At 44.8% G+C, this 144,179-nt stretch overlaps 1 protein-coding gene and 2 long non-coding RNA genes across 3 annotated transcripts; all 3 read left to right on the forward strand.

Moving 5' to 3' along the window:
* Positions 1 to 38,970: 38,970 nt before the first annotated feature.
* LOC103280853 (uncharacterized) lies at positions 38,971 to 48,221 on the forward strand. The gene is made up of 4 exons (XR_010005824.1): positions 38,971 to 39,001; positions 41,775 to 41,850; positions 44,286 to 44,365; positions 47,708 to 48,221. It is a non-coding gene; the product is annotated as an uncharacterized LOC103280853 (long non-coding RNA).
* A 16,132-nt stretch (positions 48,222 to 64,353) lies between these two features.
* Positions 64,354 to 68,696, forward strand: LOC134298566 (uncharacterized). Its single transcript, XR_010005675.1, has 2 exons — positions 64,354 to 64,755; positions 66,046 to 68,696. It is a non-coding gene; the product is annotated as an uncharacterized LOC134298566 (long non-coding RNA).
* A 1,057-nt stretch (positions 68,697 to 69,753) lies between these two features.
* LOC134298717 (uncharacterized) lies at positions 69,754 to 99,530 on the forward strand. Its single transcript, XM_062979790.1, has 26 exons — positions 69,754 to 69,768; positions 72,590 to 74,090; positions 74,253 to 74,420; positions 74,913 to 75,080; positions 75,243 to 75,410; positions 75,573 to 75,740; positions 76,893 to 77,390; positions 77,551 to 77,718; positions 77,881 to 78,048; positions 78,873 to 79,040; positions 79,203 to 79,700; positions 80,193 to 80,360; positions 80,523 to 80,690; positions 81,513 to 81,680; positions 81,843 to 82,010; positions 83,493 to 83,660; positions 83,823 to 83,990; positions 84,813 to 85,889; positions 86,220 to 86,960; positions 87,123 to 87,290; positions 87,453 to 87,620; positions 87,783 to 87,950; positions 88,113 to 88,280; positions 88,443 to 93,239; positions 94,576 to 94,670; positions 99,199 to 99,530. Exons 1-25 carry the CDS (start codon positions 69,754 to 69,756, stop codon positions 94,659 to 94,661), a joined length of 12,069 nt encoding a protein of 4,022 aa, XP_062835860.1. The 3' UTR covers positions 94,662 to 94,670; positions 99,199 to 99,530.
* The last annotated feature ends 44,649 nt before the right edge of the window (positions 99,531 to 144,179 follow it).

The raw sequence follows: 144,179 nt of genomic DNA on the forward strand, positions 1-144,179 counted from the left end.
ATGGATTATATGGCAGTGAGGAAGGGGCCTTTGTGGCTCTTTCTTTCTTCCCTGCCTCCCTTCCCCTCGTACATAACTCACCTTTCTTTCTCTGTGAAATCACATGGCCACTTCACCTAGCAATAGCCACCACAGTGTCATCATGCAGAGCCACTTCACCTAGCAACAGCCTTTGTGGCACAGACAGACATACTTTGACTCCTTTAAAGGTATACTTACAATGTGGAGTGAATGCAATTTGACATCACTTTGACTGCCATGGATCAATGCTATGAAAACCTGGGAATTGTAGTTTGGTGAGGCTCCAGCCCTCTTTGGCAGAGTAGACTAAAGGCCATGTAAAACTACAACTCCCATGATTTTGTATCATTGAACCATGGCAATTACAGCGGTGTCGAACTGCATACATTCTTCAGTGTAGATGCCCCTGAAATCTTACTAAGCCACTGGTTTGAAAAATGTATTGGCCGGTGTTTTGAATAAAACAAATGAATACCCTGATTTATAACCTCCCGTATCTCCTCTAAGGGATTTAGGGCAGCTTCCAAACAAGAAAGGCAAATATTCAATGCCATAAAATAATACAAACATACCAAATTAAACAATACATAAAACAACCTCTATCAAACTCATAAAACAACTAAGCAATGACAAAGTTATTACATAAACATATTAAAGAAATATTGAAACCATAATAAAATTTAAACAGCTGAAGTGCAATTAAGTTATAAAAGCCTGTAGAGCCAGCGTGGATTAGTAGCTTCCGGGTGAGGTTGTATCTCAAGGTGATCTAGTCCTCCTCCTCTTCTCCATAAGCTAAAGTGTAGAGGTGCATTTTAAAAAGTTTTTTTAAAGAAGTGGAGGGAAGGGGCTGATTTGTTTCTTTAGGAAGGGAGTTCCAGAGGCAAGGGCTGATCACAAAGAAGGTCCCCTCTCTCGTTCCCACCAACCACACTTGAGATGAGGGGTGGGACTGAGAGCAGGCCTCCTCCGCTAATTGCAGTGCCTGAGGTGGTTTATAAAGGGAGATGTGGTTTCTCAAATATTTATTTCTTTACAGTATTTATATCCCCCCCTTTTCCCCCCTAAGGGGACTCAGGGAGGATTACCATGCACATATACATGGCAAGCATTTGATGCCATTATCAGACATACCAATATAGACACACTGACAATAGAGGCTATTTAACATTTCCCAGCTTCTAGCTTCATGAGAGTATGCTCGATTCAAGCCACAGGGGGAGCTGAGGTTTCACCATCCACTGTGACACCGAGTCCTTTTTGATGGCAGTACTTCCTCATTTTCTTCGCACACCGCTGCCAGTGTTTATGGAGTCATAAATTAAATTAGCCTCCCCGCATTAAGCAATACCTAGAATTATCTACTTACAGACACAGCTGCTTTTGAGCTGCTTAGGTGGGCAGCAAGGTAGACTATTAATGGTCAGGAGCTTAATCCTGACCCAGGCTTCAAACCAATGACCTCTCAGTCAGTGGTGATTTATTGCTGTTAGCTACTAACCAGCTGCGCCACAGCCCGGACCAATTTCCTGGACCCAAACCATTTAGGGCTTTATAGGTAATAACCAGGGCCCCTGGTGGCACAGTGTGTTAAAGCACTGAGCTGCTGTACTTGCGGACTGAAAGGTGCCAGGTTCAAATCCCGGGAGCGGAATGAGCACCTGCTATTAGCTCCAGCTTCTGCCAACCTAGCAGTTCGAAAACATGCAAATGTGAGTAGATTAATAGGTACCGCTCCGGCGGGAAGGTAACTGTGCTCCATGCAGTCATGCCGGCCACATGACCTGGAGATGTCTATGGACAACGCCGGCTCTTTGGCTTAGAAATGGAGATGAGCATCAACCCCCGAGTAGATCACGATTGGACTTAACGTCAGGGGAAACCTTTACCGTTTTAGGTAATAACCAGCAAATTGTATTTAGACCAGAAGCAGACTGGTAGCCAGTGGAGCTCCTTGTAGAGCTGGCTGCTGATCTCTGAACCAATTGAAACTTTTGAACTATCTTCAAAGGCAGCCTCACATAAAGGGTGCTACAGTAATCCACATGAGATGTGACTAAGGCATGGTCTACCGTGGCCAGATCTGGCATCTCAAGGTATAGGTGTAGCTGGCGCACAAATTTTAACTGTGCAATGATGATCCTGGCCACCACCAACACCTGGGGTTCCAGGGTCAGTGAAGAGTCCAAGATCAACCCCAGACTGCAAACCAGTGTTTTCAGCGGGAATGTAACCCTATATAGCAAAGGCTGTATCCCTATACCCTGTTCTGCCTTACTGGCCAGGAGTACCTCTGTCTTGTCTGGATTTAGTTTCAATTTGTTAGCCCTAATGCAGTCCATTAATTATGACAGGCACTGGTTTAGCACCAGGACAGCATCCTTGGCTTTGGGTGGAAAAGAATAATAGAGTTGGGTGTTGTCCGCAGAAATTTGACACCAAATCCAAAACTGTAGATGACCTCTCCCAGTGGTTTCATGTAAATGTTAAACAGCATGGGGGACAGAACTGAACATTGGGGGATCCCAAAGGCCACTGGCCAGGGAATCGAACAGGAGTCCCCCAGCACCACCTTCTGGGAGTGGCCATCCAGGAAGGGCTGGAGACATTGTAAAAGTGCCCCCAAGCCCCATCCTGGAGAGTTGGCTCAGAAGGATACCATGATCGATGGTATTGAAAGCCACAACAAGGATACCCCCCTCCCCCCCCCAATCTTCATAGATCATCTACCAAGGCATCCAATGATGTCTCAATTCTGTGGCAGGGCCTGAAACCAGATTTAAATGGATCCAGCTGTTGGGAATGGAAGAGCCATTAAGCTCTAATCACCCTCTTTTATGAGGTAAATTCCCATTAAAATAGCAGAGTAAAGAATTGCAGCAGCGTGAGACTTACGCGGATGTGAGTTTGGAAGGCCTCTGTATCTTCAGGAAGGCAAAGGGATGCAAAGTTAGCTTTAAAGTTTAAAAGCATTTATTGAGGTAAAAAGAAATCCATTGATGGATAGAAAAGGTTAGGACCTATCTAGCTAGTCTATCCTGTTCTAATACACATAGAGGGATTGAAATAACAAAGCTCTAGATAAGCTACATCTTGACTAATAGAGGACAGAGGTGCGTCCTCTCTGGAACAAAGCAGGAAGCTGGAATGGCGGCCAGCCTTGTGGGTCGGTTCTTCTCTAGGGTCATAAACATTCCAAAGGACCAAATTGGGGAAGTTACGTCAAAGCCCTAGGAGAGATCACATTTCTAAAAACTGGAAGCAGGAAACAATGGTGAATCCTATCTAGGCATGCTTTGGAAACGGGAAAAGGATTCCCTCAATCTAACTCTATCATCTATCCGACTACATTTAGACTTGAGTAGTCCAGGATTAATCCCAACACCTGCTTCCTTCAAAAAACTTTGAAGTTGTGAGGCCACCACTTTCTCTAGCACCTTGACCAGGAAGGGGAGATTTAATACTGGACGATAGTTGTTTAATTGAGTGGAATCCTGTGTCGGTTTCTTTAATAGAGGTCTTACTACTGCCTCCTTGAAACTAATGGTCATTATGCCTTGTCAAGGAAGTGTTTTGTCTTCCAGCTCTCAAATGTGACATAAGATTTGCAATGAGCAATGAAGTTTTTTTGGTTTTTTCGTGTCAGGAGCAACCAGAGTTGCTTCTGGAGTGAGAGAATTGGCTGCCTGCAAGGACGTTGCCCAGGAGACGCCCAGATGTTTTGATGTTTTACCATCCTTGTGGGAGGCTTCTCTCATGTCCCCGCATGGAGCTGGAGCTGATAGAGGGAACTCATCCGCACTCTCCCCGGGTGGGATTCGAACTTGGCAGCTTTCAGGTCAGCAACCCAACTTTCAAGTCACTTAGTCCACTAAGTGGGGGGCTCCAGCAATGAAGTGAACCTGGCTCATCCCCCTCCACTGCTTCTCTTTCGATGGCCACAAGATTCCAAGTCTTGGCTGATACTTACGCTCAGCTCAAAGGTCAGCACATAGTCTTTCAGGTGTGTGGTCTTGATAGAGTACTGTCAGGAGGCAACAGGTCAACTGCATGGAACCAATCATAGTAGAATCAATACATGTGTTTCTCATTGTAATTCACATTCATGACCTATTGGGTCTGTTTATCCTGCAGAAGAGAAGGTTGAGCAGACATGAGAGCCATGTATAACTATATGAAAGGGTGTCATAAGGAAGAGGGAGCAGGCAGGCTTTCTGCTGTCCTGGAAACTAGACTTCAATGGAGCCATGGGTTCAAATGACAGGAAAGGAGCTTCTAGGCTGTGAGACTGTAAGAAGAGTTTTTCAGGAATGGAAATCCTTACCTTAGCGTGTGTTGAAGGTTCCATCTTTGGAGGCTTTTCAACAGTGGATGGAAAAACTCAGGAAAAACTGCGCTTTTCCTGACTGGCAGAAGAGGGTTAGACTGGATGGCACTTGAGGTCTCTTCCAACTTATTCTATGATTCCTCAAGCCTGTGGAATGACTGCCTGTAATGATGCTCCCCTTGAACACAAGTCTGCTCTTGAGAATCTTGCTCTGAGATTCCCTCAGGACTGATTTGCTTGTAGTATAAGAACTTGGAAGGGCACTTTATAAGATCCTGAATACTAAAATTAGGATGGTCCATACCATTGCATTGCCCATTTCTTTGTATGATTATGAACGCTGGACAGTGAAGAAAGGGAATGGGAAGATAATCAACCAATCTGAACTGTGGTGATGGAGGAAAGTTCTGCAGATACCATGAATGACTAAAAAGACAAGCAATGGATCCTGGAGCAAATCAACCCTGAAATGGCGATACTGAAGTTACTTTGGCCCCATCATGAGAAGAAATAACTCATTAGGAAAGACAAGACTCTTTAGCTAGTTAGAAGGTGATTGGAAAAGAGCAATAACCCATTCTAGATGGAGAAACTCAGTTAAGGAAGCCAAAGTTGCTCTCAGTCTGCCAAATTGGAACAGTGTTGTTGAAGACAGGTATTCATTAGGTTGTAGTAAGCCAAGGTTGATGTCTTTTGATAATAGAAATATGATTTAATATGAATTAATATGAAATATGAATTAATTGTATTATATATGTCATTTAGAACCTTGAAAAATGTACTTAGAAAGGAATGCCATGGTCAGTAAAAGTCAGCATGGATTACTCCAAAACAAGTCATGCCAGATTAACTGTATTTCTTTTCTTTTTATGATAGAATCACAAAATTGGTAGATTAAGGGGAAGTTTTGGATGTAGTATATCTTGATTTCCGTAATGCCTTTGACAAGGTCCCCAATGATCTTCTCAGAAATAATGGGGGGGGGGGGGAGTGACCTGGACAATGCTAATGTGAGGTGGATTGGGAATTGGTTGACTGGCCGAAGACAATGGGGATGGAACATCTGCATGATTGTGTAAGTGTGAATGTAAGTGTGAATGGTAATGCATCGTCCCCGTCAGGGCTATCCCCCACGCATTGATCAAGAGTTGCCCACTGAGTGGTATCTAAGTAACTGTGGTCCTCCACAAGATGTGTTTCCTGATCAGATGTTAGTGGTGTAAGAATTTGGAATCTGTTGTGTAAGTGAAACTGAGCAGAAGAATTCTACGGAGGCTGACCGGTCCTTTGTTTCTTTCTACGAGTGACCTCCTTACAAGCCTGAGGGTTGTCTACATTTGAGTTGACCTCCCCATAAAGTTTCTGATCATGGTAGTGTTGGTGTGATGCGGGTGGCGTAACTAGAACAGTGTGTTGTACCGTGTCCAAGAAGAGCTCGAGTTCCTGAATGACCTTAAGGATCTTAATACGGTCTTCGAGTTGTTGGATCCTCTACTCCATCAGAATCATGTTTACACTTGGTGCAGATGTAGTTGAATAGTTGTTGTGCAAAGAAGCTAAACATGCCACAACTTGTGCATGCGATGGGACGTTTTTGCTTTTGTTCCATCTCTTGGTGAGTGAAGTTACCAAGCAGGATCCTTATAGTGTGTGTTATGAGCAGACCGCTATCCACCTCCCTTGTATGTGTTTTTAATGTGTTTTTTTAAAAAATGATTGTACTGTAACTATGTGTTAGTGTAGGGGTGGTTTCGCGCATGCCTTTCAAAACAATAGCAGAGCAGCAAAGAGTCAAGCACACGGCTTCCTAATGGAGTCTCAGAAAAGAGCCAAGCACACAGCTTCCCAGTGCAATCTAAGAAAAGAGCCAAGCACACAGCTTCCCAATGCAATCCAAGGAAAGAGTCAACACAAACTAAGCTTTTAAATGCAATCTCAGACAGGGCCTACCTAAAGCAAGGAGCAAACTTAGTATCTTAATCAAACTTAGACTATCTTAATGCATTGATCTTCTGCTGTATAAAAATGATTGCACATTCCATTATGCTTATGCATGTACATTGTGGCATCTGTTGCTGTATATCGCCTCCAATCTTCAGCTTGAATAAATCCCATATAATTTGCCTTCAACTGATGAATCCTAACTTTTTCTGGGAACTTTGGAGGTTAGTGGGCCTCATCAGGCATGGGCCCCCGTTATCCGTGGTCTTTAGAAATCTAAATTTTGACTTCACCAGGAACTTCCCAAGGATCTCTTTGAGAGCTGTGAAAATATGTATGGAAGTGTATCCACTCCAGGAAAAGGAAAATAGCTGGATGAGTCTCTGCTGTTCTCCCTGCTATCCAGTGATACTAAAATGGCCATTTTGGGAGGTGGGCTTCCATGCTGAAACGGTGAGTTTGAGGATTGCACATGGAGATTATCATGGCTACATGCTGGAGATACATAGCTTGATGCAGGATCTCAATATGTGGCATTTTCTGTCTGGCATTTTACAATTAGTGAATTGAACTATTTTCAGAAATGATTAAGATGTTCTCCCTAAAAATGGCTTGGTTCTGCAGCTCTACTTTATGATCAACTTTTGGAAGACTTTGACCATAAGATCTCACTGGAGACCAAAGAGATTCTTGGAGAGGATTTTTTTTATGAAACTCTAGGTCCTCCAGTGCAATTTGGGGGGAAGTTGACCATGGAATCATGCTGGAAGACCCAGAGATTCCTAATGAAGCATTCTAACAGGGGGAAAAACCATTCTAACCCTTCACCCAAGTGAATGTGGAGGGCTGACAGCATATGGGGCAACACATGCTACAATTGGGCTTGTTCAAAATGCACAGAAGTAGATGAAAAATATATACGGGCACAATAAATGCTGGAAAATGATATATTTTATTGACTGGAGAAGAACCGGTTGACATGCCTCCCTGACAAGATGGAATAAAGATAAGCACTGTTTCTTCCCTGGATGAGAGCAGGTCTATAGCTCAAGGAGAAACTGAAATGAGGATACAGCTGATGTTTCTTCCACGGTTCAGACCTGGAGCCAAAATGGCAGATGAAGCAGCCAGAAAGGAGATCTAGTCCTCCTTGAAGTTTCTTCAGCAGCAACATGGATCCATCTATGTGTCAGGACCCAGGCTGCAGAGCACCAATAACCATGCACAGAGACCAGAATATATCTTTATTATAGGAATATATAAAGTCAATAAAAACAAGTGAAGAATATAGTTCAGAAGCAGACCTTTCAGATGAGGCCAAATATAGTCCAGAAATGTATTGTCCAATATAAGATATTAGAGTTCAAAGTTATAATCCACTTGACCGAAACACACACTTTGCCAAGCAAAGTGTGGGGAAATGACAGGGTCCTTAAAATCCAAAGTAGCTTGACAACAAGGCTGGAAAATAAACTTGGTTCTTGGCTAGATTCAAGACTTGAAACGAGGCAACATGAAACATGAACAGAGTCCAAAGAAGTCCGTGAAACAAGGCAAGGCTGGAAACTTGATCCGGGAAACAAGGAACTGGGGTTACGAAGTCCACACACGATCTCTCTCCTCAAGCTGAACAATTGACTCCGCAAAGTTCCCCTTGCGAGCAGCACCTATATCGGGTCTCGTTTTCCCACCGACAGAACACTTTCCCTAGAGAACGAGAAGCGAAACCCAACTCTGTCCAGATGCATGACTCCTTAGAATTTCCCAAGGGAAGCAGACCTAATCAGCTAATTGTTTGGCAGCGATTCTCAGGCTCCAGCGATTTGCCTCCCTGGCTCCCCTATCTCTATTATAATTGTCCCTCCGGGAAAACGGGGGGGGGGGGAATTCTGCCCAAGGCCTGTTTGGCTACATTCTTGAGGACAAACATCCTCCAGGTGGAGAGGCTCTGATTCTGACTGAAACGGCGGAAATCCCATGTTTTCCTCTTCGTCTGCCACAATAGTACTAGGAACAGGACTATAAGGCCCATGAGTCATCACACTATGGAAGCTTTGGAGTCAGTGGTACCACGATGGTGTTCTGGCTAGGGCAAGGAAAAAAATTAGATTTAACAAACTAGAATCCATCAGGTTTCTATTATTACGAGGGTTATCCAGAAAGTACATGACATGACCAAAGTATAGGATAAACCACTTACGATATGCAGTAGAAAGCCACACTGAAATAGTACATTTCAACATAGTTCTCATTCAGATTTAGGCACTTATCACAGTGAGGAATGACTTTGGAAGTTTCATAGCCTCAACACTTTCCCGCCGCTGTGACCAGCGTTATTGCAACGCTGAAACTCAGGCTGAACAATGAATGCAAAGGGAAGCAAGCAAGCTCCGGAAAGCGACCTGGAGGAGAGCACTTCCCCAGGAGAAGCAGGCAGGATTGGCCAGGTTTTGCAAGCAACTAGGATCAGCTGGCAGGAAGGGAAGCAAAAGGAAAATGCTTCAGATCCCTTTGCTAAAGAAGCAAGAGCTGAGTTTTTCCTTGCTTCCCTTTGCATTCATTGTTCAGCCTGAGTTTCAGCGTTGCAATAACGCTGGTCGCAGCGGCGGGAAAGTGTTGAGGCTATGAAACTTCCAAAGTCATTCCTCACTGTGATAAGAGCCTAAATCTGAATAAGAACTATGTTGAAATGTACTATTTCAGTGTGGCTTTCAACTGCATATCGTAAGTGGTTTATCCTATACTTTGTTCTTTTTTAATTCCAAAACGTCATGTACTTTCTGGATAGCCCTCGTATTATTATTATTATTACTATTGAGAACATTTAGCCCATGAGCACTCAGTTCTGACCAGAGCCTGGAAATGAGGGTTAACCAACCTCAGGACTGACCAGTTTTTGTGAGTCATCTCCAGACGGAAACAGAGAGATAAATTCTCCCTTTTGGGTGAGCTTAGCCTTGGGAAGCAAACCTTCAGCTCAGCAAGTAGAACACCTGCTTGCTACTACTGTATTTACTTGAATCTAAGGCATGCCTTTCATGGTTAAATTACATCCTCTGGGCAGTCTAAGAAGCATTGTCCTGACCAGCATGAAGTGGCTGTGGGCAAGAGATTCCGGCTGGGGACAGAGGAGGGAGAGGCGACATTGAAAAGGAAATCCATTTCTCTCTGAAGGTAAAGAGAGGCAGCAATGGCTGGTGGGAAGCTCGGCTCCTCCATCAGGCCGAGGCTGATGAATTCACCAGACTTTTCATGCTCACCACTACCTTTCATTATATTTCACAGCAGACCCTTTTTTGTAATGCATACCTTTATTAATTGCACTTGATGGTGCATTCTACTTGAGTAAATACAGTATTCACAAATGTTAAGTTTTTGTTGCTACAACTTACAAAGACCATGGATCGATTTAGTTTGCTTCCTCTTTCCATCCCAGTCATTGCTGTTTGATGGTTTGCCTTTCACTATGCTTTGCGTCCCCCTTCCGGCCAATCCCATTCTGCAAGAGATTCCGGCTGGGGACAGAGGGAGAGGCGACATTGAAAGGGAACCCATTTCCCTCTGGAGGTAATGAGAGCCAGCAAAAATGCTGGTGGGAAGCTCAGCCCCTCCATCAGCCTCTGCCTGATGGATTTACCAGATTTTTCATAGCCACCACTGCAACCACCGCTTCAAGAGGAATTTAGTCTAATCTAGCAAAGACAAAATAACTTTGCACAGTTGCAAAAGGAAAAGAAAATAAACTTTACTCTTTACAGCAGAGTCCAAACATAAACTTGCAGTCAGGGCCGGTTGAATGTAGAGGCCGCTGAAGCGGCCGCTTCGGGCGCACGCCCGATAGGAGAGCTGTCGAGGCGTCGTCAGCGCCCCCGTAGCGCCGTTGATGCGGCCGCGCCGCCGCCTTTGCCGCAGGGCTTCGATCACTCATGCCCGCGCAAGCATCGAAGCTCCGCACCAAACTGCACAGCGCAGATTGCCCATGTCACCAGAGGCTGCTCAACGCAGGCGCAGATTGGCCAGCGATCTGCGCCCGCGTTGAGCAGCCTACGGCGAAATGGGCGATCGGCGCTGTGCGCATGAGCAGAAGGGTCCCATCACCCAAAACGGCCAATGGGACCCTTCCACACATGCGCAGGGGGTTGCTCGCTTACGCGATGACGTAAAGCACACAGCGTGCCTTACATCACCGCGCGAGGGAGCAAGTGACCCCCTGCACTGAGCCCAACCTCCGGCCCGCGCTGGGCCCAGCCTCTCGGCTCGCTCTGGGCCCGGCCTCCCAGCTCATACTGGGCCCGCCTTCCTGATGTTTCGCCCACATCTGTTGGAAAACTAGGCAAGTGCGGTTTGTATATCCGTGGAATAAGGTCCAGGGTGGGAGAAAGTACTCTTGTCTGCTTGAGGCAAGTGTGGATGTTGCAATTGGCCACCTTGATTAGCTTTGAATGGCCTTGCATCTTCAAAGCCTGGCTGCTTCCTGCCTGGGGGGATCCTTTGTTGGGAGGTGTTAGCTGGCCCTGATTGTTTCATGTCTGGAATCCTTCTGTTTTTGTCAGGACCCAGGCTGCAGAGCACCAATAACCATGCGCAGAGGCCAGAATCTATCTAATATCTTTATTAAAGGAATATATAAAGTCAGTAAAAACAAGTGAAGAATATAGTTCAGAAGTAGACCTTTCAGGAAAGGTCAAATATAGTCCAGGAAAACAATGTCCAATATGAGATATTAAAGTCCAAAGTTATAATCCAACAACCGAAACACACACCTTGCCAAGCAAAGCGTGGGGAAATGACAGGGTCCTTTTAGTCCAATGGAGCTTGACAACAAAGGCTGGAAGCAAACTAGATGCTTGGCAAACAAGGCTTGATACGTGGCAACAAGAGGCAAGAAGCAAGAACGAGGTCTGTGGCAAGATCCGAGGACAAGGCAGGCTTGAAACTGAAACAAGGTCCGAGGGAACTGGAGTAGCGTAGTCCACACACAATCTACTCCCGAAGCTGACGAATTGACTCCGCAAGGATTTCTTTGTGGCAAACACCTATATAGGATCTTGTTTTCCCGCCAAGGAACACTTTCCCTGGGGAACAAGAAACGAAACCCATACTGTGTCCAGATGCATGACTCCTTAAAGTTTCCCAAGGGAAGCAGACTTAATCAGCTAATTGTCTGGCAGCTATCCTGGCGCTCCGGCGAGTCGCCTCCCGAGCGCCTCTATCTTGATTATAATAATCCTGGCGAGAAAATGGGGGAGATTTCTGCTCAAGGCTTGTTTGGCTGACTTCTTGTGGGCAAACATCTTGCAGGTGCAAGGGCTCCAATTCTGGCTGAAACGGTGGGAAACCCAAGTTTTCCTCTTCATCTGCCTCAATAGTACCAGGAACGGGACTACATGGCCCATGAGTCATCACAGTTTTTGAGTGTTTTTTTTTACTGTCCTGATTTTATTTATTTATTTCCCATACTTGTGTCCCGCCCTTCTCACCCAAAAGTTTGTGGGGGGGGGGGGGTCGCCAAAGTTCTGTTCACCTACACTTGAAAATTACATTGGGCCGGCTCTGCTTGCAGTGTTGCATCAAAACATAAATCTTATAGTAAAACAAACTGACATAGTCCTTGTAAGCATTTCAAGATGCAAAGCATTGCAATACAAAGAGCATGGCGTCTTGCATCCTCTTTTTCCAAGAGAGAGATCCAAAAAGCAAAAGCGAAACCAAAAGCAGGAGCAGAAGTTAATACACAGCCACTGGGTGTAGTCCAAACTTAATTGCTTAACTGCTGACCTAGATTAGCTCCTGCAGTGTAGTTTTTTCTTTAATACATACAGACCTTCATTATACCCTAACAACCACTACCGTGCATTATATTTGACAGAAAATCCTTTTTTTTGGGGGGGGGGGTATTGCACACCTTCATTACATTTGATGACACATTATACTTGGGTAAGTACTTGCTTTTAGATGCTGCCTAAACATTTAATAATGTGAAGACAGGTAAATGTGCATCCAGAGGGAGAGGATTCTCAAACCAGGCCTTTCTGCTCACCTGGCCTTCCCGGGTGCCGCGCCTGGATGATTGACCAGGAGTTCCAGTTTGACAGGGATTACCAGTAGGAGCCCAAGATCTGAACACTAAATAAAGATATGTACATACAGCTGCTCTGAGTCCCCTTCGGGGTGAGAAGGGTGGGATATAAATGTAGTAAATAAATGCAGTAAATAAATAATTAATTTTAGACTTAGGCTCGGCCAAAGTCTGACATGACTTGAAGGCAGACAACAGCAACAATTCTAATTAACTTCACTATTTCATTGGCTTGAAGCAGGCTCACACTTTCCATTGAAATCCTGATAGGTTTATGTTGGTTAAAATTGTTTTCATTTTAATATATTGTACTAGCTGTGCCCGGCCACGCGTTGCTGTGGCGAAGTATGGTGGTATGGGAAATAAAGAATTGAGGAATTGGTGGTAGTTAAGGTAAAGGGTAAAGCTTTTCCCCTGACATTAAGTCCATTATAAATGGGTTATATAGATGTGTGGAAGGGCCTTGAGTCTATACTGCCATATAATCCAGTTCAAATCAGATAATCTGTATTTTATAGGCAGTGTGGAAGAGGCCTAAGTGAGGCCTAACTCTGCCTGTCCCCTGGGCTGAGTGGGTTGCTAGGAGACCAAGTGGGCGGAGCTTAGCCTTCTAACTGGCAGCAATGGGATAAAAACAATTATTCCTCTCCCTCTAATTAGGACTTTATTTTTCTTTTCTTTTTGTTGTATGAACGTAGAGGCATGGATGACGAGTTGTGCTGCCAAGTTTAGTGTTTCTGGGATGTGTAGTTTTGTTTTTTTGTCCTAGGCTGAAATTTCATTACCCTTTTATATATATAGATTGTTCTTTCATTGTTGTTGTTGCTGTTTTGCACTACAAAAAATAAGACATGTTCAGTGTGCATAGGAATTTGTTCGTATTTTTTTTCCAAATGATAATTCGGCCCCTCAACAGTCTGAAGGATTGTGGACCGGCCCTCTGCTTTAAAAGTTTGAGGAGCCCTGCACTAGCAAACCAATCCTCCCATCAGGCTGTCCATTTGCTTCTGCACCTTCTTCAAAGGGCACCTGCAACATATGGTCCCTGCAGATTGAATCTATGCAACGATAGAGAAAAAGCCTCTCACAGGCTGCTGGGTTTGGGACTCAGGTGTGCCTACCTGGCCAAGGCAAGTACACAACTGCATCTCTAGAGAGCAGTCTTAGCCTAGCGCTCGTCGAGGTTGAAATGCAAGCAGGATTTGTCCTCTCTCACACAACCGATTCACCTGCTAGCAAAAGAGTGTTACACCTGGCAAAACTACAGCAGGAAGAACACTAAATAAATTTCATTGTCGCTTTTCGGTGATCCCTTTGGAAGCTCAGGGGTGAGTCAGACGCAGGGGAACTTGGAGGAGGGACTCACTAGTTTGGGGATGTATGTGCATCTATACTATAGAACAGGGGTCCTCAAACTTTTTAATCCGAGGGCCGGTCCACAATCCTTCAGACTGTCGAGGGGCCGGATTATCATTTGAGAAAAATACAAACAAATTCTGATGCACACTGCATATGTCTTATTTGTAGTGCAGCAACAACAACAACAAGAACAATAGAAGAACAATACAATATTTAAAAATAAAAACAATTTTAACCAACATACATTGATCAGGATTTCAATGGGAACTGTGGTCCTGCTTCTGGCTAATGAGATAGTCAAGTTAATTAGGGTTGTTGTTGTTGTTGTTGTTGTGTGCCTTCAAGTCATTTCAGACTTTGGGTGAGCCCAAGTCTAAAATGTATTTATTTATTTATTATTTACTGCATTAATTTACTACATTTGTATCACACCCTTCTCACCCCAAAGGGGACTCAGAGTGGCTTACAATTGATATGTACATACAATATATTATATTATTAGCATAGCACAATATTAGCATTATATATTACTATATTGAACTATACCACTATACTGTAATATTATTAGTAATATTATATGTAACTAGCTTTGCCCGGCCACGCGTTGCTGTGGCTTATGCTTTCAGAGTCTTGCTCTTTATTTACTGTCCTGATTTTAGAGATTATATTGTTCTGTATTATTATTAATTGCTTTGAATGCGATTTCCTGCTTCTTGGCAGAATGGGGTTGGACTGGATGGCCCATGAGATCTCTTCCAACTCTACTATTCTATGATTTTACCGTGTTTCCCCGAAAATAAGACAGTGTCTTATATTATTTTTTACTCCCAAAGATGTGCTAGGTCTTATTTTCAGGGGATGTCTTATTTTTCCATGAAGAAGAATTCACATTTATTGTTGAACAAAACAATGAACATTTATTCTATACTGTACAGTAGTTGTCATCACAAACTAACATAATCAAACCAGACAAACTGTGACTTCTGTCAATAATTTCTTGTTACTACCATTTTTTCCATATACAACTGGTATGTACATTTACCAATCCTGCATGCTATGGTGGGCGCTGGGCATGCTTCCAAACAAAAACTTTGCTAGGTCTTATTTTCGGGGGAGGCCTTATATTTAGCAATTCAGCAAAACCTCTACTAGGTCTTATTTTTTGGGGATGTCTTATTTTAAGGAAAACAGGGTATATCACAGTAATTATTACATATTATATTGATAATCTTATATTATCTGCTTAGAACTGGATTATATGAGGCCCCTTCTTCACAGCTGTATAAAATGCACACTGAAGTGGATTATATGGCAGTGTGGAGTCAGTGTGGCAGTGCCAAGCAGATAATATAAGATTATAAATGGGTTATATAGCTGTGTGGAAGGGCCTTGAGTCTACATTGCCATATAATCCAGTGCAAATTAGATAATCTGTGGAAGAGGCCTAAGTCTGCCTGTCCCCTGGGTTGAGTTGGTTGCTAGGAGTGGGCAGAGATTAGTCCTCTAACTGGCAGCAATTGGATAAAAACAATTATTCCTTTCCCTCTAATTAGGACTTTATTTTTCTTTTCTTTTTGTTGTATCAACCTAGAGGCATGGATGATGGGGTGTGTTGTCAAATTTCGAGGTTGGGGGGGGGGCTGTAGTTTTGTTGTTTTGTTGGTCGCCATGATGCCATCACTCTTTTATATATATAGATATAGAATATATAATTAATATTATTATATGGTATTATTATTAGTGTTATATTGTATTACATTATAATATTATTATCAATATTATATGTATATACAATATATTATATTATAAAACTGAGGGCAGATGCCAGGTAAATGACCTCGGAGAGCCGCATCCGGCCCCCGGGCCTTAGTTTGGGGACCCCTGCTATAGAATAAATGCCGTTTGATGCCACTTGGACTGTGATGGCTTGATGCTATGGATGCTAGTGTTACAAAAGTGCTGGTGCCTGAAACTACAAATCCCATTGAGTCCTGGCAATTAAAATGGAGTCAGACTGCATTCATTCTACTGTGTAGATGCACCCTTTAAGAGAGCCTTATAGAGTGTTGCTCCTTCACTTTTAAAGATAGGTTTACCTGGTGGCATTTGCAAATGATAACATTTTAAGCCAAACTGTTAAAATACAGGAGAAAGCATGAATTTCTGTAGATATCCTATTTCAGGGAAAAGGTGTGATACATGTAAAATGTGTTGTCGAAGGCTTTCATGGCCGGGATCACAGGGTTGTTGTATGTTTTCCAGGCTGTGTGGTCATGTTCCAGAAGTATTCTCTCCTAACGTTTCACCCACATCTATGGCAGGCATCCTCAGAGGTTGTGAGGTTGCCCGGAAAACATACAACAATAAGTAAAATTATTGGTTAATTAATTGCCTTGTTGATTCAATGAAGATTACAAAACATTGTGTTGTCAAAGGTTTCCATGGCCGGAATCACCGGGTTGCTGTGAGGTTTCCAGGCTGTATGGGCATGTTCCAGAAGCATTTTTTTCCTGATGTTTCACCCACAGAAAAATCACAGCAACACACTTACAAAATATTTTCTGATCACCAGTTGGCAATCAAAGGGTACATCTACACTGTTTGGCACCACTTTCACTACCACGGCTCAATGCTATGGAATCCTGTGAGTTGTAGTTTGACAAGGTCTTTATGCCAAAGAGTGTTGGCACCTCATTAAACTACAAATTTATTTATTTATTTATTTACAGTATTTATATTCCGCCCTTCTCAACCCGAAGGGGACTCAGGGCGGATCACATTACACATATAGGCAAACATTCAATGCCTTTTAACATAGAACAAAGACAAGACAAACATAGGCTCCAAGCGGGCCTCGAACTCATGACCTCCTGGTCAGAGTGATTCATTGCAGTGATTCATTGCAGCTGCTCTCCAGCCTGCGCCACAGCCCGAGCCCACAAATCCCCGTGGTCAGTGTAGATTGGGCCTGGGATGAAGAGCATCTTGTGTGAAAGCAGGACATATGAACAGGATCTCAACAGACCACAAGCTGACCATGACCCAACAGTGTGATGCAGCAGCTAAAAAAGCCACTGCAATTCTAGGCTATATCAATAGGGATAGAATCCTAGAGTTGGAAGAGACCTCATGGGCCATCCAGTCCAACCCCAGTCTGCCAAGAAGCAGGAAAATCACATTCAAAGCACCCCTGACAGATGGCCATCCAGCGTCGGCTTAAAAGCCTCCAAAGAAGTGCCTTGATCTATTCTGCTTTGGTCACACCTCACTTGGAAGTACAGTAGAGTCTCGCTTATCCAACGTAAACAGGCTGGCAGAACGTTGGATAAGCGAATATGTTGGATAATAAGGAGAGATTAAGGAAAAGCCTATTAAACATCAAATTAGGTTATGATTTTACAAATTAAGCACCAAAACATCATGTTAAACAACAAATTTGACAGAAAAAAGTAGTTCAATACGCAGTAATGCTATGTAGTAATTACTGTATTTACGTATTTAGCACCAAAATATCACGATGTATTGAAAACATTGACTACAAAAATGTGTTGGATAATCCAGAATGTTGGATAAGCGAGTGTTGGATAAGTGAGACTCTACTGTATATAGTGTCCAGTTCTGGGCACTATAATGCAAGATGCTTCAATGCATTCAGATGAAGAACCTTGACACAGATGACGAGAAACTTCAAGAATATTTTTCCATCTAGTCTTGAGCATTTGTATAGAATCGCTATCCATTTCAGTTTGCTTCATTTGTAAGGCCCCGTTTTCATTTTTGAGCACTGTTTCGTGCCACCCAAATGGATGGAACAGTATGAAAATACGAAATAAACAGATGAGGCGGTAACTATGACTATTTCCATCCTCCTTCCTCCTCCTCTTTCTCTTCTTCTTCTTCTTCTTCTCCTCCTCCTCCTCCTCCTTCTTCTTCCTCATGCCAGAAATTTTACTCACAGCTTCCAGATTGAACATGAAGATGTTCCAGCGATGGGGGTTTCTCTTCTTTTCTAGTTTACTGAGTCTGTCCTTCGAGCAGGAAAGTCGGGGAGTTTTCCTCAGAGTCAGGAAGAAATATTTTGAAGAAGGTAATAATCCGAAAAGCAAAATGTTGTCTTCTGTGGAAAGCACTGTATATTTTGAGTTCCCTTCGGGGGAGATAAAGTGGGGTATAAATAAATATGATGATGATGATGATGATGATGTTTTGCATGAGACGGAACTGCCTTTATAGCTCCCATAAATATCACTTTAAGGCTAGATCTACACTGGCATATAATCCTAAAATGCAGATTAACTACTGTATATACTCGAGTATAAGCCTAGTTTTTCAGCCTTTTTTTTAAGACTGAAAAAGCCCCCCTCGGCTTAGGCCCGGGCTGTGGCGCAGGCGGGAGAGCAAGCCAGCTGCAATTAACTGCAATGAATCACTCTGACCAGGAGGTCATGAGTTCGAGGCCCGCTCAGGGCCTATGTTTGTTTGTCTTTTTTCTGTGTTAAAAGGCATTGAATGTTTGCCTATATGTGTAATGTGATCCACCCTGAGTCCCCTTCGGGGTGAGAAAGAAGGGCGGAATATAAATGCTGTAAATAAATAAAATAGATAAATAAATACTCGGGCGAGGTTCCTGGTTGGCTTATATTTGGGTCAGCTTATACTCGATAATATATGGTACATTTATTATTTTTCTCTATTATTGTTGCTACTATTACATTTATTTTACTCTATTTTTTATTATTATTAATGCATTTATTATCATTACATTTATTATTTTACTCTATTAATTATTACATGTATTATTTTCCTGTATTTTTTATTATTATTATTATTATTATTATTATTATTATTATTACATGTATTATTTTACTCTATTATTATTAAAAGGATACATAAGCACATTTACATTGAAGAAGATGAGAATAATGATTTGATCAGAGTTGGACAGTCTTATCTTAAACTTGAGCTTTATAGAAATATTCAAAAAACATTTAACCTACTGATGCCTCAATTAATGTAATTTTATTGGTATCTATTTTTATTTCTGAAATTTACCACTCTCTGCTTATACTTGAGTCAATATTTTCCCAGGTTTTTCTGTGGTAAAATTAGGTGCCTCGGCTTATATTCGGGTCGGCTTATACTCGAGTATATACGGTACTTTAAACTGGATTATATTAGTGTACAATGCCATATAATTTAGACCCCTTCTACACTGTCGAAGCAGACAATCCACATTATCTGTTTGAACTGGATTATATGAGTCTGCACTGTCATATGATCCAGTTCAAAGCAGATAATACAGATTTTATATGGCAGTGTAAAAGGAACCTCAATGAAGTTAATCTACATTCAGAAACTGGATTATACGGCAGTGTAGATGGGGCCTATGAGTCTGTATACTGGGGTGCCTTCGACACTGCCATATAATGCACTTAAATGCAGTTCAGCTGCATTCTGAAACTGAAATATATAGTAGTGCAGATGGAGCCTGAGACTGAGGCTGCAACTACATTATCTGAGAAATATGCACCACAATAAAGGTTCAATATAACACCTTTATCGTGGTGCATATTTCTCAGATATTGTTTAGAATAGACAGCTGTGTTTAATTATTATTATATACTAGCTGTGCCCAGCCACGCGTTGCTGTGGCGTTGGTGAGAAATTGTTGAGGTAGTGGTGGTATTGAATGTCTGTTGTATGGTTGTCTTTATGTTTAGTATGCACACTGAAGTGGATTATATGGCAGTGTGGAGTCAAGATAATCCAGTTCAAAGCAGATAATATAAGATTCTAAATGGGTTACATAACTGTGTGGAAGGGCCTTGAGTCTACACTGCCATATAATCCAGTTAAAATCTGATAATCTGTGGAAGAGGCCTAAGTGAGGCCTAACTGTGCCTGTCCCCTGGGCTGAGTAGGTTGCTAGGAGACCAAGTGGGCGGAGCTTAGCCTTCAAACTGGCAGCAATTGGATAAAAACTATTATTCCTCTCCCTGTAATTAGGACTTTATTTTTCTTTTCTTTTTGTTGTATGAACCTAGAGCCGTGAATGATGGGTTGTGTTGTCAAATTTAGAGGTTGGGGGGCCTGTAGTTTTGTTGTTTTGTCCGCTGCCCTGATGCCATCACTCTTTTATATATATAGATTGCTGCATCTACGTTGTCAAATGAGTGCTGTTAGACCCCACTTTAACCTCCATGGCTCAATGCTATGGGATACTAGGAGTTGTAGTTTTAGCCTTCTCTGCCAAAGAGTGCCAAACTACAACTCCTAGTATCTCACAGCACTGAGCTATGGCGATTCAAGTGGAGTCAAACAGCCTTTACAATGTAGATGCATGTTAAAGCAAGGTATAAACAGGGGTCTCCAAAATGAGGAGCTTTTGTCCTATCTGTCAGAAATGTAGCAGCTTTGTTTAGAGAAAGGAGCAAGCAGGAAACCTTCAGGCTGCATTCCCATGGGATCTAAAACACAAATATTATCAGCAGAACACCTGTGACTCCTCCACTGAAAACAAAGTGATGCTTATCCTTCCTTCCTTCCTTTTGCAAGGGATAACCAGTCTTTATGGGGTGCTTTCCAGATGGTTCTCGTTGAAGCCTATATAAAAAAAATAAAAATGCTTAAACAGAACAAAAAGACGTATTCAACACAACTACAAGTTACAGCAGCTTCAAATGCTACAACATTTTTAAAGCATACAATGGGCTTGCTTTGTTTGCAGAAGTTCTGATCCCATACAAATATAGAAAAACCATGGATGACCATGTTATTAAATAATGGAAATATAATTGCAGCCATTTCAACAAGTCTGCATTCCTATTGACATCATTTAATATCGCATTTCTTTGATTCCAAGATGCCATTGATTGTAAAACACACCTCGTTTTTAGAGATATTTATATAGCGGGGAAAGTGCATCTTGGAATCAAAGAAATAGGGAAATATTGAGTATGATAATCTAGCGTCGATTGCCATTCTTGATCCAGAGCCAACAGATCAGGAGGGCCCAACGTACATATATATTTCAAGGAAATACAGAGCCAATTACTTTAATGAAAGCCTTCCACTTGACACTAGAAATAAACCAATATTGTGTGGCTTACAATTAAGGTGCCACACCTGAGAAGGCCCTGATTTTGTATTGTCTCTCCTGGTGTCCCAGGATTAATGGGGTGCAGCTACACTGTAGATTTAATACAAGTTAGCAACACTATCATTTCCATGGCACAATGTTATGGGATCCTGGGAGCTATAGTTTAGTGAGGTCCCAGCACTCTTTGGTAGAGAAGTGCTTGCAAAACCACAATTCCCAGAATTCCATAGCATTAAACCATGACATTCAAAGTGGGGTCCAACTGCTTTAATTCTACAATGTAGAAACACCCACCATCTAGCACTGTTACTTTCTTTCAACATGAGTACAAATCCCAGTGGATCATTCTGACCTACAGCATTTGAAAATTCAAAAGTACAAGATTTATTATTTTTTTCTGTCTGCCACATGGACATTCTTTCAACCAATGGGATTCCCATTCTTTCAGAAATCGGAAAGCGCCTGGTCAATTCCAGCCTGGGAGAACAGGTAACCCACCTGATGAATGCACGCATCAAGAGGCCACACAATGACGCTGGGAGATCTTTCTTTGGATACTATCTCTTAATGCCACCCAGGTGGGATTTGGACAGATTTGGCAATATCTTTGCAGATGATGATGATAATAATAATAATAATAATAATAATAATAATAATAATAATAATAGTAAAGGTTAAGGATTCCCCTGACGTTAAATCTAGTCATGTCTGACTCTGAGGTTGATGCTGATCACCATTTCTAAGCCAAAGAGCTGGCATTGTCCATAGACACCTCAAAGGTCATGTGGCCAGCATGACTTCATAGAATGCTGTTACCTTCCCACCTGAACAGTACCTATTGACCTACTCATGCTTACGTGTTTTCAAACTGCTAGGTTGGCAGAGGCTGGGACTAACAGCGGGAGCTCTCCCCGATCCCCGGATTCGAACCGTGAACCTTTCAGTCAGCAAGTTCAGCAGCTCAACAGTTTAATCCACTGCACCAGCTGGGGGACCCTAATAATAATAATGACAACACTTTATTTACGAGGGCTATCCAGAAATTAGGTTACATTTTGGAATTAAAAATGAACAAAGTATAGGAGAAAGCATTTACCATATGCAGTTGAAAGCCACACCCAAATACCACATCTCACGTAGTCGCCATTCAAATCTAGGCACTTACCATAACGATGAATGAGCTTTGCAACTCCTTCCTCACTAAATTCTGCCACTTGTGTCTTCAACCAGCCAGTCACCCCTTCTCGCAGCTACGCAGCGTTGCCAAAATGCTGCGTTGCCAGTCACTTTTCCATTGTTGGAAACAAGTGGTTGAGGAAGCAAGTGGCAGAATTTAGTGGGGAAGGAGTTGCAAAGCTCATTCATCGCTATGGTAAGTGCCTAGATTTGAATGGCGACTACGTGAGATGTGGTATTTGGGTGTGGCTTTCAACTGCATATGGTAAATGTTTTCTCCCATACTTTGTTCATTTTTAATTCCAAAACGTAACCTACTTTCTGGATAGCCCTCGTATATTCCACCTTTCTCCCCAAGGGGACTTAGAGCAGATTACAATACACTTAAAAAAACACATAGACGCAAACACATAGAGGCAAACATTCAATGCCTCACCACAAAAGCAGACAAAGATACAATTATCCCACCCAATCCAAACAACAATTGACATCAAACTATTCATTTATTTATTATCCATTTTTGGGAAAGGGGAAATGGCATTGTGAAGAAACAGAGCAGGACTTCCTGGCGTACTGGAAGAGTGCCAGGTGATGAATGCCTTCTTTGTGTCCATCTGGCTGCACAAAGGACAAGCGGCCCAGCTTACGGATCCTGATATCCCAGGAGAAAGCCAGGTGGATGATTCAGAAGCTGAGATTGAACAGAAAGGAAGATGGAAGATTCTTGGCTGACCTTCCTCCGACCTCAGATGGAAATGGGAGTGAGGGCAATGGCTCGTTAGACAGAACTGCCCATTTGGAGTTGAGATCAAGGTTGCCTCGTAGTGTGAGAACTGCGAACAGGAGGGGAACAGGAGGGGAGCTACGAGAGTGTATAGGAATGTGTTTATGTTTTGTCAAGAAGGTTAAAGGGAATGTAACTGGGGAAAGCCTTCATTCAGGGCAATTCTCCCTTATGGAAAGGAAGCTGCAATCAGGAAACAGTGTTTGGAGATTTTTGGAAGCTCATGTATTCAAGCTGTGTTTGGGTTCCTTTTGATGTTTTTATATTCAAACTCTTATGGACTCACTGTACTACCTTTGGATTTTACTTATTATAGATGACTAAAAAGGTAAAGGTAAAGGTTTCCCTTGACGTTTAGTCCAGTCGTAACCAACTCTGGGGGTTGGTGCTCATCTCCATTTCTAAGCCAAAGAGCTGGCGTTGTCCGTAGACACCTCCAAGGTCATGTGGCCATAGGCATGACTGCATGGAGCGCCGTTACCTTACCACTGGAGTGGTACCTATTGATCTACTCACATTGGCATGTTTTCGAACTGCTAGGTTGGCAGGAGCTGGGGCTAACAGCGGGCGCTCATTCTGCTCCTGGGATTTGAACCTGGGACCTTTTGGTCTGTAAGTTCAGCAGCTCAGCACTTTAGCGCACTGTGCCACCAGGGGCCCCAATGCAATTATAGATGACTACTTGAACTGTATTTTACGATCACACTTGCCAGTGGTCTTTGCTTAGTGTTCCTGCTTTTTACTACATTTTGCTACCTTTCTTCAATAAATAGAAAATATTTACATCTGCTGTGGTGGAGTTTGTGTGCTAGAGCAAGGTGAATCAGCACTGAGGTGCGACATTACCAGGGTCAAGAGCTGCAAGTGAAAGGTTGCCAGGGTCTTGCTTGGTGGCTTCATGTCTCCTAAAGTTTATAAGACATGAACTATTATACATGATACACATAAAGGGGTCCGTGGGTTCCCAAAACATGGGAACTGAGATACCCACAAGGGTGAGAGTTGACTCGGGGTTAGTTGGGGTGGGGAGGTTATATTCTGGGGGAGATAAGGAAAGGAGCCCCACTCTTAGGTTGTGGGAGCTATGGGAGCCAAGTGGTAACCAGGGCAGGCCAAAAAGAGAAAGACACAGAAGGCAAAGAAAACACAAAGAATCAAATAAGGATAACACACCGAAGTGTATGTTTATTAAAGGAGTTACTTTGTAATAGAGAGGGAAGATAAAATGTATTCAGGGTGCTGGTAGCTGCTACATGGTTTCTCAACTCCTTCGAACCTCCAATCGACCGATCAGCTGGACTCCACGGGTCTCTTTTGCCACAGTTCCAATTATGTATTTTTATTAATTTGACCCCGGGGGGGGGGGGGGGTCGGTGCTTGACAACAGACCTACAGTATCATATAAAATCCAGATTATCTACTTTGATTCAGATCAAGCCTGAGTTGCTTTTGGTTCTCTTTGCAGGACGCAAGTGAAGACTCCATACCCTCCGACTGTTGAAATAAGAAACCTAGCCAATGATTCATTGGAGATCCATTTAATGGTGGTGTTTGGCATCCATTTCAAATTGTGAGTCCTTTTAAAGCCCCTTCCATTGTAGAATCCATGACACTCCCTCCTCTTGGATTCATCCACACTGTAGAATGAATGTGGTTTGACACCACTTGAATTGCCATGGCTCAATGCCATGGAATCCTGGGATTAATGATGCACCAGCATTCTTTGACAGACAAGGCTGAAGGTCTTGGAAAACTACAGATCCCAGGATTCCATATCCATGAGCCATGACAGATCACATGGTGTCATATTGCATTTATTCTAGTGTAGATGAGTTCATTGTAGATTTATTATGTATTTTTCTTCAAAACATCTATAATAATCTGTAGTTTTTTCATAATATAAAACAACATTTAAGGACAAAAATATAAACAACGACAAAATATAAAGAAATTACACAGCTACATTTAACAAAATAATTAGCACGTTACAAAAATACAAACAAAAAGAAAACCTGTAACTTAAAAGCCAAGGGTTATCCTTGTTCACTTAGAGTACATCTGCACTATAGATTAAATGCAGTTTGACCCCAGTTTAACTACCATGGCTTTTTTTGTGTGTGTCAGGAACAATTTGAGAAACTGCAAGCTGCTTCTGGTGTGAGATAATTAGCCATCTACAAGGACGTTGCCCAAAGGACGGCCGAATGTTTTACCATCCTGTGGGAGGTTTCTCTTATGTTCCCACATGGGAAGCTGGAGCTGACAGACAGAAGCTCACCCCACTCCCTGGATTCAAATCACCAACCTTTCAGTCAGCAGTCCTGCTGGCACAAGGGTTTAACCCATTGCACCACCAGGGGCTCCTACCATGACTCAATATTATGGAATCCTAGGATTTGTAGTTTTGCAATGTCTTGAGACTTCCTTGCCAAACAATGCTGGAGCCTCCCATGATTCCATAGTCCTCAGCCACAGCTGTTAAAGCGGTATCATACTACATTATTTCTATAGTATAGATGCACCCAGATTCTTCTGAATTTGAGTTCTAATCTTTTCCTTTCTTGTTTTCTTTCTTTCTAGTTCCTCTGAAATGTTGAGCAACTCAGTTGAGATTCAAGTAGCAAAGAACTTCTCAGTTTCCCTCTTCAAGACCAGTCAAGGCTTCAAGTTTAAGAGCTGCAGTTCTTGCAAAGGATTCCTGATTGTTCAAACCCTGGACAAGTAAATATGGTTGTTGTTGTTGTTGTTGAATCATCAACATTCATGACCCAAGAACTCTGACAAATCTGGTTTAAAAATGCAATTTGTGGTCAGGAAGGAAATACAGATTGTATATCCCTTAAATGAAATGGTTGGACTCAGAAGTGTTTTGGGTTTTGAATTTTCCAGATTTTGGAATACAGGTTGAGCATTCCTTATCCAGAATTCCAAAATCCTAAATATTCTAAATCCAAAATTGTGCACATCGTTGACTAAGATTGTTGCCAAAATCAGATATCTGCCACAAGGAGGCAGTGTAAGTCCATTGTTTAGCATGACGTGCTACCCTGTTTCCCTGAAAATAAGACACCCCCAGAAAATAAGACCTAGTAGAGGTTTTGCTGAATTGCTAAATATAAGGCCTCCCCTGAAAGTAAGACCTAGTAAAGTTTTTGTTTGGAAGCATGCAGGATCAGTAAATGTACATGCCATAGATTGTTGTACATGGAAATAAAGGTAGTAACAAGAAATAATAATAATAATAATAATAATAATAATAATAATAATAATAATAATAATAACTTTATTCTTGTATCCCACCTCCATCGCCCAGAAGGGACTCAGGGCAGCTTACACAGGGACAAGCCCAACAACAACATAAATTTACATACAAACAGAAATTTAAAACAGTAATTTAAAAACAGTATAGCAATCAAATATAATATAGAAATTCTTGAAAGGATTCCCAATTTGGTTATGCTGTTTTGTGATGATAACTACTGTACAGTAGATAATAAATTTTCATTTTTAAAAATTCAAACATTAATGTGAATTTGTCTTTGTGGAAAAATAAGACATCCCCTGAAAATAAGACCTAGTGCATCTTTGGGAGCATAAATTAATATAAGACACTGTCTTATTTTCGGAGAAACAGGGTACCTTGAAAGCCAAGAAAAATGTGACCGAGTTTGAAGGCAGTAACAGGGATTTTATTCATCTGGCCAGATAGATGTCACCAAAAAGAACTGAGATAATACACAGTACACTACAAAGTATTTTATCCCATTTGGCAGAAGACCCACTCCCTCCCCTGACTAACTCAGGATTGGCTAAGCGAGGATCAGAGCTATCCTTGTCTGGCGACACCCTGTGATGTCAGAGGTTGGCAGAGTCTCCCTTGTGATACGAAAAATGGAAAGCTGCTATTCGTCCATTTGAAGCTGGAGCCATTTTGAAGATCCTCCCAGGAGAAAAACGGCAAGACTTGGGAAATGGTCTGAAAAAGTCAACTATGGGATTATAGGGTTTACAATAGGTGCCAGTCCCAGAGACAATGACAAAGCTTTTGCAAATATATACAACTTATTAGGACACATATAACACAATACAGATTTCATTATTGCACATTTATCTGATATTTCTGAAGCACCTGGATGGCTTTCTCAGAGTGTGATCTTAATTACATCTCTAAAGAGGCCTTGCTTCCCTCAGGGGATTCTCTCTCAGCTGGATATCAGACTGGCTTCCTGGATGTTAACACTCCTCCCCATTTTACAAATACATATTTTCATATATTATATCAAGTTTTTTGGGTGCTTGGGAATATGACTATGTTCAACCTCAGTTTTTCTGTATACATATGGCAGTCTTTTTTCTCCACCCTTGTTAATAAAGCATAAGCCTGAATCTAGACACAGGAGAAGTTTTTAAATGTATTGTCAAGGCAAACCTCTATAAGGGGCGTGGGGCTATTGTCTTATTTTGATGGGCATTGCCTTTGGCCTGAGAGGAGTTTCCTGCCAAACCTATTTTAGGCTTGGTAACTAATTAGATTAATCCTCCCAGGAATGTTTGGGGCTGGGCTGGGGCTTGAAATCCAGCTAAAATATATAAAACATGTTATAAATGTATAGTTATTATTATTAGAGGAGGGAGTCGATTTTTCGATTACAAGATAAATACACCTTTGCTTTCAACATTCACAAACTTTGTTTTGTGCACAAAATCATTAAAATATTGGGTATAAAATTACCTTCAGTCTCTGTGTATAAGATATACATGTGTTACACCCCAAGGCAGTGAAAGCACCGAAAACCAACAAAGAGACCAATAACAATATAATATCTTTATTAAAGCAAATAAAGTTCCAAAAGGAAATAAGCAGCGAAGTTGAATGAGCAATTGACCTTCCAGAAAAGATCAAAATTAGTCCAATAAGTGAAAGTCTTATGTCCAGTATTAGAATCCAAAGTCCCAAAACCGAAACACACTCAAACTCAGCCCAAGTATTGAGTGGGGAAAAGGATCAAAGAGGCAATAAGACTTCTCTGGAGTAAATGTCCAAAAGCAGGATTTCAAAGCAAGGCAGGAACTAGAAGAACAGGAGCTGAAACGCAGTCCAAACATGGGCAAGGAGGTAGACCAGCACCCGGTCTACTCAAGAGTAGTGTACCTTCAGGCTGCTTGAATTCCAGGAGCTAGAGATGATGCTGCTTTCCAGTCAGAAGTAAAGTTGACACCGCAAAGGAAAGTTCTCAGCGCAGTACTTTTATTGAACTTCATAAGCTCCCCCAAAGCAGGTGCCTGACTCCCTAAAACTTCCCAATAGAACTGAGCTTGTCACAGTCACCGCGCCAGGTGTCTAACTCCCAAATTCTTCCCAAGAGAACAGGGTTTAGCCATAGTCACCACGCTCCGTTAATCTGGCGCTTCTCCGCAAATTTTGTCTTTGCGATCTTTCTGTTTGTACAAATGCCCTACCATCAAACATTAAACCTTCTGGAGAATCTGGGAGAGCCGGCACAGTTTCAAGGGCATCCTTAATTGGCTCTGGCTCGGAGATGTCAACATGAGGCACCTGGAGAGGAGTTGGATCTTGCTGACATGGGAAAAAACCCAAGTCTTCTTCGTCCTGAACAGTAATGGCCACAGGGTCAGGGGCCAAAGGTGCCCTAGGCATCACAACATGAAACATACATACATTTTTGTATGTTTCATATGCAACCTATCTCATTATGCTCATAAATGAAAATAGGGTCAGACCACACCTGGAATACTGTGTCCAGTTCTGGGCACCGCAATTGAAGGGAGATGTTGACAAGCTGGAATGTGTCCAGAGCAGGGCGGCTCAAAGGATCAAGGGTCTGGAGAACAAGCCCTATGAAGAGAGGCTTAAAGAGCTAGGCATGTTTAGCCTGCAGAAGAGAAGGCTGAGAGAAGACATGATAGCCATGTACAATACATGAAGGTAAGTCATAGGGAGGAGGGAGCAAGCTTGTTTTCTGCTGCCCTGGAGACTAGGATGAGGAACAATGGCTTCAAACTACAGGAAAGGAGATTCCACCTGAACATGTGACAGCTGTTCAGTAGTGGAACTCTCTCCCCCGTTCTGTGGTGGAGGCTCCTTTTTTGGAGGCTTTTAAGCAGAGGATGGATGGCCATCTGTTGGGAGTGCTTTGAATGCGATTTCCTGCTTCTTGGCAGGGGGTTGGACTGGATGGCCCATGAGGTCTCTTCCAACTCTATTATTCTATGATTCTAGGGGTATTCCAAAATCTGGGGGGGGGGGGGGGGAGCCAAAATATTTGCTCAACCTGTAATGCAAAAAACAAAACAAAACAAATATTCCTGGTACCCGTAGGCTAGAATCAAATCTGAGTAACCTGAAATTTCTTTGTCTTTTTGTATAGTTATAATCAATTCATGTGAAATATTAACAATTCAGTATTTTATAGTTTCATTTATTTTTTTATTTACTGTTAGAAATGTGGATGACGGATATGAGGCGGATATATTGAGACACTTACAGCTATGTCTGAATACTCCCCTCCGTTTGGCAACTCAGCATCTGCCTAGTACCACCAACAAATAAACCTGCATAGCTGTCAACCAATCCCGGCAGTGATTAATCTTTATTTACACGGCTATTTACATAGACAGCAGCTGGAACTGCTCTCAGACATTTTTCTCTGACAGTAGATTAATGGCAACTAAAATAACTCTTATCAGTAAAGAAATAACTCCTCCCAAATTCCATCCTCAGTGACATGTTTCCTTCTACTTAGGCAAAAGCGGAAGTTTCATTCCTTTTCTCCCTATGCAGTAAATCTAACTTTATGCAATTAACCATTCCTCTGCTAGAATGCTTACCGAAGCGCACACATATTCATTTTCACAATAAGTGAATATTGCACACACTAAAATAACTATTACTCTGACATTTACTTCCTTTATTTTTATCCCTCCTTTCATCCAATATCGAGACTCATATCAAATAAGGAAAAGTCAAAACTAAGAATGTGGAGGGTCAACTGTATTGAGTTCGGACAACATATTTATGCTGCAAGCCCATACAAACTTTTCTAATCCTTTACCCTATTCCTCATTTCTTCCTTACTCCTCAGAGGGGCCAATGTTTCCAAGGAGGGGGCCACACCAATGGTACGAACAACCCTGAAGAACAACCTGGCTCCGGTGCTGGATGAACACGTAGGTCTTCCCTTGAAGTTTTCTTTGGTGGCATTGTCCTTGACATCCATTTTCTCAACCAATTCTAAACAATTGCAAACATTCAAAATATGAAAATGAAATGTGTTTATGATTACAAATGGTGCCTTCATGGAGAAGTTCACCAACTGGTCAAACAAAGATCCACCGACTCACACACCTTTCACAAAGATCTCATGAACTTCCTGAGACACCAAAGCAAATATTTGCACAACTTTGCACCACCCTCGGTGACATTCCTTTACAGTCATTATTTGCTGAATTGACGTCAACTCCCCTTTTTTAGCTTTTGTTTTGTAACCTTGTAGGCATGTGACCTTCTATCTTCTGCACTTTTTGGACCATCTGGAAACCTTCTGAACCAGACTTTGAGTAAGTTGCTTTTGGATCATGATCCTGTCTTTTGGGGCATTAACTCTCCCTCCTAATTTGGAGTCATTTGCAAACTTGATCTACATGCCTTCTATTCCATCACCCAAGTAACTGATAAAAATTTTGAATAACCCAGGACAGAAACCTCTTTATGGCTCCTCGCTGGTCCCTTCTCTCCAGGAAGAAGAAAGAGGAGCCATTGGGAAGCACTCTTTGTCTTCGGCCAGGCAACCAATTCCCAATCCACCTCACATTAGCATTGTCCAGCCCACACTGATCTTTATTATTTCTGAGAAGATCTTTGGGGGCCTTACTGAAATCAAGATATGCTACATCCACAACTTTCCCTTCATCTACCAAGCTTGTGATTCTATCAAAAAAGAAGAAAAAAATACAGTTAATCTGGCATAACTTCTGCTGATGTTTAGTGACCATGGCTTTCCTTTCTAAGTACTTTTTCCAAGGTATATAATGACATATATAATCAAATTAATTCAGTTACTAACAAGGGGATATTTCTGTAATTAAAAGCCACCAATTTCGTCTTCCCATAACCTCATGAATAAGAGACTTCAAAGTCAACCTGTTCTCAATGGCCCTATCTGGACTTGCAGACTCAGGGCAACTTTGGCTTCCTTAATTGAGTTTCTCCATCTAGAATGGAGTATTCCTCTTTTCCAATTGCCTTTTACTAACTAAATATTCTTGTCTTTCCTAGTGAGTCATGTCTTCTCATTATAGGGCCAACGTATGGCAACTTTAGTTTAGCCATCTTGGCCTCTAAGTAGAATTTAGGGTTGATTTGCTCCTGGATTCATTAGTTGTTTTTGTAGCCATCATGGTATTTGTAGAACTCTCCTCCTGCATCGCTGCTCAGATTGGTTAATTTTCTTCCTTCCTATTCTCTTTCTTCACTGTCCAGTGTTCAGAACCCTACATAGAAAAGAGCAATGCAATAGTATAGACCAGTGGTTCTCAACCTGGGATCCCCAGATGTTTTTGGCCTACAACTCCCAGAAATCCCAACCAGTTTACCAGCTGTTAGGATTTCTGGGAGTTGAAGGCCAAAAACACATTGAAAACAATTGGTATAGACCATTCTAATTTTAGTATTCAGGATCTTATTTAGTTCTTTCTTGGATACCCTGCCAAGTTCTTGTCATTTTCTGATAGTACAAGCAAATCAGTCCTGAGGGAATCTCAGAGAAAGATGCTCAAGAGCAGACTTGTGTTCAAGGGGAGCATCATTGCAGGTAGTCATTCCATGGGTTTGAGGAATCATAGAATCATAGAGTTGGAAGAGACCACATGGGCCATCTAGTCCAACCCATATATTGATTCTACTATGTTTGGTTCCATGCAGTTGACCTGTCACCTCCTGGGATCCAGTACTCTGTCAAGAGCACACGCCTGGAAGACGATGCGCTGATCTTTGAGCTGAGTGTAAGTACTGGCCAAAAATCACAGTCATAGTTAGAAGAAACTCCATGGACCATCTAGTCCAACCCCTTTCTATGCAGGAAAAGCACAATCAAATCACCCCCTGACAGATTACCATCCAGCCTCTGTTTAAAAGCCTCCAAGGAAGGAGCTTCCACACAATTTGTATCTTCTGACCACTGAAAGAGAAGCAGTGGAAGGGACTGAGCCAGATTCATTTCATTACTCACTGTTCACAAGAGAGCAGCTTAGCCTATTCGGGTTAAAGACCAGACTTGTTTTCTTAAGACGACGTTGATGATATTCAGTTGGTATTAATACATTATTATTAATAGACTTGATGGGAACATGTTTATCTCATGAGCCACTCACCGACAGAATAGACCACCTTATCGCCATGCCATTAATACCCAATAAAATAGGCTGGTGGAGAGTTATGATCTTGGAAATCAGAAGGCAGAGCATATCTTCTGTCACATTTGAGAACTAGGGGACAGAACATCAGCCAGTATATTTTTCAAGCCAGTTCTGACTTGTGATGACCCTAACACTGGCTTGGTAAAATTTCAGGTGTCTCTACACTGTAGAATGAATTCAATTCGACGCTACTTTAATTGCCATGGTTCAAAGCTACAGAATTGTGAGAGTTGTAATTTTACATGGCCTTTAGTCTACTCTGCCAAAGAGGGCTGGTGCCACACCAAACTACAATTCTCAGTTTTTCATAGCATTGATGTCAAACTGCATTAAATCCATGGTGTAGGTAATGGTATACCCTTAGAGGAGTCAGCAGAGCCGGTCCAACAATGAAGCGAATTAAGCGGGCGCTTTGGGCGCCAAACATATGGGGGCGCAGTCGAGACTGCTTTTTCTGTCGATTTGTTGTAAGGCATGATGTTTTGGTGCTTAATTTGTAAAATCTTAATGTAATTTGATATTTAATAGGCTTTTCCTTAATCCCTCCTTATTATCCAACATTTTCGCTTATCCAACGCTTTTATTTTTCAGTGATTTTTTTGGGGGGGGGCACCAAAATTCTGTTTGCCTACACTTGAAAAATACCTAGGGCCGGCTCTGGGAGTCAGAGTATGCCTAACTGTGCCACAAAGGCTGTTGCCAGGTGAAGTGGCCCTCAGTGATGACACTGAGATGGCTGTTGCTAATTGGAGAATTGGCTGTTACTAGGAGAGGTGGCCCTCCATGATGACACTGGGGTGGCTGTTGCTAGGTGAAGGATTGGCTCTTGCTAGGTGAAGTGGCCCTCTGATGTCACAGGGAAAGAAAAGTGACATATGTCTGAAAGGAAGGGAGGAAGGAACAAAGAAAAAGCATGGAGAGATGTGTTTTAACTCTCTTGTAACCCAACCTGAGCCGCAAGGAGAAGCAGGTAAGAAATAAAATTATTATTATTATTATTATTATTATTATTATTATTATTATTATTATTATTAAATGGAGGAGGGAGAGAGGGAGGGCAGGAAGAAAGGAAGAGAGAGAAAAAAGCAGTGGTCTCAACACCCAGGAAACACCGGCAATATATGCTACTTCACGGAGCAACAGCCTTTGTGGTACAGACAGACATTGACATCATAGATAGATAGACAGATAGACAGACAGACAGACAGACAGATAGATAGATAGAGTGACAACACTTTCTGATGCGCGTTGGATGGCCAGTCCCATCCATGTCAATGAGCAGTACAGTGAATCTGCAGTACGTTTTCCCGATTTTAAAGGAGCCATGCCTCCTACATGACTCTATTCACTGAACAGGCCAACCCCTTTGGATAGCTCCTTTCAAACTATTATGAAAACCCAGAATGGATCTACCGTATTCAGAATATTGGAGCTTCTGGACCCTTTGGTTCATACCATTGCCCTCCGACTGGAATTCGCAGAATCCCGCAAGCAGAACTTCATTCAAGTTTTCATCCCATTGACAGGTCTTGGCAGAAGGAGGGACAGGAGAGAAAGGAGAAGAAGAAACAGATGTGGACTTCTTGAATTCCCTTCCTGCCATGCATGGCAAAGCGGTTGCAGACATTGCCCTGATGGCAAAGCAAATGAATGGGAACTTTGCCCGGCTCTTGCCTCCAATGAAGGACCTGGTTTTAGATAAAGACCACGAAATGGTGAGTATTTCCTTTTGTTGCTGATGATTTCTCTTGCTGGTTTCATTTGCAAGAATTTAAATGAGAATGTTGGAAAACTGAGACCAATAGCACAGTATCCCTAACATTATGTAACATGATTTTTGTTCCATGGTTATAAATGTCATTTCCTAATTAGTTCTATCATAAAAACATGGAGGTTTATTAAACTGCAAAAACTTTCCTTTTGAGGAAGGGTCACCCTGCAGCACATTTTGCTATAGTTTTTCAATGAATATCTCTTCATCGAGTCTCAACCAATTCAACATAGTTTGTAGCAGCCACTAAAATGAAGTTTCTGGAGTACAACTACTTTCAAAGTGAGTACCACACAATTAAAAAGGAAATAACACTTTCAGACCAGGAACATTTTTTTTCAAATTTTGTTACATAAAGGTAAAGGTAAAGGTTTTCCCCTGACATAAAGTCTAGTCGTGTCTGATTCTGGGATTGGTGCTCATCTCAATGTCTAAGCTGAAGAGCCAGTGTTGTCCATAGACACCTCCTATGTCATGTGGCTGTCATGACTGCATGGGGCACTGTTACCTTCCCGCCAGAGTGGTACCTATTTATCTACTCACGTTTGCTTGTTTTCGAACTGCTAGGTTGTCAGAAGCTGGGGCTAACGATGGAAGCTCCCCCCGCTCTGTGGATTCGAACCGCTGATCTTTAAGTCGGCAAGTTCTGTGCCACCACGGCCCTTATTTTTGTTACATAGTGTAATCAAATCAGCAAAAAATAAACCCCGCAAATGTGAAGAGCCAAATGGACTTACTCTGTTCTCAGGCATTTATTCTTGAATTTGAATGGACTCTCTGCAGGGGATGGAAGACTACTTTGTGAACATCTCGTCTCGTGAGCCACCAGGATTCTTCATGAAATACAGACATGTTTATGTGGGTTATCCCATAACGATGGAGATGTTTAACAGTCAGGAACCGGGCAGTCCTGTTTGGACGCGGATTGATGTAAGTATGACTAGTGCAATTCCCAGGAATGAAGGAAGCTCAGGAAGAGAGCACTGTATTTAAATTCCCCCAAAACTGGAGAAAATAAGCCTTTGCACAAAAAAGTTTCCAATACGCTCACAATATAAGCTCTACCCCTGGTTAAAATCATCAGCCAGATGAATGCATGTACCGGCAGTACATCCACTGTAACACACAACAGACCTTTTGAATTATAAAATAATAATATTAATATATAATTAAATATCAACAAATAATATTATTGCCATTAATGCTTAAAATAAATGACAATATAAATGATAATCAAATATTTATATATGTGCAGGTGATGTTCTGGAATAAATAAATAAATATATAAATAAATTAATAATAATAAATATCTGGGCATATTACAGCTGGACAACATCAAGCATGAACATGTGAAGACTGTGGTCAGTAAAGAATACACACAAAGTGTTATGGTTGAGCCTTCTGGCTCCGGTACTGGGAGACGGGGTCGTAAGACTCCTCGAGAGTCAGACTCTTTTGAGGAGCGTGAAAGGAAACGGCTCCGGGACTTATTTGCAGAACCAACAGATGAAGACTCATTTGAGGGTTTTACCGAGGGAATGGAGGAAGAGATGGTTAGTTCAGAGGAGGATGACATGGAGTGGACTCGTGGGAGGGAGGATTTGGGTGTCACCGGCAATGATAGCATGGGAGGCGATTGGCGGGTTGCAGGATCAGACCCATGGACGGGCTGGAGGGATGGAGCGGGATCCACAGCTGGGGATGCTGTGGGGCGTAGTCAAAGGTGTTTTAGCTCTGATGAGGATGATGATGATGAGGCACCTGGAATTAGGATAGCAGCTGACAGCGATGAGGAGTTATGAACTGGGATAAAATGGGGTTTAGGATCAATGGCTAATTGCGTTGGGCAAGGTAATCTGGACGAACGCTTGGGCTCTTGTTGGGGAACTTCCTGAAGACGGGTGTGATTCGTTGCTGGATACGTAAGTTACCAAGGACACTGGGCATAGACGGCGGGAGGAACTGTGTGGGGTTTTTCTGTGCAACTTGTGTTTAATCTTGATAGCTTGGACCTCCGTCGTCTTTTTGACGGACATTAATTACCTACTCTGGATTGACGCTGGACTGACTGACTGACTACGACCTCGGACTATCCCTTCTGTGGCTTTCGGTGGAACTTGTGGAACTTTAGACGTCTGCACTTGGCTTTCGACCTTGGACCGGATTGGGACCCTGCTGACCGCCGTTACCCTGATTGATGTGCCTGGACCCGGATTTCGCTCGTTGCACGGAGGAGTAAACAGCCTGAGTTACTCATCTGTAGCTTTTGAGTAGCAGAGAGGAATCTGCTGCCAGTTTTTTGTGTTCATTTTGACCTTTGTTTACCAACTTTTGTTTGTTTAAATTGCCAGGCTGAAGTAAGCTCTTTTGATTTAATCCGGATTAAACTCCCGTTTAATCCGGTTTATCCTTTCGAACCGTTTTAGTTCAAACGGAGCTGTTTCTGTTACTTTTCACACTGAAGTCAAGTGTTTGTCTAGTCCTTTGTTTCCTACGGGCATTTTTTAGTTCGGTAACTTCAATAAACTGCGTTGTACTCTATTTGGTGGCGTTCTGTCTTTGACAGAAAGGGTCAGAAAAATTCTCAAAAGCAAGCTCAATGGAGGCAACACCATCAAGGCCATAAACACCTGGGCCATACCTGTCATAAGATATACTGCTGGCATTATAAACTGGACACAGGCAGAACGGGACAATTTGGACAGAAAAACAAGAAAACTCATGACCATTCATCATTCACTGCACCCTCGCAGTGATGTTGACCGGCTATATCTGCCTAGAAGATCAGGGGGCAGAGGACTCTTACAAGTAAAACAAGCAGTCAAAGAAGAAGAACATGCCCTGGCAGAATATGTAAAGCAAAGTGAAGAACCTGCTTTGATTGAAGTCAGAAATCAGAAACTCCTCAAAGCACAGCAGACAAAAAACCAGTACAAGAAAGCCACACTACAAACTAGATCTGACAGCTGGCACAACAAAACATTGCATGGAAAGTTCCTTGACAAAATTGAAGGAAAAGATGACAAGGAGAAGACCTGGCTCTGGCTCACAAATGGGACCCTGAAGAAGGAGACAGAAGACCTGATCCTTGCAGCCCAGGAGCAAGCCATCAGAACAAAGGCAATTCAGGCCAAGATCGAAAAATTCGCTGATGACCCAAAACGCAGACTGTGCAAGGAAACCGACGAAACCATGGATCATCTCCTCAGCTGCTGTAAGAAAATTGCACAGACAGACTACAAACAGAGGCACAACTATGTGGCCCAAATGATTCATTGGAACTTATGCCTCAAGTACCACCTCCCAGCAGCAAAGAACTGGTGGGATCACAAACCTACAAAAATATAGGGAAAGGAACCCTCAAAGGCCATCTAGACTGTCTCATAGGACCATAGGTAAGGAAAGTGACCTCCAAAAGTCATCTAGATGGTCTCATACGGCCGTAGCTAAGCAAAGAGACCTCCAAAGACCAGGTAGACTTAGGTCAACCCTAAGTGTAAAGTTTAGGACAGGGGCCAGGTCAATGACCTTGGAGGGCCACATCTGGCCCCCGGGCCTTAGTTTGGGGACCCCTGATTTAGGGCTTTATAGGCAATGACCAGCACTTTGTATTTAGCCCGGAAGCAGACCGGCAGCCAGTGGAGCTGCCACAACATGGGAGTAGTCCTCTCAAGGTGCAGCGTTCTAGTTCGTAATTTGGCTACCGATCTCTGAACTACCGTGTTTCCCCGAAAATAAGACAGTGTCTTATATTAATTTTTGACCCCAAAGATGTGCTAGGTCTTACTTTCAGGGGATGTCTTATTTTTCCATGAAGAAGAATTCACATTTATTGTTGAACAAAAAAATGAACCTGTATTATATACTGTACAGTAGTTGTCATCACAAACCAGCATAACCAGACAAACTGTGAATCCTATCACGAATGTCTTGTTCCTACCGATATTTCCATGCACAACACTCTGTGGTACGTACATTTACCGATCCTGCATGCTCTGGAGTTCTGTTCGTTGGGCATGCTTCCAAACAAAAACTTTGCTAGGTCTTACTTTCGGGGGAGGCCTTATATTTAGCAATTCAGCAAAACCTCTACTAGGTCTTATTTTCTGGGGATGTCTTATTTTAGGGGAAACAGGGTAGTTGCAGCATGTGAACTATGTTCAAAGGCAGCCCAACATAGAGAGCATGACAGTAGTCCAAGCGGGATGTGACTAAAGTGTGGACAACCATGGTCAGATCTGGCATCCCAAGGTATAGACGCAGCTTTAATTGAATAGAATTTTTGGAAGCACAGCAGCCAGATTCCCATTGCAAAACAGTGCAGGGAAGCGGTGTGGTGGATCGGGCCAATCATTGCCTTCTAACCAATGGGCCCTTCGTTTCTCTTCCCAACAGGTCTACTCTCTTCTCACGAATCACTCTGTTCTTGACAACAAGCTCAAAATCTCAGTGAATCCAAACAGGTAATCCCTGAAATGGCCCAGATGTTGTGAAACCTGGCGTGGAAGAGTTCCCTTTTTAAGACTTCCAACTGACCTTTGATCTGGTTAGGATTTGGAAAGTTCAGTTTGGGAATAGGGGCATTAAACTATGAAATGAGAACAGGTGTGTTAAAGCCTGTAATAAAAAGAGGTACATTAGACCCTATGTTAAGAACAGGTGTGTTACATCCTATGATGAGAACAGGTTCATTAAACCCTGTGATGAAAACAAGTGCATTAGGATCTATAGCAAGAGCAGGTGAGTTACATCCAATAATGAAAACAGGTGTATTAAACCCTACGATAAGAACATATAATATTCATTTTAATTGCATTTTGTTATATATTGCTGTTTTAATCATGTTGTACTTCACCTTAAGCTGCAAGGAGAGGAGGGTAAAAAATTATCCTTCTTAATATTATTATTATTATTATTATTATTATTATTATTATTATTATTATTATTGTTATTCTCTAATGAGCCCTTTCATTATTTTCAGTGGGTTTCTGAGCATGCACCAAGCTGAGGTAAGTTCCTCCATTTCTTTGAACTCATATATTGTGAGTTTGATGGACGTTGTTTTTCGTGCCTTTCTCAGATCTGTATAATCCTTTCCCATAAATATCAGTGATTCAATGTGAGGAACTGTTTGAGAAAGAATAAATAGATTCCTAGAGTTGGAAGAGGCCTCCAGGACCCATCCAATCCAACCCCCTTCTGCCATTGAAAGAGGCACTATCAAAGCCCTCCCGGCAGATGGCCAACCTCTAGAAAATTAGATTCCACTGGACTCCTAGGGAGCAGCATATTCCAATGCCAAAAAGCTATAACTACCACAAAGTTCTTAGAATCATAGAATAGTAGAGTTGGAAGAGACCTCATGGGCCATCCAGTCCAACCCCCTGCCAAGAAGCAGGAAATCGCATTCAAAGCACCCCCGACAGATGGCCATCCAGCCTCTGTTTAAAAGCCTCCAAGGAAGGAGCCTCCACCACGGCCCCGGGGAGAGAGTTCCACTGGTGAACAGCCCTTCTCACAGTGAGGAAGTTCTTCCTGATGTTCAGGTGGAATCTCCTTTCCTGTAGTTTGAAGCCATTGTTCCCTTGTGTCCTAGTCTGCAGGGCAGCAGAAAACAAGCTCCCTCCCTCCTCCCTATGACTTCCCTTCACGTATTTGTACATGGCTATCATGTCTCCTCTCAGCCTTCTCTTCTGCAGGCTAAACATGCCCAGCTCTTTAAGCCGCTCCTCATAGGGCTTGTTCTCCAGACCCTTAATCATTTCAGTCGCCCTCCTCTGGACACTTTCCAGCTTGTCAACATCTCCCTTCAACTGTGGTGCCCAGAATTGGACCCAGTGTGATTCCAGGTGTGGTCTGACCAAGGCAGAATAGAATAAGGGGGAGCATGACTTCCCTGGATCTAGACACTATTCCCCTATTGATGCAGGCCAGAATCCCGTTGGCTTTCTTAGCAGCCGCATCACATTGCTGGCTCATGTTTAACTTGTTGTCCACGAGGACTCCAAGATCTTTTTCACATGTACTGCTGTCTAGCCAGGTGTCCCCCATTCTGTATCTTTGATTTCCATTTTTTCTGCCGAAGTGAAGTATCTTGCATTTGTCCCTGTTGAACTTCATTTTGTTAGTTTCGGCCCATCTCTCTAGTCTGTCAAGATCGTTTTGAATTCTGCTCCTAACGTTTAGGTGGGATCTCTTTTCCTGCCATTGGAATCCGTTGCTTCATTGTGTCCTAGTCTCTAGAGCAGCAGAAAACAATCTTCCAATATTTAAATATGACTATCATTTTCCTTTTCAGCTTTCTCCAAGCTAAACATACCTAGCTCCCTAAGCTGTTCCTCATAGGGATTTATAGTTTCCAGACCTTTGATTATTCCCAGTTATTCCAGGCGATGTCTGACCAAAGCAGAATAAACTGAGACTAGGACTTCCCTCGATCTGGACACTGTCATCCTGTTGATGTAGCCTCAATTCATATTGGCTTTTTCAGCTGCTGCATCACACTGTTGACTTGTGATATTTCAGTCCTACCTGACAGGTAAATAAATATATATTATATTAAATCAGATATTTGGAGAAGGAAAGAGGTCCACCTCAACAACGAGGGTTGTCAGCACTGACTGGCAGCTATCACTGCTCAGGGATTCTTTCCTTGCAGGAGAGATTCCTTTTTCCAAATGGCAAGGAATAATAATTCCACTTAAACATTGGGAAGAACTTCTTTGATACCCTGTTTCCCCTAAAATAAGACATCCCCAGAAAATAAGACCTAGTAGAAGTTTTACTGAATTGCTAAATATAAGGCCTCCCCTGAAAGTAAGACCTAGCAAAGTTTTTGTTTGGAAGCATGTCCACCAAACAGAACACTAGAGCATGCAGGATTGGTAAACATACTTACCATAGATTGTTGTACATGGAAATAATGGTAGTAACAAGAAATTATTGATAGGATTCACAGTTTGTCTGGTTATGCTGGTTTGTGATGACAACTACTGTACAGTATGTAATAAATGTTCATTTTTTTGTTCAACAATAAATGTGAATTCTTCTTCATGGAAAAATAAAACATCCCCTGAAAATAAGACCTAGCGCATCTTTTGGAGCAAAAATTAATATAAGACACTGTCTTATTTTCGGGGAAACACAGTAGTAGTTGCTGCTCAATAGCGGAATCTGCTGTTGCTTTGGAGTCGAAGTGGAGTCTCCTTCTGTGTAGGTTTTGAAGCAGAGGCTGGATGGGCATCTGTCAGGAGGGCTTTGATTGAGTCTTCCTTTCTGTCAGAAGGGGGAAAGACTAGATAGCCTTTGGAGTCTCTTCCAACAGTAGATGCTATGACTCTATGAGGGGTTCGATGGCCACTGGACCTTGAAACAGACCTTCTGCATTGGAACATATCTTGCATTGAGTTGAGCACTCAGATGCCCATCTAGACCAGTATTTCAGAAATTAATCTGTCCTGCCTTAGCCATGTGAAGATGCCTCATCTCTACTCTTGGGATCTCTTATCCATCCAAAAATACATCGTCTTTAAATGGATAGCCGTCTATTGGGAGGGCTTGGATTGTGTTTTCTTGCCTTGCAAAATTGGGTTGGACTGAATAACCTTTGGGTGCCCTGTCCAACCCTAGGATTCCAGGTCAAATCCCACTTACCTTCCAAAAGCATTGGTACTGGCATCATGGTATGAAGTTTCCATGCCTTAAGCTCTGCCTCCAATATCCATTGAGCCATCAGAGATTGATTGTTGTTTTGACTCCCTCTTTTGATGCCACCTTTTCTAGACAGACGAGCAGCTCGACTTAGTCAATAATATGCTGGATAAAGTGCTGAATCTAGAGAATCCTCTGACACAACTGGGTAAGAATTATTATTATTCGGGTTATTATTCTTCGTTTACAGTAGACTCTCAGCTCACCGGCACCCATGGGTATTGCAAGGTGCCGGATAAATGCAGTATAAGGTTGCTCGAGAGTCACTATTAAAAACAGGCCTAATACTATACCACACATACCATAAACTTTGTACTGAAACACAATAATTAAAAGCAAGCACTAGACTCCCATTGATGCAGCCTAGAATCACATTGGCATTTTTAGCTGCTGCATCACATTGTTGGTTCATGTTCAGCTTGTTAATGTGGGATTTGTGTATTGGTAGTGTTTAAATGAAGTTTGTGTCTTGCCTGTATTGCATACTGATTGCATCATCCAGAGTGTAACATAGTCTGGAAAGAGTTAATTACTGAGAAGCTGTGATGTCCTTGATGTGTGGCTGGAACTGGGGAGTGTCCAGACACAAGTGTGTGTGCATTGCTGATTGCATCAGTTCTGCTCTGTTCTGTTCTGAGTTTAGTCGAGTGCTGTCCGCTGAGAGTAAAGTCCTGTGTCCATTGTCTTCAAGTCTGTTTATCTTGATTATTACTGCTGACAGTAAAACTTGTATATAGTTTTACCATTGTCTCTGATGTCTCTTCATTCTGATTCCATCCAACTACTGCTGCGCTGAAAATTACTCTGACACAGCTTGTGGTTTATTAAGACTTAGATCATACGAATATTATTCCAAGCAAAGTATTTGGAATTTCTCCATCTGAAATCTCTTTGGTGCCTTAATATGAAATATACTTCCCTGGGAATTTGTTTTGGATGCAACCAAATCCTCTCTCGCCCCCTTGTGGCAGAACAGAAGCATTGCTTTTAGGAAGATGCAGAAACAACTAGATGCCAATTATGTTTGCTTTCTAATAGTTCAGTGTTCACAAACATGGTTTCATGCACAGAATTATTAGAAATATTGCACATAATTGCTATGTTTGTAAGATGAATATGGAAATTCATGGTATTTGGAAACAATAGACATTGATAAAATTATGATCCATCAACTGCAAAAGGCCACCTTACTGGGATCTGCGCACATCATCCGAAAATACATCACACAATCCTTGACTTGTGATTTTGTGATACGTAATCCAGTATATGTATCTCTCGTTTGCTGTGTCATGTTATGTCTTTGTGTCAATAATAATATAAAATAATATTCTGGTCCTGAGCGTTTTGGAGAAGTGATGCTCAATGTATACTGTGATACTGGAAAATTGGGACAGAAATAATAATAATAATAATAATAATAATAATAATAATAATAATAATAATGATGATGATGATGATGATGATGATGATGATGATGTATTATTATTGCAAAAGGCCACCCTACTCAGATTTGCATGCATTACATAGTCCTAGACACTTGGGAAGTGTCTGACGTGTGATCCAATACAAAAGCCAACATAGTGATCTTGTTTGCTGTGTACTCATCTTGTTGTGTATCAAATAATAAAATCTCAGTTAACCGGGATTACTTCCGGTCCCAAGCATTATGGAGGAGGGATGCTCAACATATACAGCCATACTGTAAAATTGGGATGATGATGATAATGGTGATGATGATAATGTAAAATCTGAATTAACTGGAGCTTAAGCAACTTGTAAAAAGAAAAGCTCAACTTGCATCCTGAATTCCCAAAGCTGTATTTATAATTCAGTAAAGCTGTGTTACATAAAGTTCAGCTTTATTTGCTTGCAATGACTATATTGTAATATGAATATTAAATCAATACAGAGTTTATGGTATAGGATAGTGTGGGGTATAGTAAATCTCAAGCAATGAGAAACTGCATTGATCTGGTATCAATCAATCCCCATGGGTGCCATTGATTAACTGAGAATCTACAGTAATAACAATACAAATAATAATAATAATAATAATAATAATAATAATAATAATAATAATAAAAATAAAAATATGATACTATGTAACTCTATAATTTGTGTTCCTGGGTTATGAATGTCTTTTCCTAATTGATTCTATCATAAAAACATGGGGAAAGTGTATTAAACTGCAAAAACTTGGTCTTTGCAGGAGGGACATCCTTGCCATAGCACTTTTTGAGATCGTTTTTCAATGACTATTCATAGGGTCTCAAGCAATTCAACACTGGAGTAGAACAACTACTTTCAAAAATAAGTACTGCACAATTAAACAGGAAATAACACTTGCAAAGCAGGGACAGATTTTTTTTTCAAAGTTCGTTACGTACCGTAATTCATTAGAGGGAGAATCCCACCCATCCAACTCTTAACTACCTCATATATGGTGAAAAGGTCTTTCAGGGCTTTGGGATACTGTTCAAAAGGTTTGGGATTTGGGGTCCCTGTCTGTGGCTCATGGGACATACATTCCCCACTTTGCATTTACTCAAATGCATGAATGAGCCCTATGTTCTTTCTTCCCAGAGAGTCCGGAAGAGGCATTCCCTTTGCCACTGGCAGCCAGCATTGAAGCCACGATGGACATGAGGATTGAGATTGGTCAGGTGAGACCTTGGCTGCCCCGGGGTTTGGGGTTCAGACTTGGATGTCTCCATCATTTGATCCCTGAGGCTGGTTTGTTTGGGGACGGAGGCATCATAGTTCAGAAGGAAAAGAAACACTGTGTGCAGTGCACTAGTGCTTTGCAAAGTAGCACAGAGAAGTAATTATCAGCATTGGAAACCAAGTTTAGAAAATCTCCTACACAGCTACAACCTCTCCGAGTTGAATTCTGCCTTAGACATGGATAATAAGAGGCAATTGCGAGACTGGCTATTTTGGACTGATTCAAGAAGGGCTCTGGAGTCAACCAGAAAGACAAAATTCTCCCCTTGCTGAAATCCGAACATTTTAGAGCCAGATATCTGACTAAGCTTAAGCCATCCTCCTTAAGAATTGCCTTCACTGAACTGCGATTTCAAGTAATGCCCACCACAGTCATAGAATCATAGAATCATAGAATAGTAGAGTTGGAAGAGACCTCATGGGCCATCCAGTCCAACCCCATTCTGCCAAGAAGCAGGAAATCGCATTCAAAGCACCCCCGACAGATGGCCATCCAGCCTCTGCTTAAAAGCCTCCAAGGAAGGAGCCTCCACCACAGCCCGGGGGAGAGAGTTCCACTGGTGAACAGCCCTTCTCACAGTCAGGAAGTTCTTCCTGATGTTCAGGTGGAATCTCCTTTCCTGTAGTTTGAAGCCATTGTTCCGTGTCCTAGTCTGCAGGGCAGCAGAAAACAAGCTTGCTCCCTCTTCCCTATGACTTCCCTTCACGTATTTGTACATGGCTCTCATGTCTCCTCTTAGCCTTCTCTTCTGCAGGCTAAACATGCCCAGCTCTTTAAGCCGCTCCTCATAGGGCTTGTTCTCCAGACCCTTGATCATTTTAGTCTCCCTCCTCTGGACGCTTTCCAGCTTGTCAACATCTCCCTTCAACTGCGGTGTCCAAAATTGGACACAGTATTCCAGGTGTGGTCTGACCAAGTGTTAGATGTGTTGGGAATCTATTGAGCGGTTAGACTCAAACTAACCCTCTCTTGAGGTGATTCCACCAAAATATAGCAGAGTGCTAGAAGCACACTTCATAACCAGCAGAAACCTATGTGTGGTGAGCTAGGATAAGCTTCTGTTGCTCAGGGTGGCACAGGATGGCGGAGCCAAAATATAAGTTCAAAAGTATTTATTGATGTAAAAGAAATACATTCTGGATAGGAAAGTTCTTGGAGCTAACTATCCTTCTAAATCTCCTATTCTAAGGAAGGCAAAAGCTAAAGATATCAGAAAAAAATATGCATGCAGCTACATCTTGCCTGGAGAATGACAAGATGTGTCCTCACAGGAGGAGACAAAAGGCAGAAGAGAAGGAAAACGTGGAGGCCGAACATGTGGTCAAAGCCTCGGCCCAAACAAGATGGCTATAGAGAGGAAGTTATCTCATACCTCAAAGAGCTCACAACAAATGGGGAAGGAGATAATAGAAAACAGGAAGAGAGGAGTAGAGACATAGGAATAGAGAAAGGAAACCCTCATTCTAATCCTGTTTTCTTAGTCTAGTTACTCATTGGGGACTGGCGACATGCAGAGTCCAGGATGACACCCAACAAAATGGGTGTTACTATCATGTGCCACTGAAAAACAGGCTTTGCACCTGTAGCCAATGCCAGGCAGAAGGCATTGTGCACTACCTGCTATAGTGACCTGAGAGAAGGATATTTGAAACCCCTGCTGATAAAAGACAACACCAACTCTCTTGTACAAATGGTTCAGTTTTTGCTAAGCAACTCAAATGATTATGTAACCTATAAAGTGGCTCTCTTTGCTTTGTCTGTAAAAAAAGATCAGAAAGAGAGAGCTAGATAAAATTATCATCAACTGCTATGGAGACTCAAAGGGATAATTTGACCCTCCCCCAGTAACTATCAATAATTCACATTATTTTTTGCTCATTGTGTGATCATGAAGCTCATCTTTGTTTGTTATCTTTTTCTTCCTGTTTGCTTTGAGGGTACTATTCTATGCACGCTGCACCGGCACCTTTTTGGCATGGCCTTGGGCTAGGACAATCAACTGTTTGATAGTTGCTCAGAGAAGTTTGCCATCTCTCAATGCATTTACATGGAAGAATGAATGCAGTTTGGCACCACTTTAACTGCAATGGCTCAATGCTATGTAACACTGGGATTTGCAGTTTTGCAAGGTCTTTCACTTTCTCTGCTAAAGAGTTCTGGTGCCTCACCAAACTGGCAAGAATAGTTCAGATAGGATTTGCATTTGCTTTCCTCTGACAGTCCTTGACTTGCAGGCTTCCATCTACCCATCACTCAAGCCCTAAAACTGGGTTGTTTTTTTTTAGGACAAAGGAGTTACAGTCCATTACTGTTTGTGGTGCATTGCAAAGTAGCCATTTGTGTGATGCATCCGTCAAAAAGTGCGGGTGACTCATAGAATCATAGAATCATAGAATAGTAGAGTTGGAAGAGACCACATGGGCCATCTAGTCCAACCCCCTGCTAAGAAGCAGGAAATCGCATTCAAAGCACCCCCGACAGATGGCCATCCAGCCTCTGCTTAAAAGCCTCCAAAGAAGGAGCCTCCACCACAGTCTGGGGGAGAGAGTTCCACTGTCGAACAGCCCTCACAGTGAGGAAGTTCTTCCTGATGTTCAGGTGGAATCTCCTTTCCTGTAGTTTGAAGCCATTGTTCCCTTGCGTCCTAGTCTGCAGGGCAGCAGAAAACAAGCTTGCTCCCTCTTCCCTATGACTTCCCTTCACATATTTGTACATGGCTATCATGTCTCCTCTCAGCCTTCTCTTCTGCAGGCTAAACATGCCCAGCTCTTTAAGCCGCTCCTCATAGGGCTTGTTCTCCAGACCCTTAATCATTTTAGTCGCCCTCCTCTGGATGCTTTCCAGCTTGTCAACATCTCCCTTCAACTGTGGTGCCCAAAATTGGACACAGTATTCCAGGTGTGGTCTGACCAAGGCATTAAACTACATCTCCCAAGACCCCATAACATTGAGCCACAACAGTTAAAGTCATGTCAAATTGCATTCAGATGCACTTTAGATGGATCAACAATGGACAGATGCAGGAAGCCGCCTCTGATGTTTCAGTATGTAAATCCTCCCAATGGCATGTAATATAATTGTTAGATTTGTAGTTTTACACAGTATGTCATTTTCTTCTCCAAAGAGTGCTGCGGCCTCACCAAACTGGCAAGGTTTGCTCAGGCCGGGTTTGATTTTGTCTTCCTCCGAGGCTGAGACATTGTGACTTTGCATGTCAGAAAGACCCACTGCTGGAGCTGCGGAGGCATAATGTTTACCTTTCCCCCCCTCTTACTGATAGGATGACCTGTTGATCTCTGTCATTCCAAACTGAGAGTTGACTGCGTGGCAAATGGAGCGGCCATCCAGCACCTTACCATCTGTCTGGATTGAGTTTCTTCTGCTGCATCAGAGCTTTCATAGAAGAAGAAGAAGACGGTGGACTGGACTGTTTGGAATTTGCCACCACCTTGAACCTTGGAGCAGTGAGGCTTTCTCTGGCAAAACTGGTCCAAACTGGAGCATCCCTTATCTGGGATTCCCAAACTCTCCAAAATAGTCCCCATCAGCGGCATCATTGCTTTCTGATGCTTCTGTGGGCACAACTTTTGTTTCAAGCTGTTAGGTATGAAACAGTCCTGATATATGTATAAGAAGTAGGGTTGTGTTTTCCGTTTGGGGTTCCAAAAGATCTGTCTTCTATCGGACCATTATGGGGAGGGGCTTCCCACCCAGGCTCCCCTTTCCAGCACTCGCTTTAAGGAGACTTCTTACCTTCTACTCTAGATGAGGCGCTCGGCTGCAGGCACTGGCAGACGCACTCGCTTTCCAGGCCTGCCTGAATGCAATGCCACACACACACTCCTCTTGGAAAGCATGTGGCATGGCGTGGCGTACAGGCCCAGTGCCTGCAGCCAAGCCCCTCTTACTCTAGAGTAGGTTGTGCTCAGCTGCAGGTGTGTGTACTTTCTAGGCCTGCACACCACGCTTCACACACTCTCTTTCCAAGGATGTGCTCGGGTGCAGGCACTGGGCCCGCACACCACACCACAAATGCACTCTCCTTGGAAAGAGAATGAGTGTGTGGCATGCAGCCTGGAGAGCACGTGCATGCACCTGCCAGCTGAGAGTAAGAGGCGCTTGGCTGCAGGTACTGACAGGCCTGTGAGCTTTCTGGGCTTGCACACCATACATGCACTCTCTTTCCCACTTGACTACAAACGAAAGCAGGCTGGAAGCCGGAATTAGCTTCAGTTTGCTTTCGAGCTGATTCTCATGCAGGGAGAGGGCTTCCCATTTCATGCTCTGAAAGAAACAAAAAATAATGGTAGAAAAAGCAAAAACAAATTCCACACACAACTCTAATAAGAAGCCTTTGAAACATATATGTTTAGACTTAAGAGCCATCTCCAAGATATCTCATTATGTACAGGCAGTCCCTAAGTTGCAAACAACTTTAAACTGCATTATAAGGCAGTGTATAATCCAGTTCAAAGCAGACAATATGGATTATCTGCTTTGATAATCTGGATTATATGGCAGTCAGTGTAGTAGTTTGTGCAAAGCAATCAAGCAATGGTGCCACTGTGTTGTTGAAAGCTTTCATGGCCGGAATCACTGGGTTGCTGTGAGTCTTCCAGACTGTCTGGCCATGTTCCAGAAGCATTCTCTCCTAAAGTTTCTCCCTCATCCACGGCAGGCATCTTCAGAGATTGTGAGGTCTGTTGGAAATAGTCAAGTGGGGTTTATATATCTGTGGAATAATGTCCAGGGTGGGAGAAAGAACAAAGGATTCCCCCAGGCAGGAAGCAGCCAGACTTTGAAGCTGAAAAGCCATTCAGTGATAATCAAGGTGGCCATTGCAACATACACACTTGCCTCCAACAGACAGGAGTTCTTTCTCCCACCCTGGGCCTTCCACAGACCTCACAACTTCTGAGGATGCCTGCCGTAGATGAGAGAGAAATGTCAGGAGAGAATGATGGATCTGGACCAAGATGGCACATATACCTGTTATGCCCAGATTTGAATACTGGAGGGGTTTGGGGGGAATTGACCTTGATTTTTGGGAGTTGCAGTTCACGTACAACCAAAGAAACTGTGACCCCACCAACGATGGACCTGGATCAAACTTGGCACACAAAACCTTAATTTCAGGAACTTGTAGTTCACCTACATCCAGAGAAACTGTGCCCCCCCCCCCCACCAACAATGGACCTAACCCAAACTTGGAACACAGAACTCCATGACCAACTGAACCTCCAAGGTCATTTACCTGGCCCCATCTTAACATTTAGACTTAGGGTTGACCTAAGTCTGAAACAACTTGAAGGCACACAATAACAATCCTAATTTTGGACTATTTCATCATAGTCCGCCCCGCCCCCCCCCCCCCAGCAGTCTGAGGGACCATGAACTGGCCCTCCACTTAAAAAGTTTGAGGACCCCTACTCTAGATATTTGCCCACGGAAGAGTCTGGAGAATTGGAGAAGACCTTGATATAAATCTTGAGCAGCTGTTTACAGCTAAAAAGCCCAACGGCTAAATCCCAACCAGCCATTAGCTCAAAGTCAGTTCCGTTGAGGTAAATGGGATCCAGTCCCAGGTAAATACGCTCAAGAGCCACAGATCTGGGCCTTTCGGCACATCTTGGTCAGTCCATTAGTTGCCGGAGCAGAGTCACTCCCCATAGAGTTGACTTTGGGATTACTCAGTGAGCCGAAAATGGATTGCTATAGCTTTCCTCTGTGCTGGATGGGCCAAATGGTCTTCTGGGAGTTTGGGGCTCATTTTCCCATCAAAAAGGTGGATGTTGTTATGAAACAATGTCCTCAATTTCCCATTCTGAATTAGGTGGTGCTTACCCAAGGCTTTCTTGGATGGTGGATGAACGTGGCAGGCATATGAATTTAGTCTGCTATACCTTTATGGAACCCAATTATTCATTAACCGAATATAGAGACATGTATACAGATGACCCAACTCTTTACTAGAGTTGGAACAATTGCTGAAGGAAATCAAGAAAGAAAGTGCAAAGGCAGGTTCACAGTCCAACATCTAAGAAAATAGAAATGCTGATCACAAACGGTTTGTCCTTAATTTGTCCTTAAGTTAGGGTTGTCCTTAAGTTGAATTTCTATATCAGTCAGAACAGGGACATTTTTTAAATATAACTCAAGCCAAAAATATATGTCTTTTTGTTTTGGATTGTATAGAGAAGGGTGGACATCCCTGTGATATTTCTTTGCCACTGTTCAGAAGAGTTCACCTCACTTTCTGTCCCTGCAATAATTGAATTTTGAAAAACATGGCTTGAAACAAGGATCGGGGATACCCCTTTTCCCCCATGGTAATAACTCTGAAAGTAGATTTCCCTTCTGAGGGATAGATCTCCTCTCACTTCCTGTTGTCCCTGTTTGTAACTGTGAGTAATTTGTAAGTCAGATGTTTGTAACTCGGGGACTGCCTGTAGTTCAATCACATTTTCCATTCTTTGTCTGAGTCATTAATTAGAATGGAGATTGCAGTCAAGGCATCAGAAGACGCCTAGAGGTGCATCTACACTGTAGAATGAATTCAGCTTGATTGCAATAGCTCAATGCAATGGAATCATGAGAATTGTAGTTTTGCAAGCTCTTGAGCATTCTCTGCTAGAATGGTGGTGCCTCCCCAAACTACAACTCTCAGGATTCCATAGCACTAAGCCATGGCAGTTAAAGTAGAGTCAAAACGCATTTGTTCTACAGTGTAGATGTACCCTTGGATTTGGAAGAGCAACTGTGAAGGAAGGAGACAAGATCCTCAAGTGAAAAGATATAGCACTGGGTAATAAATCTAGGGAGGTCCATATCATTGTGTTTCCCATTTTATGTGTGATTGTGAAAATTGGAGAGAAGAGGGTGGATTGGAAGAAGGCACACAACAACAACAACAACCAACCTTGGTTTTTAGGCCTGTTTCTGTGGTTATCTGGGGCTCTGATTCAGAAAATTGCATTGGATAGACGTATAGCTCTAGTTTCTTTGACAGGATTATCATGATTTTCTATGGGTGAGTAGATGGCCATTGTTAGATAGCCTATGTTCTGTATCTCAAAAACTAGAGCTGATGGAGGAAGACTGGTGCCATTTTTGGACTCAGCAGATCAAATATACACAGAAACCGGGCTAACATGGGAGGCACCAAAATGTGTGTTGGCCAGTGAAATCAACTCATTTGAGATGTGGCACTAGAGAATATAGAGAAATAAGTAGGTCTGAGAGCAAACAAGCCTGAACTCTCCCTAGAAACCAGAATGACTCAACTGAGGTAGTCGTTCTTTGGCCAGATCATGAGAAGACAGGATGCACTTGAAAAGACAATAATGCTTGGGAAGGTCGAAGGCAATAGGAAGGCCCCATTCCAGGCGGATGGACTCAACCAAAGAAACCACAGATGTCCTGAATTTGCAAGACTGAGCAAGACTGTGGATGACCAGGGGACACTAACTTGTTGTGAATTTCAGCAGAGACCACGGATAGCGGGTCTGTTGCCTGGTAAGCGTCCACTGAACCAGCCAGGATACAAAGCACTCTGGGTTTGAAGGCAAACAACACAGGTTTATTACAATTGAGCCAAAAGGGATGCAAGTACTAAGCCTGATCTCCAAAATGTACATGCACACCTAAACAGAGAAATAATGACATTTTATACATTTTGATGGGTATTCAGACTTCCCACACCTCCTGATTGGCTGAGAAACAGACCAGCTAGGATCCATGCAGGGATTGGCTGAGAGTTGCCTCCGTGTCACAGGTGAGAGGGGGATTCTGTTGAAGTGGGAATGATTGTATATAGAGTTGTTTAAATGTAATTGTTGCAATATTGGCTGGGGATTGCATCATGCACTGTCTGCTGTCCACTATGCAAGTGTGTAAAGAGTTAACTGAGTATTGCATCATACAGCAGAGGTGTTTATATAGCCTTCTGCTTCCTGTATTCTGGTTATCTGCTCTCAGAACTCTGTCTGCATGTATATTGTCTTGTGAGAGTTTTCCGTTCACCAGTAAACCTTTTTATAGATAGTTGAAGTCTCCAGCCTCGTTACTGGTACCAGTGCTTCTACGTGAGTCTTCTGCTGCGTGTGTGCTTATCCAAAACCGCGCTCTGACAGATTCCTCATAGTGGGAAGAAGTAAAGCTGGTTATTGGAGGGATTAAAAATCCAGTCTATTGCCAGTATGCCCCCATGAGGGGCACTAAACTCAGGAAGATGATGACATGGGTATGGAGATGGTCTCTTGGTTGACTTAATGTCAACTTCCAAAGAAGACAGAAATGCAGGACACAGAAGACAAAAGGTTGATTTATTCATCTTTGTCTAGCCTTGTTTTCTATGGGAATCAGAAGACTCTGGACACATCTTGTCAAATAAATAGTATAAAACACAACTCTGCTGATAAAGGGATGATCTGTCTTTCACTGACACACAAAGGGATTTCATTTCTAGGCTTGGGAGATTGCTGGAGGGATATTTCCTAATGGTTCAACCATCTCCATTCCCAGGAGCTTATGTTAATGGGGGGGGGGGGGGCTGGGGGGACAGTCACAAATACATTTGGTTTGACTTTATACAATGTTAACACAACATGCACACAAATATAATTTAGTACATTTATTAAAGGGTTTCATTTGATAAAGCATGGGATACAGCTGCTGCTGGGTCCTTCCAAGACTTTTACCAGCTTCACTGTAATGAAACTCTGGTGAAGCAGAAAATGTTTGAAAGAAAAAGAAAAATCATATAAATTCAAGGGTTTGGATTAATTTGGGAGGGGAGTACGGTGGCTCAATAACACTCATTCATGAGGTCTGTGGAAGTCAAAGTCGACAGCAGTTAACAACAAAGGTAGAAGGAAGCAGGAACATGGGTGGAATCAATCAAGGAACTGACTGCCTTGAGTCTGCAAAACCTGTGCAGGACTGTGGATGATAGGACAACTTGGAGGTTACTCACTCATGGGGTCACTACAAATTGAAGTCAACTTGACAACAATTAACAACAAATTCTATTCGCGTCTCTTTCCTTGCTTTGGCTTACTAACTGAAGAGAAATGGCAAACAAACAGGTTCTACCATTCATACCATGCCAGGTTCTACCATTCATAAGCAAAGTTCATGCCTTGTCATATATGTTTGTGTCCCCCAAGAGCTCCATTGTGTAGAAAAAAAGATTGGATTATATGACCTTCTTTTCTCAAGAGCACTGTGCCTCCCCAAACTACAACTCCCAGGATCCCATGGAGCCAGGATAGTTAAAGTGGTATCAAAAGGGCATTAACTCAACAGTGTAGATACTCCTGGTAGAACTTTATGTTGTGTTGCCCCAAGATTGGGTGCAACACAAATTTACCTAATACCAATACTAACCCTTGATTTGTGCTGTGGAAAAGTGGCATCCCATTGTGTTGAGTTCCCCTACTTTTTCTCCAGCAATAGATACAGGGCTACCCCAGCTGGTGCAGGCAGTGATTTTCTTACCTGATAACAATTGCTGCTGCTGCTCAGTCGCATAGTCGTTTCCGACTCTTCGTGAGCTCATGGACCAGTCCACACCAGAACTCCCTGTCGGCCGTTGCCACCCCCAGTTCCTTCAAAGTCAGGCCAGTCATTTCAAGGATCCCATCCATCCATCTTGCCCTTGGTCGGCCTCTCTTCCTTTTTCCTTCCATTTTCCCCAGGACCATTCTCTTCTCCAAGCTTTCCTGTCTCCTCATGATGTGGCCAAAATACTTCAACTTTGCCTCTACTATCCTTCCCTCCAGTGAGCAGCCATTGGGCATTATTTCCTGGAGAATGGACTGGTTGGATCTTCTTGCAGTCCAAGGCATTCTCAGGATTTTTCTCCAGCACCAGAGTTCAAACGCGTCTCCCTTCCTTCGCTCAGCCTTCCTTATGGTCCAGCTCTCGCATCCATAGGTCACTATGGGGAATACCATTGCTTTCACTATGCGGACCTTCGTTGCCAGTGTGATGTCTCTGCTCTTCACTATTTTGTCAAGGTTGGCCATTGTTCTCCTCCCAAGAAGGAAATGTCTTCTGGTTTCCTGCCTGTAGGAATCTTCACACCTAGAAATATAAAGTCTGTCACTGCCTACACGTTTTCTCCTTCTATTTGCCAGTTATCAACAGGTGTGGTTGCCATGATCTTGGTTTTCTTGATGTTTAACTGCAACCCAGCTTTTGCACTTTCTTCTTTCACTTTGGTGATAAGGCTCCTCAGCTCTTCCTCACTTTCAGCCATCAGAGTGGTATCATCTGCATACCTAAGGTTGTTAATGTTTCTTCCAGCCATTTTAACTCCGGCCTTGGATTCCTCAAGCGCCGCACGTCGCATGATGTGTTCTGCGTACAAGTTGAATAGGGAGAGGATGCAGCCCTGCCGTACTCCTTTCCCAATCTTGAACCCGTCTCCTGTTCCGTGGTCTGTTCTGACTGTGGCTACTTGGTCTTTATACAGATTTCTCAGGAGACAGACAAGGTGACTTGGTCTCCCCAGACCACCAAGAACATGCCATAGTTTATTATGATCCACACAGTCGAAGGCTTTAGAATAGTCAATAAAGCAGAAGTAGATGTTTTTCTGGAACTCCCTGGCTTCCTCCATTATCCAGCGGATATTGGCAATTTGGTCTCTCGTTCCTCTGTCTTTTCTGAACCCAGCTTGGACCTCTGGCAACTCTCACTCCATGAATTGCTGGAGTCTACCTTGCAGTCTGCCTTGCAGGAGTCTGCCTGATAAGAATTGCATTTCTTCAATTTTGGTATGCCAAAATATACTACATTTATAGGCATTAAGAATGAAATGCGCACATATAAGATTGGGAACACCTGGCTTGAGAACTCGTTCTGTGAAAGGGATCTAGGAGTCTTAGTAGATCACAAGCTGAACAGAAGTCAATAATGTGATGAGGCATCAAAGAAATCAATTACAATTTTAGGCTACATCAATAGGAGCATAGTGTTGAGATAAGGGACCAAAATGATCAAAAATGTCTGGAAGTCATGAATCCCCGTGAGGAATGACTAAGAGAGATAGGCATGTTGAGTTCGGTGAAAAGAAGGCTGAGAGGGCACAAGGTAGACATGCTGAAAGGAGGTCCCATTAAGGAGGCAGCAAGCTTGCTTCTGCTGCTCTGGAGTCCAGGACATGGAGCAATGCATCAAAAGTACAAGAAAAGAGATTCCACCTAAACATTAGGAAGAACTTCCTAATAATCAGTGGAATTTGCTGCTGCCTGGGACTCCAGTGGAGTCTTCTTCTCTGGAGGTTTCTAAGCAGAGGCTGGATGATCATCTGATGAGAAAACTTGAATGTGTTTTCCTTCAAGTCAGCACGTCGGACTGGATGGCCCTTGGGGTCTTTTCCAATTCTATGATTCTATGAGTTTTCTATGTAAGACACACAGTACAGTAGAATCTCACTTATCCAGCACTCACTTATCCAACATTCTGGATTATCCAACACATTTTTGTAGTCAATGTTTTCAATACATCGTGATATTTTGGTGCTAAATTCGTAAATGCAGTAATTAATGCATAGCATTACTACGTATTGAACTACTTTTTCTTTCAAATTTGTTGTATAACATGATGTTTTGGTACTTAATTTGTAAAATCATAACCAAATTAGACGTTTAATAGGCTTTTCTTAATGCCTCCTTATTATCCAACATATTCGCTTATCCAACATTCTGCCGGCCGGTTTATGTTGGATAAGTGAGACTCTACTGTAATTTCAGTATCAACTACAGAGGGGCAAAGTTCTATTTACATGTTTTTAAAAGCACCCATGATTCTTAGAGATGTTTTTATGGGGGGAAAGTGCATCTTAGAATCAAAGCAATACAATCAATCTTCAGCATACCCTTCGACAGCGGAAATCTTCATGAGATTCAATTGAGCATTGAAGCCTTGCTGCAGTGTTTGTGTTCTTTGTCCGTTCATGCTTCACAGCACTAATGGTTAACCTAAACACCGTGGGACTCCTCCCAAGGTCAATGCCAGAAGCTATTAGGAAGACCCATTAAGTGGGTCCGGATTATGGGAGTAAACACATTCAAACCCAGCATTAGCCATTCATCAAATATTTTTGATCTGGACTGAGCTCAGGGAAGGGATCCAAGGCAGGATATGTCGGCTCCGGCTACCAACTGATTGACGTGGACGGAGGCAATTGTTGTCACTCTGTATGTGTGTGTGCAACTTATAGCTTCCCAGATATTTTGGGGACTGGAAAATGGCCACTCTAAAGTTGTTGCAGTAGTCATATTGGTGGTCCTTCCCATTTGTTTGGGGCCATAGGTGAGCACATTTGGAAGCATCTTGAATAAGTGGGCATTGCATGTTAATGAATGAAAAACACGGTCAAAACTTAAACTTTCAATGTAAAAAATAGATTGACTTCTTTATAAGTACCACTTAGTCTTTTATGGTCCCACGGCCTCTGCAGAATCTTTGGTGTATGAATAAATGGTTGAATTCCACCTCTGTCCAAATGGGAGAGATGCCCACCGGAATCGGAAAGGATAAGAGACCAATTATTTTAGAATAGATACATAGTTTAACACTATGGAATCCTGGGATTTGTTGTTTGGGGAGGTACCAGTACTCTTTAGCAGAGGAGGATAAAGATCTTGCAAAACTGCAACTCCCATGATTCCATAGCATAAGCCATGGCAGAAATGGGGTCAAATGGCATTAAGTTTTTAGTGTGGATCAGCCCTATGTCTTTGAATTCTAAGATAAAGCAGATCTGAAAAATCAAAATGTTCAAATAAGAATAAAATTATGCTGTTCCAATTCAAAGATCCTTCTGAAACAACAAATAAACAGCATCTGCCAACCTATAGAACAGTGGTTCTCAACCTGTCCCCAGGTGATTTGGCCTACAACTCCCAGAAATCCCAGTTTACCAGCGGTTAGGATTTCTGGGAGTTGAAGGCCAAAACATCGGGGGACCCACAGGTTGAGAACCAATGGTATAGAAGAAGAACAGAGAAGATGTTGACAGATTGTCCATTTCATAGTGTGACGGGTAACTACCAAGAAAGTCATCTCCATAACAGATTTGCCTCTGAAAGTGGTGGGAATGAGAGACAGCCACCCGTCCCTCAAGAGTCTGAAAACTAAGGGTGCATCTACACTGCAGGGCTAAATGTAATTTAACACCTCACTAAGTGCCATGGCTCAATGCTGTGGGATTCTGGGAAATAGAATCCTACAAGGATTGTAGCCTTCTTTGCCCAATAGCGCTGGTGGTGCACCAATTCACAACATCCTAGGATGCCATATCATCAACCCACAGCAGTTGAAGAGGTATCAAAATGGTTTAATTCTACAGCCTAGATAGAACCTTTGTCTCATATAGGGAGCTATGCTTGGATCTTATCCATGCCTAAGTAGAGATGAAGCATTTGAGGAACCTGGAGGAAAGCAGAAAGAGTCAGTGAAGCTCAGGTATCCTACCATGGTTGCCATCAACCTTTTGGGAATATTGTGGTTTTTGGTTCTGGCAAAAAAAAAATCATGTCACTAAATCAGTCATAGGTCAACTTGGGCCCTCCAGGTGTTTTTGGACAAATTCCCACAATTCCTAACAGCTGATTAAAGTTCAAAACACCTAGAGGGCCCAAGTTTGCCCATACCTGCTCTAAATCCACTAGATAAGATCCACTGAATCGGTGGAATGTACAATGAGCCCTTAATGGGAATTTGGTTCCAGGACTACACAAAGATACCAAATCTGGGGATGCTCCAGTCCAATTATATACGAGGGTTGAATGAAAGTAATGCTTCCACCTTCGTTACTTGGGTTTGGATGGGAATATTTTAATAAATCAAACACAGCAATAATCCTTAGAATGTGCTCTTTAACTACCACTATTCACTTTTACACATTATCACTAAATAATTGGATACATTTCTGCCAACGATTAACAAGTTTTCTGAAGCCGTAATGGAAGAAGTCGACACTCTGTTTCCGCAACCAGCGTCTCACAGTTCTCTCAACGTCTTCATCAGAAGCATAATGATGTCACCGCAGATCTTCTTTCCTTATTGGGAACAGATGGAAGTCAGACGGTTCTGCTGTGGTGGCATGTGAAGTGTGTGGTCTGGCATTGTCATGCTGCAGGAAAACATTTCCCTTTTCCTTTTGGACCCTTGTTAGCCATTGTTTCAAAGTTTGCAGCATTGTGATGTAACGCTCTGGATTTATTGTTGTTTCATGTTCAAGGAAATCAACGGATAACACTATTTGCATCCCAGAACACTGTTGCCATGTGTTGTTGAAGGCTTTCATGGCTGGGATCACAGGGTTGTTGTATGTCTTTCGGGCTGTGTGGCCATGTTCCAGAAGGTAAATATATACAGATATATATTTATCTTCCTTGCCTAGTTTATCCATGCCTCACAACCTCTGAGGATGCCTGCCATAGATGTGGGTGAAACGTCAGGAGAGAATACTTCTGGAACATGGCCACACAGCCCAAAAGACATACAACAACACTGTTGCCATAATTTTTCCAGCCAATGGCTGTGTCTTGAATTTATTTTTCTGGGGCAGGTCTTTGTGGCGATATTCCATATACTGATGCTTTATCTCCGGGTCGTAATGGTGTACCCACGTTTCGTCTCCTGTCACAATTGAATGGAGAAAGGCATCACCTTCATTCTTGTAACACGAGAGGCATTCCTGGCAAATTTCAAGTCTGTGCGCTTTCATTTCAGGCGATGGTAACCTGGGTACCCATCGTGCACAGATCTTCCAATAACCAAGCAAAGCAATAATGTGACCCACGCATTCTTATGCTTGAAATTTCTCTCTGAGTGAAACGACAATCGTCCTGAATCCATCTGTCAACCTTTTGCTTGTGAAACTCGGTGGTTGCTGTCACAGGACGTCCAACTCCTTATTTGTCATGCAAGTCAGATGTTCCCAACTCAACTTACTCACCCAATGACTCACATCACCACAATCCCCATAAACAGCCTGCATTCTCTGATGAATCTCCTTTGAGGTGACACCTTCTGCGGTCAAGAATTCAGTGACTGCACGTTGCTTAAGTCGCATTGACCGACCCTCTGCACAGGGTTCCATACTTCGCACTTTGTGGATGCTCCAGTCCTATTACATTCTGTAACAAAATTTGGAAAAAAAATTCCTTGCTGGTTTGAAAATGTTATTTCCCATTTAATTGTGCTGTCCTTACTTTGAAAGTAGTTGTTCTACTCCAGAAACTTAGTTTTTGTGACTGCCACAAACTAGGCTGAATTGGTTGAAACTCAAGGAGATATTCAATGAAAAACTATAGCAAAATGTGCTGCAGGATGTCCTGCAAAGTGTTTGCAGTTTGATAAACTTTCTCCATGTTTTTATGATAGAATACAACAGGAAATGATGTTTATAACCCAGGAACAATAATCATGTTGTATAGTGTACAATATATATTGTATAGTATACAATGGTTCCAGGACCAGAAAATCTACAGAGACTACAACAGGGGAAGATCTGCATCAGGCATGGGCAAACTTCAGCCCTCCGGGTGTTTTGGACTTCAATTCCCACAATTCCTAACAGCTGACAGGATGTTAGGAATCTGTGAGAGTTGAAGTCCAAAATATCTGGAGGACTGAAGTTTGCCCATGCCTGGTCTACGTATTGGGAATTTTAAATAATATGTCGAATCCATGGAACTTGTGGATACAAAGGGAAGGCTGTTTGTAAGAAAATGCAAGGAAGAAGATTATGATTAAACATTGGGACTAATCCATGTGAATGAGATAATGGATGGATCCATCTGTGATGGGGAGCGAGCCAAAGGCTCAAATGCGACAGTCCATGGGTCAATGACTCCAAGAGGGATGTGAAAGCGGTTCCTCCCAGAAGGTGGATTTGGCACCCTTGGCTTTCCTTAATCTCTCCCTTTGCATCAAAGGGCAGGTGAAGGTATATATACAAGGAGGAGGACCCCTCTCCTTCAGCTGAAGAACCGGCAGAGGAGGAGGATGCGGTTCTGAAGTCTTCAGGAGAAGCAAAAATCATGGGGGTAAGGCGAGATATTGACGGCAATACTTATGATATTATTACACCAAGCGGTTTGTTTCCTTTGTTAAAAACATTGGTTTTTTTATTTCATTTTCACACTTTTATATGATAAGAATGGAAGAGAAAGGCCAAAGAGAGTATAACAAGTTAATTATGGAGCTTTGTTAGTAAGTTAGGTCTATCCATAAGTCTAATAGACATCTAAGAATGAGGAAGGGGAGAGTATGGTTATACATAGTTCTATTTTTTAAGCTCTTCCATTCACATTGTCTTTTGCTTGGGAAAAGAGAAGATTGGTTTTTATTCAGTATTGATAAGTAGATTGATAAATATGATTGAGAAAGGGGTATAGCATAGCATTCTAAGCTTGGAAGGAGACCCCCAAAGGGACATCCAACCCCATTCTGCCATAAGGGAAAGGCGCCATCTGATCCCTCCTTACGGGTGGCTGTGCAGCCATAGATATGATTGAGATAGACCGATTGATAAATATGATTGAGAAAGGGGTATAGCATAGCATTCGAGGCTTGGAAGGAGACCCCCAAAGGGACATCCAACCCCATTCTGCCATAAGAGAAAGACACCATCCAATACGATGGAGATAGACCCATTGATAGATGTGATTGAGAAAGGGGTATAGCATAGCATTCTAGGTTTGGAAGGATTTTTATCCAGAACTACAGAAATACAAACAAAGAGAGAGACAGAAGAAAAAGAGTTAGAGAAAACAAGAACAGTAACACCTTGTTTTTCATGATATATAAAACTAGACTACAAGAACAGAACTATATCTGAACTAATCATACTAACCTATACAAGCCCACACTATTAAACGCACACTGAACACACAGCAAAAAGTGCTATCTTATCAGCCTCTTTGCCTGTTGTTTCTATTCCCTTGACATGTTGTTATGTACCCACCCACCCCCCCTTCTATGTTTAACTACACTATTCTAAATCAGAAATCCAATTTTCCCTCCCGGCTGTTAGGAATTGTGGGAGTTGTAGTCCAAAACATCTGGAGAGCCCACATTTGCCCATGCTTTGTATAGATACATCCTTAGTTTTCCTAGGCGTAGTTTTTGTTTAAATACAAATTATACTTTAGATGTTTTCTGCATTTTTTGTTTTTGTGTACTAAACTACTGTATGTTGGCTGATAGCTGTCCAAAATCAAGCTGCAAGCACTCTAGTTATATTATCAAGAGAGAGAATATCTCTCTCGCTTCCACTTTTCCAAAAAAAAAAAATTTATTACAGGTCGTTTGCTCTGCAGAGAGTAGGCCTCTAGTAGGGAATGACTAGCTTCCAGGATTTTTTAATAATGTGAGTTTGCTTCTTGCTTATCTTAATGCATCATGATGCTTTCTCCTTGCAGTGTGTGCTTATAACAATATATCAAAATATTTGGGAAGGTCTTGGTTTGCATTGGCTTTACTTTCTATGAGTATTATTATTGGGTTGCTGTGAGTTTTCCGGGCTGTCTGGCCATGTTCCAGAAGCATTCTCTCTTGAAGTTTCGCCCACATCTATGGTAGGCATTAGGCATGAGCAAAAATCTCGAATCATCATTAATCGTAAAAAAAATCGTATCTTTTTGGGTTCCAAATGGGGTTCCGAGGTGGTTTGGCCCTTCAGAATTAACCTTCCAATTTGAAGCATTGCACCCCATTTACCTAATGGCCGCGGAAAACCTTCGGATATAGGAGAATCCTCTGTGGCGATGGGGCTTCTGCCGGGGAAGGGGAGGAGAAGGAGACAAAAGCACTCCCTGGCAACGAGAGCTGCCTCTTGATCTTCTGCCAGGGACGGAAAGGAGATGGAGGGAAAAGTGAGCATTTTCCTTCCTGCATGGTTAGAACAGGGCCAAGCCTCATAGGAAGAAACAGCGGGATATTTTGAGACAGCATGGTGTCTCAAAACGGCCCGCTGGTGTACTGGTTTGAGAGTTGGACTACAATTGTGGCTTGATTCCCACTCAGTCATGGAAACCCACTGGGTAATCTTGGGCAAGTCACACACTCTCAGCCCCAGAAAACCCAATGTTCCAAACCAGGAACAGATTTTTGTTATTATTTTAAAAAATTAATAAAAACTTTGAAAATTCGCCAAAAATCTGAGGATAAGTCAAATGTTCTTAGATTTGGTGAGCTAACAGTGGTAAATGTGTTCTACCACTGCAGCAAATTTCATTAGAATAGGTGAAAAATGAGGGAGAGTTTCCCCATTGACAATAATGTTTCCCTTCATGCGCATCCGCCATTAATGAGGTACATATGAAGAATGGGAACTTTTGGAAAGTTTAGTACTTTTTGCTTGAAAATTCAGAAATGACTAGAAATGAAGCACCAACACCCTCTACTTTCAAAGTGAGTATTGAACCATTTTTTTATGGGTCGCACACGCCTAGTAGGCATCCTCAGTAGTTGTAAGATCTGTTGGAAACTAGGCAAGTGGGGCTTACATATGTATCTGTGGAAGGTCCATGGTGGGAGAAAGAACTCTTGTCTGTTGGAAGCAGGTGTGAATGTTGCAATTAAATCACCTTGATTAGCATTGAAAAGCTTTGCAGCTTCAAGGCCTGGCTGATTCCTGCCTGGGGGAATCCTTTGTTGAATTATTATTATTATTATTATTATCATCATCATCATCATCATCATTCAGAATCCTATACTGTTTGGGCTTTCACTCAGTGCAATTTTGGGTGCATTTAGCAAAGGCTGCTTCTACACTGTTGACTGAATGCAGATTAACATCACCTGAACTGCTAAGGCTCAATGTTATGGCATCCCAGGAGTTGTAGTTTTACATGGATTCCCTAGCATTGCTCCACTGCAGATGGAGTAGTATCAAACTGCATTCATTCAGCAGTGTAGATGCACCCTTGATTTTGATACGTTCTGGTCAGGTTTATCTCTTTTGTGTACTTCTGTTCTATTATAAATTTCTGTTGGTATTTCTAGGTAAAGATGCCATTTGATAATTATAAATGGGTGTTGTAGATGTTTTCTGCCTTTCCTATTTCTATATATTAAACCACAATGCAAAAACCATTTGCAATGAGTCTAGCAATATTATCAAGAGACTATCTTAATGCATTGTAATATTTGGTGTATATAGTGTTGTTGTTGTTGTTGTTGTTGTTGTTGTTATTACCGGGAAGCCTGGCTTGTTAAAGGTACTTTGGAAAACTATGTCTCTCAAGTATATAATTTGTCCTAAACGCTCCATGTTTTTCCCCCTATGTTTTCCTATTTTTCCTATATGTTGTATTAACCTAATGTTTTATGCTCCTGAGATCCCCATTCCTTCCCTTTGAGGGAACCCGTGTTCCTCAACCCAAAGATGTCTTGCATCCCACACAGTTGCATAGCCTGGGGGAAAGAAACTAAGCTGGGAACTTCTTCATCAAGTTCCCAGTTTCACCAGTATTTTTGGACTTTACCTGGACATTGCAACACAATACTTCTATTCAGGTGGGAGAAATCATCTCTTCCCGCCCTTGGGGAAGAACCAATTTCACCACGCTGCGCCTTTGATGAACGGAACCACTCACATCAGAAGGAAATCAGCATTTCTACAGCCAAAACCCATCCTCTATCATTTTTCCATGATTGTATTAATATATGATGTTTTGTTTCTCGGGGGTCTGTAATCGCCAGCCCAGCTCTATTAATGGGCCATGCCATGTTCATCTCATGAGACAATAGCATTCCTGAGTAGGGCCAGAAAATGCCCTCAATCACTTTATTTTTCCTGTTCAGTAAATGGAACCTCATTCATCGACACTTAATCATCCTTTGTTCCCAGCCCACACTGGCCAGTGGCTGTGACTGGTCAGAATTAGAGACTTGGTTGCAGCCAGGGCCGGTCCAATGTGGGACGCCGATTACTCCTGGGCGTTGGGCGCAGGCCAGCAGGGGGCGCTGTCAAGGCCTGTTCCACGTGGGTGGCTTCGCCCCTGGCCGTCAGTCATTGAGGCGGCTCCGCCCCGTTCCCTTCCCGAATGAGCCCTTTGCAAGACTATTCATTCACTGAGGGAGAGGAGCCCCGCCCAGGGAGCGCATTACGGGCAGGCCCCACCCCCGCCCTGGAAAGATGGCTGCGCCCTTGTGGGGTGTCTGGCTGTGCCTGGCCTTCGGCTGGGAGGCAGCGCAGGGCCCAGGGGTGGTGTGGAGCAAGAGCCCCTGCGGGAGGAGAAGGAGGAAATCATGCTGCATGTGAGGCCCAAGTGGAGCCTGGTGGCTTGCATGTCTATGGAGGTGAGCCCGGCCACATCCAAGCCCTCCCTACAGGTGGCCATGCAGCCCTTGAATACGAAATCCAGCATATCTATCTTGTTTGCTGTGTCACAATAATAATAATAATAATAATAATAATAATAATAATAATAATAATAATAATAATAATAGAATCCCAGAGTTGGAAGGGTTCCCTAAAGGCCATCCAGCCCAACCCCCTTCTGCCAAAAAGGAAAGAACCATCAAAGCCCTCCCTGTAGATGGCCGTCCAGACTCTACATAATAATAATAATAGGCTCCCAGAGTTGGAAGGGTTCCCCAAAGGCCATCCAGCCCAGCCCCCTTCTGCCAAAAAGGATGGCACCATCATAACCCGCCCTGCAGATGGCCGTCCAGACTCTGCATAATAATAATAATAGGATCCCAGAGTTGGAAGGGTTCCCCAAAGGCCATCCAGCCCAGCCCCCTTCTGCCAAAATGGAAGGCACCATCATAGCCCTCCTTGCAGATGGCCGTCCAGACTCTGCATAATAATAATAATAGGATCCCAGAGTTGGAAGGGTTCCCCAAAGGCCATCCAGCCCAGCCCCCTTCTGCCAAAATGGAAGGCACCATCATAGCCCTCCTTGCAGATGGCCGTCCAGACTCTGCATAATAATAATAATAATAATAATAATAATAATAATAAAAATAATAATAATAATAATAATAATAATAATAATAATAATAATAATAATATCCCAGAGTTGGAAGGGTTCTCCAAAGGCCATCCAGCCCAGCCCCCTTCTGCCAAAAAGGATGGCACCATCATAACCCGCCCTGCAGATGGCCGTCCAGACTCTGCATAAGACTAATAATAGGATTCCAGAGTTGGAAGGGTTCCCCAAAGGCCATCCAGCCCAGCCCCCTTCTGCCAAAATGGAAGGCACCATCATAGCCCTCCCTGCAGATGGCCATCCAGACTCTACATAACAATAATAATAGGATCCCAGACAGGGCCGGTCCAACAATGGAGGCCGCTGACACGGCCGCTTCAAGCGCACGTCAAGGGGGGGCGCTGTCGAGGCTCCCTCTCGCACTCCTCAGCCCACTCGCGGCCTTCTCACACTCGGCTCAATCGCGCCCCTCTCGCACTTGGCCCAGTCGCGCCTCTCTCGCACTCGGCCCACTCACACCCCTCTCGCATTCGGCCCACTCGCGCCTCTCTCGCACTCGGCCCACTTGCGCCTCTCTCTCACTCGGCCCACTCACGCCCCTCTCGCACTCAGCCCACTCACGCCTCTCTCGCACTCGGCCCTCTCGCCCTTGCAGCCCTCTTGCACCTGAACAAGACCTGAGGCCAGGCCTCTAGGCCCGCTGCCCCACCTGCACCTTTCCTGGATTCCTCCCGCGACGCCCGGCAGCCCTCCGTGGCTGGAAGGAGCTCCTCAGATGCACGGAGCTCCGGCAGGTCGAGCAGGCCTGCGCCCCTGCCATGCACCTCCTTGGGGACCCTCTCAGCCGTGAAGACGGGGCAGGTAGGAGCCCGTCCCTGTCCCTAGCATTTCGCCAGGTATGTCTCCTGGGCCAACCTGGCAACTGAGGGGGGAAATGGAGGGGCCTGAGGCTGGGTTGCTGCAGGTTTTTCAGCTGCCTGGCCATGTTCCAGAAGCTGGAACATTTGGGCCTACTCCTAGGATTTATAGTTTCCTAAGGCCCCTTCTTCACAGCCATAGAAAACAGATTATCAAGGCAGATAATCCACATTTTCTGCTTTGAACCGGATTATATGCATCCACACAGCCATATAATCCAGTTCAGAGCAGATAGTCTGGATTTTATATGGCAGGGTATGGGTTCTTCTACATAACCATATAATTGAGATTATGAAGGCAAATAATCCAGATCATATGCGTTGAACCAGATTATATGCATCCACACAGCCATATAATCCAGTTCAAAGCAGATAGTCTAGATTTTATATGGCAGGGTATGGGTTCTTCTACATAACCATATAATTCAGATTATCAAGGCAGATAATCCACATTATCTGCCTTGAACTGGGTTATCTGAGTCTACACTGCCATATAATCCAGTTCAAAGCAGATAACCTGCATTTTATATGGCAATACAGAAAGGGCCTAAGGGTATATTGTAGTGTATATTGTAGTGGTGTACTTCAGAGGGATGCATATATCTCACCAAAGGGCAGCTGTACTTTGGAATTAATGCAGTTTGACTCCAATTTCGTTGCCATGGCTCAATGCTATGAAACCCTGGGAATTGTAGTTTTATAAGGTCTTTAAACCTTCTCTGCAAAATACTTTAGATGCCTCACTGAACTATAACTCCCAGGATTCCATAGCATTGAGCCGTGGGCAGTGAAAGTGGAGTCAAACTATGTTAATTCCACAGTGCAGACACACCACAATGCCTCACTTCTTCCAATGGAGAAATAAAGATACAAGTGCCAGTTAAGTCCAGTGGATTTCTTTATTCATACCAGGGGTCCCCAAACTTTTTAAACAGGGGGCCAGTTCACGATCCTTCGGACCGTTGGAGGGCCAGACTATAGTTGGCCACCAAGCAATAATAAATAAATATATAAATAAATAACAATAACAATAACAATAACAATAAAAAAGAGGGTTGGAAGACACCCTTTGGGCCATTGAGTCCAATCCCCTTCTGCTTTGTGCATCAAAAGCACAAGCAAAGCACCCCTGACAGATGACCACCCAGCATCAATGTTAATAATAATAATAATAATAATAAGAAGAAGAAGAAGAAGAAGAAGGGGAAGAGGAAGAAGAAGAAGAAAGAGGGTTAGAAGAGACCCCTTGGGCCATTTAGTCCAACCCCCTTCTGCCTCTGTGCACCAAAAGCACAAGCAAAGCATCCCTGATAGATGGCCACCCAGCCTCAATAATAATAATAATAATAATAATAATAATAATAATAATAATAATAATAATAATAAAATAATAATAATAGGATTGGAAGAGACCCCTTCGGCCATTTAGTCCAACCCCCTTCTGCCTCTGTGCACCAAAAGCACAAGCAAAGCATCCCTGATAGATGGCCACCCAGCCTCAATATTAATAATAATAATAATAATAATAATAATAATAATAATAATAATAATAGGATTGGAAGAGACCCCTTGGGCCATTTAGTCCAACTACCTTCTGCCTCTGTGCACCAAAAGCACAAGCAAAGCATCCCTGATAGATGGCCACCCAGCCTCAATATTAATAATAATAATAATAATAATAATAATAATAATAATAATAATAATGATTGTAAGAGAAGAAGAGACCCCTTGGGTTACTTAACCCAACCCCCTTCTGCCCTTGTGCCGTGGGGCTGGATAAATGGCTTCGATGGGCTGCATCCGGCCCCCGGGCCTTAGTTTGGGGACCCCTGATTCATACCATATGGAGAGGGGCAGATTTCTCGCCCTTTTCATGATATTGTTTAAACTTCCACTCTATGTCTAATTTTTGTTTTGTGTAAGGTAAAGGTAAAGGTTTCCCCTGACGTTAAGTCCAGTCATGTCTGACTCTGGGAGTTGGTGCTCATCTCCATTAAGCCAAAGAGCCAGTGTTGTCCGTAGACACCTCCAAGGTCATGTGGCCACTGGCATGACTGCATGGAGCGCTGTTACCTTCCCGCCGGAAGTGGTACCTATTGATCTACTCACATTGGTATGTTTTCAAACTGCTAGGTTGGCAAAAGCTGGAGCTAACAGCGGGTGCTCACTTTGCTCCCTGGATTTGAAACTGGGACCTTTCGGTGTGCAAGTTCAGCAGCTCAGTGCTTTAACACACTTCGCTACCGGGACTCCTTTTTGTTTTGTGTACTTTATGGAAATATGTTTCCATATGTATATTTTACGGAGTGTTTTTAAATTATTATGTGTTCTAGCAATGTTGTTAACCGTCTTGAGCGGGTAAGAAATAAAATTATCATTATCATTATCATTATTGAGTTGCTGTGCGTTTTCTGGGCTGTCTGGCCATGCTCCAGAAGCATTCTCTCCTGACATTTCACCCATATCTATGGCAGGCATCCTCAGAGGTTGTGAGGTCTGTTGGAAATTAGGCAAGTGGGGTTTATATATCTGTGGAATGATGTCCAGGGTGGGATAAAGAACTCTTTGAGGTCAGTGTGAATGTTGCAGTTGGCCACCTTGATTAGCATTGAATGTCCCTCACATATTCAAAGCCTGGCTGCTTCCTACCTGAGGGAATCTTTGTTGGGTGGTGTTAGCTGGCCCTGATTGTTTCATGTCTGGAATTCCCCTGTTTTTGAGTGTTCTTTTTTTACTGTCCTGATTTTATTTATTTATTTATTTATTTATTTTCCATACTTGTGTCCCGCCCTTCTCACCCTGAAGAGGACTCAGGGTAGCCTCACAACTGCCAACAATTCGATATCCGATTGGTTTGGGGGGGGGGGGGGCGCCAAAATTCTGTTCGCTTACACTTGAAAATTACCTTGGGCCGGCCCTGGTTGCAGCCTATGTATAAAAAGGGATATGAAATTGTATTTTGTATGCTATCTACTTTGTGAATGAATCACTAACTAGCATCTAATCTGCAGATAATAAAATCTTCCTTGGCTGAAAATCACCTTCTCTCCTTGCTTGGTGGCTGATTTCAATTGGGCCTAATCTGTATGCTCGCTGTAGCAGAGACTCACTCACAATGGGCAGCTCATGCGAATCACTTGCCTGGGTTTCTGCCAACAGGCTTCTCCCTGGTTTCACTGCCACTGGTTGCCTTCTAAAATGGGGCCAACAAAACTACAACTCTCTGGATTCCACAGCATTGAGCCAGTTATGTAGCATCAATTTCTTTCTGAAGCCTTGCTTTCCTTTTGTAAAATTACTTTTTATTTCATGTCAAAAGCATTGCATAACAAATACATTTTAAAATGATGAAAAAAAGGAAATTACAAGCAACTAAATAGTTTTAGACCAAAAGCGGGCAATAGCAACCGCATTGTCCGTAGCTTTAAACAACTCCTCCTCCGTACATGAGGCTGGACAATGTGGGCAAGCAGACATATACGGAATTGTTTGTTCTGCTCCACAGTCACACAAGGTGGAGGATTCCTCCAGGTAGTGCCACCTTGCCAAGTTGTCTTTTGATCTGCCCACTCCACTTCTTGGTTTGTTTAGTGACTTCCAAGTTGCCCATTCTTGGTTTGCCCCGGGAGGAAGACCCTCGTGGGGGACCATCAGTAAAATTCAGTAAAATTACTGAAATCAGCAGTAAATAGTCAGCCTTGAATAATAGATGTTTGCTATCTGGACAAAGCTTTTGGAATAAAACCCTTGGATGTTTGTGTTTCCAACAGAGCAGGAAGGTTTAATGCTAAAGCAAACTCCATGAGGATCGAGGGAAATTTTTCCAATCTTTAACTATTGAAGACAAGGGAATAGACAGTCTTGCCTACAAGTGAAGAGATTCCACTTAGTCCCTGCCTACACTGCCATATGAAACCCGGATTATCTGGCAATATAGACTCATATAATTCCATTCAAAATAGATAATGTGGACTGCCTGCTCTGATAATCTGGATTATAGGGCAGTGTAGATCCAACCCATATCACTAGGAAGGAATTGGGCTGTATCTACACCGCCAGAGAATGCAGTTTTGAGCTGCATTACATGCTCAGTGTAGACCCACATGATGCACTGAATTGCATTATGTGAATCAACACCTAGCATATAATGCATTATATGGGAGTGTAGATTCTGCTTTATTTAATAGTAAGACACCAGTATGACAGACAAACCAACTGCCTTGTAGGGTCTCTGCCTCTCTATCTTTGGCTGGATGGGAGTCTGGAGGGCTTAAATGGTGTATTCCTGCATGCGTACCTGAAATCTGTAGTTTTGACAACACATGGTGAAGGGCAGGACTAGATGGCCTTTCTGGCTCTATGAATGTTTGGGAATGAATAGTGTTGGTGGTCTGCAGGAATTGTTGTTGTTGTTGTTAATATAATTATATACTGCTTTTTCCTTTTAAAGGAACTCAGGCCTTCTACACAGCCATATAAATCCAGGTTATCAAAGCAGATAATCCACATTAGAATAACCTTAGAGTCACTTGCAGGAATATGCAACTGGACCATATGTCCATCATTTCAAGACCTTAGGAGACAGAATCCACAATTTTTGAAGACAGTCTAAGACAGGGGTCCCCAAACTTTTTAAGCAGAGGGCCGGTCCACAATCCTTCAGACTGTTGAGGGGCCGAATTATCATTTGAAAAAAAATACCAACAAATTCCAATGCATACTGCACATGTCTTATTTGTAGTGCAACAACAACAATAACGAAAGAATACAATATTTAAAAATGAAAACAATTGTAACCAACATAAACCTATTAGGATTTCAATGGAAAGTGTGGGCCTGCTACTGGCCAATGAGATAGTCAAGTTAATTGGGATTGTTGTTGTTGTTGTTGTGTGCCTTCAAGTCATGTCAGACTTTGGCCGAGCCCAAGTCTAAAATGAATTATTAATTTACTGCATTTATTTACTACATTTATATCCTACCCTTCTCACCCCGAAGGGGACTCAGAGCAGCTGTATGTACATACACTATATTATATTATTAGCATAACACAATATTAGCATTATATATTACTATATTGAACTATACCACTATACTATTTTATAATATGTAATATATAACATATAATTAATATTATTATATGGTATTACTATTAGTATTATATTGTATAACATAAGATTATTATCAATATTATATGTATATACAATACATTATATTATTAAAACTGATATAAAAATATTATAAAACTGAGGGCGGGGGCCAGGTAAATGACCTTGGAGGGCCGCATCCGGCCCCCGGGCCTTAGTTTGGGGACCCCTGGTCTAAGACATGCCAAATACTTAGACAGCTTGACTCAATGTTTAGGTGGAACATGCAATGGAATCTGGTGACTGGGGGTCCTGTGAAGTCTCCATCTCTAGAGGTTTTTAAGCAGAGGCCAGATGGCCATCTGCCAGGAGGGCTTTATGTGTTCCTGCAAAGGGGTGGACTAGCTGCTTTTTGTGGTCTCTACAAACTCTGTGACTCTGTGATTAGACTCCCATAGTGGGCCGCTGGGTAGGAGGCTGGACTGGTTGGCCTTGGGATCCTTCCTACTCTATTATTTTATGATTCGGTGAGTCCTGGAGAATGTTATGGCATAACAGTTGTGAAATCCCCCAGGACCAAGACCTTGACATGTGGGCATGCCTAGGATTTAGCTTTCGTCATTAAAATCTATGGGCATGGGCTAATCCTGGACTTGTCAACTTTCAGCAGTTCACAAAACTGTAGTGAATCACAGAATCCTAGGGTTGGAAGAGACCACAAGTGTCATGCAGTCCAACGCCCTTCTGCCATGCAGGGAGACACAAGCAAAGTCCTCCCAAAAGAGGACCTTCTAGCCTCTACATAAAAGCCTCCAGATAAGGAGATTCCACTGAACTCCCAGGAAGTATATCCCACTGCCAAATAGCTTTTAGAGTCAGGAGGTTGTTTCTAATGTTTAAATATAATATCTTTTCCTACCATTTCAATTAGTTGCTCCATTGTGTCCTATTCCCTGGAGCAGCAGAGAATAAGCCTCCTCCCTCCTCAGTGGGAACTCTTTTCAATCTTCGTTCTTCAAGCTACACGTCTCCAGCTAAGCCATTGCTCATAGGACTTGGCTTCAAAACCCTTACTCATAGGATTCAGGATTTGTTTTCTGGAGATGGGTGCAGGACTCAGTATGCGTTGAGGACTGAAAATTAACATTGGAATGCTCTGTGAAAAAATACCCAACCATATCCCTTCTCCTGCCAGGTATCCCAGCTGAAAACAGTGTGCGGTGTCCTTGTCTTCACCACAGCAGTGAGCTATTTCCTTGCTTCTGGAAAACCTCTAACTTCTGATGGACTAGATGTTTCATCAAGCAATGTGGTAAAATTGCACGGAGGGGTTTGGGAACAGGATGACAATCCCTGGGAGACAGTTCTGGAGCCGAACATTCTGGTGCCTACAGAAGGATATCACCTACATGCCACTTCCTCAGGGTCCGGGAAAGTCAGGCGCAAGTCCAAGCGATGTTTGAAGTGCAAAAATAGAGTCACAAAAAGAGAAGGGTGGAAACCTGAAACTGGGGAAGGAAAGGACTTTGCCCCTGGGGAAGGAACTCTTCAAAAAGGGCAGCGTCTAAAACGATACAGAAAGAAAAATGTAAAGAGGAAAGGCATACAGCCAGGACAACCGGAGGACCTAAATTCAGGAGAAATCGGGACAGAAATCACTTATTCCAGGAAACGGTCAGGAAAGGTAAGAGTTAACCTGCCAAAAAAATCAGGACAAAGTCATTCCTCTAGACCTGCTGATGAATCAAATGTAGATGAAACCGAATATGATTATGAGGATCCCAAATACAGACGTTCCTCTAGATTGGGTAATAAACGCCCAAAAAACCCCTTATATGTAAATGAACCTGACTATGATTACCAGTATCCCGAATCCAGTTATTCCAATAGGCCTGGTAAGAAAGGGCAAAGAAAAGTTTCATCTGTAGATGAGCCAGAATATGATTACCAGAACCCTGAATCCAGTGACAACTCTAGGCCTGCTATGAAAAGGCAGAAGAAACCCTCAATTCTAGATGAAATTGAATATGATGATTACCAGGAAGATGAATACAATCATCCCTCTAGACTTGGGAGTAAGCACTCAACAAAGTTGTCAACTAATAAAAATAAACCTCGCAAGAAAAGCCCTAGAGTTCCCACAAACCAGGAAAAAGCTCAATATGAGTATTACCCTGATAGATCTCATAGGAAAAGACCAAGAGATTCCTCTAACCAAGATGAATCTGAATATGAGGGAACGCCCGGTGTTCCCTCAGAGCAGGAAGGACAGGAAGATGATGGTTTCCCGGACTATGATGGCCCCAGAGATCTCTCAAACCCAGATGCATCCGAAGATGCGGATTACCCTGAATCTGAAGAATCTGCTGGCAAAGACGCAAGAAATCTCTCTTCAGCTGAAATACACACAGGAAAAAAGAAACGTCTCAAGAAAAGCGGTAGAGCTCCCTCAAAGCCAGACCAACCTGAATATGAGGATGATCCTGAAAGAACTCGTAGGAAAAGCCCTAGAGATTCCTCTAACCAAGATGAATCCGAATATGAGGATTACCTTGACTCCGATGAAGTTGAAGAAAAACACCCAAGCGATCCTTTCTCAAGTAAAAAGCTAAAGCGTAAAGAAAAACCTCGCAAGAAGGGTCCCGAAGGTTCCCCATACCCAAATGGACCTAACAATGAGGATAGCTCTGACCTAGGTGAATTTGAAGAGCAAGGACCAAGACATCCCTCCTCAATAAAATACCCCAAAAATAAAAACAAACCACGTAAGGGAGCGCCCGGTGATTCCTCAGAGCCAGAAGGACAGGAAGATGATAGTTTCCCTGACTCTGATGGGCCCGGATATCCCTCAAACCCAGACGCACTCAAAGATGAGGATTACCTTGAATCTGAAGAATCTCCTGGGAAAGACCAAAGAGATCCCTTTTCAACTAAAAAACGCCCAGGTAAAGAGAAACCACTCAAGAAAGGTCCCAAAGGTTACTCAGACCCAAATAAATTCAACAATGAGGATATCTATGACCCAGGTGCATCTGGAGAACAAGGCCCTAAACATCCCTCCTCAATGAAATACCCCAAAAATAAAAACAAACCACGTAAGGGAGCGCCCGGTGATTTCTCAGAGCCAGAAGGACAGGAAGATGATAGTTTCTCTGACTCTGATGGGCCCGGATATCCCTCAAACCCAGAGGCACCCAAAGATGAGGATTACCTTGAATCTGAAGAATCTCCTGAGAAAGACCAAAGAAATCCCAGTTCGACTAAAAAACGCCCAGGTAAAGAGAAACCACTCAAGAAAGGTCCCGAAGGTTCCTCAGACCCAAATGAACCAAACAATGAGGATATCTATGACCCAGGTGCATCTGGAGAGCAAGGCCCAAGACATCCCTCCTCAATGAAATACCCCAAAAATAAAAACAAACCACGTAAGGGAGCGCCCGGTGATTTCTCAGAGCCAGAAGGACAGGAAGATGATAGTTTCTCTGACTCTGATGGGCCCGGATATCCCTCAAACCCAGAGGCACCCAAAGATGAGGATTACCTTGAATCTGAAGAATCTCCTGAGAAAGACCAAAGAAATCCCTCTTCGACTAAAAAACGCCCAGGTAAAGAGAAACCACTCAAGAAAGGTCCCGAAGGTTCCTCAGACCCAAATGAACCAAACAATGAGGATATCTATGACCCAGGTGCATCTGGAGAGCAAGGCCCAAGACATCCCTCCTCAATGAAATACCCCAAAAATAAAAACAAACCACGTAAGGGAGCGCCCGGTGATTTCTCAGAGCCAGAAGGACAGGAAGATGATAGTTTCTCTGACTCTGATGGGCCCGGATATCCCTCAAACCCAGAGGCACCCAAAGATGAGGATTACCTTGAATCTGAAGAATCTCCTGGGAAAGACCAAAGAAATCCCTCTTTGACTAAAAAACGCCCAGGTAAAGAGAAACCACTCAAGAAAGGTCCCAAAGGTTCCTCAGACCCAAATGAACCCAACAATGAGGATATCTATGACCCAGGTGCATCTGGAGAACAAGGCCCTAAACATCCCTCCTCAATGAAATACCCCAAAAATAAAAACAAACCACGTAAGGGAGCGCCCGGTGATTTCTCAGAGCCAGAAGGACAGGAAGATGATAGTTTCTCTGACTCTGATGGGCCCGGATATCCCTCAAACCCAGAGGCACCCAAAGATGAGGATTACCTTGAATCTGAAGAATCTCCTGAGAAAGACCAAAGAAATCCCTCTTCGACTAAAAAACGCCCAGGTAAAGAGAAACCACTCAAGAAAGGTCCCGAAGGTTCCTCAGACCCAAATGAACCAAACAATGAGGATATCTATGACCCAGGTGCATCTGGAGAGCAAGGCCCAAGACATCCCTCCTCAATGAAATACCCCAAAAATAAAAACAAACCACGTAAGGGAGCGCCCGGTGATTTCTCAGAGCCAGAAGGACAGGAAGATGATAGTTTCTCTGACTCTGATGGGCCCGGATATCCCTCAAACCCAGAGGCACCCAAAGATGAGGATTACCTTGAATCTGAAGAATCTCCTAGGAAAGACCAAAGAAATCCCTCTTTGACTAAAAAACGCCCAGGTAAAGAGAAACCACTCAAGAAAGGTCCCGAAGGTTCCTCAGACCCAAATGAACCCAACAATGAGGATATCTATGACCCAGGTGCATCTGGAGAACAAGGCCCTAAACATCCCTCCTCAATGAAATACCCCAAAAATAAAAACAAACCACGTAAGGGAGCGCCCGGTGATTTATCAGAGCCAGAAGGACAGGAAGATGATAGTTTCTCTGACTCTGATGGGCCCGGATATCCCTCAAACCCAGAGGCACCCAAAGATGAGGATTACCTTGAATCTGAAGAATCTCCTGGGAAAGACCAAAGAAATCCCTCTTTGACTAAAAAACGCCCAGGTAAAGAGAAACCACTCAAGAAAGGTCCCGAAGGTTCCTCAGACCCAAATGAACCCAACAATGAGGATATCTATAACCCAGGTGCATCTGGAGAACAAGGCCCAAGACATCCCTCCTCAATAAAATACCCCAAAAATAAAAACAAACCACGTAAGGGAGCGCCCGGTGATTTCTCAGAGCCAGAAGGACAGGAAGATGATAGTTTCCCTGACTCTGATGGGCCCGGATATCCCTCAAACCCAGACGCACCCGAAGATGAGGATTACCTTGAATCTGAAGAATCTCCTGAGAAAGACCAAAGAAATCCCAGTTCGACTAAAAAACGCCCAGGTAAAGAGAAACCACTCAAGAAAGGTCCCGAAGGTTCCTCAGACCCAAATGAACCAAACAATGAGGATATCTATGACCCAGGTGCATCTGGAGAGCAAGGCCCAAGACATCCCTCCTCAATGAAATACCCCAAAAATAAAAACAAACCACGTAAGGGAGCGCCCGGTGATTTCTCAGAGCCAGAAGGACAGGAAGATGATAGTTTCTCTGACTCTGATGGGCCCGGATATCCCTCAAACCCAGAGGCACCCAAAGATGAGGATTACCTTGAATCTGAAGAATCTCCTGGGAAAGACCAAAGAAATCCCTCTTTGACTAAAAAACGCCCAGGTAAAGAGAAACCACTCAAGAAAGGTCCCGAAGGTTCCTCAGACCCAAATGAACCCAACAATGAGGATATCTATGACCCAGGTGCATCTGGAGAACAAGGCCCTAAACATCCCTCCTCAATGAAATACCCCAAAAATAAAAACAAACCACGTAAGGGAGCACCCGGTGATTTCTCAGAGCCAGAAGGACAGGAAGATGATAGTTTCTCTGACTCTGATGGGCCCGGATATCCCTCAAACCCAGAGGCACCCAAAGATGAGGATTACCTTGAATCTGAAGAATCTCCTGAGAAAGACCAAAGAAATCCCAGTTCGACTAAAAAACGCCCAGGTAAAGAGAAACCACTCAAGAAAGGTCCCGAAGGTTCCTCAGACCCAAATGAACCAAACAATGAGGATATCTATGACCCAGGTGCATCTGGAGAGCAAGGCCCAAGACATCCCTCCTCAATGAAATACCCCAAAAATAAAAACAAACCACGTAAGGGAGCGCCCGGTGATTTCTCAGAGCCAGAAGGACAGGAAGATGATAGTTTCCCTGACTCTGATGGGCCCGGATATCCCTAACCCAGACGCACCCGAAGATGAGGATTACCTTGAATCTGAAGAATCTCCTGAGAAAGACCAAAGAAATCCCTCTTCGACTAAAAAACGCCCAGGTAAAGAGAAACCACTCAAGAAAGGTCCCGAAGGTTCCTCAGACCCAAATGAACCAAACAATGAGGATATCTATGACCCAGGTGCATCTGGAGAGCAAGGCCCAAGACATCCCTCCTCAATGAAATACCCCAAAAATAAAAACAAACCACGTAAGGGAGCGCCCGGTGATTTCTCAGAGCCAGAAGGACAGGAAGATGATAGTTTCTCTGACTCTGATGGGCCCGGATATCCCTCAAACCCAGAGGCACCCAAAGATGAGGATTACCTTGAATCTGAAGAATCTCCTGGGAAAGACCAAAGAAATCCCTCTTTGACTAAAAAACGCCCAGGTAAAGAGAAACCACTCAAGAAAGGTCCCGAAGGTTCCTCAGACCCAAATGAACCCAACAATGAGGATATCTATGACCCAGGTGCATCTGGAGAGCAAGGCCCAAGACATCCCTCCTCAATGAAATACCCCAAAAATAAAAACAAACCACGGTAAGGGGAGCGCCCGGTGATTTCTCAGAGCCAGAAGGACAGGAAGATCATAGTTTCCCTGACTCTGATGGGCCCGGATATCCCTCAAACCCAGACGCACCCAAAGATGAGGATTACCTTGAATCTGAAGAATCTCCTGAGAAAGACCAAAGAAATCCCAGTTCGACTAAAAAACGCCCAGGTAAAGAGAAACCACTCAAGAAAGGTCCCGAAGGTTCCTCAGACCCAAATGAACCAAACAATGAGGATATCTATGACCCAGGTGCATCTGGAGAGCAAGGCCCAAGACATCCCTCCTCAATGAAATACCCCAAAAATAAAAACAAACCACGTAAGGGAGCGCCCGGTGATTTCTCAGAGCCAGAAGGACAGGAAGATGATAGTTTCTCTGACTCTGATGGGCCCGGATATCCCTCAAACCCAGAGGCACCCAAAGATGAGGATTACCTTGAATCTGAAGAATCTCCTGAGAAAGACCAAAGAAATCCCAGTTCGACTAAAAAACGCCCAGGTAAAGAGAAACCACTCAAGAAAGGTCCCGAAGGTTCCTCAGACCCAAATGAACCAAACAATGAGGATATCTATGACCCAGGTGCATCTGGAGAGCAAGGCCCAAGACATCCCTCCTCAATGAAATACCCCAAAAATAAAAACAAACCACGTAAGGGAGCGCCCGGTGATTTCTCAGAGCCAGAAGGACAGGAAGATGATAGTTTCTCTGACTCTGATGGGCCCGGATATCCCTCAAACCCAGAGGCACCCAAAGATGAGGATTACCTTGAATCTGAAGAATCTCCTGAGAAAGACCAAAGAAATCCCTCTTCGACTAAAAAACGCCCAGGTAAAGAGAAACCACTCAAGAAAGGTCCCGAAGGTTCCTCAGACCCAAATGAACCAAACAATGAGGATATCTATGACCCAGGTGCATCTGGAGAGCAAGGCCCAAGACATCCCTCCTCAATGAAATACCCCAAAAATAAAAACAAACCACGTAAGGGAGCGCCCGGTGATTTCTCAGAGCCAGAAGGACAGGAAGATGATAGTTTCTCTGACTCTGATGGGCCCGGATATCCCTCAAACCCAGAGGCACCCAAAGATGAGGATTACCTTGAATCTGAAGAATCTCCTGAGAAAGACCAAAGAAATCCCTCTTCGACTAAAAAACGCCCAGGTAAAGAGAAACCACTCAAGAAAGGTCCCGAAGGTTCCTCAGACCCAAATGAACCAAACAATGAGGATATCTATGACCCAGGTGCATCTGGAGAGCAAGGCCCAAGACATCCCTCCTCAATGAAATACCCCAAAAATAAAAACAAACCACGTAAGCGAGCGCCCGGTGATTTCTCAGAGCCAGAAGGACAGGAAGATGATAGTTTCTCTGACTCTGATGGGCCCGGATATCCCTCAAACCCAGAGGCACCCAAAGATGAGGATTACCTTGAATCTGAAGAATCTCCTGGGAAAGACCAAAGAAATCCCTCTTTGACTAAAAAACGCCCAGGTAAAGAGAAACCACTCAAGAAAGGTCCCGAAGGTTCCTCAGACCCAAATGAACCCAACAATGAGGATATCTATGACCCAGGTGCATCTGGAGAACAAGGCCCTAAACATCCCTCCTCAATGAAATACCCCAAAAATAAAAACAAACCACGTAAGGGAGCGCCCGGTGATTTCTCAGAGCCAGAAGGACAGGAAGATGATAGTTTCTCTGACTCTGATGGGCCCGGATATCCCTCAAACCCAGAGGCACCCAAAGATGAGGATTACCTTGAATCTGAAGAATCTCCTGAGAAAGACCAAAGAAATCCCAGTTCGACTAAAAAACGCCCAGGTAAAGAGAAACCACTCAAGAAAGGTCCCGAAGGTTCCTCAGCCCCAAATGAACCAAACAATGAGGATATCTATGACCCAGGTGCATCTGGAGAGCAAGGCCCAAGACATCCCTCCTCAATGAAATACCCCAAAAATAAAAACAAACCACGTAAGGGAGCGCCCGGTGATTTCTCAGAGCCAGAAGGACAGGAAGATGATAATTTCCCTGACTCTGATGGGCCCGGATATCCCTCAAACCCAGAGGCACCCAAAGATGAGGATTACCTTGAATCTGAAGAATCTCCTGAGAAAGACCAAAGAAATCCCAGTTTGACTAAAAAACGCCCAGGTAAAGAGAAACCACTCAAGAAAGGTCCCGAAGGTTCCTCAGACCCAAATGAACCAAACAATGAGGATATCTATGACCCAGGTGCATCTGGAGAGCAAGGCCCAAGACATCCCTCCTCAATGAAATACCCCAAAAATAAAAACAAACCACGTAAGGGAGCGCCCGGTGATTTCTCAGAGCCAGAAGGACAGGAAGATGATAGTTTCTCTGACTCTGATGGGCCCGGATATCCCTCAAACCCAGAGGCACCCAAAGATGAGGATTACCTTGAATCTGAAGAATCTCCTGGGAAAGACCAAAGAAATCCCTCTTTGACTAAAAAACGCCCAGGTAAAGAGAAACCACTCAAGAAAGGTCCCGAAGGTTCCTCAGACCCAAATGAACCCAACAATGAGGATATCTATGACCCAGGTGCATCTGGAGAACAAGGCCCTAAACATCCCTCCTCAATGAAATACCCCAAAAATAAAAACAAACCACGTAAGGGAGCGCCCGGTGATTTCTCAGAGCCAGAAGGACAGGAAGATGATAGTTTCTCTGACTCTGATGGGCCCGGATATCCCTCAAACCCAGAGGCACCCAAAGATGAGGATTACCTTGAATCTGAAGAATCTCCTGAGAAAGACCAAAGAAATCCCAGTTCGACTAAAAAACGCCCAGGTAAAGAGAAACCACTCAAGAAAGGTCCCGAAGGTTCCTCAGACCCAAATGAACCAAACAATGAGGATATCTATGACCCAGGTGCATCTGGAGAGCAAGGCCCAAGACATCCCTCCTCAATTAAATACCCCAAAAATAAAAACAAACCACGTAAGGGAGCGCCCGGTGATTTCTCAGAGCCAGAAGGACAGGAAGATGATAGTTTCTCTGACTCTGATGGGCCCGGATATCCCTCAAACCCAGAGGCACCCAAAGATGAGGATTACCTTGAATCTGAAGAATCTCCTGAGAAAGACCAAAGAAATCCCAGTTCGACTAAAAAACACCCAGGTAAAGAGAAACCACTCAAGAAAGGTCCCGAAGGTTCCTCAGACCCAAATGAACCAAACAATGAGGATATCTATGACCCAGGTGCATCTGGAGAGCAAGGCCCAAGACATCCCTCCTCAATGAAATACCCCAAAAATAAAAACAAACCACGTAAGGGAGCGCCCGGTGATTTCTCAGAGCCAGAAGGACAGGAAGATGATAGTTTCTCTGACTCTGATGGGCCCGGATATCCCTCAAACCCAGAGGCACCCAAAGATGAGGATTACCTTGAATCTGAAGAATCTCCTGGGAAAGACCAAAGAAATCCCTCTTTGACTAAAAAACGCCCAGGTAAAGAGAAACCACTCAAGAAAGGTCCCGAAGGTTCCTCAGACCCAAATGAACCCAACAATGAGGATATCTATGACCCAGGTGCATCTGGAGAACAAGGCCCTAAACATCCCTCCTCAATGAAATACCCCAAAAATAAAAACAAACCACGTAAGGGAGCGCCCGGTGATTTCTCAGAGCCAGAAGGACAGGAAGATGATAGTTTCTCTGACTCTGATGGGCCCGGATATCCCTCAAACCCAGAGGCACTCAAAGATGAGGATTACCTTGAATCTGAAGAATCTCCTGAGAAAGACCAAAGAAATCCCAGTTCGACTAAAAAACGCCCAGGTAAAGAGAAACCACTCAAGAAAGGTCCCGAAGGTTCCTCAGACCCAAATGAACCCAACAATGAGGATATCTATGACCCAGGTGCATCTGGAGAACAAGGCCCTAAACATCCCTCCTCAATGAAATACCCCAAAAATAAAAACAAACCACGTAAGGGAGCGCCCGGTGATTTCTCAGAGCCAGAAGGACAGGAAGATGAAAGTTTCTCTGACTCTGATGGGCCCGGATATCCCTCAAACCCAGAGGCACCCAAAGATGAGGATTACCTTGAATCTGAAGAATCTCCTGAGAAAGACCAAAGAAATCCCAGTTCGACTAAAAAACGCCCAGGTAAAGAGAAACCACTCAAGAAAGGTCCCGAAGGTTCCTCAGCCCCAAATGAACCAAACAATGAGGATATCTATGACCCAGGTGCATCTGGAGAGCAAGGCCCAAGACATCCCTCCTCAATGAAATACCCCAAAAATAAAAACAAACCACGTAAGGGAGCGCCCGGTGATTTCTCAGAGCCAGAAGGACAGGAAGATGATAGTTTCTCTGACTCTGATGGGCCCGGATATCCCTCAAACCCAGAGGCACCCAAAGATGAGGATTACCTTGAATCTGAAGAATCTCCTGAGAAAGACCAAAGAAATCCCAGTTCGACTAAAAAACGCCCAGGTAAAGAGAAACCACTCAAGAAAGGTCCCGAAGGTTCCTCAGACCCAAATGAACCAAACAATGAGGATATCTATGACCCAGGTGCATCTGGAGAGCAAGGCCCAAGACATCCCTCCTCAATGAAATACCCCAAAAATAAAAACAAACCACGTAAGGGAGCGCCCGGTGATTTCTCAGAGCCAGAAGGACAGGAAGATGATAGTTTCTCTGACTCTGATGGGCCCGGATATCCCTCAAACCCAGAGGCACCCAAAGATGAGGATTACCTTGAATCTGAAGAATCTCCTGAGAAAGACCAAAGAAATCCCAGTTCGACTAAAAAACACCCAGGTAAAGAGAAACCACTCAAGAAAGGTCCCGAAGGTTCCTCAGACCCAAATGAACCAAACAATGAGGATATCTATGACCCAGGTGCATCTGGAGAGCAAGGCCCAAGACATCCCTCCTCAATGAAATACCCCAAAAATAAAAACAAACCACGTAAGGGAGCGCCCGGTGATTTCTCAGAGCCAGAAGGACAGGAAGATGATAATTTCCCTGACTCTGATGGGCCCGGATATCCCTCAAACCCAGAGGCACCCAAAGATGAGGATTACCTTGAATCTGAAGAATCTCCTGAGAAAGACCAAAGAAATCCCAGTTCGACTAAAAAACGCCCAGGTAAAGAGAAACCACTCAAGAAAGGTCCCGAAGGTTCCTCAGCCCCAAATGAACCAAACAATGAGGATATCTATGACCCAGGTGCATCTGGAGAGCAAGGCCCAAGACATCCCTCCTCAATGAAATACCCCAAAAATAAAAACAAACCACGTAAGGGAGCGCCCGGTGATTTCTCAGAGCCAGAAGGACAGGAAGATGATAGTTTCTCTGACTCTGATGGGCCCGGATATCCCTCAAACCCAGAGGCACCCAAAGATGAGGATTACCTTGAATCTGAAGAATCTCCTGGGAAAGACCAAAGAAATCCCTCTTTGACTAAAAAACGCCCAGGTAAAGAGAAACCACTCAAGAAAGGTCCCGAAGGTTCCTCAGACCCAAATGAACCCAACAATGAGGATATCTATGACCCAGGTGCATCTGGAGAACAAGGCCCTAAACATCCCTCCTCAATGAAATACCCCAAAAATAAAAACAAACCACGTAAGGGAGCGCCCGGTGATTTCTCAGAGCCAGAAGGACAGGAAGATGATAGTTTCTCTGACTCTGATGGGCCCGGATATCCCTCAAACCCAGAGGCACCCAAAGATGAGGATTACCTTGAATCTGAAGAATCTCCTGAGAAAGACCAAAGAAATCCCAGTTCGACTAAAAAACGCCCAGGTAAAGAGAAACCACTCAAGAAAGGTCCCGAAGGTTCCTCAGACCCAAATGAACCCAACAATGAGGATATCTATGACCCAGGTGCATCTGGAGAACAAGGCCCTAAACATCCCTCCTCAATGAAATACCCCAAAAATAAAAACAAACCACGTAAGGGAGCGCCCGGTGATTTCTCAGAGCCAGAAGGACAGGAAGATGAAAGTTTCTCTGACTCTGATGGGCCCGGATATCCCACAAACCCAGAGGCACCCAAAGATGAGGATTACCTTGAATCTGAAGAATCTCCTGAGAAAGACCAAAGAAATCCCAGTTCGACTAAAAAACGCCCAGGTAAAGAGAAACCACTCAAGAAAGGTCCCGAAGGTTCCTCAGCCCCAAATGAACCAAACAATGAGGATATCTATGACCCAGGTGCATCTGGAGAGCAAGGCCCAAGACATCCCTCCTCAATGAAATACCCCAAAAATAAAAACAAACCACGTAAGGGAGCGCCCGGTGATTTCTCAGAGCCAGAAGGACAGGAAGATGATAGTTTCTCTGACTCTGATGGGCCCGGATATCCCTCAAACCCAGAGGCACCCAAAGATGAGGATTACCTTGAATCTGAAGAATCTCCTGAGAAAGACCAAAGAAATCCCAGTTCGACTAAAAAACACCCAGGTAAAGAGAAACCACTCAAGAAAGGTCCCGAAGGTTCCTCAGACCCAAATGAACCCAACAATGAGGATATCTATGACCCAGGTGCATCTGGAGAACAAGGCCCTAAACATCCCTCCTCAATGAAATACCCCAAAAATAAAAACAAACCACGTAAGGGAGCGCCCGGTGATTTCTCAGAGCCAGAAGGACAGGAAGATGATAGTTTCTCTGACTCTGATGGGCCCGGATATCCCTCAAACCCAGAGGCACCCAAAGATGAGGATTACCTTGAATCTGAAGAATCTCCTGAGAAAGACCAAAGAAATCCCAGTTCGACTAAAAAACGCCCAGGTAAAGAGAAACCACTCAAGAAAGGTCCCGAAGGTTCCTCAGACCCAAATGAACCCAACAATGAGGATATCTATGACCCAGGTGCATCTGGAGAGCAAGGCCCAAGACATCCCTCCTCAATGAAATACCCCAAAAATAAAAACAAACCACGTAAGGGAGCGCCCGGTGATTTCTCAGAGCCAGAAGGACAGGAAGATGATAGTTTCTCTGACTCTGATGGGCCCGGATATCCCTCAAACCCAGAGGCACCCAAAGATGAGGATTACCTTGAATCTGAAGAATCTCCTGGGAAAGACCAAAGAAATCCCTCTTTGACTAAAAAACGCCCAGGTAAAGAGAAACCACTCAAGAAAGGTCCCGAAGGTTCCTCAGACCCAAATGAACCCAACAATGAGGATATCTATGACCCAGGTGCATCTGGAGAACAAGGCCCTAAACATCCCTCCTCAATGAAATACCCCAAAAATAAAAACAAACCACGTAAGGGAGCGCCCGGTGATTTCTCAGAGCCAGAAGGACAGGAAGATGATAGTTTCTCTGACTCTGATGGGCCCGGATATCCCTCAAACCCAGAGGCACCCAAAGATGAGGATTACCTTGAATCTGAAGAATCTCCTGAGAAAGACCAAAGAAATCCCAGTTCGACTAAAAAACGCCCAGGTAAAGAGAAACCACTCAAGAAAGGTCCCGAAGGTTCCTCAGACCCAAATGAACCCAACAATGAGGATATCTATGACCCAGGTGCATCTGGAGAACAAGGCCCTAAACATCCCTCCTCAATGAAATACCCCAAAAATAAAAACAAACCACGTAAGGGAGCGCCCGGTGATTTCTCAGAGCCAGAAGGACAGGAAGATGATAGTTTCCCTGACTCTGATGGGCCCGGATATCCCTCAAACCCAGACGCACCCGAAGATGAGGATTACCTTGAATCTGAAGAATCTCCTGAGAAAGACCAAAGAAATCCCAGTTCGACTAAAAAACGCCCAGGTAAAGAGAAACCACTCAAGAAAGGTCCTGAAGGTTCCTCAGCCCCAAATGAACCAAACAATGAGGATATCTATGACCCAGGTGCATCTGGAGAGCAAGGCCCAAGACATCCCTCCTCAATGAAATACCCCAAAAATAAAAACAAACCACGTAAGGGAGCGCCCGGTGATTTCTCAGAGCCAGAAGGACAGGAAGATGATAGTTTCTCTGACTCTGATGGGCCCGGATATCCCTCAAACCCAGAGGCACCCAAAGATGAGGATTACCTTGAATCTGAAGAATCTCCTGGGAAAGACCAAAGAAATCCCTCTTTGACTAAAAAACGCCCAGGTAAAGAGAAACCACTCAAGAAAGGTCCCGAAGGTTCCTCAGACCCAAATGAACCCAACAATGAGGATATCTATGACCCAGGTGCATCTGGAGAACAAGGCCCTAAACATCCCTCCTCAATGAAATACCCCAAAAATAAAAACAAACCACGTAAGGGAGCGCCCGGTGATTTCTCAGAGCCAGAAGGACAGGAAGATGATAATTTCCCTGACTCTGATGGGCCCGGATATCCCTCAAACCCAGAGGCACCCAAAGATGAGGATTACCTTGAATCTGAAGAATCTCCTGAGAAAGACCAAAGAAATCCCAGTTCGACTAAAAAACGCCCAGGTAAAGAGAAACCACTCAAGAAAGGTCCCGAAGGTTCCTCAGACCCAAATGAACCCAACAATGAGGATATCTATGACCCAGGTGCATCTGGAGAACAAGGCCCTAAACATCCCTCCTCAATGAAATACCCCAAAAATAAAAACAAACCACGTAAGGGAGCGCCCGGTGATTTCTCAGAGCCAGAAGGACAGGAAGATGATAGTTTCTCTGACTCTGATGGGCCCGGATATCCCTCAAACCCAGAGGCACCCAAAGATGAGGATTACCTTGAATCTGAAGAATCTCCCGGGAAAGACCAAAGAAATCCCTCTTTGACTAAAAAACGCCCAGGTAAAGAGAAACCACTCAAGAAAGGTCCCGAAGGTTCCTCAGACCCAAATGAACCAAACAATGAGGATATCTATGACCCAGGTGCATCTGGAGAGCAAGGCCCAAGACATCCCTCCTCAATGAAATACCCCAAAAATAAAAACAAACCACGTAAGGGAGCGCCCGGTGATTTCTCAGAGCCAGAAGGACAGGAAGATGATAATTTCCCTGACTCTGATGGGCCCGGATATCCCTCAAACCCAGAGGCACCCAAAGATGAGGATTACCTTGAATCTGAAGAATCTCCTGAGAAAGACCAAAGAAATCCCAGTTCGACTAAAAAACGCCCAGGTAAAGAGAAACCACTCAAGAAAGGTCCCGAAGGTTCCTCAGACCCAAATGAACCCAACAATGAGGATATCTATTACCCAGGTGCATCTGGAGAACAAGGCCCTAAACATCCCTCCTCAATGAAATACCCCAAAAATAAAAACAAACCACGTAAGGGAGCGCCCGGTGATTTCTCAGAGCCAGAAGGACAGGAAGATGATAGTTTCTCTGACTCTGATGGGCCCGGATATCCCTCAAACCCAGACGCACCCAAAGATGAGGATTACCTTGAATCTGAAGAATCTCCTGGGAAAGACCAAAGAAATCCCTCTTTGACTAAAAAACGCCCAGGTAAAGAGAAACCACTCAAGAAAGGTCCCGAAGGTTCCTCAGACCCAAATGAACCCAACAATGAGGATATCTATGACCCAGGTGCATCTGGAGAACAAGGCCCTAAACATCCCTCCTCAATGAAATACCCCAAAAATAAAAACAAACCACGTAAGGGAGCGCCCGGTGATTTCTCAGAGCCAGAAGGACAGGAAGATGATAGTTTCTCTGACTCTGATGGGCCCGGATATCCCTCAAACCCAGAGGCACCCAAAGATGAGGATTACCTTGAATCTGAAGAATCTCCTGAGAAAGACCAAAGAAATCCCAGTTCGACTAAAAAACGCCCAGGTAAAGAGAAACCACTCAAGAAAGGTCCCGAAGGTTCCTCAGACCCAAATGAACCCAACAATGAGGATATCTATGACCCAGGTGCATCTGGAGAGCAAGGCCCAAGACATCCCTCCTCAATGAAATACCCCAAAAATAAAAACAAACCACGTAAGGGAGCGCCCGGTGATTTCTCAGAGCCAGAAGGACAGGAAGATGATAGTTTCTCTGACTCTGATGGGCCCGGATATCCCTCAAACCCAGAGGCACCCAAAGATGAGGATTACCTTGAATCTGAAGATTCTCCTGGGAAAGACCAAAGAAATCCCTCTTTGACTAAAAAACGCCCAGGTAAAGAGAAACCACTCAAGAAAGGTCCCGAAGGTTCCTCAGACCCAAATGAACCCAACAATGAGGATATCTATGACCCAGGTGCATCTGGAGAACAAGGCCCTAAACATCCCTCCTCAATGAAATACCCCAAAAATAAAAACAAACCACGTAAGGGAGCGCCCGGTGATTTCTCAGAGCCAGAAGGACAGGAAGATGATAGTTTCTCTGACTCTGATGGCCCCGGATATCCCTCAAACCCAGAGGCACCCAAAGATGAGGATTACCTTGAATCTGAAGAATCTCCTGGGAAAGACCAAAGAAATCCTTCTTTGACTAAAAAACGCCCAGGTAAAGAGAAACCACTCAAGAAAGGTCCCGAAGGTTCCTCAGACCCAAATGAACCAAACAATGAGGATATCTATGACCCAGGTGCATCTGGAGAGCAAGGCCCAAGACATCCCTCCTCAATGAAATACCCCAAAAATAAAAACAAACCACGTAAGGGAGCGCCCGGTGATTTCTCAGAGCCAGAAGGACAGGAAGAGGATAGTTTCCCTGACTCTGATGGCCCCGGATATACCTCAAACCCAGACGCACCCAAAGATGAGGATTACGTTGAAAGGCCAACAGACCCCTCATCACCTGAAGAACTGAAAGATAAAGATGATTGGGACCCTCAATCCAAATATCCCTCCCGAAGATTTGTTCAGAAAAGACTAAGAGATCACTCCTCTTCTGAACGACCAAGAGATAAAGATGACTGGGTCCATGAATCGGAATATTCCTTTAGAAGACCTGGTCAGAAATTGCTAAGTGACCCCTCATCCCCTGCAGGCCTGAAAGATAATGATGACTGGAACCCTACATCTAAATATCCCTTTGAAAGGTCTGGTCAGAAAGGACTAGGAGATCCATCATCCCCTGAAAGTCCCAAAGATAAAGATGAATTTGACCCTGAAGCTGAATATCCATTTAGAAGACCTGGTCAGAAAGTACCAAGATATCACTCATCCTTGAAAGGACCCAAAATCCCTCAGTCCTATGGGAAACCTGGGGAAGATCCCCAAGGAGATATTGCTTTCCCCAAAGAAACAGGAATAGGTGAATTCAAATTCCCCCTTCCCTCTGGTAAACCTGGGGAAGATCCCCAAGGGGATGTCTCTTTCCCCAAGGGAACAGGAATAGGTGGTCTCAAAATCCCTCAACTTGACCGTCTCTCTGGAAAACCTGATGTAAATGTTGAAGGTGATAGCTCTTCTCCTAAGGGAACAGGAATAGGTACTCTCAAAATCCCTCAGTTTGGCCATCTCTATAGAAAACCTTATGTAAATGTTGACGGTGATAGCTCTTCCCCCAAGGGAAAAGTAACAGGTGGTCTCCAAGCTGGCCAGATCTCTGGAAAAGGAAGTCTAAATGTACAAGGAGCTGCGTCTTCCCCTGAAGGAAGCGGAAAGAGAGGTTCCTTATTAGGACAGTCTATTAATGCAGCTGGCGAGATGATGAATGGTGTAGCAGGGATGTTCTCTTCCCCCAAGGGAACTGGAACAGGTAGTCTCCAAGCTGGCCAGATCTCTGGAAAAGGAAGTCTAAATGGACAAGGAGCTGTGTCTTCCCCTGAAGGAAGCGGAAAGAGAGGTTCCTTACTAGGACAGTCTATTAATGCAGCTGGCGAGATGATGAATGGTGTAGCAGGGATGTTCTCTTCCCCCAAGGGAACTGGAACAGGTAGTCTCCAAGCTGGCCAGATCTCTGGAAAAGGAAGTCTAAATGGACAAGGAGCTGTGTCTTCCCCTGAAGGAAGCGGAAAGAGAGGTTCCTTACTAGGACAGTCTATTAATGCAGCTGGCGAGATGATGAATGGTGTAGCAGGGATGTTCTCTTCCCCCAAGGGAACTGGAACAGGTAGTCTCCAAGCTGGCCAGATCTCTGGAAAAGGAAGTCTAAATGGACAAGGAGCTGTGTCTTCCCCTGAAGGAAGCGGAAAGAGAGGTTCCTTACTAGGACATTCTATTAATGCAGCTGGCGAGATGATGAATGGTGTAGCAGGGATGTTCTCTTCCCCCAAGGGAACTGGAACAGGTAGTCTCCAAGCTGGCCAGATCTCTGGAAAAGGAAGTCTAAATGGACAAGGAGCTGTGTCTTCCCCTGAAGGAAGCGGAAAGAGAGGTTCCTTACTAGGACAGTCTATTAATGCAGCTGGCGAGATGATGAATGGTGTAGCAGGGATGTTCTCTTCCCCCAAGGGAACTGGAACAGGTAGTCTCCAAGCTGGCCAGATCTCTGGAAAAGGAAGTCTAAATGGACAAGGAGCTGTGTCTTCCCCTGAAGGAAGCGGAAAGAGAGGTTCCTTACTAGGACAGTCTATTAATGCAGCTGGCGAGATGATGAATGGTGTAGCAGGGATGTTCTCTTCCCCCAAGGGAACTGGAACAGGTAGTCTCCAAGCTGGCCAGATCTCTGGAAAAGGAAGTCTAAATGGACAAGGAGCTGTGTCTTCCCCTGAAGGAAGCGGAAAGAGAGGTTCCTTACTAGGACAGTCTATTAATGCAGCTGGCGAGATGATGAATGGTGTAGCAGGGATGTTCTCTTCCCCCAAGGGAACTGGAACAGGTAGTCTCCAAGCTGGCCAGATCTCTGGAAAAGGAAGTCTAAATGGACAAGGAGCTGCGTCTTCCCCTGAAGGAAGCGGAAAGAGAGGTTCCTTACTAGGACAGTCTATTAATGCAGCTGGCGAGATGATGAATGGTGTAGCAGGGATGTTCTCTTCCCCCAAGGGAACTGGAACAGGTAGTCTCCAAGCTGGCCAGATCTCTGGAAAAGGAAGTCTAAATGGACAAGGAGCTGCGTCTTCCCCTGAAGGAAGCGGAAAGAGAGGTTCCTTACTAGGACAGTCTATTAATGCAGCTGGCGAGATGATGAATGGTGTAGCAGGGATGTTCTCTTCCCCCAAGGGAACTGGAACAGGTAGTCTCCAAGCTGGCCAGATCTCTGGAAAAGGAAGTCTAAATGGACAAGGAGCTGTGTCTTCCCCTGAAGGAAGCGGAAAGAGAGGTTCCTTACTAGGACAGTCTATTAATGCAGCTGGCGAGATGATGAATGGTGTAGCAGGGATGTTCTCTTCCCCCAAGGGAACTGGAACAGGTAGTCTCCAAGCTGGCCAGATCTCTGGAAAAGGAAGTCTAAATGGACAAGGAGCTGCGTCTTCCCCTGAAGGAAGCGGAAAGAGAGGTTCCTTACTAGGACAGTCTATTAATGCAGCTGGCGAGATGATGAATGGTGTAGCAGGGATGTTCTCTTCCCCCAAGGGAACTGGAACAGGTAGTCTCCAAGCTGGCCAGATCTCTGGAAAAGGAAGTCTAAATGGACAAGGAGCTGTGTCTTCCCCTGAAGGAAGCGGAAAGAGAGGTTCCTTACTAGGACAGTCTATTAATGCAGCTGGCGAGATGATGAATGGTGTAGCAGGGATGTTCTCTTCCCCCAAGGGAACTGGAACAGGTAGTCTCCAAGCTGGCCAGATCTCTGGAAAAGGAAGTCTAAATGGACAAGGAGCTGTGTCATCCCCTGAAGGAAGCGGAAAGAGAGGTTCCTTACTAGGACAGGCTATTAATGCAGCTGGCGAGATGATGAATGGTGTAGCAGGGATGTTCTCTTCCCCCAAGGGAACTGGAACAGGTAGTCTCCAAGCTGGCCAGATCTCTGGAAAAGGAAGTCTAAATGGACAAGGAGCTGCGTCTTCCCCTGAAGGAAGCGGAAAGAGAGGTTCCTTACTAGGACAGTCTATTAATGCAGCTGGCGAGATGATGAATGGTGTAGCAGGGATGTTCTCTTCCCCCAAAGGAACTGGAACAGGTAGTCTCCAAGCTGGCCAGATCTCTGGAAAAGGAAGTCTAAATGGACAAGGAGCTGTGTCATCCCCTGAAGGAAGCGGAAAGAGAGGTTCCTTACTAGGACAGTCTATTAATGCAGCTGGCGAGATGATGAATGGTGTAGCAGGGATGTTCTCTTCCCCCAAGGGAACTGGAACAGGTAGTCTCCAAGCAGGCCAGATCTCTGGAAAAGGAAGTCTAAATGGACAAGGAGCTGCGTCTTCCCCTGAAGGAAGCGGAAAGAGAGGTTCCTTACTAGGACAGTCTATTAATGCAGCTGGCGAGATGATGAATGGTGTAGCAGGGATGTTCTCTTCCCCCAAGGGAACTGGAACAGGTAGTCTCCAAGCTGGCCAGATCTCTGGAAAAGGAAGTCTAAATGGACAAGGAGCTGTGTCTTCCCCTGAAGGAAGCGGAAAGAGAGGTTCCTTACTAGGACAGTCTATTAATGCAGCTGGCGAGATGATGAATGGTGTAGCAGGGATGTTCTCTTCCCCCAAGGGAACTGGAACAGGTAGTCTCCAAGCTGGCCAGATCTCTGGAAAAGGAAGTCTAAATGGACAAGGAGCTGTGTCTTCCCCTGAAGGAAGCGGAAAGAGAGGTTCCTTACTAGGACAGTCTATTAATGCAGCTGGCGAGATGATGAATGGTGTAGCAGGGATGTTCTCTTCCCCCAAGGGAACTGGAACAGGTAGTCTCCAAGCTGGCCAGATCTCTGGAAAAGGAAGTCTAAATGGACAAGGAGCTGTGTCATCCCCTGAAGGAAGCGGAAAGAGAGGTTCCTTACTAGGACAGTCTATTAATGCAGCTGGCGAGATGATGAATGGTGTAGCAGGGATGTTCTCTTCTGCAACAGGGGCAGGAAAGGGAAATGGTTTGTTCTCTCAATCCAGCTCTAGCTCAGGGACAAATACGGGCAAAATCTCAGGCAGCGTATCTTCCATGAGGGGCAGTCGACAAGGAAAGGCCTCAAGAGTCAGTCTCCCCAGTTTCTCACGTCGGAAGCTTCTTAGTTTGGATCTAAATCTCCAAAAAGGAGAAGCAGGCATTTTGCCTGGTGCTTCCCCGAATTCACCTGGGCTTCCTAATGACCTTCTGGGCCCTGCATCTTCTTCACCTGCGAGCGGCCAAGAAACTGCAAACCTCCCTCCTTCCGTCATCGTCCGTGTCCAGAAGGGAACCAATAACCAAGGTAAGTTTTCTTTTTAAAAAAATCCATATATTTATTATTTGCCTCAACAACATAAGTATTATTTTACAATTTGTCAAATCAGTAGTTTCCCAAAACTTCACTTATGTCATCAATATACCTTTTAAAACTACCATCCCAACGTAAAAACAATTCTCAGAAAATAAGAAAAAAAATAAGAAGTTAAAATGGACTTCCCATCTCTCAAAGACATACAACGAAAATAGTCCAGTAATGTCATACCTTTAACAACTACTTTATTCTACCTTGCTAAAACAGTACTTCAGTCTTCAAAACTACAAGTCTTTTTTCCATTTTCCATTTACATTAATACACATTTTTTGGGTTTTTTTTTCTTGATCAAACTAGTCAACTCATCAATTTCTGTCAGTTTTAGAACTGTTATAACCTCTTTTGTTTATCTGTTTTTCCATGCAATTCAAGCCATTCCTCCTTTCAAGGGCCCCAGGAGGTTTCCAATAAATTAAAATAGAAGTTTCCAAAAGTTTATACTATACATGTTATTTAAAAAAAGGCTTTTTCAACAAAGGTAAAGGTTTCCCCTTGACATTAAGTCTAGTCAAGTCCCACTCTAGGGGGTCGTTCTCATCTCCATTTCTAAGCCGAAGAGCAGGCGTTGTTTATAGATGCCTCCTAGGTCATGTGGCTGGCATGGCTTCATGGAGCACCGTTACCTTCCCGCCAAAGTGGTACCTATTGATCTACTCACATTTGCATGCTTTCATACTGCTAAGTTGGCATAAGCTGAGGCTAACAATGGCAGGATTTGAACCTGGATTTGTTCTGGTCGGCAAGTTCTGCAGCTTAGTGGTTTAACTCACAGCGCCATTGCAAGCCCTTTTTTCAACAAAAGCCGACAGATAAAAACAATTAATATTTTAAAACATGCAAGACAAAAAACACAGTCCATGATTTTCATCAGTGTTGTGAGAAATCATTAAAATGAATCAAAGCCCTGCTGGAAAGGGAGCAGAGAAGAGGTTACTCAGGCCCCTTCTACACTGCCATATAAAATCCAGATTATTTACTTTGAACTAGATAATCAGTCAGTGTAAATAATCCAGTAGCATTGAGCCATGACAGTTAAAGTAGTGTCAAACTAGTTGTAATCTACAGTGTAGATGCACCCACAGAGAAGGGTCTCAACCTTTAGGCAGAAATTGATGGCCAGATTCGGTTCAAAGAAGAATCCTGGTGATCTTTTGCTGCTTACTGTCTCCTCCTGAGACCCAGACAGCAGGGCAGCATGACATGGGGGCAGGGGGGGGGGGCAGGTGCTTCTGAGGCCACACTGACCCAACCTGCGGTGTCTTTTCAGCTCTCGAGCAGCTCAAATCAGAAGGCGGCAAGATCCAATTCATCCCACTGGGACCTCCAGAATCCTCCGGCGATGCTCTCCTGTAACGATATGCAGTAAGTGCAGACTACACCGAACAGGGGGATTTTGGGAATGTTAGTTTCTTTCTGGTAAGGGAGAATTGGAGAAGTAGAGTTGGGTAGGACTGAAATATCAGCCCTTCTGTGTGGAACGGTGGAGCTGGGGTGAGCCCTGAAATTGAATAAAATACAGCTTTGGCTAACGTAACCACCAAACCCAGCACTGCTTTGAGTTCAACCTATGCACAGCACTGGTCGAAATAGTTTATTCAAAACATAGGTATTTACTAGGCATGAGCGATTCATGAAAAAAATGGTTCTAAACTCGCTTCTAAAGTAGGGGACCTGGTGCTTCGTTTCTAAAGTCACTTCTGAATTTTGAAGCAAAAAAATTCAAAACTTTCTGAAACTTCCGAAACTTCGTGTATACTTCGTTAATGGCAGATGCGCATGCGCATAAAGGAAAACATTATAGTCAATGGGGAAAATTGAGGGGCCTCTCTCTCCCTCATTTTTCAGGCTATTGTAATGAAATTTGTTACAGTGGTAGAACATATTTACCACTGTTAGCTCACCAAATTTCAGAACGTTTTCCTTATCCTCTGATTTTTGGTGAATTTTCATAGCATTTATAATAAACCATTTCTTAATAATAGAAGACACCTGTTCCTGGTTTGAAAGTCTTATTTCCTGTTTCATTGGATTGTCTTTACTTTGAAAGTCATTGTTCTACTTCAGAAACTTTGTTTTTGTGGCTGAAACTTTGTTAAATTGATGGACAGTGTCCCAGGAAATTATAATGTGCTATCATATAAGTTTGAAAAATAAATAAATAAATAAATAGCACCATTATTTATTTATTAATTTGATTTAATTTATATACCACTCTTCTTCCCCAGGGGGACCCATGTCTCTTGCACAAAGACAAAGTTTTGGCTGTGTAAAGTTTTGTCATGTTTCTATGACACAACCAATTAGGAAATGACATTTATCTCCCAGAAACAGAAATCATAGTACACCATCAAATCACTCCTGACAGATGGCCATCAGCCTCTGAATAAGGAAATCTGTTCCTGGCTTGAAACTGTTTCATTGGGTTTTTGGGGCTGAGAGTGTGACATGCCAGTGGGTTTCCATGGCTGAGTGGGGAATGAAGCCAGGATCATAGTCCAGCTCTCAATAAATAATAATAATAATAATAATAATAATAATAATAAAAATTTATTTATACCCCACCACCATCTCCCCGTGGGGACTCGAGGTGGCTCACAATGTTACAAAAGTAACAGCGCAAATAAATTAACAATATACACAGTTTAAAACACAAGAAGATGATAAAACAGAAGTTAAAACAAAGGTTTATACAACAGTAATAATATCAAACAACCACTACACTACACCATGCTGTCCCAAAAAGGGGCCGCTGTTTCTTCCTATGAGGCTTAAAACCTCAGTCTTTTGTTTTTTTATGAATGCTCCCATGAGAAAATGTATTAAGGATGTGGGTGAACTACAATTCAAAAAGGTCTTGGGTCAACCCTCCCAAAACTCCCCCAGGATTCACAGCTGGCCATATCGGGTCTGTGTGCCAAGCTTGGTCCAGATCAATCACTTTTCTTCTTATCCCAGATTATATGCAGTGGGGACATATAATCCAGTTTAACTCAGATAATCTGGGATCAGATCCTGGGATATAAGGCAATGTAGATCTTCAAAACTCTATCCCAGGATCTGATCCCAGATTATCTGCTTTGAACTGGATTATATGTCCACACTGCCAGATAATCTAGAATAAAATAATCTAGGAGTGGATTTCTTCCGATGGGGCTTAGCCTGCTTCCGACTCCCTCCTCTTGCAACCCGGTTTAAGCAACCATTCCAGGATGGGGAAAGGGATTTCTCTCTTGCAACCTGATTTAAGAGGCTCATAGAAAGCAACCATGGGGAAAGAGAAACAAGACTCCCGCCCTTCTGCGATTGGCCACAGGGAGGCAAGGCAAGCCCAGGCTAGTCTGCACCTCTCTCAAACCAAGTTTGGGTGATTTGAAAATGCAGTTGCTTTGCTTCCAACAAACATCTGACTCCATTAGAAAAATAGGCTATTACGGTTCAATACTGTGGGATACAAACGACTGGATAACCCGCTTTGAAAGTCGCTTCGAAAGCAACAAAACAAACGAATTAGATCCGACATACACAGGAATCAAATTTTTTGCCCAACCCTAGTATTTACTGTAATAGAACAGAGTTATGCAGACTATGACAAAGTGTGCATATAGGACATTTCTTATATGAGAACTAGGTGACCAACACAAGAATGTAGACAGAACTTGTTTGTTTTTTAAGAGAATGTCCTCAGCGTCTGGCAATTTATGTGGCCATAACTTATGGATGTTTACCCTGTGCACATAATATTGCAGTTACACCATTTCCAGCAAAACGTAAATGGTAGAGCTCAGCAAACAATAAGGGGCATGGATGAGTTGTTAGCTTTGTCAAAATTGAGTTAGTAGTACCTAAAAGTTTGTCTCTAGAAGCTTGACCCAGCAAGAAACGTGTTTTACTAAGACTTCGAAGCTAAGCCTTCTTTGGAGGCTGCATGGCTATCTGTCAGGGGTGTTTTGAATGCGTTTTTCCTGCTTCTTGGCAGAATGGGGTTAGACTGGATGGCCCACGAGGTCTCTTCCAACTCTAGGATTCTATGATTCTAAGTATCAGGGGTGATGTAATTGGAGTAGAACACTGGTTGACACAGCAAGGCCATAAATCCTCTTATAAGACGATGGGAGAAAACAAGGAGGCTAATTAGCTTGCATTGAGATGATGGGTCTGAATACAGCATGCTCACTGCAATAACAATAATTACGTAATGGTTTAGTATCTGAATGGTGCCTGTGCACAGAAGGAAAAACTTCCAAGGGAAATAAAAGTTAAAATGTTTATAAAACAGAAGCTGGATTAAGGTGTGGCGTGGCACTCCTATTTTGTGTAAACTCAATCTGATCAATAAACTCACTATAATGGAGATCTCCATCTCTAGCAACTGTTTGGGACTGGGATACTGGAGATTTATTATCGGCTGGCTGTCCAGCAGATGTGAAACAGGACCTGGGTAATTTCAGTAGTTCATAGTAGTATTTACAGTATAGCTCGCCTCTTCTCTCCCAAAGGAGATTCAAAGCAGCTAACACTAAAAAGCATACAATATGTAAATTAATATCCATGTATTAAAACCTGAATTTATTAGTGCTTGGACCATGGTCCATTTGCATACAATGTGTGTGTGTGTGTGTGTGTGTGTGTGTGTGTGTGTACATTTGTAGGAGCGAGTAAACAACAAAACCACCGAACCAAAGCACACCAAAATTTCCCACAAAAGACATAGTCAGTCATCCAATCTATGTCTTTCAAACCAAAAAAACTAGAAAAATAAAGTCCAAATTAGAGGACAAGGAAGAGCCGTTTTCAACAGTGGCTGCCGGTTAGAAGGGTAGGCCTTGCCACCTTTAGGCCCCACCCACTTCATCTCCTAGCAACCCCTTCAACCATAATGGTGCCGGGGAAGAGCCAGGGTTCAGTTAGGCCTCTTCCATACTGCCTATAAAATATAGATTATCTGATTTGAACTGTATTATATGGCAGTGTAGACTCAAGGCCCTTCCACACAGCTATATTTAATGGGTATTTATTTGCTCAGAACAGTGATGCAACTGTAACAGAATAGCAGGTTCATTCAATACAGCAATACTGCCCAGTAAAAAACGAAGAGTAACCCTACTGTAAAAAGGAAGTGTGCTCTTTGTGGTATTTTGCTGCTATTTCGCAACTGTAGTGCAATAGTGTGTTAATGCAATGTGTTCCTAAAGCATAAAAAGGGAGAGTGCTCAATGGAATATTTTTTCTGCTGTCAGTGATAATGTGACTTTGGCAGAATAGTTGTTTTGAGCGATAAAGTCCAAAAGCAACATCCCATGGTAAAAAGTGAGACTAAGCCCACAGTAAAAAGGGTGAGTGCACAATATGGTACTTATCTGCTGTTGGTGATAATGTGACTGTTACGGAATCATGGGTTTGTGCAATTAGGTTCTAAAGCAACATCCTGTAAAAAAACAGAGAGCAATTCCACAATAAAAAGGGAAAACACTCAATGAGTTATTTTTTGGCTATCAACAATAACATGCCTGTAATAAAAGAGCGGGTTCATGCAATAAAGCCCTAAAACAACATCCAATAGTAAAAACGCAAGCAACCCTGCAATAAAAAAGAGAGCATTCAATGTGGTATTTATCTGCCATCAACAATAATGTGACTGTAACAGAATAATGGATTTGTGCAATAAGGTCTTAAAGCAAAATCCCGCTGTAAAGAACGAGAGCAACCTTGCTGTAAAAAGAGAGAGTGCTCAATGTGGTATTTATCTGCTATCAACAATAGCAAGAATGTAGTGGAATGGCAGGTTTGAGCAATAAAGTCCTAAAGCAGAACTCCATAGTAAAAAGCAAGAATAACTGCAGTACGAAGAGTCAGTGACAAACTAATCTCTTGTGTCTCTTTTCTGACCCAGGACGCGCTGCACATCCAAGAGAAGGCGTGAGCAGAAGAACCACGGCCACTTTGCCGGCAGGACTCTGAATCATGTCGAATCGCTGCTGCTTTTTGCTTCTGACCCTGGAGCTCTTCCCCCTTCCTCCTCCACCTCCCCTTCAACCTGCAACTGAGACTAGAAATGGCGTTTTTGGATGCACAATCCACCCCTGGACTCTTTCTATCTATCATTGAAAGGCGGAACAGAAACGCTATAAATAATTGCAGGATCTGATGGACATGCTTCCCAACTGCGCTGCTGCTTTGAATGCACATGTCTGGCAAAATTAATAAATCATGCATTGGATAAAATCACCTGTCTTTTCTTTCTTTCTTTCTTTCTTTCTTTCTTTCTTTCTTTCTTTCTTTCTTTCTTTCTTTCTTTCTTTCTTTCTTTGGTGTTTTCAGTTCTTTGTTCTCTGGCACTGGGAACCTAAATGCCCCTTTGAGGGAGACATGTATTTCCCAAAATACCAACCAACAAACATCACCAGTTGGCAATTCATTTGTTTTTTTGAAAAAAATGGGCTTGCTAGGCAGAGGATTTCCCATTTCACAGACCTAGCAATGGCTATATACACCTTTATATTGCTGCAATACAGCAGGGGGGTGAAGCATCAGGCTGCAGCACTCAGCCAACACAAGCAATAAGAATGCTGGGATCTGCAGTCCAACATCAAAAAGGCTGCAGTGTTCCCATCTCTGCAGTACAAGAAAGGTTATAAGCCATTCAAAGACTTTTGAAAGGAGCCTAGATGCAGTGTTGAAAGAAACCCCCAAAGGCCATCCAGTCCAACTCCTTTCTGCCACAATCCAAAACCCCACAATAGATGGCCACCCAGCAAATGTGAAATCTTATTAGCATATCATGTATTCATGTCTGCACTTGTGGTAAAGCACTGAATGTTTGCCTCTATGTTTTTGCTTGGTTGGAATCTGCCCTGAGTCCCCTTGGGGAGATAGGGCGGAATATAAATAAAGCATTATTATTATTATTATTATTATTATTATTATTATTATTATTATTGACACAATGACACAGTATGACACAGCAAACAAGATAGACATGCTGGATTTCGTATCACAAAATCCCAAGTCGAACACCTCCCAAGTGTTGTTGTTGTTGTTGTTATCCTTACTACCAGATAAATGATAAAGCAACGTTTAGATATTTTCCGCTGACACAATGGGTTTAGTATAGATGGGAGTAACAATAGAATTCACACTTTGGTTTCCACTTCTCTCCATACACACTGTGTTGCAATTTCTTCCTGCCTGGGCAGATGGGTGCCTCACAGTCACTCAATGGTTTCTGTTTATGGTTTCAAGTCATCTGCTGACTTAAGGAGATTTGAGAGTTTTCTTAGGCGAGGAATCCTCAGACTTGGTTTGCAAGTTACTTCCTCAGAAATGCAGCCTGTATCATCTGGGATTCGTTGAAGTTCTCCACTCAAGTCCTAACTTTGCTTAACTTCAAGGATCAGATGGAATTTGGTGCCTTTAGGACATTTAGTTGCTACATAGAAATAGACTCCTCAAGTCACAAGAAACTCTCAAAAGCTATCCAATAATAATAATAATAATAAAACTTTATTTATATCCCGCCACCATCTCCCCACGGGGACTCGGGGCGGCTTACATGGGGCAGTGGCCCAAACAACATAAGAACAAAATATAAGCAACACAATACAATCACAATATAAAAAGATAAAACAATAATACAATATATCAATATAAACAACAATACAAGATAAAATTTTCATTTAAAACACATAAATGGAAAGACCGTAATAAAAACAGGATAAATTATTAAAAACCCACTGGGGCTGATTAATAATGACTATCTCCGAAGGCCTGTCGAAACATCCAAGTCTTCAGTTGCTTCCTGAAGGAAGGTAGAGAGGGAGCCAACCTAATCTCCCTGGGGAGGGAGTTCCAGAGTCGGGGAGCCACGGCCGAGAAGGCCCTCTCTCTCGTCCCTACCAAACGCAGTTGTGAGGAGGGTGGAAGTGAGAGGAGGGCCTCCCCGGAGGATCTCAGCGATCGGGTGGGTTCATAGGGGACGACGCGGTCACGAAGATAGGCAGGTCCCGAACCATTTAGAGCTTTATAGGTAACTAGCTGTGCCCGGCCACGCGTTGCTGTGGCAAAGTATGGTGGTATGGGAAATAAAGTACTAAGGAATTGGTGGTAGTTAAGGTAAAGGGTAAAGGTTTTACCCTGACGTCTCCAGTCATGTCTGACTCTGGGGGTTCCTGTTCATCTCCATTTCTAAGCCGAAGAGCCGGCATTGTCCGTAGACTCCTCCAAGGTCATGTGGGATGACTGCATGGAGCGCCGTTATCTTCCTGCTGGAGCGGTACCTATTCATCTACTCTCATTTGCATGTTTTCGAACTTCTGGGTTGGCAGAAGCTGGGGCTAACAGTGGGGGCTCTCTCCGCTCCCCCAATTCAAACCTGCAACCTTTCGGTCCAGAAGTTCAGCAGCTCAGCGCTTTAACACGCTGCGCCATCAGGGGATATTATTTTGTAAAGGTTGTGAATATACAATATTTCTGATTTTTTTTGTCTGTTGGAGGCAAGTATGAATGCTGCAATTAGGGGAAATGATTAGGATGTAATGGCCTTGCAGCTTTAAAGTCTAGCTGTTTCCTTCCTGAGTGAATTTTTTGTTGGGAGGTGTTAGCTGGCCCGGATTGTTTCCTGTCTGGAATTCCCTTGTTTTCAGAGTGGTGTTCTTTGCGATATTAATTAGATAATCTGTGGAAGAGGCCTAAGTGAAGCCTAAGTCTGCCTGTCCCCTGGGGTGAGTCAGTTGCTAGTAGACCAAGTGGGCGGAGCTTAGCCTTCTAACTGGCAGCAATTGGATAAAAAACAATTATTCCTCTCCCTCTAATTAGGACTATATTTTTCTTTTCTTTTTGTGGTATCAACCTAGAGCCGTGGATGATGGGTTGTGTTGTCAAATTTCAAGGTTGGGGGGCCTGTAGTTTTATTGTTTTGTCCACTGCCCTGATGCCATCACTCTTTTATATATATAGATAACCTGCACCTTGAATTGGGCCCGGAATATTATCGGCAGCCAGTGGAGCTGCTTGAAGAGGGGGGTTGACCGCTCCCTGTAAGCAGCTCCAGTTAGTAACCTAGCTGCCGACCGTTGTACCAACAGCAGTTTCCGGACTGTCTTCAAGGGCAGCCCCACGTAGAGTGCATTATAGTAATCCATCCTTGAGGTAACCAGAGCATGGACCACCATGGTCAAGTCAGACTTCTCGAGGTACGGTTGCAGTTGGCGCACTAGCTTTAGCTGTGCAAAGGCCCTCCCAGCCACCGCCGACACCTGAGCATCAAGTGACAGCGATGAGTCCAGGAGGACCCCCAGACTGCGGACCTGTGCCTTCAGGGGGAGTGTGACCCTGTCAAGCACAGGTAGCCACCCTATACCCCGATCAGTCGCACGACTGACCTGGAGGACCTCTGTCTTGTCAGGATTAAGTTTCAGCTTGTTGGCCCTCATCCAACCCATTACAGTGGCCAGGCACTGGTCTAGGATCCGAGGGGCTTCCTTGGAGGTAGGTGGAAAAGAGTAGTAGAGTTGAGTGTCATCTGCGTAGAGATGGCACCGAACTCCAAAACCCCGGATGACCTCGCCCAGCGGTTTCATGTACATATTAAAAAGCATGGGGGACAGAATGGAACCTTGCGGGACCCCACAGGTCAAAGGCCAGGGGTTCGAGCAGGTGTCCCCCAGCTTCACCATCTGGGATCGGCCCTCCAGGAAGGACTGGAGCCACTGTAGAGCAGTACCCCCAAGGCCCATCTTGGAGAGCCGTCCCAGAAGGATACCATGGTTGATGGTATCGAAAGCCGCTGAGATGTCTAAGAGAACCAACAGGGACACACTCCCCCTGTCCAGCTCTCTATGGAGGTCATCCACCAAGGCGACCAAAGCCGTCTCAGTGCCATAACCAGGCCTGAAACCACACTGGAATGGGTCAAGATAATCGGTGTCATCCAAGAATCCCTGGAGTTGAGAGGCCACCACTCGCTCAAGAACCTTGCCTAAGAATGGGAGGTTTGAAATTGGTCGATAGTTTGATAGAATAGAGGAATCGAGGGATGCCTTTTTTAGAATTGGTCTAATAGTTGCCTGTTTCAGGCTAGATGGAAATTGCCCTTGTTCCAATGAGGCATTGATAATCCTCAAAAACCAATCGACCAACCCCCCCCCCTTCCCGGCAAGCTTTATAAGCCAGGTAGGACAAGGGTCTAGAGCACATGTGGTTGGTCTCATTGCTCCAAGGATCTTATCCACGGCATCAGGCAGAACAGGTTGAAACGAATCCATCAAGATGGAATCGACAGATGCTCTAGGTACCTCATCAGGCACTGTATCAAAGCTGGTGTCCAAGTCGGAGCGTAATCGAGCAACTTTATCTGCAAAATGATGCGCGAACTCGCTGCATCGAGTGACCGAGTTGTCAAGGGGCTCCTCCACCTCTTGAGGATGAAGGAGCTCCCGAACAACCCGGAACAACTCTGCTGGTCTATTTGTTGCAGATGCGATGCGGGCAGTCGAGAAAGTTTTTCTGGCTGCCTGCAACGCCACAGAGTAGGGCTTAATGGAGGCTCTAGCCCGTGTATGGTCGGTGATGCTCCGAGTCTTCCGCCACTTGCACTCTAGTCCCCGCCTCACCCGCTTCATCAAAGCCAGCTCCTCGGTGAACCAAGGAGCCGACCTGGCTCTGCGGAGCGCAAGGGGACGTTCGGGGGCGATCGAGTCAAGAGCCCTGGCCATCTCGGTGTTATAGAGATCAACCAGGGTCTCAACAGGATCGTCAGCCAACATGACAGGAAGTTCCCCAAGAGACATCAGGAATCCATCTGGATCCATAAGTCTCCTGGGGCGGACCATCTTAATCGGTCTGCCACCCCTGCGGAGGTTTTGGGTGACGGTAAGTCTAACACTGACCAGATGATGGTCGGTCCATGACAATGGAAGGATGTTTTGATCTTCCACACCAACATCTCCCCCATTCGTCACAAATACTAGGTCTAAAGTGTGTCCAGCCTGATGAGTGGGACCAGATATCACTTGGGACAGTCCCATGGTCGTCATGGCAACCATGAAGTCCTGAGCTGCGCCAGATAAGGTGGCATCCGCGTGGATGTTGAAATCTCCCAGGACAACAAGTCGCTGAGAGACCAACACCAGGCCAGACAACACCTCAGCAAGCTCAGGAAGGGAGACTGCTGTGTCGCGGGGTGGACGGTACACAAGCAGAATCCCCAAACTGTCCCGGCTCCCCACCCTCAGGTGGACACACTCAAACCCGGTTGATTGAGGAACGGGGCATCTGGTCAGGGGGATGGATTCCTGATAGACTACCGCCACCCCACCTCCCCGCCCCCCAGGTCTGGCTTGCTGGTGCACTCCATAGCCTGGTGGACAGAGCTGGGTAAGATTAACTCCCCCCAGCTCATCCAGCCAGGTTTCTGTAATGCAGGCCAGGTCTGCCTTTTTTTCCAGGATCAAATCCTGTATTATCGCTGTTTTACCATTTACAGACCTGGCATTTAACAGCAAGACCTTGAACCCGGGGGGTCTGTCATGGAGGCTACCTGACCTATCTTTCCTCAGGGTCGCAAGGACTTTGCTGCGCTTCTCCCTGGGCTGATGGTTTCGACCGCGCTTTCCCCCTCCCCACACCACCTCAATGGCTGCCCCCCGACCCCAGTCATCTCCCCAGACATCTCCCCCCCTAGGTCCCCCTAGAACAGGAGAACAGTCGGAAGTTGCTAGTCAGCTCTTTAAGCCCAAAAGATCATGGGATAACCCAACCTGAGAGATTCCTAAAAGGGGGGTTTCATGGGAGGGGAATAGGGAGGAATCAATTGAAATGTTTGAAGGGGAACTAGAAAGAGGAGGCGTATAAAAATTAATACAACAGTTTTCCTGGATAGGGACATGGGCCAGATGAGGGGTGACTGGAGCTTTATATGATATCTCTGAAGAGGATTCTAATGATGCTAAACTAGAGGTCAGGATGGAAGACCTAGGAGTGATATTTAAGCTAATTTTTATCTGGGGGGCTGGTCTCAAACCTGTAAGCAGAGGACGAACCACTGGGTCATATAAGACCCTCCTAATATAAATACCCCAATGATTTAATCTCACATTGTGTGCCAATACCTCTTCAATTATTGAGTGGTCTTCAAAGGTAATTAATAAACGAAGGGTATGGTCTTTACATTGATACTCCCTATAAAGCCAGTTCATGGTATTAATCTTAATTTCCATAGGATGTTTACTCAGAATCTGGCCCAAGGACCTCTTTACTACTCTCTGGGAACACCATCTACCTCTATCAACAACTTCAAATACTAACTTATTAAATTGCAAGAGCTGGTGTTGCTGATGTAAGGAATCTGGCCCTTGACCAAGCTGAGTTGGAGATATATTAGTTGATTCCTTATACAGAGGGTCCCCAGTACTCTGTCTATAGTTCTTCCCAAACAGATTCTCGTCGCAATATGAACCTTCCTCATTCCCTCTTTCCCAAGGTGGCTCCAAATCAATATCCCTTTTTTATCCTGCAACTCTGGTCCCTTCTCCTTCCCTTCTCCCTCCCCATCAGACTGGCTCAGTCCTTCAGCAAGACATGAGAACACATCATCCTCTTCATTTTGTGAGGAAAAGGTCTGAATTGGATGCTTTATGGTTAAGGACATGGCGGAAAAAAGAAGGTCAAGTTTCTTATTTACTGTCTTTAGATGTTGTAAGATGAGACAAATTGACTTTCCCAGCAGGTCACATAGGTGAGATAGGTCAGTACTTCTCTGCTTTCCGTACGTTTCCATTTTGTCTTCTACTAATCCAACGGTATGACAAAATGTAATCGTCAGTGGGTTCCACTGATCCCCTGCTGTGCAATAGGGGAAGTGTCTTCTGGCCAAGAAGGAAGCCTACGGCTTCTGCCTACTCACAAGTAGTCCAGAGACAGCAGAGCTGGATGGAATCCTCGGGTCTCTTGTGGAAAGGCTGCAGCAGACTGGAGCCTTCCCTGGCCTAGTGCGACTCAGCCTTTATAGCTTCTCCCTGCTTGGAGGTTGCTGAGTCACACCCAGTTGGAATGGGCCTAGGGCTTCTGCCTACTCACAAGTAGTCCAGAGACAGCAGAGCTGGATGGAATCCTCAGGCCTCTTGTGGAAAAGCTGCAGCAGACTGGAGCCTTCCCTGGCCTAGTGCAACTCAGCCTTTATAGCTTCTCCCTGCTTGGAGGTTGCTGAGTCACACCCAGTTGGAATGGGCCTAGGGCTTCTGCCTACTCACAAGTAGTCCAGAGACAGCAGAGCTGGATGGAATCCTCAGGCCTCTTGTGGAAAAGCTGCAGCAGACTGGAGCCTTCCCAGGCCTAGTGCGACTCAATCCAACCTGCTTCTGTCAGGCAGGAAGATACAACCAAAGCAGATGCTCACAGATGGACATCCAGCTTCTACTTAAATGCTTCCAGAGAATGAAACTCCACCAGATGCCAAGGCAGGAGTGAAGTCTATGGTCAAACAACTCTGACAATCAGGAAGTTCTTCCTAATATTCAGGCGCAATATCTTTTCCTGGAGTTTGAAACGGATCACTCAGTTAGCCTGTTCAAAGTTAGAATTATGTGAGCTGGAAGAAACAGGGATTATAGGTCACCACAGCTTCAGAGCAAGAGATGGACCTCCAAGAGTTGCTCCAACCTCCTCCCACCATGCAAGAAGACCCCATTGAACTGTTCCAGTAAAAAGGCCATCTAACGCCTGTTGAAAGAGCAGCAAATATAAGGAGCCAATCACTCTTCTATGGCACTGTTGGGACGGCTGTTGCTCTCTTTATTGTCCTCCACAGCAACACTTTTTCTAGTAGGCTTGCTCAAATAATTCGTTTTCCCCGTTTACTGTTATTGATTCGTTATTTTCGTTTGTTTTGAAGCAATATCGAACCTTGGTTGTCCACACGCCTGGATATCGCGGTTTCGAACCGCGATTGGCCGTTTTCCGTTATGGCGCCTTTTTTTTCGTTTTTAAAAAATGCTTTGGCAAATCATCCAAACTTGTTTAAGTCCACTGGGGCAATCTAGCGTGTTGTTTGCACCTTGTAGCCAATCAGAGAGCACGTTTAACCAGGGGGAGGGGCTGGTAGGACTGCACACGCCTCGTGGCTCAGTCGCACTGGGAATTTTGGAGAGGGTGGAAGGGAGATTTTGGTGCAGGCACTGGCAGGCAGGAAAGATTGCTGCGTCACAGCATGGCTGTGTGAAGACCGGGAGAAAAGGTGGGGTGGCTGGCTGAGTTTGGGTGGTGTGTGTTAGTTGGGTCTTTCTTTTTCTTTTGTTTTTGCAAAGGGCTGTCCTGTGGGTGTTTTTTTCCTGGTGCTGCGCCATTTTTCCTCTTGCGGGCGGGGTGGGCTTTCTCCTTTCTTTTTTCCACGCAAAAGTGTTTTTGGAAACAAGGAATCCGAGCCAGGGACGCTTCCTGATAATCCTAAGCCAAGTTTGGGAAAGAGTTGCATATCCCATACTTCCCTGTACAAAATACAACTCCTTTTGGGGAAAGAAGGGGGGGTGCCTTTGTCCCTTCACCGCTCTCAAACACAAGCGGGGCTGCTTGTGTCTCAGCCAGGGACGCTTTCTGATAATCCTAAGCCAAGTTTGGGAAAGAGTTGCATATCCCATACTTCCCTGTACAAAATACAACTCCTTTTGGGGAAAGAAGGGGGGGTGCCTTTGTCCCTTCACTGCTCTCAAACACAAGCGGGGCTGCTTGTGTCTCAGCCAGGGACGCTTCCTGATAATCCTAAGCCAAGTTTGGGAAAGAGTTGCATATCCCATACTTCCCTGTACAAAATACAACTCCTTTTGGGGAAAGAAGGGGGGGTGCCTTTGTCCCTTCACCGCTCTCAAACACAAGCGGGGCTGCTTGTGTCTCAGCCAGGGACGCTTTCTGATAATCCTAAGCCAAGTTTGGGAAAGAGTTGCATATCCCATACTTCCCTGTACAAAATACAACTCCTTTTGGGGAAAGAAGGGGGGGTGCCTTTGTCCCTTCACCGCTCTCAAACACAAGCGGGGCTGCTTGTGTCTCAGCCGGGGACGCTTCCTGATAATCCTAAGCCAAGTTTGGGAAAGAGTTGCATATCCCATACTTCCCTGTACAAAATACAACTCCTTTTGGGGAAAGAAGGGGGTGCCTTTGTCCCTTCCCCAGTCTCAAATACAAGCGGGGCTGCTTGTGTCTCAGCCGGGGACGCTTCCTGATAATCCTAAGCCAAATTTGGGAAAGAGTTGCATATCCCATACTTCCCTGTACAAAATACAACTCCTTTTGGGGAAAGAAGGGGGTGCCTTTGTCCCTTCACCGCTCTCAAACACAAGCGGGGCTGCTTGTGTCTCAGCCGGGGACGCTTCCTGATAATCCTAAGTGTGCTGTGCCAGGACCATCTCCACATTGTATGTGTATGAGCCCCAATGGCGAAGTGTGTTAAAGCATTGAGCTGCTGAACTTGCAGACCGAAAAGTCCCAGGTTCAAATCCCGGGAGCAGAGTGAGCACCCGCTGTTAGCTCCAGCTTCTGCCAACCTAGCAGCTTGAAAACATGCCAATGTGAGTAGATGAATAGGTACCGCTCTGGCGGGAAGGTAATGGCACTCCATGTAGTCATGCCGGCCACATGACCTTGGAGGTGTCTATGGACAACACTGGCTCCTGGGCTTAGAAATGGAGGTGAGCACAACCCCCAGAGTCAGACATGACTGAACTTAACGTCAAGGGATACCTTTACACACACACATATGCAGGGACTACACCAATTTAACAAAGTTTCAGCCACAAAAACAAAGTTTCTGAAGTAGAGCAATGACTTTCACAGTAAAGACAACCCAATTTAACAGGAAATAAGACTTTCAAACCAGGAACAGATTTCTGCAATTATTAAAAAATGGTTTATTATAAAAGCTATGAAAATTTGCCAAAAATCAGAGGATAAGGGAAACGTTCCACATTTTGGTGAGCTATCAGTGTTAAATGTGTTCTACCACTGTACCAGGTTTGAAGAAGATCACTCAAAAAATGAGGGCGGGAGAGCCCCCTAAGTCCCCCCCCTTCGGGCTGTTTTTGGGCCACCGCGCATGCGCGTCTGCCATTAACGAATTAATTTCGAAAATAACGAATTTTCGTTAATTTCGAAAAATTTTGGGGGCCAAATTCGTTATTAGCAACAAAAACGAAAAACTGCCCCCTCTAGTTTTGAAACGAGTTTAGAATCAAATTTTTCATGGATCGATCAAGCCTATTTTCTAGGGAAGGGCCTTGTTGACTCCCAGGTAAAAAGGGCAGCCAAGTCAGAAATGGGGACTGACTCACAACTGACTCATGCTCAGCTTCTGGTCCCCAAAAGCAGGATCTACACTGCCAGTGTAGATAATCTACACTGATTATCTAGTCAAATAATCCAGATTATCTGATTTGAGCTAGATTATATGAGTTTACATTCCCATATAATCCTGTTCAAAGCAAATTAATAACTCCAGGTTAATAACTGGAGCAGCGTACAGGGAGCGTACCACTCCTCTGTTACACCAGCTCCACTGGCTGCCGAATAGCTACCGAGCACAATTCAAGGTGCTGGCTTTAGCCTATAAAGCTCTAAACAGTTCTGGCCCAGCTTATCTGTCCAAACTTATCCCCTGCTACAAGCCGAGGCTTTTCAAAGCTATTTTGCTGACAAGATCTCACTACTACGCCGGGACCTCCCCGCCACAACTGATACAATGAGAGAACTTGAGACTCCGTGGCCACTTGCTGGGCCCACCCTCGACCAGTTCATCCCACTGGACGCAGAGGCTGTCGATAGGCTCATAGCTGCAGCTAGACCGACCACTTGCTCCCTCGATCCGTGTCCCTCTTGGTTGGTGAAATCCTGCTTGGAGGGATTACGTGACTCGCTGCTGAAGATAATAAACAGCTCCCTTGAGCAAGGAGTCTTTCCAGAAGGATTAAAAGAGGCGGTGGTCTCTGCTGAAAAAACCAGATTTAGATCGTTCGGTTCCCTCCAGCTACCGCCCAGTTTCAAATCTTTCATTTCTGGGCAAGGTGATTGAGAGGGCAGTAGCGGTGCAGCTGCAGCAGTTCCTAGACGACACAGCCGGACTGGATCCTTTCCAGTCTGGCTTCCGTGCGGGGCATGGGACAGAGACTGTATTGGTTTCCATCACAGATCATCTCCGATGCCAGCTTGACCGGGGCGGGTCGGTGTTGCTTGTGTTATTGGATCTCACAGCAGCATTTGACACAGTCGATCACAATCTTCTGACCCACCGCCTTGCCGTTGCTGGAGTTAGGGGGACAGCTTTAAATTGGCTGGCCTCCTTTCTTCACAACCGTGGACAGCGAGTGGAGAGGGGAGGCCTGGTCTCTGAGAGGTCCCCTCTACATTGTGGGGTTCCTCAGGGGGCCATTCTCTCCCCTCTGTTGTTTAACAACTATATGCAACCACTTGCTCAGCTGGTCCGAGATTTCGGGCTCGAGTGTTATCAATATGCTGACGACACTCAGCTTGTGTTAAAGATGGAAGGCCAACCGGAGTCTGTACCCGACAGTTTTCACCAGTGCCTCGAGGCCATTATTGGATGGTTGCGTTCCAGTAGGTTGAGGGTGAATCCAGCAAAGACAGAGATCCTATGGCTGGGCCGACCGGGCAGTGGGGATATCCAGTTGCCAACCCTGGATGGCGAAGTGCTATGCCCGTCTTCACTAGTAAAGAGTCTGGGAGTCCTCTTGGACCCTTCATTGACGATGGAGGTCCAGGTCTCCGCCGTTACCAAAACTGCCTTTTTTCATCTTCGGCAGGCTAGACGGCTAGCCCCCTATCTATCTAGGGACAACCTGGCTACAGTGATCCAGGCTACAGTCATCTCGAGACTGGACTACTGTAATGCCCTTTACATTGGCCTTCCTGTATCGGTGATCCGGAAGCTCAAATTGGTGCAAAATGCAGCTGCCCGGCTCCTTGCGGGAGTCCCGATAAGATGCCACATAACACCAATCTTATGGCAGCTGCACTGGTTACCAATTGAGCACCGGATCACTTTCAAAGTGATGGTGCTTACTTTCAAGGCCTTACATGGTCTGGGGCCGATGTACCTGAGGGACCGCCTCACCCCCTACAAACCCCAGAGAACCCTCCGTTCTGAGGACCAAGACCTACTGGAAGTCCCCAGTTTTAAGACCTTGCGTCTAACTGCAACTTGACGCAGAGCCTTTTCAGCAGTGGCGCCATCTCTGTGGAACACCTTGCCACCTGAAGTTCGTGCCTTGCGGGACTTGTTGGTCTTCCGCAGGGCATGTAAGACACACCTGTTTTGGCAGGCTTTTGAGTTCTGTTGCTGATGTTTTAAAAGGTGCTTTTAGGATGTTTTTAAGATGTTTTTTTTAAAAGATGTTTTTAAAATGTTTTTTAAATTGTTGATTTTAGCCGGTTCTTGTAAGCCGCTCCGAGCCCTAGGGGAGTGGCGGCATATAAGTTTGAAAAATAAATAAATAAATAAAACCCACGTCAAAGCTTATGATCATCAGGTGAGGCCCTGCTCGCGGTCCCATCAGCCTCATAGGTGCATCTGGCAGGGACATGAGACAGGGCCTTTTCAGTAGTGGCTCCCCGCCTATGGAACACCCTCCCCAGTGAAGTCAGGCAGGCTCCCTCCCTCCTATCTTTCCGTAGGAAAGTTAAAACTTGGTTGTGGGGCCAGGCTTTCGAATAACAATTAGCAGCACTAATTATTATTATTGTGATGTCTCATGGGCCATGTAGTCCTGTTCCTAGTACTGTTGTGACAGATGAAGAGGAAAACTTGGGTTTCCCACCGTTTCTGCCAGATTTGGAGCCCTTGCAGCTGCAGGATGTTTGCCCACAAGAAGATAGCCAAACAAGCCTTGAGCCGAAATCTCCCCCATTTTCTCGCCGCCTTTATTATAATCAAGATAGACACGCTAGGGAGGCGACTCGCCGAAGCGCCAGGATAGCTGCCAGACAATTAGATGATTAAGTCTGTTTCCCTTGAGAAAGTTTAAGGAGTCCTGCATCTGGACAGTATAGGTTTCGGTTCTTGTTCCCCAGAGAAAGTGTGCTTTGGCGGGAAAACAAGATCCTATATAGATGTTGGCCACAAAGGATTCCTTGCGGAGTCAATTCGTCAGCTCGTGGAGTGAGATCGCGTGTAGACTACGTACTCCAGTTCCCAGCTCCTGAATCAAGTTCCCAGCTCCTGAATCAAGTTCCCAGCCCTGCCTTGTTCCACGGATTTCTATGGACTCAGTTCTGGTTCCACGATTGCCTTGTTCAAGTTGGACCTTGCCAAGCCTCAAGTTTTGCCTTGCCTTGCGTTTTAAACCACGGACCCTGCTTCTCGGATTCCAGCCTTGTTTCCCTTGATTCGGATTTACCTTAAGCCTCAAGACTATGGACAGTTCCCCACACTATTGCTTGCAAAATAGTGTGTGTTTCGGTGAAGTGGATTATAACTTTGGACCTTAATATCATATATTGGACATTGTTTTTCTGGACTATATTTGACCTTTCCTGAAAGGTCTACTTCTGAACTATATCCTACACTTGTTTTTATTGACTTTATATATTTCTTTAATAAAGATATTAGATAGATTCTGGCCTCTGTGTATGGTTATTGGTGCTCTGCAGCCTGGGTCCTGACAATTATGTACGCTGGAACTCAATTGACAGACCCAGTCTTTTAGACTCAGAACATGCCTATCTGTATTTTATAAGTGTTTTTATGAATGTCTGATGTAATTTAATAACTTTTTAATTGATTCACAATGTATTGTACAATTTTATATATGTGTTTTATTGTAAGCCCCCCTGAGTCCCCTATTGGGTGAGAAGGGCGGTATATAAATATTGTAATAAATAAATAAATAATCTGCATTGTATATGTAGTAGGCATGGGCGAATTAATTGGAATTGTCATAACAGGATTACAACAGATTATAATGGGTGTCAGGACCCAGACTGCAGAGCACCAATAACCATGCGCAGAGACCAGAATCTATCTAATATCTTTATTAAGTCAATATAAAAAGTCAATTTAATTAAGTGTAGAATATAGTTCAGAAGTAGACCTTTCAGGAAAGGTCAAATATAGTCCAGGGAAACAATGTCCAATATGAGATATTAAAGTCCAAAGTTGTAATCCAATAACCGAAACACACACTTTGCCAAGCAAAGTGAGGGGAAATGACAAGGTCCTTTAGTCCATGGAACTTGACATGCAAGGCTGGAGGCAAACTAGATTCTTGGCAAACAAGGCTTGATTCAAGGCAACAAGAAGCGAGGTACAAGAACAGGGTCCGTGGCGAAATCCGTGGCGAGATCCAGGGAACAAGGCAGGGCGGAAACGAGAACGAGGTCCTGGAAGCTGGAGTAGCGTAGTCCACACACAATCTACTCCCGAAGTTGACGAATTGACTCCGCAAGGATTCCTTAGTGGCCAAACACCTATATAGGATCTTGTTTTTCCGCCAAAGAACACTTTCTCTGGGGAACAAGAAACGAAACCTATTCTGTGTCCAGATGCAGGACTCCTTAAACTTTCCCAAGGGAAACAGATTTAATCATCTAATTGTCTGGCAGCTATCCTAGCACTTCTGCGAGTCGCCTCCCGAGCGCTTCTATCTTGATTATAATAAAGGCGGCGAGAAAAAGGGGGAGATTTCGGCTCAAGGCTTGTTTGGCTGTCTTCTTGTGGGCAAACATCTTGCAGCTGCAAGGGCTCCAAATCTGGCAGAAACGGTGGGAAACCCAAGTTTTCCTCTTCATCTGACACAACAGTACTAGGAACGGAACTACATGGCCCATGAGTCATCACAATGGGACAGGATTATATGGGAATGATGCTGAGCTGGATCAGGAGTACATCTCGTCCTTGCCCAATTCAAGGTGCAGGTTATTACCTATAAAGCTCTATACGGTTCGGGACCTGCCTATCTTCATGACCGCGTTGTCCCCTATGAACCTACTCAATCTCTAAGATCCTCTTGGGGGGCCCTCCTCTCGCTTCCATCTTCCTCACAGTTATGACTGGTGGGGACGAGAGAGAGGGCCTTCTCGGCCGTGGCCCCCCGGCTCTGGAACTCCCTTCCCAGGGAGATTAGGTTGGCGCCCTCTCTATCCTCCTTCAGGAAACAGCTGAAGACCTGGTTGTTTAGGTTGGCCTTTGGTGAGACAGTCACTGCATGACCAGCCTCAGTTGGCACTATAACTCTATCCTGAATTTTATTAGGTTCCTTTTATCCTGGTATTTTAAGTGATTATGTTATTTTATATTGCTGCTGCAGTCCCCCCCCCCCCCCCCCACCAATGAAGTCGACTGAATTGTACTTGGTGGTTGATGGATTTACTGCTGTATTAACTCTTGTTTTATTGTCTTACTGTGTTTTACTATTTTTTGTATATTCTTTAATGTATTTATGCTGTTGTTTTTGTAAATTGTGCTAGATGGGCCTTGCCCCATGTGAGCCGCCCCAAGTCCCCGTGGGGAGATGGTAGCGGGGTATAAATAAATTATTATTATTATTATTATTATTATTATTATTATTATTATTATTATTATACAGTATTGCAGCCTTCAGTTAGCTGATCCTTCCTCTACGGTTGCTGCTGATGTTGTTTAGTTTAGTTTAGTTTAGTTTAGTTTAGTTTAGTTTAGTTTAGTTTTGTTTTGGGTGAAGCAGCAGTATCCTTCCGTTTGGGGAAGATTCCCTTCTGGGGTGGTGCGGGATGCCTTTTTGGCTGGTGTTAACATGTCGGTATTGCTTCCGCATTCTGCATAGTGCTTTCTGAAATGTTCGAATCCGGTCCTTAAGAAAAAGGCACTTTAGACAGGATGGGGGCTGGCCAACTGTGACTGGCTGAGGGACCCCCCCCCCCCCCCGGCCCGTGACCCTTCCCCTGGGGCCGAATTCCATAATGAACAAAGGTATTTCTCCTTTAAGGCCAGGGAGAAACCCAGGGATTGGTTGTCCATAAGGTCGCAGAAGCAGGAAACTTGTAAGATACAGGTCTACACTTTAAAGGGAAACTAAAGGGAAGTAAAGCAAAGGAGAGGACAGGCAAGGCCAACACTACACAATTACTGTGGTTTAGGGACAACAAGTTTCCTGCATCCTTGATCAAAATGGTCAAGAAACAGCCTTCCACGGCCTACTTGCGGTGGGGTTGGATGCCTGCCTTTTTTGCTGGCAATAGAACTCCTCCACAGTGGTGGTGGTGAGCAAGACTCCTTCCCCCTTATCAACATGAATGCATGCTTCAGAGCCTTTCTCAATTTTTCCTAAATACATCCCCCCTATCGAAGCATGCTTACTCAGGGGCCGTTCCTTCTCATTCACAGCCTTGAGGCTACAGATATCCTTTCACTGGGCTTACTTGCTTGCATGTATTCTGGGAGTGGGGGCCTTTTTGTCTGGCTATAACATGTGGACATTGCAACATGGCCTGGTTGCTGGCTCACCCATGTCTTCCGGGAGTGGTGGCCAGCCAACTGTGGCCAGCAGAGGAGTGGGAGCCAGCCAACTGTGCCACACTATCCAAGGTGCCACGTTGTCTGGGGTGCCACACTCTCCTCAGTGCCACGCTCTCAGTGTCCTGGGTGCCACGTTGTCCTGGTTCTGAGGCTGAGGAGCCTGCTGTTCTGCTGCAGAAGAGGCCAGAAACATCTCCAGCCAGCCTGTCTGTTGCTGCCTTTGGGACTCCTTGTGAGTAAACTGCAGCCCCAGGCCCTTTCCATCTGGGTGTGACTCAGCACTTCCTGGGAAGGAAGGTACATCTATAAAGCCCGAGTCCACAAGGCCCTGACAGGGCTGAGGAGCCTGCTGTTCTGCTGCAGAAGAGGCCAGAAACGTCTCCAGCCAGCCTGTCTGTTGCTGCCTTTGGGACTCCTTGTGAGTAGACTGCAGCCCCAGGCCCTTTCCATCTGGGTGTGACTCAGCACTTCCTAGGAAGGAAGGTACATCTATAAAGCCTGAGTCCACAAGGCCCTGACAGGGCTGAGGAGCCTGCTGTTCTGCTGCAGAAGAGGCCATCTGGAGGAAGAAGAAGGCAGAGGAACTGACATTAAAATCATTCTGTCTCCTGCTGCAGGCCTACTGCCCTCCTTGCTTTCCCTCAGCATTGGCTACTGAACCGAGAGTCTGTCTTACTTATTGGTCTATTTGAACGGTGTACCCATACTAGACCATTTGGCGTTGTTATTTTTCTCCCCTTTTCTGTTCTCTTCCTCCCCTGTTAAATTTATGTTGTTTTTAGTAATTATACTGTTTTTAATTGATTCTGGGCCATTAATACTTGTTGGTTAGTGTTATTGATATTTTATAGGTTTACTAGGACTAGGTTATCACGCAATTCCCTAGAAATGACCGACATTTATGGAAACCATGAAATGTCCCAATTGTGCCAGCTGATGGGAAGGTCTTTTAGCCTAGTCTTCTCTCAGCTAGTAACCTTGAACGAGAAAGTAGATCTTCTTCTTAAAGGATTCTCGTTGATGGCAAATAACTTTCCTCAGCATGATACCCCTGGGGAGGAAATTAATATCATTGGACATAACTCAACTGAGATCAGTTGGCCCTCAGATATGATCGGAGAGGGAGAGATTGGACAACATAAGGGTAGCAAGGATGAAATACTAGACAATGGGGAAGCTGAGGGAGGAGGAGATCTGTTTGGTGAACAACATGGACAGGGAAAAGATGAGAGTATGGATTTTGAAACGGGAGCACCAAAGCAGATAATGAACACTTCGTTGGGGATGGACTTTCCCCTCTGGTCTGCAGGATGCCATTATGACCATCCGTTTCAAGTGGAACAACTGACATTTGATATCAAAGACTTTCAACTGAATAGAGGCAGATGGACCTCAAAAAGAGGGATTCGGAGGTCCTTGGCCCAAATTCTTTCTAGGAGCCTGAAAGAAATTAAGATTAAGACCATCTCTTGGCTTTACAAGGACTTCCAATCCTATGATCACTCGACTCGCCTCATTACCACCTTTGAGGACAAGCGGTTACTAGAAGAACTATGGGCTCTCAGGTCCCGGCTGAACTCTTGGGGTATCACCATCAGAAGGGTAATTGTAGACCCCTCGACTCGCCCTTTTATGCCCAACCTGCCCTCACATACTCGAGCCCCGGCTAAGTCAAACAGGATGTTTAACCCGTTGTGCAGGTCCTCTTCCCTGGTAAATTAGCTTTCAGTTAAATCTGCTCAACCCCTCTCCATACCCTGCCCACAAACCCTGCTTTCTAACACCTTGTCAAGCTGCTTTGAGAGATTTCCCCCCTTTGATAGGCTCTATCTGTCCCCTTCTCTAGACACTACACAAGATGGAGATCCTTGCAGCCCTTTGAATTCAGGGAGCTGACTAGGCCCTCTTAATAACATTTCAGTAGAGCCAGGATCTCTGGGGGGTGGGGTCCGGGGGGGGAGGGTTCCATTGAGGTCGTGTGGGAGAGGAGGGGGTGCGGCCAACAGTTTCCCAGGGAGAAGCGCAACAGGTGTCTTGTGACCCTGGAGAAGGTTAGGTGTGGTAGCCTCCATGGAAGCCCCTCCGGGTTGAAGGTACTGCTGCTTAATGCCAGATCCGTCAGTGGGAAATCTGCAATTAACCAGGACTTAATCCTGGATGAGCAGGCGGATCTGGCATGCATCACCGAGACCTGGTTGGATGAACTGGGTGGGGTAAACCTTACCCAGCTTTGTCCTCTGGGTTTCGGGGTGTATCAGCAGGCCAGGCCTGGAGGGCGGGGAGGTGGGGTTGCGGTGGTCTTTCGGCAGTCCATCACCCTGGTCAGATGCGCCGTTCTGCAATCTGCTGGGTTTAAGTGTCTCCACTTGAAGGTGGGACGGTTTGGGGATTCTGCTGGTGTACCGTCCACCCCGCGACACAGCAGTCTCCCTACCTGAGCTAGCTGAGGTGGTCTCTAGCATGGTGTTGGGCTCCCAGCGCCTTCTGGTATTGGGTGACTTCAATATCCACGCTGAGGCCACCTTGACAGGTGCGGCTCAGGAATTCATGGCCGCCATGACAACCATGGGGCTGTCCCAAGTAATATCGGGTCCCACCCATCAAGCTGGTCATACACTCAACCTGGTCTTTGTTGTGGGCGACGGTTTGGTCAGAGTTGAAGAGCAAACTATTCTTTCATTGTCATGGTCTGACCATTATCTGATCAGTTTAAAACTCACAGTGTCCTCAAACCTCCGCAGGGGTGGTGGACCCATTAAGATGGTCCAGCCCAGGAGACTTATGGATCCTGAGGGACTCCTGACGTCTCTTGGGGTTCTGTCTGCTATGGAGGCTGACGATCCTGTCGATGCCTTGGTCGCTCATTATAATACCGAGTTGTCCAGGGCTATTGACATGATCGCTCCCGAATGTCCCCTCTCGCTGCGTGGAGTTGCCCCGGCTCCCTGGTTCACCGGGGAGCTGGCGGAGATGAAACGTGGGAGAAGGAGACTAGAGTGGCGCTGGCGGAGAACTCGTGACGTTTCTGACCGAGCACGGTCTAAAGCCGCTATTAGGGCTTATTCCGCGGCGTTGCGGGCAGCCAGGAAGGTTTTCACGACTGCCCGCATCGTGTCTGCAACAAATAGATCTTCTGAGTTGTTCCGGGTTGTTGGGGAGCTCCTCCAGCCTTCTCAGGGTGGGGGGGGGCACCTGACTCCTCGGCAACTCAGTGTAGCGAGTTCGCTCACCGTTTTGCAGACAAAGTCGTTCAGATTCGTTCCGACTTGGACGCCAGTCTTGATGCATTGCCAGGTGAGGTAACCGAGGCATCTGTCTGTTCGATCTTGTGGGATTCGTTTCAGTTTGTGCAACCTGATGATGTGGACAAGATTCTTGGAGCGATGAGGGTGACTACCTGTGCCCTAGATCCCTGCCCATCTTGGCTTTTAAAACAGGCCAGTGGTGGGTTAGTTGATTGGTTTGTGGCAATAATTAATGCTTTGTTATCACAGGGCAAATTTCCATCTAGCCTAAAGCAAGCTGTGGTTAGGCCTATCCTGAAGAAGGCCTCTCTGGATTCAACCAACTTAGACAATTACAGACCAATCTCTAACCTTCCATTTTTTGGGCAAGGTCTTGGAGCGGGTGGTTGCCTCTCAGCTACAGGGATTCTTGGAGGATGCGGATTTTCTGGACCAATCACAGTCTGGCTTCAGGCCTGGGTTCAGTACCGAGACGGCTTTGGTCGCCTTCGTGGATGACCTCCGCAGGGAACTGGACAGGGGGAGTGTGACCCTGCTGGTTCTCTTCGACATCTCAGCGGCTTTCGATACCGTCGACCATGGTATCCTTCTGGGGCGGCTCTCTGGGATGGGCCTTGGGGGTACTGCACTCCAGTGGCTCCAGTCCTTTCTGGAGGGTCGTTCCCAGTTGGTGAAGCTGGGGGACACCTGCTCGAACCCCTGGCCATTGACCTGTGGGGTCCCGCAAGGTTCTATATTGTCCCCCATGCTTTTTAACATCTACATGAAACCGCTGGGAGAGGTCATCCGGAGTTTTGGAGTACGGTGCCATCTCTACGCGGATGACACCCAACTCTACTACTCTTTTCCACCTAAATCCAAGGAAGCCCCTCAGATTCTGGACCAGTGTCTGGCCGCTGTGTTGGCCTGGATGAGGGTGAACAAACTGAGACTTAATCCCGACAAGACAGAGGTCCTCCAGGTCAGTCGTACGTCTGATCGGGGTATTGGGTGGCAACCTGTGCTTGACGGGGTCGCACTCCCCCTGAAGGCGCAGGTCCGCAGCTTGGGGGCCCTCCTGGATTCGGGGCTGACGCTTGAGGCTCAGGTGTCGGCCGTGGCCGGGAGGGTCTTTGCACAATTAAAACCTGTGCGCCAGCTGCCACCATAACTCGAGAAGTCTGATCTGACCAGGGTGGTCCATGCCTTAGTTACCTCTATACTGGACTATTGCAATGCGCTCTACGTGGGGCTGCCTTTGAAGACGGCCCGGAAATTACAACTAGTACAGCGTTCGGCAGCCAGGCTTGTAACCGGAGCAAATTACAGGGCGCGTTCAACGCCTCTGTTTAAGGAGCTTCACTGGCTGCCATTTACTTTCTGGGCCCAATTCAAGGTGCAGGTTATCACCTACAAAGCCCTAAACGGTTTGGGACCCACCTACCTTAGAGACCGCATCTCCCCCTACGAACCCGCACGTTCTCTTTGCTCGTCGGGGGAGGCCCTTCTCTCGCTCCCAACACCCTCGCAATCGTGGTTGGTGGGGACGAGAGAGAGGGCCTTCTCCGTCGTGGCCCCCCGGCTTTGGAACTCTCTCCCTAGAGAGATCAGGCAGGCCCCTACCCTCCTCTCCTTCCGTAGGAGCTTAAAAACCTGGCTCTTTCAAAAGGCCTTTGATACTTAATCTGGTGTCGGACTGATCGATCTGCCCATTTTATAATAGCCCCATTCTTGAGGTGTTGCCAATGCTATATTGCACTTTGTCCATTTTAACTGTGAAATTACCTTCCCCATTTCGGCACATGTTGCACGTTGCCTGGGTTCTATGACTTAGTTTCCAGTGTTAATATTCTATGTTTTATGTTGATTTTAACGACTGTTTTTACGGTAATTGATGTTTTTATTGGATAACTGTTTTATTGCTGTGTTTTGATATTTGATTGTTTTATCGGGCAAGGCCCCATGTAAGCTGCCCCGAGTCCCTTCGGGGAGATGGGGTGGGGTATAAAAATAAAGTTATTATTATTATTATTATTATTATTATTATTATTATTATTCCTGCCAAACAAGGCAACCCCCCCCCCCCCCATCCTTCCATTGGGCTTAGTTGCTTGCATGTCTGCATTGCACCATGGACCGGACACCCGGCCGGCCTTGCTGCATTGAGGATGCTGGCTTCTGCTACTCCCTCTTTCCTTCAGCTGGGCTGAGATTGCCTCCTGGCATGGGGCAGCATCCCACGCTGGACTCCAATGGCCAATGGAAGATGGCCTCCACCCCATGATCCTTCACGTGGGACAAGATTCTTCCAGATCACTGGCTACTTCCACCAGAGCACCAAGGCAGCCCAAGAGCTGTGTGAGAGGCAAAACTTGGAAGGGAACCCCCGGCCCCGCGATTCTTCTACTTGGGGAAGACTCCCTCCTGGGATGGGCAGAGGAGTGGGGGCCAGTCAACTGTGGCCAGCAGATGAGTGGGGGGTCAGCCAATTATGGCCGGAAGAGGAGTGGGGGCTGCCTAACTGTGGCGGCAAAGGAGTGGAGCTGGCCAACTGTGGCTGGCAGAGGAGTGGAGGCCACTAACTGGGGCCAGCAGAGGAGTGGAGGCCATCCAATAGGCTTGATCGATCCATGAAAAATTTGATTCTAAACTCGTTTCAAAACTAGAGGGGGGCAGCGTTTCCTTTTTGTTGGTATTTACGAATTTTGCCCCCCAAAAATTTCGAAATTAACGAAAATTCGTTATCTTCAAAATTAATTCGTTAATGGCGGACGCGCATGCGCAGTCGCCCAAAAACAGCCCCAGAGGGGGGGGAGTTCGGGGGCTCTCCTGCTCTCATTTTTTCAGCTATACTGATCAAATTTGGTACAGTGGGAGAACACAATCCACCCTGCTTGTTTGCTAAATTGCAGAGCATTTGCCCTTTCCTAAGATTTATTGCACAATTTTATAGTTTATAGAAAAACTTTACCAATTGCAAAAAATCTGTTCCTGCTTTTGAATTGTTATTTCCTGTTCATTCAATAGGGGTTCCATCACTGTGAAAGTTCTTGCTTGTGTATCATTGTTTCAGTGCCCGTAAATCTGTCAAAATTTTAGGGCATTGGGGGACATTGGCCAAGAGACACATTTTGCTGCCTGCCACTATGCGCAATGACTTTCCCCAGGCATCAATATTGGAGGCCATTATACCCCAGTGGTCAAGCCCCTCCCCCTCCCAAGAAATGTAAGATTTCTGCGACGTTGGTTTGATTTATTGCCTGATGGCAAAATGGGTAAAGAACGACAGCCGCGAGACAAGAGAGATGCGGCGCATCGTGGGAAACACGTCGACCACGTAGGCCGACAGGCAGCTAAAACCAAAGAAAAGAAAAGAAAAGAAAGAAAAAGCCACAGGTGGCAAGGCCCATATGTTAAAATGGGCCGGCCACAGTTGGCCGGCATGCATCCCAGAGAGGGAAAAAATTGTGGCCCGCAACAAAGGAAGGATAGCCTCAATATGTACAGAGGGACAGCTGCGAGAGAAGAGAGATGCGGCGCATCATGGGAAACACGACCACGTAGGCTGACAGGCAGCTAAAACAAAAGAAAAGAAAAGAAAGGAAAAGCCACAGGCGGCAAAGCCCATACGTTGAAATACTGCCCAGGGGGGCCGGCCACCGTTGTCCGGCACGCTTCCCAGAGAGGGAATAAATTGTGGCCCCCACTTTAAAATACTAGGCCGGCCACCGTTGGCCGGCACGCTTCCCAGAGAGGGAAAAAGAGTGGCCCCCACGTTAAAATACTAGGCCGGCCACCGTTGGCCGGCACGCTTCCCAGAGAGGGAAAAAGAGTGGCCCCCACGTTAAAATACTAGGCCGGCCACCGTTGGCCGGCACGCTTCCCAGAGAGGGAAAAAGAGTGGCCCCCACGTTAAAATACTAGGCCGGCCACCGTTGGCCGGCACGCTTCCCAGAGAGGGAAAAAGAGTGGCCCCCACGTTAAAATACTAGGCCGGCCACCGTTGGCCGGCACGCTTCCCAGAGAGGGAATAAGAGTGGCCCCCACGTTAAAATACTAGGCCGGCCACCGTTGGCCGGCACGCTTCCCAGAGAGGGAATAAGAGTGGCCCCCACGTTAAAATACTAGGCCGGCCACCGTTGGCCGGCACGCTTCCCAGAGAGGGAATAAGAGTGGCCCCCACGTTAAAATACTAGGCCGGCCACCGTTGGCCGGCACGCTTCCCAGAGAGGGAATAAGAGTGGCCCCCACGTTAAAATACTAGGCCGGCCACCGTTGGCCGGCACGCTTCCCAGAGAGGGAATAAGAGTGGCCCCCACGTTAAAATACTAGGCCGGCCACCGTTGGCCGGCACGCTTCCCAGAGAGGGAAAAAGAGTGGCCCCCACGTTAAAATACTAGGCCGGCCACCGTTGGCCGGCACGCTTCCCAGAGAGGGAAAAAGAGTGGCCCCCACGTTAAAATACTAGGCCGGCCACCGTTGGCCGGCACGCTTCCCAGAGAGGGAAAAAGAGTGGCCCCCACGTTAAAATACTAGGCCGGCCACCGTTGGCCGGCACGCTTCCCAGAGAGGGAAAAAGAGTGGCCCCCACGTTAAAATACTAGGCCGGCCACCGTTGGCCGGCACGCTTCCCAGAGAGGGAATAAGAGTGGCCCCCACGTTAAAATACTAGGCCGGCCACCGTTGGCCGGCACGCTTCCCAGAGAGGGAAAAAGAGTGGCCCCCACGTTAAAATACTAGGCCGGCCACCGTTGGCCGGCACGCTTCCCAGAGAGGGAAAAAGAGTGGCCCCCACGTTAAAATACTAGGCCGGCCACCGTTGGCCGGCACGCTTCCCAGAGAGGGAAAAAGAGTGGCCCCCACGTTAAAATACTAGGCCGGCCACCGTTGGCCGGCACGCTTCCCAGAGAGGGAATAAGAGTGGCCCCCACGTTAAAATACTAGGCCGGCCACCGTTGGCCGGCACGCTTCCCAGAGAGGGAATACGAGTGGCCCCCACGTTAAAATACTAGGCCGGCCACCGTTGGCCGGCACGCTTCCCAGAGAGGGAAAAAGAGTGGCCCCCACGTTAAAATACTAGGCCGGCCACCGTTGGCCGGCACGCTTCCCAGAGAGGGAAAAAGAGTGGCCCCCACGTTAAAATACTAGGCCGGCCACCGTTGGCCGGCACGCTTCCCAGAGAGGGAAAAAGAGTGGCCCCCACGTTAAAATACTAGGCCGGCCACCGTTGGCCGGCACGCTTCCCAGAGAGGGAAAAAGAGTGGCCCCCACGTTAAAATACTAGGCCGGCCACCGTTGGCCGGCACGCTTCCCAGAGAGGGAAAAAGAGTGGCCCCCACGTTAAAATACTAGGCCGGCCACCGTTGGCCGGCACGCTTCCCAGAGAGGGAAAAAGAGTGGCCCCCACGTTAAAATACTAGGCCGGCCACCGTTGGCCGGCACGCTTCCCAGAGAGGGAATAAGAGTGGCCCCCACGTTAAAATACTAGGCCGGCCACCGTTGGCCGGCACGCTTCCCAGAGAGGGAAAAAGAGTGGCCCCCACGTTAAAATACTAGGCCGGCCACCGTTGGCCGGCACGCTTCCCAGAGAGGGAATAAGAGTGGCCCCCACGTTAAAATACTAGGCCGGCCACCGTTGGCCGGCACGCTTCCCAGAGAGGGAAAAAGAGTGGCCCCCACGTTAAAATACTAGGCCGGCCACCGTTGGCCGGCACGCTTCCCAGAGAGGGAAAAAGAGTGGCCCCCACGTTAAAATACTAGGCCGGCCACCGTTGGCCGGCACGCTTCCCAGAGAGGGAATAAGAGTGGCCCCCACGTTAAAATACTAGGCCGGCCACCGTTGGCCGGCACGCTTCCCAGAGAGGGAAAAAGAGTGGCCCCCACGTTAAAATACTAGGCCGGCCACCGTTGGCCGGCACGCTTCCCAGAGAGGGAAAAAGAGTGGCCCCCACGTTAAAATACTAGGCCGGCCACCGTTGGCCGGCACGCTTCCCAGAGAGGGAAAAAGAGTGGCCCCCACGTTAAAATACTAGGCCGGCCACCGTTGGCCGGCACGCTTCCCAGAGAGGGAATAAATTGTGGCCCACACTTTAAAATACTAGGCCGGCCACCGTTGGCCGGCACGCATCCCAGAGACAGAGAGAGAAGTAAAAAACTAGGAAATGTGGGCCCAAGCCCCTCAGACCCGGGGGGCCGGCCACCGTTGGCCGGCCCCACGCCCACACCACAGAACCCACATGGGGAAGGGCGTGTATTCTTCACGTCTGCTAGTGAACTGTGGGCCCAAGCCCCACTGCCCAGGGGGGCCGGCCACCGTTGGCCGGCCCCACGCCCACACCACAGAACCCACATGGGGAAGGGCGTGTATTCTTCACGTCTGCTAGTGAAATGTGGGCCCAAGCCCCACTGACTAATGTGTCAACCAGACCATAGCAACAAAGTCTGTAGCTGCCACAAAGGCACACTCCCTGACAGCAAAACGTCAGCGGCCCTGGCCACACCCTTACCGGGTGGACACAAGCTAGCTGGCAGTCCACAGGGTAGTCGTGGCCAACATCACATCAATAATTATTGTAATAATAACCACAGTAAGATCTTAATTGTTATTACCCGCCCCATCTTCCCGGAGGGACTCTGAGCGGCTTCCATGGGGCGTGCCCGTCAACAATACAATGTGAACAATTAAACCCCAAAATTTTATATTTATTAAAGGAAATGTTGCATCAATAACACATAAAATAAAAAAGCTGTCACAGTCAGCATACAGCATTGCCTGCTTAAAAAACAGAGGTGTAAAAACACGGCTCTGTGGCTGAGGGCTGAATACTTCCACATAGATGAGGTAGTTTGAGAGTTAAAAATCAATAAAGTGCGAAATACTCTTGGCCTGGAAACCAATTCTTCATCTGGCAGCGATCCACCCCATAGTCCTCGAAGGCTTTTTGGAACTGGAAGGTTTTACGGCTCTGATGTAAGGTTAATGTTTCTATGGCGTTGAACTAGAGGGAAGACTTGTGTGTGTGTCTGGTGTTATTAAAGGTCTCTAGCAGCTGATCTGGAAAGAGGGAAATGACTTCTGTTGGTATACATTTTCAGTAAAGTTGTGGATGTAAAATAATGAAAGATATTGTCTTTATGGAGTAGAAATGAATCCAAAGAACTAAAACATAGCACAACTGTGGAGACAAAAGAAACCATGAAGACATAACTCATTGCTTTCAACAGCAATACAGAGTTTCTGAGAGGTTTTTTTCTCTACTTATGGGTCTGCGGAAGATTAGCATCACATACCTTCTGTGTCTTATCCTCTCAGACACACGCATAGAGATAAAACTTGTGTCAGGCAATGGCTGGGATCCATTCAAAAAAGGTTTATCCCTGCCATTGTGGGATTTCACTTATCCCATATTTTAAAAGCATTGTAAAGGGGTGGGAGATAAATAAAATGTTTTCGTTATCCTAAACCACAAGAGGCTTCGGCCAGGGTGTCCCACCTTTAACGATGGCTGTGTTAAAAAATTTGGCTTGTAAACCGCCTTTTGTATCATCCGTCAAAAAACAGTCCTCATTTTCGAATACCAAACGCAAAAAATAGTCCTGGACTGCTTCAGCAAAAGTGTTGGAAAAGTGCACCTGATACTTTAGCACAGCAGACATTTTTGCAATTACCGTAATATTTTATGATGTCAAGACATAAAATTATTTTATTACTTTCATTGAAAAGAAATTGATTCTAAATGATGTTTTTTCATTTTGTACTCATGTTGCTTGGGCCGCTGCCCCAAATAATCCGCACCGAGTCCACGCAGGGAGATGTTGGCGGGAAATATTAAATTTTGTATTCATTTAACATTGATCGTTTTATATACTCTCTGAGAGTCCTCCTCGTTTCAAAGGTATTTCTTGATATTCCAGGACCGGGAGTTTGGCCTCGAGGAAGAGTATTCTCAGATAGGTCACTCGGCAAGCTGCTGAAAGGGGTCACACCATCGTCGGCCATGTTGAATACTCTCTTCAAAGCCTTAAACTGCTAGGAGGATAATAAATGGAATGTGCTGGGTTTTTTGGGAATTCCAAGTCACATAGTCTGTCCCACGGAAAGTGTTAGTTGACATGCTGGGAACAGAAAACGGATCAACTGCCGTTTTCATGCTTGGGAACGGGTTGCGGCAGGGCCGCAGAAGTTCAGCCTCTGGAATCATCTAGCCGTTTGTCTGGAACATTAAATGCGACATGCTTGGCTAGAGGACCTGTAGGCAGGATTTGAAATATATGGAAGGCACGTTTACAACCTATGGTATGAGATAACAGTCTGCTGGCTGAAAGACAGTAGGGGCAGAGGAGCCTTCTCTCAAAGGTGAAAGAAGAAATGACCAAAGCTGGGTTGTAAGAGAAGGAAGCCAAAGGGAACCACAGAGATGTATAACTGTCAACAACATGGATTGGATGTGGAGGGTTTGACAGACGTTTAATTTATTCTTGCGACATCTCACTGTAGGTGTGGACTGTGGCCTGCAAGTTAGTAGAGGTTTTGCAGAGCTATGTCCACACTAGACAAAAAAAGAAAAGAGACTTCATGCAAACATTGGAGGACCGCATACTGGCATTGTCATCGCAATGCCATAGTCCAGAAACCTGCGGATGTGAGAGCTTGACCGTAAGGAAGGCAGAGCGTGGGAAAAATGGCACTTTTGAAAAGAATTGCTTTTTGAAAAACAAGACAGTGCCTGGGAGTGTAAGAAGATCCAACTGGTCCATCCTCCATGTTTTATTGCCCGTCCGATTCAAGGAGGTAGTGAAATTACAGGCATAGCATCAGGATGGCATGGACTTGAAGGAAATGACGCCGTTGATGTCCAACAGGAAATTCTTTTCTGAATCCGTCCGAGAGTTCTCCATAGATCGTAGAAGACTACAAGTCTTATTTCTGAGTGTAAGACTTTCTGTGGTGTGATTCCACCCTCTTCTATCGTCCTACCAACAAACAGAACCTGCGCCCAGAGGTCACTAGCAGCCGCAAAGGCACACGCCCTGACAGGCAAAGGGCACCGTCCTCGGGCGCGGACAGAGGGCGAGGGGACCCTAAGGCGTCCGTCCCTCGGCAACAGCGTCGACAACCGCCTCTCAAGGTGATGGGACAGTGGAAGAAGAAAATTTTGAAAAGTGGTGGACAAGGCCGAGGTGTCCCGCTTTCTGCAGTGCGGTGATTCCACCCTCTTCTATCGTCGCTGCCAACAAGCCAGCAAAAAGCACTTCCGTAGCCAGAGAACCTGCGCCCAGAGGTCACTAGCAGCCGCAAAGGCACACGCCCTGACGGGCAAACACCACCGTACGCGTGCGCGGCCAGAGGGCAAGAACAACCAAAGGCGGCCGTTCCGCAGCAACAGCGTCAATCACAGCCTTTCAGGGTGATGGGACACAAGGTTTACATTTGGAGTAATTTGTGCAAAATCGAAGGTGTTCCACTGTCTTTGATGATTTGACCCTCTGAGTTATACCAACAAGCCAGCAAAATGCGGTTCGCACTCTACGGAACCTGCGCCCAGAGGTCACTAGCAGCCGCAAAGGCACACGCCCTGACGGGCAAACGCCACCGTCCGCGTGCGCGGCCAGAGGGCAAGAACAACCAAAGGTGGGCGTCCCGCGGCCACTGCGTCGACCACACCCGCTCAAGCCGATGGGAAAGTGAAAGATGAAACTTTAGAGAAGTGCTGGCCAAAGTCGAGGTGTTGTATTAATCCCTGTGGCAAAACACATCCTCAAAGGTTCAGATGGACAGATATCTCTGAAAAGTGTGAGTCTGGCGTATTCCTTCACCTAAAATGATTATCCGAAGTATCCTCATCAAATATAACTGTGCTCTTTCTGTACAGGAACTCCTAGGATCTGGAGAAGACCAAACAGTCCTGGCTCATGAGGGAAATAATTTTTGACCAAAAAAAAGAAACATAGTGAATTGAATGAAATCCGTACTGAACCCTAAGAGGAAGCATATCCTACCTTGGATTTTATGGACTAATTCCCACAGAAAATCCTTCTACCTCTAGAGCGTCAGTATTACAGGAGAGAAAAAGTTTTGTAACTTCAGACTACAGAGATGGGCCAAAAGTAACTTTATTAAGTTCAATAGGGACAAATGAAAGCAACTTCACTTCGGTAAAGATAATGGAAATCCAAGCGACATTTTTTGGGACGCCTAGCTTGACAGCAGTGTGTGAGAAAACCGTCTGTGAGTCCTCGTGGACAACAACATAACAATGAGCCTACTAGGGTTTGCGGCAGAGCAAATATCCAATGGGCTTTAGGCATGCATCAACAGGGGAATAGCGTCTAGATCCAAGGCAGTCCTGTTCCCCCTCTACTCTGCTGTGGTCAGACCACACCTGGAATAATGTGTCCTACTTTGAGCACCGCAGATAAATGGAGTTGCGGGCAAGCTTGAAAGTGTCTAGAGGAGTGTGACTAAAATGAATAAGGGTCTGGAGAACAAGCAGTATGAGGAGAGGCTTTATTAGCTGGCCATCATTGTTTAGCCTGCAGAAGAGAAGGCTGAGAGGAGACATGTTAGCAATGTACAAATATGTGAGGGGAAGTCATAGGGAGGAGGGAGAAAGCTTATTTTCTGCTGCCCTGAAGACAACGGGACGGAGCAGTGGGTTCCAACAACAGGAATGGAGATTCCACCTGAACATCAGGAAGAACTTCCTGACTGTGATGGCTGTTTGGGAGTGGAACTGTCTCCCCCGGACTGTGTTGGGGGCTCCTTCTTTTGAAACTTTTAAGCATAGGCTCGATGGCCATCTGTCGGGGATGCTTTGAATGAAACTTCCTGCGTTTTTGTTGGGGGAGAACTCGATGGCCCATGAGTTCTATTCCAACTCTACTTTTCTATGATTCCATGATTCAATGATTCGGGAAACGGCCCCTTGTGATTGATGAACCCAAAAACAACAGTGGGCAACGGTGAGTGATGATAAAGACGAGAAAGGAAGGGAAAAGAGAGAGGAAAGCATTGTAGGTTAGAGGAGAGAGTTTTTGGACAGAGTCCAAAGGGGCACCCCCCCCCCCCTGGCCACCCACAAAATTAGCCAAAGTTACTCTGAAGCATAGCTGATTAAAGGAGAACTATTGTTCTAAGAGCCGTCGGTGTCAAAATCCAAATCTGGGAAATTCAACACGGGAAGGTTGGCCTTCAGGAAAACCAGTTTCTCAACTGTTTGCGGGTCCAGCAAGCTGCGGTGGGGCGTGACTACATCTCCCGCTAGGCTGAAGACCCTTTCGCTCTGCACGCTCGTGGGAGGACAGCTGAGGAACTGGCGGGCTACGTGTGACAGATCCGGCCACATGTGTTCGCGTGAAGCCCAATAGGCCAATGGATCACAAGATATTATCTCAGGAGGCTCTTCAAAGTACCTGTTGACCGAGCATTCGGCCGAGTCTACCTTTTGAGCAGAAGCCAGCAAAGAGGATTCTTCAGAGCAGGCTAGTATGGCCACCGTCTCTGCAAAAAAAAACGTTTCCTGGTCGCTGCTGGAGATCCGTATCCCTACGGCAAACCCCTACCGGCTCCCCGGGACTTTCAGTCTCGCCACTAGCGCTAGTGCTGGGGGTGACAGGCATATCCGGAAGAGGGGCCGCTGTGCCCGTTTCCTCCACCCTGGCAGCAAAGACCTCCCTTACAAGGTTAACTAGTTGGGCCTTCCACACGGTAAAGTCTTTTGGGCAGACGTTGTACTTTAGCCGGGGATCACACAAGGCCGCCAGCATATGGACCTTGCTGGAAAGAAGTGGCTCAAGGCGTTTCCGTACAGCAAAGGACAACCTCCTCACCACCTCCTGGGCCGGCGGTGTCAGCGGTCCAGCCAGGGAGTCCAGTGTTCGACCGGCCCCAAGCCTTTTTAGGTGCCTCCTTAGCCTCAAGACCATGGGCACTGCCTGGCTAAGAAGGGCTTTTGATTCCGAAAGGGTCTCAGTGGCATGTTTGAATGGCTTTAGTATGTCTACTAGCTGGGAGATGGTGTCCCACTCTTGCTTATTTGGAACAAGTTTGCTAACTGGCGCAACCAATGTGAGGGAGATGCCGTGTACCGCCTTCTGCTGCTCGACCATGCGTTCAAGCATTTTAAAGGTTGAATTCCACCGAGTTGAGACGTCCTGGAGCAGCTTGTGCTGCGGGAGGCCTTCAAGGCTCTGCCTCTCTCTCAGCTGCCGGGCTGCCTTGATGCTCCTGTGGAAGTAGCCCGCGATCTTTCTACAGCGCTCGATCAGCAGGGAGATGTTTGCGTTGCTGGCTGGCTGCTCTTCCGGGCTCTTTAAACCTTCCTTGACGGTATTGTGAAGCATGTGGGCCATGCAGGACACATTCTGAAACCTGGCACTTTCAACCGCTTTGATCATATTTTTCCCAGCGTCAGTCACCATAAAGCCCCTCCTCATTTCTTCCGGCCTATACTGCATCCACTCCCCCATAATGTTTTCCATATAGCTGCAGATGGTCTCTGCCTTGTGATCACGATCAACTACCTCCAACGCGAGGAGTGCCCAACGATGGGATGTATCCATACTGCCTTCCTTCTCCCACCAATGTGCCGTGAGAGAGAGGTAGGAATGGCCTCCTCCCAAGCTTGACCAAATGTCAGAGGTAAAATGGATGTGTCCTCCCATGGCGCTACGCAACATCTGGGAAATGCGTTCCTTACAGCCCTCGTACAAGCCGGGAATTACTTTTCTGGAAAAGGTGTGACGGGAGGGGATTTTGTATCGGGGGCACAGCCGTTTCATAAGGCGTACGAAGCCTTCTTGTTCAACCAGGCGGAAGGGATGGTGATCAAGGGCAATCATCTCTCCCACACTTTGGGTTATCTGCTGGGGTGTGAGTAATGTTTCCCCCGTTTTCTTTCTGGGTAATGGAATGGCCCAATCCTCCAAGGTGGACTGTGTCTGCCTTCCACCATCTTCACCAGGAGAACTTTGTGTGCTAAGGCTGCCACTGGAAGGGCTTGCAGTTCCCCCTCCAACCGAAATGGAGGGATGGTGTCGCTTCATGTGAGAGCTCAACCCCGAGGTCGCAAGATGTCTCATGTCTCTGCCTCTGCTGATATTTGCCCCACAGTGTCTACAAACTGCCAAAGTAGCACACTGAGAGTGGACATGGAAATGGTCCCAAATATATGACCTTGGCCTCCCCACAGCCACTGTGGCGACGGCCCCAGAGATAGGAGTCGTGGGCACCCTTTCGGCAGCTACAGAAAGTTTTTGGTTTGATGGTACAACCTCCTCTACCTCCTCCTCACTGTCAGTAGCGGGTGGAGGGGTTAGGTTATCAACATCCTCACTATCCACCACCTGTAGTTCCAGGACGGCTAAACCTGTATGTTCCATTGATCGTCCTGTGCTCTCAGCTCCATAAGACAACTGGCTCTGTGTGGAGGGCTGAGAACTTTCTGCATTCGAACAGCCGGCTTCTTCATCAAGTCCACCCACTCCCATAGTTCGGCGTTCCAGACGGATGGGACCCAACCTTACTTTTTTGGCCCCCCACAGTGTCCTGGCTGTGGCTTTACCACTAGCAGGACTTGCTCCCCCAGACCCGCGTACTGCTGTACGCTTCATGATAACGGGAGTGTTTTCAGGAGACAGATGGGGTGATGTAAAGATGTTGTGTAATTGGTGGAAAATATTTCTTGTTTCTTGATTGGCAACGTGTTCTGTTTAGGGTCTATTAACTGCCGCCAAACCGTCTATTTCTGTTTCATTTATTTTTATTCGTTTACAAGGGGCTACCTGTACTTTCCAGTTCTCCCAAGGACAATGGGAGGTGCAATCCTTTGGCCAAAGTTGGCTTTTGATTCACAGAAAGCGACCCTGGCACGGACAAACAGCCCTGATTGAGCAGGGAAAGGGCAAAAGTGGGTCCCTTGTTTCCCAAAAAGGAGTTTTAGTTCTCCCAAGGACAATGGGAGGTGCAATCCTTTGGCCAAAGTTGGCTTTTGATTCACAGAAAGCGACCCTGGCACGGACAAACAGCCCTGTTTGAGCAGTGAAAGGGCAAAAGTGGGTCCCTTGTTTCCCAAAAAGGAGTTTTAGTTCTCCCAAGGACAATGGGAGGTGCAATTCTTTTTGCCAAAGTTGGCTTTTGATTCACAGAAAGCGACCCTGGCACGGACAAACAGCCCTGTTTGAGCAGGGAAAGGGCAAAAGTGGGTCCCTTGTTTCCCAAAAAGGAGTTTTAGTTCTCCCAAGGACAATGGGAGGTGCTATCCTTTGGCCAAAGTTGGCTTTTGATTCTCAGAAAGCGACCCTGGCACGGACAAACAGCCCTGTTTGAGCAGGGAAAGGGCAAAAGTGGGTCCCTTGTTTCCCAAAAAGGAGTTTTAGTTTTCCCAAGGACAATGGGAGGTGCAATTCTTTTTGCCAAAGTTGGCTTTTGATTCACAGAAAGCGACCCTGGCATGGACAAACAGCCCTGTTTGAGCAGGGAAAGGGCAAAAGTGGGTCCCTTGTTTCCCAAAAAGGAGTTTTAGTTCTCCCAAGGACAATGGGAGGTGCAATCCTTTGGCCAAAGTTGGCTTTTTATTCACAGAAAGCGACCCTGGCACGGACAAACAGCCCTGATTGAGCAGGGAAAGTGCAAAAGTGGGTCCCTTGTTTCCCAAAAAGGAGTTTTAGTTCTCCCAAGGACAATGGGAGGTGCAATTCTTTTTGCCAAAGTTGGCTTTTGATTCACAGAAAGCGACCCTGGCACGGACAAACAGCCCTGTTCGAGCAGGGAAAGGGCAAAAGTGGGTCCCTTGTTTCCCAAAAAGGAGTTTTAGTTCTCCCAAGGACAATGGGAGGTGCTATCCTTTGGCCAAAGTTGGCTTTTTATTCACAGAAAGCGACCCTGGCACGGACAAACAGCCCTGCATGAGGCAAGGGCCAAATCACCAGGCTCCCTTGTTTCCAAAAACCCTTTAGCGTTTAAAAAAGAAAGAAGAATGCCCACCCCGCCCGCAACAGAAAAAATGGCGCAGCAGAAAAATTGCTGGCCGTGTGGGAAAATTGAAAACGCCAATCTCGTGAGGAAAAAAACACCCACAGGCCCTTTGCAAAAAATTAGAAAAACCAACACCCAACAGTTTCCCCACACCTCCCAAACTCACCCACCCAACCTTTTCTCCCGGTCTTCTGTAGCCTAGCTCAGCTCTAGCTCAAAAATAGCCAAGGAGGCTGTGACGCAGCAATCTTTCCTGCCTGCCTGCCTGCCTGCCCCCAGAATCTCCCTTCCACCCTCTTGAGATTCCCGGTGCGAATGAGCCACGAGGCTGAGTGCTCGCTCTTTTCATTCAGGACGTCCTACCAGCCCCTCCCCCTGGTTTAACGTGCTCTCTGATTGGCCACAAGGTGCAAACAACACGCTAGGTTGCCCCAGTGCACTTAAACAAGTTTGGGTGATTTGCAAAAGCATTTTTTAAAAACGAAAAAAAACGACGCCATAACGGAAAACGGCCAATCGCGGTTTGAAACCGCGATATCCAGACGTGTGGACAACCAATGCCGTATATTGCTTCAAAACAAACGAAAATAACGAATTAATAACGGGTAACGGGGAAAACGAATTATTTGAGCAAGCCTACCATCCAACTATGGCTGGCAGAGGAGTTGGGGACGGCCAACTGTGGCCAACAGAGGAGTGGGGGCCGGCCAACTGTGGCTGGCGGAGGGAACCCCCGGGCCCACGATCATTCAGCTTGAAGAAGATTCCCTCCTGGAATGGGGCAAGATGCCTTTCTGGCTGATGGTAACATACTGGCATTGCACCCAGGGGTTCACACTGTGAACTGTCTTAAGAGGCTGCCCAGACTCCTTCCCGGATGCCTGCAGCAGCACATTGGCCCAGTAAAAGTGCCTGCGGCCCAAAAACACCTGTTTCTCATCCCATCGGGCCACCTCCAAGAGTGGTGGCCAAGTGTGTTGCTGGCAGCTGCGGCAGCTGAAGTGAGTCTGTGGACTTGACGACGAGAGGCCTTGTGGCCCAAAATCACGACTTTCATATGGAAGTCACAGAGCCTTCTCTGCTGGATTCCCTGATTCTGGGGAGCCTGGCCAGTGCCAGCTGAATCCTTTTTTGGGTTCAAGTCCTCTTCCCCTTTTGGGTTTGTTTGTTTGTTTGTTTGGCCTCCTCAAAGCACTGTGTGGGACTCATTTCCAGAAACCCTTTCTGCTGGAGTGGATTATTCCCTAAGTCTGGAGACCCCAGCTACGACACATAGCTGAATACTTCTTTGGGTTCAAACCCTCAGGGTTCAGGTCACACACTCTCAGCCCCAGAAAACCCAATGAAACAGGAAATAACACTTTCAAATTAGATTTCCTTTTTCAGCGGCTGATGGCCATCTGTCGGGAGTGATTTGATGGTGTACTATTATTTCTGTTCCTGGGTGTCATTTCCTAATGGGTTCTGTCATAGAAACATGGCAAAACTTTTATCACACTGCCTGAACTTTGCACAAGGGACATGGTGCGTTTTGCTGGGACACTGTGTCCACCAATTTCATGGAGTTCCGGCCACAAAAACAAAGTTTATGAAGTAGAACAAGGACTTTCAAAGTAAAGACAACCCAATGGAACAGGAAATAAGACTTTCAAAGGAACAGATTTCTGCAATTATTAAAAATGGTTTCTTATATAAGCTATGAATACTTGCCAAAATCAGAGGATAAGGGAAATGCTCTCAAATTTGGTGCACTAGCAGTGTTAAATGTGTTCTACCAGGATAGCTCAAAAATGAGGGAGGGAGAGTCCTGTAAAGTTCCCCCTAGCACTGTTTTTTGCCATTATGCATGCGTGTCTGCCATTAACAAAGTAATTACAAATATTCTGAATTTTCTGAAAGTTCCGAAATTTTTGCTTCAAATTCAGAAATGACTTTAGAAATGAAGCGCCAGCACTCCCTACTTTGGAAGCAAGTATTGAACCATTTTTTTCATGGATCGCACATGCCTATTAAATATCATCTATGTAATACTTTTAGTCAATTTTTGTTGAGATCTGAAGCATATGTATATTTAATTGTCTTTGTCCAAATTGACTCCCATTCCTTCATTTCTATTGGTTTCCCTACATTTTTTCCCATTGTATCATTGAATTTTTTATCTCTTTTTCTGTTGCCCATTAGTAAGTAGTAAGTAAGTAAGTAAAAGTTTATTTGTATACCACCCTCTCTCCCGAAAGAGACTCAGGGCAGTTTCCAATATAAAATCAGCATAAAACATTGTAAAATAAAACACTGAAAACACTATAAAACGCTATAAGAATTAAAAACAAAAACAAAACATAACAATTGACTAAAACAATCACATAAACAGAAGAAATATAATCACTCAAATAACATATGAATCTGAAAAGAAAAAAGAAAAAAGACCACTGGGATGGAGGAGAGGATGGCCTGGAGGGACCACTAGAACTAAAATACAATGTTATATTCTGAGATGCTTTGGGGCAGAGGAATAAAGTGCAGTGTTTCAAGTCAAAGAGATGGCCTGTGCAACTACCATAGCTATGGGCTCGGTTATCCAAAGGCGCAGCGGAAGAGCCAGGTTTTAAGCAGCTTTTTGAAGGAAGCCAGGGTGGGTGCTTGCCGGATCTCCTCCGGAAGGGAATTCCAGATCCGGGGAGCAACAATAGAAAAGGCCTGCTCCCTCGTCCCCGCCAACCGAGCCTGGGATGGTGGCAGGAGCGAAAGAAGTTCCCTACCGGATGAACGAAGAGGACAAGTGGGTTCATAGCGGGAGATGCGGTCACAAAGGTAGGCAGGTCCCAAACCATTTAGGGTTTTATAGGTAAGAACCTGCACCTTGAATTGGGACCGGAAAATAATCGGTAGCCAGTGGTCCTCCTTAAACAGGGGAGTAGATCTCTCCCTGTAGTTTGCTCCAGTTAACAACCTGGCAGCCGCACGTTGGACTGAAGTTTCCGGGCCGTCTTCAGGGGCAACCCCACGTAGAGTGCATTGCAATAATCCAGTCTAGAGGTGACTAAGGCGTGGACCACCATGGCCAGATCAGACTTCACGATGTATGATTGCAGCTGGCGCACAAGCTTTAATTGTGCAAAGGCCCTCCCGGCCACCGCCGACACCTGAGCATCAAGTGTCAGCTCTGAGTCCAGGAGGACCCCCAAGCTGCGGACCTGCGCCTTCAGGGGGAGTGTGACCCCGTCAAGCACTGGTTGCCACCCAATACCCCGATCAGACTTGCGACTGACCTCGAGGACCTCTGTCTTGTCAGGATTGAGCTTCAGCTTGTTCGCCCTCATCCAGGCCATTACAGCGACCAGGCACTGGTTCAGTATCTGAGGAGCTTCCTTGGAATTAGGTGGAAATGAGTAGTAGAGTTGAGTGTCATCTGCATAGAGATGGCATTTTAATAGTTTTTGGTATAGGACTGCTATTTTTTTCTTTAGTTGCAGTAAATTATTCCAAAAACCAGTTTCCAGATTGAAGCCCACTATTTTATCTTTTTTATAAGAGTCCTCAATTTGTATGTATTGAAACCACGAGACATTTTTATAATGCTTCTGTATTTCCTCTCAGTCTCTTACTTGAGGTGTGTCTTCTGCAGACCCACTCAACCAGAGAAATCAGCCATAGCAGAGCACCTGATGAACCAACCTGGACACAGTATATTATTTGAGAACACAGAAATGCTTGACCACTCCAACAACTATCATGTCAGACTACACAGAGAAGCCACTGAAATTCACAAGCATGTGGACAACTTCAAAGGAGGAAAACATGAAAATGAACAAAATCTGGCTACCAGTATTAAAAAACTCAAAAATCAGAACAGTAAATAAGAAGCAACACTCTGAGACATGGGAACTAGGGGCAGCTAACAAAGGATGCCCCCAGGCAGAAAGTCGCAAGTAGATGAAGCCATTCAATGCAAATTAGGGTGATTAACTGCAACATTCACGCTGGCCTCCAATTGACAAGAGTTCTTCCCTCACCCTGGACTTCCCACAGATATATATAAACCTTCCTTGCTTAGTTTCTCCATACCTCACAACCTCTGAGGATGCCTGCCATAGATGTGGGCGAAACGTCAGGAGAGAATACTTCTAGAACATGGCCATACAGCCCGGAAAACATACAACAACCCTGTCTTCTTTTATATTTGATCTATTCAAAATTTCTTTATATGTCGGCCAATTTATCCAACCTAATAGTCTTCTTTGGTTTGCCTCTAAAGGTGATAGCCATAGTGGGTGTTTTGTGTAAAAAAAATAACTCTTATATGTGTCCCAAACTTTAAATAGGACTGATCTAATAAAGTGGTTCTCAAAATTCTTCTCCACTTTAGTCTTCTCATACCACACGTATTTGTGCCACCCCCTTCTTAAATTGAATCCTTCTAGCGTGAGAATTTTTATTTTTTCCAAAGTTACCCATTCTTTAACCCATTCCAATGAATATGCCTTATAATACAATTTGAAATCTGGGAGACCAAATCCTCCCTTGGTTTTTGATGTAATCATTGTAGAATATTTGATTCTCAGCTTTTTGTTTTTCCATATGAATTTAGTTATCTCATTGTTCCATTCTTTAAATATTTTTATATTTCTTATTGGGATATTTTGAAAGAGGTAAAATAATTTGGGTAAAATATTCATTTTTATTATTGCTGCTCATCCTAATAGGGACAGATTTAGAATCATAGAATCATAGAATAGTAGAGTTGGAAGAGACCACATCGGCCATCTAGTCCAACCCCCTGCTAAGAAGCAGGAAATCGCATTCAAAGCACCCCCGACAGATGGCCATCCAGCCTCTCCTTAAAAGCCTCCAAGGAAGGAGCCTCCACCACGGCCCCGGGGAGAGAGTTCCACTGCCGAACAGCCCTCACAGTGAGGAAGTTCTTCCTGATGTTCAGGTGGAATCTCCTTTCCTGTAGCTTGAAGCCATTGTTCCGTGTCCTAGTCTGCAGGGCAGCAGAAAACAAGCTTGCTCCCTCTTCCCTATGACTTCCATTCACATATTTGTACATGGCTATCATGTCTCCTCTCAGCCTTCTCTTTTGCAAGCTAAACATGCCCAGTTCTTTAAGCCGCTCCTCATAGGGCTTGTTCTCCAGACCCTTAATCATTTTAGTCGCCCTCCTCTGGACGCTTTCCAGCTTGTCAACATCTCCCTTCAACTGTGGTGCCCAAAATTGGACACAGTATTCCAGGTGTGGTCTGACCAAGGCAGAATAGAATAAGGGGGAGCATAACTTCCCTGGATCTAGATGCTATACCCCTATTGATGCAGGCCAGAATCCCATTGGCTTTTTTAGCAGCTGCATCACATTGTTGGCTCATGTTTAACTTGTTGTCCACGAGGACTCCAAGGTCTTTTTCGCACACACTGCTGTCAAGCCAGGCGTCCCCCATTCTGTATCTTTGATTTCCATTTTTTCTGCCGAAGTGAAGTATCTTGCATTTGTCCCTGTTGAACTTCATTTTGTTAGTTTTGGCCCATCTCTCTAGTCTGTCAAGATCGTTTTGAATTCTGCTCCTGTCTTCTGGAGTGTTAGCTATCCCTCCCAGTTTTGTGTCGTCTGCAAACTTGATGATCGTGCCTTCTAACCCTTCGTCTAAGTCGTTAATAAAGATGTTGAACAGAACCGGGCCCAGGACGGAGCCCTGCGGCACTCCACTTGTCACTTCTTTCCATGATGAAGACGACGCATTGGTGAGCACCCTTTGGGTTCGTTCGCTTAGCCAATTACAGATCCACCTAACCGTAGTTTTGTCTAGCCCACATTTTACTAGTTTGTTTGCCAGAAGGTCGTGGGGGACTTTGTCGAAGGCCTTACTGAAATCCAGGTACGCTACATCCACAGCATTCCCTGTATCGACCCAACTCATAACTCTATCGAAAAAAGAGATCAGATTAGTCTGGCATGACTTGTTTTTGGTAAATCCGTGTTGACTATTAGCAATGACTGCATCTGTTTCTAAGTGTTCGCAGACCACTTCCTTAATGATCTTTTCCAGAATTTTGCCTGGTATTGATGTGAGGCTGACCGGACGGTAATTGTTTGGGTCGTTCTTTTTTCCCTTCTTGAAGATAGGGACCACATTCGCCCTCCTCCAATCTGCTGGGACTTCTCCCGTTCTCCAAGAACTCTCGAAGATAATTGCCAGTGGTTCTGAAATAACTTCCGCTAGTTCCTTCAGTACTCTTGGGTGTAGCTGATCTGGCCCTGGGGACTTGAATTCGTTTAGAGAGCCCAAGTGTTCCTGGACAACTTGTTTCCCTATTTGGGGTTGGATTTCCCCCAATCCTTCGTCCATTCCGTGTTGCTGAGGTTGAAGATGGCTTTCTTTTTCTGAGAAGACCGAGGCAAAGAAGGCATTAAGTAGTTCTGCCTTTTCCCTGTCCCCTGTCGCCATCACCCCATCTTCTCCTTGCAATGGCCCTATCGCCTCCTTTTTCTTCCTTTTTCTACCAACGTAAGCAAAAAAGCCTTTTTTGTTGTTTTTTATGTCCCTGGCAAGCCTGAGCTCATTTTGCGCTTTAGCCTTGCGAACCTTTTCCCTACAGGTGTTGGCTATACATTTGAATTCTTCTTTGGTGATTTCTCCCCTTTTCCACTTCTTGGTGCATGTCACTTTTGAGCTTTAGCTCAGTTAGAAGTTCTTTGGACATCCATTCTGGCTTCTTTGCACTTGTCTTATTTTTCTTCTTTGTTGGCACTTTTTGCATTTGCGCCTTGAGTATTTCACTTTTGAAAAACTCCCATCCATCCTTAACTCCCTTGTTTTTTAATATCGGCGTCCATGGAATGCCGCTCAGTAATTCCTTCATTTTTTGAAAGTCAGCTCTCTTAAAGTCCAGAATGCGTGTTTGACTTGTCTTAGTTTCAGCATTCCTTTGTATTGCAAACTGCAAGAGCACATGGTCACTTGCCCCTAAGGATCCAACCACTTCAACTGTATTGATCAGGTCTTCCACATTTGTTAAGATTAGATCAAGAGTTGCTGATCCCCTTGTTGCCTCTTCTACCTTCTGGACCATAAAATTATCTGCAAGGCAAGTGAGGAATTTGTTGGACTTTGTACTCTTGGCTGAGTTTGTTTTCCAGCAGATATCGGGATAATTGAAATCGCCCATGACTACTATATCTCTTCTTTGTGCCTGTTTGGTCAGCTGTTGACAGAAGGCTTCATCAAGTCCTTCATCCTGACTCGGAGGTCTGTAGTAGACACCCACGACAAGGTCTTTTTGAGTCCCGGTTCCCTTGATTCTTATCCAGATGCTTTCAAGCTGGTTTCCCGGATTACAGTCTTGCATTTCTTCTGCAACGTAACTGTTTTTGACATATAAAGCTACTCCCCCTCCTCTCCCCTTTGTTCTATTTCTGTGAAAGAGGTTATAGCCCTCAATGGTTAAATTCCAGTGATGGGAGTCATCCCACCAGGTTTCAGTGATGCCTATGACATCGTATGTGTGGTGCTGTGCTAGGAGTTGGAGTTCGTCTTGCTTATTTCCCATGCTAGGAATTTAGATTTTCCTAGTTTTCCAGATCCTTTTTAATTTCTTGCCATTTTGCCAAATAATTTAATTTGAGAAGTTGATTATTTTTTGCTGATATCCAAATCCCCAGATATTTACTTTTTGAGGATATTTCCAGCCCTGAAGTTCTTTTTAATTCTTCCTGGCTACTCTTTGTCATGTTTTTTGTTAATATCTTTGTTTTCTTTTTATTTATTTTAAGCCCCACCACACGACCGAATTATTCAATTTTAATTAACCAATTATTTAGCTTTTGTTTTGGATCTTCGGCTATGCAGATTATATCATCTGTAAAGGCTCTAATTTTTATTTCTTGTTTATCCAATTTAATACTCTGCAAATTTTTATCCATTCTTATAGCTTGGAGTAAAACTTCAAGAGCAAAAATAAATATTAGAGAGGAGAGAGGGCAGCCTTGCCTTGTTCCCTTATTTATAATAAATTCTTCTGATTCAAAACCGTTAATCTGGATGTTTGGTTTTTGATGTTTGTAAATAGCATTAATTCCATTCTGAAACTGCCATCCCATATCTAATTCTTGGAATAATAATTTTAAAAAATCCCAATTGAGGTTACTGCATCTATCGATATTAAACCTACTTCTTTCTGGTGATTCATAATATTTCATTGTGTCTATTATTATTCTAACATTATCCTTAATACTTCAATTTGGCAGAAAGCCCATTTGGTCTTCCATGACCCAGTCATTTAAAAATTCTTCAAACCTATTTGCCAATATTTTTGTAAAACTTTTGTAATCAGTATTAAATAGTGATATGGGTCGATAGTTACAAACCTCTTTTGGGTCGAATCCCTCTTTGTGTAACATTATTATCGCTGCACCTTTCCAAGAGTCAGGAATCTTTTTTCATATAATGTATAACTTCATCTTGTGTTATTTTATAGAATCCGGCTGTAAAGCCATCTGGGCCCGGTGCCTTGTTTGCCTCTAAGCCTTTTTGATTTCTTCTTCCGTGATCTCCTTATTTAAGCTTTGCCTCTGTTCTTCCGTAATTTTTTGAAGGTCTTGTTTACCTGAATATTGTACTATGTCCTCCTGGTTTATAGGGTCTTTTGTATATAATTCCTTATAATACCTTTTAAATTCCTCTTTTATTTCCTCATCTGTACCTACTTCTTTATCCTGTGTCCTTATTTTTAGGATTTGTTGACTTTGCTTTTTCTTCCTTATAGCCCTCGTTAGCCATCTGCCTGGCTTATTGGCATCCTCAAACTAGTATTGTTTCGCCCATTTTAGTTGTTTTGTCATTTTCTCCAATACCCAGGTATTTTTTTGTTTGTTTAATATTTCTAGTTTTCTCTTTGTTTTTTGTATTGGCTTTTAGTTCCTTTTCTTTTATTTCAATTTGTTTCTCTAACTTATTTATTTCCGAATTCCTTCCTTTGTTCTTAATTGGACTTTGTTGGATGTATCTTTTCCTACATTTTTCTACAGCACACAGCAAACAGGGCCGAATTGATCAGTAATTGAACATACTGGAGGGGTTTGAGGGACTGACTTAACGTGACGGGAGTTGTAGTTCACCCTGCATCAAGACAGAGTACTGTGATCCCAACCGACAATGGACCTGGACTACATTTGGCACACAGAACCCCCATGACCAATGAAAAATACTGGAGAGGTTTGGGGAAAATTCACCTTGATTTTGACGGTGGGGGGGGGGTTGTATTTCACCTACATCCAGAGAGCACTGTGGATCCAAATAATTAAGGATCTGGACCAAACTTGGCATGCATATCTGATATGTCCAAATTTGAATACTGGAGGTGTTTGGGAGGGATTGACCTTGATTTTTGGGAGTTGCAGTTCACCTACAACCAAAGAAATGGTGACCTCCGCCAATGAAGGACCTGGATCAAACTTGGCACACAGAACCACCATGACCAACTGAACATACTGGAGGAGTTTCAGGGGAACTCACCTTAATTTCAGGGACTTGTAGTTGACATTGATTTCTGGGAGTTGTAGTTTACCTAGATCCAGAGAAACTGTGACCCCCACCAACAATGGACCGGGACCAAACCTGACACATAGAACTACCATGAACAACTGAATCTACAGGAGGGGTTTGAGGCAACTGAATTCCATGGTGGGAGTTGTAGTTTACCCTGCAGCCAGAGAGCACACTGAAGCCAAACGATCATGCATCTGGAGCAAACGTACCACACGTGCCCAAAATGACCAACTTTTTAAGTACGATGGAGTTTGAGAGAGTTAACCTGGTGTGATGTGGGTTGTAGTTCACCCACAACCTTCTCTGTTTTCTTAATGGGACCATTAATAAAATAAAACATGACTTTTTCAAATAACCCAGGCATCACTGGGTACCCAAGCTACTGTACTCAATAAAAATCTATGCTTACACAACAGAAATATCCAACCCAAACAATTTTTGTTTGAGTGATTTGGATCTGCTTCTCGGTGCTATGCTTCTAAATCAATAAATAGGAAGCTAAGATGGATTTATTTGTTGGCATGTTCTTTGTGCTTCCTGTAATTCTAACAGGGACCCCCGGCTCTAGATTAGGGGTCCCCAAACTAAGGCCCGTGGTCCAGATGCAGCCCTCCAAGGTCATTTACCTGGCCCCTGTCCTAAAATTTA

The sequence above is a fragment of the Anolis carolinensis genome, chromosome 4, assembly GCF_035594765.1.
Source record: "Anolis carolinensis isolate JA03-04 chromosome 4, rAnoCar3.1.pri, whole genome shotgun sequence".
NCBI classification, from domain to species: domain Eukaryota; kingdom Metazoa; phylum Chordata; class Lepidosauria; order Squamata; family Dactyloidae; genus Anolis; species Anolis carolinensis.

Bases quoted from the DNA above. Each gene is read 5' to 3' on its own strand.
- LOC134298717 (XM_062979790.1), top strand. The intron at 75,741-76,892 runs GTGCATCTGGAG...CCTCAAACCCAG, and splicing joins TGAGGATATCTATGACCCAG to AGGCACCCAAAGATGAGGAT. The intron at 80,691-81,512 runs GTGCATCTGGAG...CCTCAAACCCAG, and splicing joins TGAGGATATCTATGACCCAG to AGGCACCCAAAGATGAGGAT.